Source organism: Rhamphochromis longiceps, linkage group LG17, assembly GCF_057381845.1.
Source record: "Rhamphochromis longiceps isolate RC_006_pf linkage group LG17, R_longiceps_female_GT1.1, whole genome shotgun sequence".
In the NCBI taxonomy this organism is placed as follows: Eukaryota; Metazoa; Chordata; class Actinopteri; order Cichliformes; family Cichlidae; genus Rhamphochromis; species Rhamphochromis longiceps.
The window spans coordinates 595,317-737,725 of record NC_140573.1 but is presented as its reverse complement, the minus strand read 5'-3'; the positions used below and the strand labels follow the sequence as shown (position 1 = coordinate 737,725).

The 142,409-nt window shown below is 42.2% G+C and overlaps 8 protein-coding genes and 8 pseudogenes across 12 annotated transcripts; 4 read left to right on the top strand and 12 right to left on the bottom strand.

Moving 5' to 3' along the window:
* Window positions 1-518: 518 nt before the first annotated feature.
* On the bottom strand, window positions 519-4,570 carry LOC146648999 (uncharacterized; annotated as a pseudogene).
* Window positions 4,571-5,056: 486 nt separating this feature from the next.
* On the bottom strand, window positions 5,057-9,645 carry LOC146648998 (uncharacterized; annotated as a pseudogene).
* Window positions 9,646-25,039: 15,394 nt separating this feature from the next.
* On the top strand, window positions 25,040-26,775 carry LOC146648997 (UDP-sugar transporter protein SLC35A5-like). The gene is made up of 3 exons (XM_085385835.1): window positions 25,040-25,397; window positions 25,542-25,810; window positions 26,439-26,775. Exons 2-3 carry the CDS (start codon window positions 25,589-25,591, stop codon window positions 26,505-26,507), a joined length of 291 nt encoding a protein of 96 aa, XP_085241961.1. The 5' UTR covers window positions 25,040-25,397; window positions 25,542-25,588; the 3' UTR covers window positions 26,508-26,775.
* A 2,837-nt stretch (window positions 26,776-29,612) lies between these two features.
* Window positions 29,613-36,848, bottom strand: LOC146648996 (uncharacterized). Of its 2 annotated transcripts, none has more exons than XM_085385817.1 (9): window positions 36,708-36,848; window positions 35,992-36,206; window positions 35,749-35,842; window positions 34,683-35,390; window positions 34,531-34,582; window positions 31,003-31,155; window positions 30,750-30,848; window positions 30,557-30,658; window positions 29,613-30,373 (listed from the first exon to the last, which is right to left on the bottom strand). In XM_085385817.1, the coding sequence occupies exons 1-9, from the start codon at window positions 36,831-36,833 to the stop codon at window positions 30,051-30,053; spliced, it is 1,872 nt and encodes a 623-aa protein (XP_085241943.1). In that variant the 5' UTR covers window positions 36,834-36,848; the 3' UTR covers window positions 29,613-30,050. The 2 variants fall into 2 exon arrangements, with proteins under 2 accessions (XP_085241943.1, XP_085241944.1); XM_085385818.1 differs by having other exon boundaries at window positions 31,003-31,152.
* A 110-nt stretch (window positions 36,849-36,958) lies between these two features.
* On the bottom strand, window positions 36,959-54,617 carry LOC146648995 (uncharacterized). Its single transcript, XM_085387541.1, has 15 exons — window positions 54,462-54,617; window positions 46,948-47,016; window positions 46,740-46,850; window positions 46,485-46,610; window positions 44,910-45,124; window positions 44,679-44,772; window positions 43,764-44,363; window positions 43,610-43,661; window positions 40,204-40,378; window positions 39,887-40,110; window positions 39,720-39,791; window positions 37,617-37,822; window positions 37,381-37,506; window positions 37,189-37,293; window positions 36,959-37,054 (listed from the first exon to the last, which is right to left on the bottom strand). The coding sequence occupies exons 1-15, from the start codon at window positions 54,615-54,617 to the stop codon at window positions 36,959-36,961; spliced, it is 2,427 nt and encodes an 808-aa protein (XP_085243667.1).
* Window positions 54,618-54,783: 166 nt separating this feature from the next.
* LOC146648994 (uncharacterized) lies at window positions 54,784-60,480 on the top strand. 2 transcript variants are annotated; one of them, XM_085385823.1, is made up of 9 exons: window positions 54,784-54,982; window positions 56,330-56,398; window positions 56,496-56,606; window positions 57,168-57,321; window positions 57,397-57,452; window positions 57,610-57,678; window positions 58,950-59,067; window positions 59,340-59,447; window positions 59,895-60,480. In XM_085385823.1, the coding sequence occupies exons 1-9, from the start codon at window positions 54,884-54,886 to the stop codon at window positions 60,251-60,253; spliced, it is 1,143 nt and encodes a 380-aa protein (XP_085241949.1). In that variant the 5' UTR covers window positions 54,784-54,883; the 3' UTR covers window positions 60,254-60,480. The 2 variants fall into 2 exon arrangements, with proteins under 2 accessions (XP_085241949.1, XP_085241950.1); XM_085385824.1 differs by having other exon boundaries at window positions 54,808-54,893.
* Window positions 60,481-61,483: 1,003 nt separating this feature from the next.
* On the bottom strand, window positions 61,484-62,643 carry LOC146648993 (EOLA-like protein; annotated as a pseudogene).
* Window positions 62,644-64,243: 1,600 nt separating this feature from the next.
* On the bottom strand, window positions 64,244-67,633 carry LOC146648992 (uncharacterized; annotated as a pseudogene).
* A 712-nt stretch (window positions 67,634-68,345) lies between these two features.
* On the bottom strand, window positions 68,346-73,326 carry LOC146648991 (uncharacterized; annotated as a pseudogene).
* A 15,457-nt stretch (window positions 73,327-88,783) lies between these two features.
* Window positions 88,784-90,514, top strand: LOC146648990 (UDP-sugar transporter protein SLC35A5-like). Its single transcript, XM_085385833.1, has 3 exons — window positions 88,784-89,136; window positions 89,281-89,549; window positions 90,178-90,514. Exons 2-3 carry the CDS (start codon window positions 89,328-89,330, stop codon window positions 90,244-90,246), a joined length of 291 nt encoding a protein of 96 aa, XP_085241959.1. The 5' UTR covers window positions 88,784-89,136; window positions 89,281-89,327; the 3' UTR covers window positions 90,247-90,514.
* Window positions 90,515-93,351: 2,837 nt separating this feature from the next.
* On the bottom strand, window positions 93,352-100,582 carry LOC146648989 (uncharacterized). Of its 2 annotated transcripts, none has more exons than XM_085385814.1 (9): window positions 100,442-100,582; window positions 99,726-99,940; window positions 99,484-99,577; window positions 98,418-99,125; window positions 98,266-98,317; window positions 94,742-94,894; window positions 94,489-94,587; window positions 94,296-94,397; window positions 93,352-94,112 (listed from the first exon to the last, which is right to left on the bottom strand). In XM_085385814.1, the coding sequence occupies exons 1-9, from the start codon at window positions 100,565-100,567 to the stop codon at window positions 93,790-93,792; spliced, it is 1,872 nt and encodes a 623-aa protein (XP_085241940.1). In that variant the 5' UTR covers window positions 100,568-100,582; the 3' UTR covers window positions 93,352-93,789. The 2 variants fall into 2 exon arrangements, with proteins under 2 accessions (XP_085241940.1, XP_085241942.1); XM_085385816.1 differs by having other exon boundaries at window positions 94,742-94,891.
* Window positions 100,583-100,692: 110 nt separating this feature from the next.
* On the bottom strand, window positions 100,693-118,275 carry LOC146648988 (uncharacterized). Its single transcript, XM_085387540.1, has 15 exons — window positions 118,169-118,275; window positions 110,655-110,723; window positions 110,447-110,557; window positions 110,192-110,317; window positions 108,617-108,831; window positions 108,386-108,479; window positions 107,471-108,070; window positions 107,318-107,369; window positions 103,912-104,086; window positions 103,595-103,818; window positions 103,428-103,499; window positions 101,351-101,556; window positions 101,115-101,240; window positions 100,923-101,027; window positions 100,693-100,788 (listed from the first exon to the last, which is right to left on the bottom strand). The coding sequence occupies exons 1-15, from the start codon at window positions 118,271-118,273 to the stop codon at window positions 100,693-100,695; spliced, it is 2,376 nt and encodes a 791-aa protein (XP_085243666.1). The 5' UTR covers window positions 118,274-118,275.
* Window positions 118,276-120,981: 2,706 nt separating this feature from the next.
* On the top strand, window positions 120,982-126,714 carry LOC146648987 (uncharacterized). Of its 2 annotated transcripts, none has more exons than XM_085385825.1 (9): window positions 120,982-121,185; window positions 122,564-122,632; window positions 122,730-122,840; window positions 123,402-123,555; window positions 123,631-123,686; window positions 123,844-123,912; window positions 125,184-125,301; window positions 125,574-125,681; window positions 126,129-126,714. In XM_085385825.1, the coding sequence occupies exons 1-9, from the start codon at window positions 121,087-121,089 to the stop codon at window positions 126,485-126,487; spliced, it is 1,143 nt and encodes a 380-aa protein (XP_085241951.1). In that variant the 5' UTR covers window positions 120,982-121,086; the 3' UTR covers window positions 126,488-126,714. The 2 variants fall into 2 exon arrangements, with proteins under 2 accessions (XP_085241951.1, XP_085241952.1); XM_085385826.1 differs by having other exon boundaries at window positions 120,997-121,096.
* Window positions 126,715-127,717: 1,003 nt separating this feature from the next.
* LOC146648986 (EOLA-like protein) lies at window positions 127,718-128,877 on the bottom strand (annotated as a pseudogene).
* Window positions 128,878-130,477: 1,600 nt separating this feature from the next.
* Window positions 130,478-134,356, bottom strand: LOC146648985 (uncharacterized; annotated as a pseudogene).
* On the bottom strand, window positions 130,478-139,560 carry LOC146648984 (uncharacterized; annotated as a pseudogene).
* Window positions 139,561-142,409: the final 2,849 nt, after the last annotated feature.

Genomic DNA, 142,409 nt, shown 5'->3' with positions numbered 1-142,409 from the left:
AAAGATGCAATGCCAGCAATGTGGATTGTCAACACTGAAAACAATCAGTAAGCAAAGACAACAGGGATCATTTGTTTCTGTTTATTTAGCACCCACAACATTTGTAGTCGCCTTCTGCACAGGGGAAGTCCACACACACCGTGTGGTACCACTTTCCACAGAAGGTGCAATCTGCAAGATTGAATGAGATTGTCAGGGTCATTGTCTGACTGTTTATTACTAATCACTGTGTAACTGCTGTACATTCACAGTAACTGCCATCTCCTTATAAATGTTTATTAGATTGACCACACTTATGCAGACTGTATATCACAACCAACTCTAACATGTTTGTTTGCAGAGGGCAGACACAGACAGACTACGCTAACGACATGTGATGTTACAACACTGGTGAAATATTAGTGTGTTCACGACATTTTTCGTATGGGCAAAAGTATTGATATCAGGATGGTGATTCTTATGTGTATGTCATTTGGCATTTTGTACAAATGTAGGCTGATAATAAATACATGATATCATTTCATTCATTTCAAAGGTTTATTTGCATGACGCACAAACAGACACAATTGAAAGGTACAAATGTGCATGACACGAATTCAAACGTGGTGCAGATGTGTGTCACAGGTTGATCTGGCTGTAGGCTGTGGCACTTGGCCAGAGGTGGCGCTGGTTGACTCGACTCCATGTTAGTGCACAAAGTAAACTGCACGCTGTAGTTGTGAAGCAAAAACGCTGAATTCGGAGAAATAAACCGTGCGAGGGGAACGATAACGACGACAAGAGTCTCCCGATCGTTTACTCTTGCTGTCCTGTGAACAACAACGGCGTGGTGTTACTTGTTTGCTGTTTTCGCGATCGCGTCACGCATGAGGATATCACCAGGTAAACTCGCCACATTTTTAAACATTTTGTTGTTCAACAGCATCAAGACTGACGGAGTGTGTTTGAGACAACCTCACAAGTGTCACAGATGACACATTTGGCGTTTTTTTGCTGGTTTGTCGGTAGCAGCTCCTGAAACGCAAGACTGCCACACATCTGTTCGACCAACGCCAGTTGATCTAAACGCCAGTAGATCTGGAACACCGGAACAACAGGCACGGCACCTGCACCGCCATGTCTGCAAAACAAGCGCACCCAAACAGGACGCACTTTTCAGAGGTATGAAACATTTTCAGGGTTTTTTTTAGCCCCTTTTGCATTAGTGCCTGCTCGACTCGCCACAACTCGACTACACTGGGTTTCCACTATAACCAATACCATCTAATATGGGTGCTCGTTGTTATAGCAACGTGTAATCTTAATTAAAATGTGACATGAATGCGGGGGCTGTTTGTCAGATTCCGGGAGCATGGCGTTGTTTCTTGGAGCAAACCGTCCTAGTGTACATTCCTGCGGTCACACAATAATTCCAGCAGAAATTTAAGTAGATAGGGCGGGTTGCCACTTAATTTTGTGTTGTGCACATGCGCAGAAACAACAGGTAGGATGGTTTGTGAGGTCGCATGGATTCCCAGAACACATTTCTCTCATTTTTTTGTGAAGTAGATGTTCTCATGACCTATCGAGTGATGCCACTGACCAGCCAATCAGTGGCATGCTGTCCGATGACGTAATAGTTTAATACCTGCTCGGATCGCTTGGAACCCGTCCGAGCAGGTACTAAAGCAGTACCAGGAACTAGTGATGTGACGTTCTGTGTCGAGGCTTCAAAGCTTGTGTCGAGTAATTGAGGGGGCGTTTCCGCGATGCGCGTATCGAGGCTTGCTTCATTTACGGGAGGAGCTGAAAAGACAGTGTCACTATAATTATCGTGCGAGTTACAGGTTTTTCACAATTTGCCTCAAAGTGACACAAGGTCTAAAAACTCCCCATTCAAAGTCTCAGAGCTAAAATACTGAAACTGAAGGCATTTTCTGTAACTTTATTGCAGTTTATTGTTTGATAACAGCATTTTGGTTATTTTGTAAGTGATTTAAGTGTTACTCACATCCTGTCACTGCTGAGATTTCTTCTGCTATGATGGGTCATTGGAGTTTAACTGCCTAACAGTTACATTTATTTCTGTACCTCAATAAATCATGCTCAGTTTTTCCACATGATCTCTCCTTATTGAACTGCTTTTGTAGATAAGCTTCAAGCCAGAAAGCAACAACACCTAAACCAAAAATATTATCATCAGAAGTGAGAAAGTGTCTGGACTATCTCCAGCTGCGTTGCATGTATTAAAGATAACTTCAGACACTGTCTGGTTGTCATGTCTGAAACAGGCTGTACAGTCACACAGATAAAAGACAGCAGTCATGTTTCTAATATTACAAATCAACCAGAAAGATTATGAAGATAAAAGCTGTGAGACCCCACTAGAGAACGGATGGCTTGTTATCATTACATGAAGTGATTTAGAAATAAGCTGCCAAGTGGCTGCTGTGGCTGCTGCTGCTGCTGTTGCCTTTCTAAGATGCCCTCCACAATCTTCTCTATTGAGACTTGTGTCAGTGGTGTAGACAGGGCAGGAGGAGGCGGGTTAAAGACGGCAGGGCTCTATGGTGACTACAGGGACACTAGTTGTTTCACTGCCTTCAGTTAAAGACTGCCACAGCAGCTGCTGGGCAGCCACAGGTTTTGGAACAGAGGGTGGGGGCTGAAGGGCAGCTGGTTCATCTTTTCTCAGAGTTTTGTGTTTGTCCCAGTTCAGAGGGACTGGACGGCAGCCTGGCTCTCTGTATTCAAGCCCAAATTGCTCTCCAGTGTCTCTGTCAGAGAGGTGAAGTGCAGTGTACTTCTCCTGACCAGTCACTCTTCTGGAGGCTGCATTAAACTCCACCACTAGAGCTGGATCAAAAACACAAGGTAGCATGACACCTGGCTGCTTAAGCTCCACCAGTCGTTGGTAGTTCCATCGTGCCACCCCTGTGATGCCCTGGGCCTGGAATAGTTCAGTGGAAACGTGAGTCCCGGTGATCCACTGGGCCTGGTGGAAATGATAACCCTCCTGCTGTGAAGTGCCTCGGACAGGAATCCAGATGGGGACCTTGGCACCTTCACCAGGGACATGGTTAAGCTGAAGAGTCCCACCGTACCTAAACATTACACCCTCTGAGAGTTCAGGGTCACTTAGGCAGCCACGCAGAATGTGCACTGCGTCACGTCTTCAGCATGGATGGCTTGAAGAGTGGGACGTTGTTGGGGTCTGTGGCCAGGTGAAAATGGTTCAGGACCTTTTCCACTCTGTTCAGCAGCTCAGTGGGTTGTGGTATTTGGATCCTGCAGTGCTCCCTTATGTGTTGCTTTGTGGGATTAGCAGGATGGATGCCACAGAACTTATAAGCATCCTGGAGCCTCTTCAGGTCTGCCTGATCAACCACTGAGAATGCCGCAGAGAGAAGCTGGCAGAAAGTGCTGAACAGAGGAAGATGCTCAGAGGTACACTCCCACAAAAATCGCCTCAGGCAGTGGAACAGGTCCAGTTTTACAATAATGTTCTTGTTGTAGTGGGTTCGAGAGGCACAGCTGTTTGCCACTGGTCCAGATGTGGCCGCAGCAACAACAGCAGGAGTGGTTTTTCAGGCATCCCACGATAGATTTTCGACAGGGATGCAGTCTGGGATCTTAAATGGAGCACAGCAATCCCTAAATGTAAGAAATACAAATACATGTAAGTATATGGAATATTATGTGTGTGCATCAAATTGATCTGAAAAAGAAAAACTCAGTTTTTCCAGACAGATTAGCAGTTTGAATGACAACGATGATTACGGTTTTTACCTGTCCACCCAGTGGTAGCCGGCCTTTTCCACTCCTGCATCACTGTACCTCTTGGCCATTCCCTGGTACATGGGCTCCAAGGACCTTTCTGTGTCAGACTGAACCATGACCCACGAAACAATCAGCCAGTTTTCATTCATTATGGAATAACTGGACATGACCCCAGATGCCAGCATGACTTTTTGTGCCACCTTCCTGATGTGGTCAGACCTGGAAATGTGGCCAAAAGTGCCCTGGAGGAGTTTGGATATGGCTGGATGTTGACGTCGGAATTCGTCGAGCAGGCAGTCAGTCAGGTAATGGCTGGACACAGAGACGCCACACCAGGCATGTGGGTCTTCATAAGACCTGAACTCCTGTGGCTTATTTTCCTTCCTCAGGAACTGCCCAATGGTCCTCTGTGCATGAGCTCCTGCCTCAGAATCCCAGACCGATCCTGTGGCATGGAGGTACGTCAGGTGAGCTCGCTCGTACTTGAGGTGCATGAGTTCATTTATTTGGTTTGCCATGTCTGTTGGAGATTTGCCAGTCCTCCTGAGCTCATCCATAACAGACTTGCAGATGGCCTTTTTGTTTGTAAGAAAAGCAGGGAGAAGGTTGGTAAACCTTTGGGCAGTTTCTCCAGCCATCGTGGATTGTCAGCAAACCAGTTCCTGCGACAAGCCCTGCAGCAGAGTCGTGAAGACAGGATGTAATACTGACCACTGGTGCCAACAATTACACGTGGCCTGCCCACACCAGCAGAGACCACTTGTGAACGAAAGCAACCATGGAGACATGGCAAGATATAATTGTTTCTTAACCTGACCATGATAGAACTCTCAGGTTTCATTTTACATTTTATGCACAGGGCGATTACATCTGATTGGGTCACTTCCAAACTCGTCCTGCCTTTGTCATCATCATCATCTTCATCCGCTTTATCCGAGGCCAGGTCGCGGGGGCAGCAGCCTAAGCAGAGAAGCCCAGACCTCCCTCTCCCCAGCAGTGTTGCCACAGTTACTTTGAAAAAGTAATATATTACGGACTACTGATTACTCCTTCCAAAAGTAACTTAGTTACTTTACTGATTAGTTTATTTTTAAAGTAACTAAGTTAGATTACTAGTTACTTTATTAGTTACTTTCAGAAGCAGCCAATAACACTCCCCACTGCCTCAACATAAAAACATCAACCAATTTTGCCAATACTCACTTTATTGGAAGTGTATTTTAACAGTAATGTCAACAATATATCTCCTGACATTTGAAGTTGAACTTAAAACCTTTTTCCTGACAGAAATACTTGTTTGTATGAAAATAAAGACAGTCTTGTTACTTCACTTAACATAAATACTTTTTATAAAAAAACAAAAACAAACAAAGAGTCTTTCTTGACTTCCCTTAAGATACTTTTTATACCATCCACATGTAAACACTATTGTCCGCTTTTGTAACTTTGGACTAATCTTATGAAAAAAAAAAGAGACTGCAGGTCCAACTTAAATTGCCTTACTTCCTTGCAGGTAATTGATTTAAGTTAATCAACTTGAAAACTTTAATAAGTTTATTAAGTGACTTTGATAAACTTAATTTAATTACTTGTAAATAGTTATTTAAATTGGATTCCCCATTCTCTGTTTTTTCAGTATATGTTGTCATCGCATGTTATGGGGGAAACAGTAGAGTGGAGCGAGTAAACCAGTGGTTGTACCTCATTAACAGAAGCTTCTCAAACCTTTTGTCAGAAAGTCGATGTCTTTTAGGCGTGAGCACCAAACCTCCCAGACTAAAAAGCCGCTCCACAGGAGCACTTGATGGGGTTGGAGTGTTATACTTTAAAAAAATTGTCTTTATGCTTGAAAATTTATGCAGAATCTGAAGGTCGTAGCCTGACATCAGGTAGTCCATGACTTCTTTTTCTGCAGAATAGGTCTCCTCCTCTGGCTCTGCCTCAAAAGTGAAAAAGTCCATCTCACCTTGGCTGCTAGATGTAGTAGCACTGGGCACACTGGCAGGGTTTTTTGCCAGAGGAACAGTGGTGCAACACTCTGCTGTCAGAAGCTGTTTTACTCGCTCCCTCCTTCCTGCATCTCTCAGCCATCGGAGTTTGAATTTTGGACAACTGGCAGCTGCAAGAAGGGCATCTTTGTCGTCCAGCACACCGGCGAAATGAGTCTGAATAGCCTAAAAAACATAATTGATATTTTTTATGCCTACAATTTATTATGTTATTGAATTATTTGCAAACCATGCCTAATATGAGATCAGTATTATGGATTTATTTTGTTTTAGGTTACTTGTAAACATTTTAATTGTTTTAATCTTATTTTTCAATGATAATTAATATTCTGTTCCATGTTTGTGAATTGTATGAAGCAAAAAATCTGACTAATTTCAAGATAGAGCGTACCTGTACAATGGCATCTGGAAGGCCTGCAGTCATCCTGGAGAGGTCATCTTTCACAGCCTGGGTCTTCTGCATCAGAACTTCAAGTGTTGGTAGTAAAGTATGGACAGTCGCCTTGTAAAATGTCCAGTGCTGCAGTCAGAGGTTTCATGGACATGCAGTACTCATGCAGGAACTGGTATTCTTGATCTTTGAAGCACTTCAGTCCTAGCTTTGTGCACAGAGTATTCAGCTCACCCATGGGAATTTCTGCAATTCTCTTTACAGCATCAAAAAAGGAATTCCACCTTGTGGATGTTGGTATTAGGAGCTTTCTTTTGCTGATTTCTTCCACTGTTTCTGATGCAAGTGTAGATCTACTCGATTTGGTCCAAAGAGCTGTGCATTTTGCTGTGCTGCTCCTATACACAGCCCTGCTCTCTGCATTAGTTGTTAAATGTTTCTCCACATCACGTGTGCAAATTATGTTGATGGTGTGCGAAGCACACCTGCGGTGCGGGGGAAGAGACAGCTGACCATCACTTTCATTCTCAGCCGAGAGGATTTCTGACAGATCAGAAAAAGTGACATCGTCGTCTTTGGGGCTGGACTCTTCCTCCTCCATCTCATCATCGGACTCCGTGACAGGATGATAAACTTGAAACGCCTTAACAAAGTTGGATCCATTATCAGTAACTGTTGCAACTACTTTGTTGAGTAATCCATAAGAGGAGTGGATGTTTTCGATTTCTGTACCAATGACATCATACGTGTGTCTACCACGAATTCGCCTACATGCTAATGCAACCTTGTGGCGCTCTAATGTGGTTCTACTGATCCAGTGGAGCGTTACTCCCATATAGCTTCTGTTGTTAGCAGTCCAAATATCCACGGTAGTTGAAACAAAGTCAATCTCTTTCAGTGTGGCCTTCAAATTTCTCTCCATTTCTGTAAACTCCTTCTCCAAGTAAGAAGTAAAAGTCGTTCGGTGAGGCAGCTCGGCATTAACAGAAGTAGGGATCTTTTTTATTATGGCACGAAACGAGGGCGAGTCAACAGTGTTTATAGGTAGCATTTCTTCTACAATATACTGCGCGACCAACTTCTTCAATTCTTCATCACTTACTGGTTTTGCACCAAAGTCCAACTTTTGTTGTTTGGGGGGTGTAGGACCTTCTGCGGAAGTCACGGCTCTCTGCTTCGGACCACTTGGTGGGACTCTCTCTGTGAGTTTGACTGAGCTGTGCTGCGACTCCAAATGTTTCTTTAAGTTTGACGTAGTGTTTTTGAAGGTAGATAACACTTTTTCGCCAACACAGAGTGTACAACGAACCTTAATATTTAAATCTTTAGTTGACAGAAACTCAAAATAGTGACTATATTTCCAGCTAAAGAACGAACATCACTCTCCCTCCATTGTTGTTTACACTTTTTTACGTCGCTGGCTGCTTGTGAGCGGGAAACGTGACCTGTCGCTTATGTGACGTTTCACGACACGTATGCGTTTGTCATCCGCTGAGACGAAAAGAAGAAACCAAATCTTTTTGCTTAAAAAATAGTAACGCACAGTGGTTTGAACAAGTAACTTTAATCTGACTACTGTTATGGAAATAGTAACGCGTTAGATTAGTCGTTACTGAAAAAGTGGTCATATTTGGAGTAACGCGTTACTAAGCAACGCGTTACCGGCATCACTGCTCCCCAGCCACCTCCTCCAGCTTATCCGGGGGAACACCAAGGCGTTCCCAGGCCAGCCGAGAGATATAATCTTTCCAGCGTGTCCTGGGTCTGCCCTGGGGCCTTTGTACACAGCTTAAATATTTCTGATTGGATCTCACATTTTTTATTTTTTTTTAGACCAAAGTATCAATATATTCCATTGCACTTTTTTTTCTCGTGCACTAGTTTTTAGTTAGTTATTGTCTCCCTTTCATCATGAAAACAAAGGTAACTGACAAAAATTATGACAAAAATAATTGGTCAGTGAAATTAACACTGGATAAGAGCACCCATGCTGATGTAGCATTAACTTGTAGCTTAAAAATAGCACGCACAAACCATTCCATAGGTGCAAGATTTGCATGACAAATTGAGGTATTCAGTACAGTTTCTATTACAACATTTTATTGAGATTGATGCCATATATAGGTTGTTCCCCCAAGGATCGATATAGTCTGTGTAGTTGGAATTACTGGGTGGTCCCATCATGCTGTGTCCACATCAGTCAAATATCTGTTGCAGTCAGCTGGACCACAATTAAATAATTCTGAGCAGCACTTGGCAGACTGCAGCAGCCTGCATGTGTGTGTTCCATGAAAATCAAAAGTAACAAAAACCCTGCCATTCCTCAAGCCTGAATCATTTCAGTCACATTTTCTCCTGGAGATGTCTAAAGACAGGCTGTCTTTTGTTGCCATAGAGACCTGAATCCCCCCCGAACACAGTGTAGAGATCTGGCAGGTTTTTGACCATAATTCCGGGTTGTCACCCTCTGGCAGTAATAGGGGGAATATGTAGCACACAAGCACAAACTCCTTGTCTTGGTACAGAGCTCTCACTGCGGGACCAAAGTGCCACTTAAATCCAGACTCAAATTTTCTGTGATTGCAGGTTCCGATGGAGACATCGCCTGTTCATCATCTCCGCTCCCAACGACGAGGAGTGGGCCTATCAGCAGCAGCCTTACGCCCTCAACAGCCAAGCCTGCAATCTGGGTGAGTCACCAGAAGTCAACCAGTTTCACTTTTCAGAGGTCACTTCAGTTGCTAAAAGCTCAAATATGCTCGCCACCCAAGCTCTAATTGTGTCTCTCTGCTGCTAGGTGCTGTTTAGGTGATGTAGGTTTTTTTCTCCAAAATCTGCTGCCTGCTGCAACCAAAAAACAAATCTATAAGAAACACAGTTGCAGGCTCAATGAACCGATTGTTAGTGTGATTAACACTTCTTAGTCTAATTTATCGTTGTTATAAGATTTTACTATTTTGCTTATTTCTATTGTTTTACTGTATTATCTGTTTATTTACTCATGTAATGCAAAGCTTAAAGGAGCACATAGTGTTCACATATTTTTATGCCTTTGACACGTGTGCATAGACACATGAACTCTGCTTTAACTGCTGAATAGAGGAAGAGGCTCCTTGGTAACAGGAAAAAACCGTCTTCTCTGAAAGAGAGCGACTACACACACACATACATTCACACATACATCTTTACTATCTTTAGATATACTCAAGTCTGAAAAAGAGGAAATGTCATGAAACTGCTTCTGTGTATAAATAAAGCCTGACTGCAGCACTTCGGTGTGAGTATCCATTCTCTCTCACCCGTGCACGTAGTTCTTTGAAAACTCTCTGACTGTCTTGTATTCCTTCTTAGTATATAATGTCAACAAACTACTGACATTTAATTGGTCCTTCGAGCCGGATAGTTGACTGATATTATTAGTCCAACTGTCCACAGACGGAGTCTTCGGATCCTGACGTCGTGACCGCCTGCACTGAAATGCTCGCTTCCAGGAAGATGAGGAAAGACCACAGTCGTAAATTCGTCTGCTGGCCGGTGTTTACTCAGGCTTCACGGCGACAGGACTCGATAACACCGGATAAGAACACAGCGCTACTTTGAAGGTGAATATAACACAGTCATAAACATCATGCGTTTGAAATAAATCGACTTTACAACGACACTCATACCTGTAGAATCCTGTGTGGATAATAAGAGTCCTGTGTGGACACTAAGAGAGGTCCTGTGTGAACCGAAGGTTCGAAAGTAACCTATAAGACGGGATTGCACTTCCTGTGTGGATCGCACCCGCTAAAAACTTTAACAAGGGAAGGTTAGAAAGTAACCTATAAGACGGGATTGCACTTCCTGTGTGGATCGCACCCGCTAAAAACTTTAACAAGGGAAGGAGTGTCGAGTAAAAGCAGGTTTTTTTTAAGCGCGCAATGTATATGTGTAAAGAGTAAGTACGCCTTTGAATAGAGACTCTAGGTCTCTGTGCTACTCTTCTGTTTTCCTGTGAGGTATTGTGTGGTGGGAAAGAGAAAGGTTGCGCTTCATCGCATAAAATTGGGGCCGCCCTGAGTTTAGCTCAGGGTAGAAGGCTGCCTCAATAACCTCCTCCGACCTTTGTATCCACCAAACTTCATAGTGTATGTGTTGGCAGTATTAATAAAATAAACATAAAACAAATAAATTAAAATGGGAAATGAACCCACAAGACCTGAATTAACCGCTGATGAGCAGTGGATGGAGAAAATCCATCCAGGTGCCGGCCAAAATAAGCGCAAATAGGTGGAGAAATCCAAAGAAACTAAATTGTCCTACGTGGAGACCCTCCAAACAGAACTAAATAATGTAATATACTTGGCATGACGATCATGCCCAGATTGTATAAAATAAATAAAAGGAAATCATTCACATGAAAACCTTTTCTATAAAAAGAGAGATGCATAAGGTAGATTATGGCTGTGTCATTGTTCAGCCGAGGAAAGTGTGTGAAAAGATAAATGTCTCCAGCTTGGAAATGGGTGAGAACTGCAGCTCTCCCACAGTCCTTGATGGATACAAAATAAAATATAATAATAAACTACTTGGTTCGACATGCAACAGAGAGAATGAATGTGAATGAAGGTTGGATCTGAGATGAGGCAAACAGAAGACCAGTCTAAAAATAGGAAAAAGGAAATTTGTACAGATTGGATGAATTCTAAATCATCTGTTTGCTGAGTAAGATGATCCTAACTATTAATAATATTAATAATGGTATAAAATTAATAACAGGAAGTATCCTAGTCAGTATGATGTGAGATGGACAACTGTTATGAAGTCGTCTGCATCAAGCTTAAGGTTTGCTCAAACTCAGTATAATGACATATGAGATGAAGAAAATAAAGGCAATATCTAAACCAATTAGGTGCATAGAGGCACTTAACCTGTTTGAAAACCTGTAATTTATCCTAGATAAAATATTACTGAGATGTGGAGCACGTTTATAATAACAACTAATAAGCCAAACCCTGTAGATAATAACTAAACCTACAGGATTGAGAAGCTGAATTAAATATGTGGACACCGCTAAGTTGATGAGCATGTTACACATTTTCTTTTATCTTTATTTATTTTATTATTTTTTAGATCAGAGGCTGCATGCTATTAAAAGCCCACACATGCAGCTGTCTGTGAGCTCAGTTTTCCCCTGACACTTCTGCTTTGTTTCTGACAGCATTTTTCTTTGTCTTTTTGTGTCCTGACTCAATACAAGCAGCGCTACAACCAGTGTATGAGAGAATTAGAACCATACTAGCCCCAAGACCTGATTATGCAAAAATAGGAGAGACTAAACAGAAATAAAATGAGACAGCCTCTGATTTTCTGGATAGACTGCGCCCAGTCTTCCGACAAAATTCAGGTTTAGAATATACTGAAGGCCCGGAGACACCCTACCAACAACAGCTAAAAAATGCATTTTTGAAGGGCCTCCTCCCAAAAGTTAGAGCTCATGTAGATAAACATTGGGTCACCCAAAATACTGGGAACCTACCCGATGCTTTGCAGTATGCAGAACATGCAGTGAAAGTCCAAAAGAATAAAGCAGCCCAAAGTGGAGTTTTTGTAGTAACCACTGAAGGAGGTATCGTTGCATACACAGGCAGAAATCCACAAAAAGGGAAAGGCAAGAAACAGAATAGAGATGATAAAGAACGACATAGAAGGTGTTATAATTGTGATAAAGAAGGACATTTTGCCAGGGCAGAGACAATAGGGACAGTGAAGATGAAATGTGACTAGGCCCTAGCCCAAACACCCCACACGAACAGCTAGAGTGCGAGGGTGAAATTTTCAACATCCACCAGTTGCTTTTAGGCTCTGAACACAAATCAGAAGTAACTGTGTACATAAATGTCAAACCCAGCACTCATTTAACCACCTCTCCAACCTCATGCCTTGTAACTGAGAAAGAAAAGTGACTGATGTTAACCACTGTACATGACACAGAGATTGAGGCCTTGCCAAAATCTTTGTGGTCAAATGGGCCAACCGATGTAGGATTAATAAAACACGTTGATCCAATAAAAGTAAAAGTAACCTCTGACCGCAGACCAATGAAGCCACAATACCCACTATCTGCAGAAGCAAGAGACGGGATTCGCCCGGTCATAGCCAGTGTTGGGACTAACGCGTTATTAAGTAACGCGTTACAGTAACTACGTTATTATTGTGGTAACGAGCACGGTAACTAGTTATTATGCCAAAATCAGGAACGCGTTACTCGTTACTGGGATTTAGATAGGGTCGTTACTCGTTACTTCGTGTGGTGGCATCGCGGAGTTTCCACAGATTCAGTAACATTAGCAAGTGGTGGAGGCAGCAGGTGGATGAGGGAAAAGGGACGCAGAAGGAAAAGAGACCCGAGGCGGCCGCCGGTCCAAGTGTGAACTGAACTTCAGGTAAGAAGTTATGACCTGCAGTCTCTCTGGGTCAGATATAAACCAAGCTTAGGTGGAGTTTATTTTCGTTATTCTGACTTTTTCCGTACTGCGTGCTAGCTAGCATGACGGAGTTTCTACACAGCTGGGTGGTGCTATGAAGTTAATGATGTTGAACCTTAATTTGTTCATAAGTTATTAGAGTTGCCAACCGTCCCGTCTGGTATTCAGAGAAAATATTACGCGTTTCTTATTGAGGTGAAAAGGAACAGTTTGTCCCGTAATTCAGCTACAATGAAAAAGGCACAAAGCTGGAGTTATTCTGTGTCTTTACGCTGCACAGCTGCCTCTTCTTCTCTCATTCTCCCCCCTCCCTCTCCCGTTTCTACTTCAATCATGAAACTGATCAATGATCAGCTGATCGGCTCTCTTGTTTGTTTATCGCCCACTTTGCGCCGAAAGAGGAAACCAGCGGATGTCGCGCTAAACAACAGCAGCACGTTTAAGCTTGATCAGCTGTTGTTAGAATTTATTTAATATTAATTTCTAGTATCAGCTGATGTTTGCTGGAGCCACAGCTGTAAAAAAAAAAAGCTGCTGGTCATGATATGGTTTGGTTATCTGGTGAGAGGGAAACATGAAGATGAAACCAGGAGATGTCCTTACTGGATCATCAGAGCTGAGCAGGTGATGGAGAAACAGGTTTACCTTTTAGATGACATGAATGAGTTGAAGGGAAGTTATGAACTGTTTCTGAGAGACAAATAACCCCAGGATCCTTTTTTAGGTAGCTGACAGCTGGTAACTGTGCAGGTGCGGATCTAGCAAAGTGTGGCCAAGGGGGCATGTAGGGCATTAACAGGGAATGGGGGGCACAAAGAAATACTTTTCTTTCTTATTCTCATTTAAAATGTCTAGCTTTTAAAAAATAATTATCTGAATCTTACAACAAACGATTGATAGATTGATGCATATATACCATCAAAACAGTGAACATCACTGTCACAACAGTGTTTGTTTTCATTCAAAGGCTTTATGATTTTTCCTATAATGGTGGGCCAGTTTCTAGTCAAAATGCCCGGGCCAATTTTCTGTCCCAGTCCAGCCCTGTATGCAGCTCATCTGCAGTCTGGTGTTACCTACATCTTCCTATTCAGAAGGCAGAATTTCTGAGTTCTGAGTACAATCGAAAGCACTACGACTGCAGTTTTTGTGTTGGATGTAAAAGGCGCACATGACTCTGTGACGTAGGCTAGAATCATGGCAGCAGTCAATGACGGTCCAGGCGTGGGATTTCTCTCGTGGAAATATGCACGTTATCATATCCTTTCTATTGGTAGGTGGCACAGTGCACTTGTGGCAAGTAAGCAAGCTAGAAGACTGGCAAAGTTATGGAAGAAACACATTAACAAGAGAATTCTGAGTAAAACCAAAGTTACTTTCCCTAGTAACTAGTTACTTTGAAAGTAACGAGTAACTTGAAGTAACTGAGTTACTTTTGAGAGAAGTAACTAGTAATGTAACTAAGTTACTATTTTAAAGTAACTTACCCAACACTGGTCATAGCAGACATGGAAAAAGCAGGGATTCTGATAAAAACAACAAAAACAACATGTAACACGCCTATATTTCCAGTAAAGAAAGCAAGCACAGGAAAATATAGACTTGTACATGATTTGAGAGCAATTAATGACATTACAGAACAAATCCCTCCTGTTGTGGCAAACCCACACACAATATTGAACCAAGTGTCACCCAGAGAACAGTGGTTTTCAGTAATTGATTTATCTAATGCTTTTTTCTCTGTGCCTCTGCACCCAGAGTCACAGAAACTGTTTGGCTTCACGTTTGATAACCAGAAATACACATACACACGCTTACCACAAGGTTTTCAAAATAGTCCAACACTATATGCAGAAGCGCTTAAGCACTCAATGTCCACTTGCAGTCTGCCCGCTCCAGGACAGTTCCTGCTCTACGTAGATGACATTCTGGTAACCGGAAACACGCAGGCAGACCGCAAGGAAAACACCCTAACTGTGTTGCTACACCTAGCACAGCAGGGTCACAAAGTGTCACAACACAAGCTGCAATTGTGGCAATCAAAGGTCATATATCTAGGTCATGAGTTGACAGGACAGGGCAAGAAATTGCTAGACAGCCGGAAAGCAGCTGTACAAGATGCTCCAAAACCATTAACAAAACAACAAATGATGAGCTTCCTTGGTCTCTGCAACTTTTGCAGAAGTTGGATTCCAGAATATGCCCTCAGGGTCCAACCCCTGCAAGACTTAATTTATGGAAAAAATCTAGCTTTGAGAGATAAGTTGACATGGACGCCTGAAGCAGAACAGTCATTTCAGAATTTAAAATCAGCTCTGCAAACTAGCACTGTCCTAGCATTACCAGACTATGACAAGCCATTTTACTTGCACGTGGATGGCAGCTCTGGATACATGAAAGCCGTACTGACACAAGCTTTTGGGGATAGACAGCGGCCATTGGCATTTTATTCATGTAAACTTGATTCTGTGGTTGCTGGCCTTCCTACCTGCGTGCAGGCCTGTGCGGCTGCAGCAGAGGCAGTTAAAAAGTCAGCTGATATCATTTTAGGACACCCTTTAATTGTTAAAGTGCCACACGCTGTTACCTCGATACTGCTGCAAGCGAACCTCTCATATCTAACACATGCAAGACAGCTATCATATGTAGGCATCCTGCTTTCACAGTCACACATAATACTATAGAGAAGTGTAACCAGCTAAATCCGAGTACTCTGCTTCCTGTGGAAACAGATGGTGATGCACATAGCTGTTTGCACAAGCTAGATGAGGAAACGAAACCGCGACCTGACATATATAGCACACCACAAATATCCTTTGTAGACATCTTTGTAGATGGTTCCGCAAGCAAGGACAAAACTGGACGAAACTGTGTTGGTTATGCTGTGACCACAATAGATACAGTTATTGAAGCACGGCCATTAACCTCTTCACACTCAGGCCAAAGTGCAGAGTTAACAGCAGTCATCAGAGCCTGTGAATTATACAAAGACAAAGATATAAACATACACACAGACAGCCAGTACGTCTACGCTGCAGTACACCATTTTGCGAAGATATGGCAGAACAGAGGTATGATAACATCAACTGGCGCACCAGTACAACACGGTGGTCTTTTGAAAAGACTGCTGGAAGTCATCACATTGCCCAGACATTTAGCCTTATGTAAATGTGCTGCACATCAGAAAGATGACTCAGACATCACTAAAGGAAATGACTTTGCAAGATAAGGCAGCAAAAGAGGCAGCAGGAAAAGAAGCAGACGCTTTTACATTAACCCCCTGCCCTCTGATATCAATAGATGTTTTGAAAGACGAACAAAAAGCAGCATCACAAAATGAAAAATCCTCCTGGTTAAAAGACGGAGCAATATTACAAGACGATATCATGACATGACCTAAATCTTTGCACAAAGCGGCAGCGTTGGTGACCCGTGGGAAAACCCACGTGTCAACAGCGGGGAGGCTACTTATACAAATTAAACAATTCTACACAAAAAATTTTGAAAGTTCAGCAAAAGAATTTATCAGAACATGTATGGTTTGCCAAAGACACAACGCACAGGGAAATTTACGACCAAAGCGAGGGCATTTCCCTAAACCACCACATCCATTTCACACTATCCACATGGATTTCATAGAATTAAATGAATCACAATCCTCCAAATATGCACTTGTGATAATAGATGTATTTTCTAAATGGCCAGAAATATACCCAGTGAAAAAAGCAGATGCAATTTCAGTAGCAAAATGTTTGTGTAACCATTTTATACCCACGTATGGCATTCCAAGTTTAATACGATCTGACAATGGCACACATTTTGTAAATGAAGTAATAAGCAAAGTCTCTGAAGCTTTAGGTTTTAGCATAAAACACCATTGTGCCTATCACCCAAGCAGTGCAGGATTAGTCGAGAGAACTAATGGCACAATTAAACAGAGATTAAGAAAATGTATGGAAGAAACTAAAAGACCATGGCCTGAATGTTTGAGTTTAGTTAAACTATGGATGAGAATAACTCAAGGAGCAAGAGGTCTGACCCCATTTGAAATTATACATGGCAGGGCATTCCCACTGCCCATTACCAGTGAACCAATTAATAAAGCTGCAGCAGAAACAACAATGGCAGAATGGATGATAAAACTATTTGAGAATAAAGAAGTGAGACTAAGCAATCAACTGCCGAGTGATCTCTCTCCAGTCTCTTGCAGGTTGAACCCCGGTGATTGGATTCTGATTAAAGTCCTCCAGCGGAAAAACTGGAGTGCTCCGAAGTGGGAAGGTCCCTTCCAGGTGTTACTTACCACACCCACAGCTTGTAAGATAGCCGAACGACCTTCGTGGATACATCAAACCCACGTGAAGAAAGTGTTTGCACCACAATAAGACGCCGGTTCCCCTGGCTTCTGAGTGATCTGCCGGTGGAGGAAGGGCTGATTGGGTATATCCCGCCTCTTCGCTTCGCACGGGGTCTACTCACCAGAAGTTTTAGGGGTTCCAGGTCATCACTGAAGAACAGACACTAATAAAGACTGACCTATCCCACCGAAGAGCAGAACCAATAATAACACCAGGGACGCCTGAATAAAATCTCAACAAGATGACTGAGGAAAACAATCTGATAAATCCAGAAGAAGAACCAGCCCCAGGATCAATGCCAGCACCAGCTCCAGCCCCAAAGCTGTGTTTGGGCGCTTGTGACATCAAAGGAAAGCAACTCATGTGCCGCATATTCTGTCTGATGGCCGTCCTCCTGATGACGGCGCTCTTTTGGTTGATGCCCAGCGGTACCCACAGGACAGAACCAACTATTCCCCGACCTAAGAGGTGGACCCACGACAATTCCCACCTCTCTGAGATGACTCAAGACCATGTTCACCCTTGGATGAATAACGCCTGGTATCGATACATACACAACAGAGTGGAGGAAAAAGAATGTTATGTCTGTTCTCACATGCCTTCAATTTCAGTCTACCCCACCATCTATGGTCGCATGATGAACAGTCACTGGCAAAGTGAATGTGCAGCAAGTTTTGCCAGCATTGGAAGACAACACTTTGCAATCAGCATGAAAGCTTCACTCCCAGAGAAGTGGCATCCTCTATGCTTCTACCAAGCGGCAGGGCAAGGACGCCACCCCCTGGGCCATACCAGCAACTGCAACGCAACCTATGGAGGAGTAAGGTAATGCCAAAAACATGCTCAGGATAGAGACACTCGACTACCGTTTTGGACTGTTTCTGAATGCTTCAACAGAAGATTGGCTGACCTGGCTACTTAGCAGGTCATGGAAGACATTGCTTATTAAAGGACTAATGCTCATTGGAGTACTTCTCATACTCCTTTGCTTATTCTCAACATGTGTGCTACCCTGTATCCGAAACATGATAAGCAGAATGTTCACTGTAAGAATGCAAGCTTATGTCGCATTATCCCAAAGCAAACAACAAGAAGAAATGCAATTTGAAGAAGATGACTTCTAATCATTAACTATGTATACCTAATAAAGCTGATCATGTATGTTTTTACAAAATGATACACTAGTTGAAAATGCACACGCAAGTGACTAGTAGTTGAAGTACATAAACATATATGAACAACAGCAGGGAATGTTATGAGATTTTACTATTTTGCTTATTTCTATTGTTTTACTGTATTATCTGTTTATTTACTCATGTAATGCAAAGCTTAAAGGAGCACATAGTGTTCACATATTTTTATGCCTTTGACACGTGTGCATAGACACATGAACTCTGCTTTAACTGCTGAATAGAGGAAAAGGCTCCTTGGTAACAGGAAAAAACCGTCTTCTCTGAAAGAGAGCGACTACACACACACATACATTCACACATACATCTTTACTATCTTTAGATATACTCAAGTCTGAAAAAGAGGAAATGTCATGAAACTGCTTCTGTGTATAAATAAAGCCTGACTGCAGCACTTCGGTGTGAGTATCCATTCTCTCTCACCCGTGCACGTAGTTCTTTGAAAACTCTCTGACTGTCTTGTATTCCTTCTTAGTATATAATGTCAACAAACTACTGACAATCGTAAACGGTCATGATGTGCCTGTTCACTGTACTCTGTACCCTATAAGAAATGTTGTAAGAGATTGAACAACTGACCTTCCGATTAGTGGAAGATGCACAGCCGCCCATAACAATCTTCTGTTTCTGCAAGTCCGAAAGTACAAAGATTCATTTACTGGGAAGAGATAGCTAAAAGAGCAGAACTCTTTATGAAACTTCCCTTTGATGACATGTTTATTCCTTCACTTCACACGGGCCTGTGTCATGTCCCTGCTTGCCAAAATGTTAGTCAGAATATTCATGAATATGTTAATCAAATGAAGAAGCAATGAAATCAAATGAACAAGTAATGTTTTTTTGTTTACTGCAACTTTCCAGACATTATCAGCCTGTGTTTATGCACATGAGCACTATGTGTGAGTTAATGCATGTTCACCAGCGGATGTGGAGAAGGATCCCAGATGACGGAACTGGCAAAAATCTGAACTGTTGTTCTTTTCCTCCCCTGGCAGGAGACTTTTCAGCCGGCCAGTTAGTCAACTTTTCCACAGTAACTTGAAAGTTATTATCGCACATCTCAAAAAGAGGCATTTGTCTCAACTTTGCAAATCTCAACAACCTGACATGTTTGACAGGTTTGTGGAAGATACATGTAAACTTTAAATAGCCCACGGTGAACTTTCCTTCTCTGTGAAACCAAATAACTGCTGTCAGCAGGACTTTCTGCCCAAGATAAACCTCACGTTTTTGTTTTGTTTGCACAAGCTGAAGATTTTGGACATTTCTTCCTGGCTCCCTTCAGACTTTTGTTGCTTCTGCATATTCATACAGGTTAACATAGTCTGTAAAAAACACTAAATGGTCTTTCACGCGTATGAGCTTGACCTTGAGTCAGATGTTTTATTGGTAACAATCAGCCAATAAATCTACAATTACATTATATCAGTTTCTGACCGACAAGTAACCTTTCACTTTTTTTCTTTTTTCTTTTTTGCCTGTCCCATTTGTTTCTTTAGCCATCAGAATTGTTGTCTGAAGACCAACAAGGATACCCAATGGATTTATTTTGCCAAAAGGATCATTGTGGCATTGCCGTATTGGTCCATTTGATCGACCTTTGTTTTTATTATTTATTTTATTTTATTTTCAGTTGTTACAGACGGGACAGACATGAGTGAGGGATAGGAAAGGGAGAAAGAAAGAGGAAGGAAAAGAAAAACAAAAGGGGAGAGGGACAGTGAGAAAGGGGGGGGGGAGAAAAAAATCTCCTGGATCACCTGTTGAGAGAAAAAGAATAGAAAACAAGCAAAAAAAACCAAAGCAACATACTAAACACAACACCATCGCAATAATCTAGCTAAGTGTAAACAGCAGTAAATACTATTTATTCAATGTTGTTGTGCAGCACGCAGGACAGACAGCGCACAATGTGCTTTGAAGTAGCAGCCAAGAAAGGTGTAATTTAAGTCTACGAGCAGTGAACACCCGTGTGCACACCTGTGTGGATCAGCGCGCTTGTATTCAAATGGTTTCCACATGTAATGGTCTGCAAGAGGATGTAGAGAGCCATAGCCCAGTCCCCCAGGGCATGAAGCAGGCATGGAGGAGATCCAGGCCCCAGACATCCAGAGGCCCCAGAGTGCGAGAGCCCAAGGAGGACCACTGGAGGGGCATCCGTGCCACACTCATGGGAAGGGCTGAGGATCCCCAGACGAAGCGTCACCCAGTAGCCACCGAGCAGAAGCTAGAGGGGGCTGCACCGGCGTGCCCGCCGGCTCTGCCAGCAGCCAGCTGTGCCAGAGTGAACTGAGCTGCAGGCCCAGAGGCCGGAGGCCCGAGGGCCCCCCGCACCCCGGAGGAGGCCTGACCAAGCAACAGGCGCCAGGCCCCGCCAGGTAGCCACCGGGAGTGAGCCGGTACATACCTGAGCGCCCAGCCCCGGACACCAAGAACCACCAATGCACCGACCCCTGAGGGCATCAGTCACCGACAGGGAGTGTGGTGAGGGGAGATAGGCCTTGGAGGACCTGGGAGTTCCCAGAGAGGTGGAGTCTAAGACCCGACCTGACATATAGACACAGACAAACAGGCACACACAGACACAAACATGCATTCCCACCCTCATGCACACATATACAAACACTCAGCACTCACCCAACGTAAGGATTGACATAAATGGACATGTACACACAATCACACTCCCCAAACATACTCTATACCCCGGGTCCAGGTACCCTCGCCCCCAGAGGGGGAAACAGAACCCAGACCCAAGAGATGTTACCCTTCCCCCCGGGGTGGAGGCAAGCAGATCGTCCCAGGCTCCGCAGCAGTAGGGAGGCCAATCGGACAGCCAACATCTCCTCCCAGCCCCCCCGCCCCGATGGTTAGCAGAGAACGGGGATGTGTGAAGACCCCATACCTCCCTCCTCCCGCTCATGTGTAGTGTTGCTGCGTGTTGTTCTAAAGTGCATTTAAAACAAGGGAGAGCATGGTGCTGCTGCCAGAGAGCAGCAGGTGTTAGCACGGCCCCTCCCTGCCTGCCCTCTCTTTTTGAATGTTTCATGCCTGTTTCACCTTCAAACACACATACACTGTGTGTACACAGGGGCATTAAATAGGGGTTTATATTTAAGCCAAAGCAAATTTTTACAACCTTGCAATGATAAAAAATATTTTTAGCTTACTGTTGATCTGTGAAGCATTAACAGATTATCTATCATTTGTCCTAGCTTATAAAGCTCTCATGAAATATAACTTCCTAGAAAGTAACCTCAGTTTTATCTGAAATAAGAAGCAGAAAGTTAGCGGCCATCCAGGTCTTTATGTCTTTAAGACATTCCTGCAGTTTGGTGTGTATTATCTGGCTTCATGGACAGATAGAGCTGGGTGTCATCTGCATAGCAGTGAAAATTTATGCTATGTCTTCTAATGATGCTGCCTAAGGGAAGCATGTATAATGTAAACAGAATTGGTCCTAGCACTGAACCCTGTGGAACTCCATAATTAACCTCAGTGTGTGAAGAGGACTCACCATTTACATGCACAAATTAATTAATTATCGGAAATAATTAATTACATAAATATTTACAACAAATGTAATTAATTAATTAATTATTGACACATTTAATTATTTATTTATTTATTTCACATTTTAATTAATTATTGCCACATTTAAATAATTATTTAATTGTGTATTTAATTAATTCATTTTGGCACAGTTGACTCCTTCAGGTCTCACCATGAAATAATTTTATCTGTCAACCTCACCCATCAAACTCAGGAGGCGGGGTTAACACTGATCGAGTCAAAACCATTGCTTTGGCCTGGTGGCCATTGTTTTTAGCACACAACTGTTAGGATGCCTGGGTCGTCGACCCAGGGTTTTTGAGTTTATAATATTATGTATACTTTCTAGTTTTTGGTTTCTTTGAGTTCTGTCTTATGGCTTATGTCTCTGTCTTCTTTAGTTGCTCTGTCTCCCCTATCACCTGCATCGCCTTGTCTAGTTCGCGTCTATGTGTATCTTAAGTTCCTATATCCCCGTGTTCAGTCAGTGTTTGTGTCTGCCCTGTTCCCACGTCTCTGTTCCCTTTGTAGTGCCTGCTTATGAGCCTGTGTCTTTGTTCAGTCTGTGTTATGCGTTTCCTGTTTTACTTTGAAGGTCTGTGTCTTATCTCAGTGTGTTCAGTTTACGCTTCTTTGGTCTCGTCAGTTCTGATTTGCCCCAGCTGTGTTTCCCTCCTGTTACTCATTTCCTGATTGCTCCCTCTGTGTATTTAAGCCCTGTGTTTCTCTGTGTCCGTGTCGCAATCTACCGTTTATTTTGCTGTGTGTTTTGCCTGTCCACCGGTGTTAGTTTATTTTTGACATTTTCCAGTTATGCCATGTTTGCGTTCAGCATTAAAGCTGTTTTTGTTTAAGTTCTGTCTCCGGAGTCTGTGTCACGGTCTGGCTGGGGCAGACCGTATGTGTTGCAGAGGAGGACTCAAACACAGACCAAAACGTGGTGTGGATTAACAAAACAAGCCGTTTATTGAGACTAGAAATGAGGGTACAAAATAACAGGGCATCGGTAAAAACTAAACAATAACCTAAACTGGGTGAACTAATAACAAAACATGAAAAACCTTAACCATAGTGAACTGACATGGGTACCTGGAGCTGAGACATGGATGAGCAGACGACCTGACCCTGGCATGCAGAAAACAAAGGGCTTAAATACATACATGAGGTGATCAGGGGAAGTGGAGACACATGGGGGAAACAGCTGACAGACATGAACCTAATGACAGGACCAGGAGAGGAAAGCTAAATACAATAAACAAAGAACACATGACATTGTCAGAATAAAACAGGAAATACTAAAACTAAAACATGACAACACAACTTAACAGACCTAATATGTGATGAATAAATACAAAACCCCAAAACATAGAAAACCCAGGAACAATAACTGCCTAAACTAAAGGCAGATAGGAAATAACACAAACTAAATCACATAACAAAATGAGACAAATACAAACATGAACTCAGAGCGCTGGGTCAGAGACCCAGCCTGTGACAGTCTGCACCTTGGGTCCTATTCCTGTCTGCACACAGCCACACCTAACAACAACAACCAGCATGTGGAAACTCACAGAACTGAACTTTGAAAAACCCTGTTTGTGTGCCACCAAATACCGTTTTAATATTTTTTTTAGCGAGAATGTAGTGATTTAATCTTCATATGTCTGGTCGGTTTGTCAAGATACAGCCTCTTTGCAAAAGTGCTTCGATGATTTTGGAGATGTCTGCCCAGGATAGACCCGTTTGCCTCGCAAGCAATCAAGTTGTTATTACCACTGACAAAGCGCAGGCCCCGGTACACAGCTGTAATAACCCCCGCTGACACTGACTTCTTTTACTGAGGTTATATTTATCGGGGTTTTATTTCCTGATGTTCAGTCGCCAATTCTGAATTATAACTAACATTAAAAACATGTTTAAGGAGGAGAGAGAGCAAATAAATTTGATTAACAGCTGATCTTTGGGTTTTTGTTCAGTAATCAGCGTGACCTGCGTATAAACGTATAAATGAGATAATGTTGGTGTTTCCGTCATGTAGTAACTGCTGGCTTTAACTGTACAAAGGTTGTTCGACACTATGAAACACATACAGACTTCATGATGTTCGGCTAATATTTTTATTGTGAATAGTAATCATGAGGGTAAACGGACCTGTACACCACGGAGCGAGGTCAGCATATCCACGATATCTTCAGCTCTGAGTTAACAGTTTCCCAGCTGACTAGTCTAACTGACATCTACGAATATGTCACGGGTCATATCAATATGATTTTACAGAAGATCATCCTTATTACTGCCAACTATTCCAGAGACGTGAAAATCTACAGCATAAAGAACAAAAAAATATAGCAGTCTAACGCAACACTGTAACAGAGATGAACCGTCAGTTTGTCGCAGATCAAAGTGGAATGAAAGTGATTGGTTGAACAGGTGTTCGTGATCTGTGTTTTCTGCATTTTCATCAGCGTAAGAGACTCAGCAGCAGATTAGAATAACAGTTACACATTTAATAAATCACCAAATGAATACACGCAAGAAACGAGCAAACCTGTTCCGACAATTTGAGTTTGTGTTCCCTCAGCTGCAGACTCGCTGCTGTTTAAATGTTTGAGAGGAAGATTAGATATAAAGCAAACGTCAAACATAGACTCAGTCTGCGTTCACATTTGATATGAGGCCAGGACGGATAATGGCTGTGTCCTGTTTGAAGATCATATATGTAAAATTGTTGTCTGACCTTCGTCGAGCCAGCCGCTCAGAGTCCGTGGTTACCATGGTTACTGTATAAGCACCTATAATGTAAACAGCTGACACAGGGGAAACCTACCGGGAGCATGGGTGTTTATGGTTTTCATTGCAAAAGAACCGTCTGTCTATGTTTCAGTGCCCTGGTCTGCCACAGTTTCCACCAGCCCCACTCCAGTCTCAGCAGTTTAGTGACCTGACTGTTCCATTTTTAACTTTTGGTGTTTCTGCCTATCACAAGATTGATAACTTCAGTCAGCACTGTAGTGCATCATTCTCACATCAGAGGGACATTTGAATACTGTTTTATACAGCATATGACTGGAAGATGAATATCAAGCAGGCATAAGTGTGATGTTGATTGAACTGAGATCTCCTACTGTCATTTCTGTTGCTGGAGATGTCCACTCTAATTTAATTTAATTTAATTAGTTTGCTGCTTTGAATTATATGCAAACATGTCCATGTGGATTATATAAGTTTCTTGAGGAAGAGAAAATATGTTCATCAAAAGAAGACAGTTGAGGTACTCGGGGCATCTAACCAGGATTCCTCCTGGACTCCTTGGTAGGTGAGATGTTTTTGGCCATGTCCTACTGGGAGGAGGTCTCAGCGGGCTTGGGGAATACTGTGTCCTCCAGGATGAGCTGGAAGGCATGGCTGGGTTGAAGGAAGTCTGTCAAATTGATAAGCAGAGGAAGTGGTGCAGCACCTGGTTCTGTTTGTAGAAGCTCAGATGTAGGGGCAGCCAATCAGATGAAAGCTGGCGTAAATAGAGGAGGGGTTGGGGTGGGGGCTCCAAAAGACTGTAGCATGCAAAACCACTACTTTGTACAATTTCTGTCGTCTACAGACAAAATCATCTTAACTTGTGATCTTGTAAGCTGCTGGTACTTGAGTTGTTTTATGCCTTTGAACAGAGCCTGGTGGGTATTTGGTCCTGCTTCTGGCATCAGTGCTAAGTTACACTAATCCAGCTGCTGGGTGTAATTTGTTATTAACCGGACTAGTTCATTTATCTATCTCTAGTATGCATTTGAAGAACTCATAATCTTCTGTGTTCTCCCTAGCTGCCCTGGGCTTATCCGTGGCCTTCATCTTAAAATTCAGAGACAACATGTTCCATGTGCTGACTGGCCAGTTCACTACTGTTCTGGTCACAGGCCTCTCCCTCTTCCTCTTTGACTTCCACCCTTCGCTGGACTTCTTCCTCCAGGCACCCACGGTCCTGCTGGCCATCTTTATCTACAATGCCAGCTGGCCCAAGGACCTGGAATATAGCCTGCAGCGGGAGAAACTACGGGTCATCAACGGGGAGGTGTTTGAGAGGTCAAGAGGGGTAGGAGACAAACCACAAATCCTCAGTAGTCACGCACACAAGCCCACACACTCCTTTTCCTCACACAACTTCGCTCACCTAACCCCGATGTATATCCACTTCCTCTACTCCCGCCCACATACCAAGTGCTCTGCAGGAAACTTGGCTCTTGTTTCTCTGTAATGTCATTTCTTGAGTGCAAGAGGAAACCTGATTCCCAGCTATGAAAATAGCATCCAGGCTCATGCTGGAGCCTTACGTCATAGAATTCCTTTAGTAGTCAAGTGTTTTTTGATGGAAGAAGCTATTTAACAATACAGTAGTCTGTGGGGATACTATCCTGGAATTCTTTTCATCCCCAGCGTCCTGTCCTGTTCTGTATTGAAGAAACCCTGTAATTCAGGTGAAATGCCAGGTTTCAGGTGTTTGTTTCTTTGCGAGAGCACTAACAAAAATACCCTCTCCATTGGCAGCCGTGGCTTTAAAATGCACGGTACTTCCCCGGTGTTTTTCGGGGAGTAAATACTGCCCTCCACTTTCTGAAAACAGAAAAAAGATGTGCACAGTGCCTCAATGTCTGCAGATTTGTCCACTGGATTTGATCACTTGTTCATTCATTCTGATGCCTTGTCTCTTTTTTGTGTTGCAGGACAGTGAGGAGCTCGAGCTCCTGACAAAGGTAAATGCAGACAGTGTTTCTGATGAAGAGTCCTTGTAGTAATGACAGAGCTCACTCCCAAGTATCCAGAGGATACTCTGCATCTTTCCTGCTGCTGATATCGAACTGGACAATTGACTGGATGGAACATGGTCACAGAGTTTCAGTCAGGTTTCAGAGCTCAGCACAGCACAGAAACAGCTTTAGTGAAGGTTACAAATGATCTTCTTATGGCCTCTGACAGTGGACTCATCTCTGTGCTTGTCCTGCTAGACCTCAGTGCAGCGTTCGATACTGTTGATCATAATATCCTATTAGAGCGATTAGAACATGCTGTAGGTATTACAAGTACTGCGCTGCAGTGGTTTGTATCATATCTATCTAATAGACTCCAATTCGTGCATGTAAATGGAGAGTCCTCTTCACACACTGAGGTTAATTATGGAGTTCCACAGGGTTCAGTGCTAGGACCAATTCTGTTTACATTATACATGCTTCCCTTAGGCAGTATCATTAGAAGACATAGCATACATTTTCACTGCTATGCAGATGACACCCAGCTCTATCTGTCCATGAAGCCAGATAACACACACCAATTAGTTAAACTGCAGGAATGTCTTAAAGACATAAAGACCTGGATGGCCGCTAACTTTCTGCTTCTTAATTCAGATAAAACTGAGGTTATTGTACTCGGCCCTGAAAATCTTAGAAATATGGTATCTAATCAGATTCTTACTCTGGATGGCATTACCTTGGCCTCCAGTAACGCGGTGAGGAACCTTGGAGTCATTTTTGACCAGGACATGTCCTTCAACGCACATATTAAACAAATATGTAAGACTGCTTTCTTCCATTTGCGCAACATCTCTAAAATTAGAAATATCCTGTCTCAGAGTGACGCTGAAAAACTAGTTCATGCATTTATTACTTCCAGGCTGGACTATTGTAATTCATTATTATCAGGATGTCCAAAAAACTCACTGAAAAGCCTTCAGCTAATCCAAAATGCTGCAGCAAGAGTCCTGACAGGGACTAGAAAGAGAGAGCATATTTCTCCTGTTTTGGCTTCCCTTCATTGGCTTCCTGTTAAATCCAGAATTGAATTCAAAATCCTGCTCCTCACATACAAGGTCTTAAATAATCAGGCCCCATCTTATCTTAATGACCTTGTAGTACCATATCACCCTATTAGAGCGCTCCGCTCTCGCTCTGCAGGCCTACTTGTTGTTCCTAGAGTATTTAAAAGTAGAATGGGAGGGAGAGCCTTCAGTTTTCAGGCCCCTCTTCTGTGGAACCAGCTTCCAGTTTGGATTCGGGAGACAGACACTATCTCTACTTTTAAGATTAGGCTTAAAACTTTCCTTTTTTCTAAAGCATATAGTTAGGGCTGGACCAGGTGACCCTGAATCCTCCCTTTGTTATGCTGCAATAGATGTAGGCTGCCGGGGGATTCCCATGATGCATTGAGTTTTTCCTTTCCAGTCACCTTTCTCACTCACTATGTATTAATAGACCTCTCTGCATTGAATCATATCTGTTATTAACCTCTGTCTCTCTTCCACAGCATGTCTTTATCCTGTCTTCCTTCTCTCACCCCAACCGGTCGCAGCAGATGGCCGCCCCTCCCTGAGCCTGGTTCTGCCGGAGGTTTCTTCCTGTTAAAAGGGAGTTTTTCCTTCCCACTGTCGCCAAAGTGCTTGCTCATAGGGGGTCATATGATTGTTGGGTTTTTCTCTGTATCTATGAAGCGCCTTGAGGCGACTTTTGTTGTGATTTGGCGCTATATAAATAAAATTGAATTGAATTGAATTGAATAGATTGTCTGTGAAAGCATTTATTTGAACAGTGATAAGCAGGTAAACGGTGAAAGATACTGTTGATAGATTATATGATAGACTCCTAGTATTAAAAACAAAGTGTTTAATAACAGAATTAGCGAAATGTGTATATTTTGGAAACGTGCCTGTCTGTGGATGACTGCTGTCATTCATATGGGGGAAAGTACCAGCAACGCTGTTTGTTGGAAAATAAGTGATACTTTTGGATTCATTATGGATTCCTTTTATGGACAGTGTATTTCTTTACATGATTCCTGTTGTACATGCTGCTATTTGACTGCTTGCTGGTGCTGGACGTCTAAGGACCAGAAACTGCAGTTTCAGGATTGTTTTGATAATAGATTTGTTTGAAATTGTGGTGATTTTGAATCTTTATCCACACTATGATGAATTCAGTTTGTATTGTACTGTGGAAGAGGCAGTTTATTTTTTTATTTGTTTATTTTCTGAGCCAGAATAAGTGGTATTGACATAATTGCCACTAATGCCTGACTTTCTGTCAGCACCACAAACTCCCTGCCTCTCTTACTTGGGGCTTGAATATTTTCTTGTTAAACTGTAAAATAACATTGTCTAAAGATTGTTGTTTGTGCCATTAAAATCCTCACGTGTGAATGCATTTTCTTGTAAAATAAATGGCAAGTTGTTTTACTTCTGTGCAAGTAATGCAATTTAATACAATCGCTGATGTCTTGTCATAAATTTGTGCATTTATTTAAATACTGAGGTTTTCTGGAGGAAGACCTAAAGGGTACTAGCTGCTCTAACTCCATGTTTTTCTTCTATTACTTTGCACATGCTTGATAGCTGTTTTAGCTCCCTATCAGTTCCTTTAAGCCAACTCTTAGATATTTTACCCACCTGCTGAATAACAGTGTTCCACACCCACTAACATTATACAGATCCAAGAGAAAGGAGACTGTAACGCAGTCTGAGGTCTAAGCTTTAAATGAACAAGACTCACTTGTACATACACTTTGGCCATGTTTAATACAAACTCTGTCTCTTGCTCTATGGCAGCTGAGAGATGCTCCAGCCTCCCCATGCCCTTAATTGGATAAGTGGAAGAAAATGGGTAGGTGGATTCCAGCCCTTCTTACTCGCAAAGTGTTTTTACAACTGTGATTGCATTGAGGGGACAGTAAGTTGAGAAGGTCTGAAACTACTGTAGATATTACAAGTACGGCAGGTTGTTTCAATCATTACATGACCACTAAAATATACTTGGAAATATTTTTCCAGTTTTGCCACTAGGGGGAGGTGTTGCTCAAAAGATTGTTGCAGCGCATTGGCACTGAAAGTGAGACAAATAATTTAAAGGACCTGGTAGTAAACAAATGTTTATTTTCATATAGCCATATAGAAACAAAGAATAAATAGAAACAATGTATAGCAACAGAAACTTTACAAAAGAGAAATAATGTGATGCTTTTAATAATATTATTGGTAACTGCACTTCAAATGCAACAGATGTCCAATAAATATGTTCTATTATCTACAAAATCAACGTGTGTGCTGAAACTATGCAAGTCTGACCTAAAAAAGCCAGTTAGAGATGACAGACGATGCAATAATGTTTTAAGTTGAAACAAACAAAAAAAACCAAACAAAAAAAAACAGCAAAAACTAAAGTATGCAATCCATTTCTGAAAGCATTTTTCTTCCCTTCACTAAGTGATGGGAAAGACACAAAAAGGTTTTGGGCCAAAGGAAGCACCAAGGACCAGCTGCAGGCCAGTGTGCATCATTGGAAAGCACACACCTGTTAGTAACCATACCCCTGGTGATAGCCATCCTGATAACCGTGTTCGTATCCATGATGATGGTAACCATAGCCACCATATTCGTCTTCAGGGCAGCGCATGCCAAGCCACTGCTGGATGGCCATCTCCTGTCTGCGGAGCTGCATAGAGTCTACCAGGTCATAGATAATGGCCATGGACCACATGGGTGAGGGGTACCAGCACTTAACATTGCCGTCCTTCCCCACCAGCAGCATGGAGAAGTATTCTGGGCTGATTTGGAAGTAGTTTCTCATGTCCTTCACGAGGGTAGCTGAGAGCCCTTCACGCTCCACGGTAGCACTCCCTGGATGGACCAGAGGATCAGGTTAGGAACAACCTATTAAAGAGTGAATTTCACAATAGATGTAGCACATCGACATTTTCCTCTTCCTCTAAACTTATCACACTGAACTCAGATACCAAAAAAGTAGAGACCTTAGCTTTCAGAAAATATATCTGTTCACTATTTTGTATTAAAAATTCTTACCATTGATAGGATAGAGCTCCAAGACTCCGCCCATATCTGGCAACTCTGTGCCAACCAGCTTCAGAATGGCGATGTACCTCAGGCCTGTGTAACCATGGCAACCTTTTTTTGAAAAGACATCAGAATGAGGCAAACAATTTTTAGACAACAGCATGACTTCAAATGAGAACAGCAGTATGCTATCAAAGTTTACCTTGGACTATGACCCTGACTGACATGACCAGACAAAAGTGCAGTTTAAGAGCCTCAGCAAGCAGATTTACAGATGCTGGGAGGAAGTCATACTTGTTTTCTGCAAACAGAACAAAATGTGAAGACACGTACTGAGCAAGCTGCCAACACATCACTGTAATGCACGCCAGAAAAATTAACACTGTTTTTTAAATCTTTTTATCCAGATGTGGAAAAAAAAAGTTGTGTGCATGTGTTTACTGTCAGGTAATCACCGGCACTGGCAGACATTTTCAGAAGTAGGATGCGGCTGGTCCCCAGTGTTACAAAGCCTAGCCCGAGAGCAAGAATGTAGGCTGATGAGCCGGAGCACAGCCTGGGGCACAAGGGCACATGGCTGCGACTGGAAATGGATCCAGCCAAACCTGCTGGAATACATACAAACATGCACGCACACATGTTTATCAGACTTCCCCTTTACATTATGATTATTATACTGCCAAAGAATTTTTTAAAACTGTTGTGTGTGTCTCAGAAAGGTTTTAAAAAGACAACATTCATTCATTCATTCATTTGTTCATTTTCAGGCACAACAAATACCTATATTGAACATAAAATACACAAAACAAAAAACAAAAATTGCCTGAAAAAGGAGTGGGACGAAGAAAACTTATTAAATCCCACCCCTATACTCACTCATCAACAAAAAACAAACAAACAATAAACTTCCCGCAGCTACGCCCATCATTGCATACAGACCCATCAACAGCCCCGGGCACATACAAGCATCTAAGCGGCAGCTCGCAAACAACAATTAGAGCCTTCATAACTGAATACAGAATATATAAATTATAAATTGCATTACCACAGGTAACAGGCAGTAATAACTACAAGTAACAAACACACATACATATACATACATATATATATCTACACACACAAGTACATATATGTACATACATATGCACACTTTTTTATTTTTATTTTTTGGAATCCATACCAGCAATGGTAAGAGGACAGACATTACAGAGCACACTAAAACCCATCATTGAGTATACTGTGACCAGACCAACTGTTTGTAGAGAAATTTAAATCTATGAATATTTTTGCATTGTTTCAATTGTAAACTCAGACTGTTCCAGATTTTCACACCACATACAGACACACAAAAGCCTTTATGGGTTGTTCGAGTTCTGGGTAATTTGAATTCTCCAAAGCCTCTCACATTATAAACCTTTTCTTGAATTTCAAATCTAGTTTGTAAATTTGCCGGTAAAAGTTTAGTAAAAGCTTTATACAAAATTATGGATGTATTGTAATTAACCAGATCCTGGAATTTAAGTAACTTTGCCTGAAGAAAGAATTTGTGAGTATGATCTAGATAACCAGCCTTGTGAATAATACGCAGTGCTCGTTTCTGTACTGCGACTAATGGATTAGTTGTATTTTTATATGTATTTCCCCACACTTCCACACAATATGTAAGATATGGAAGAACCAGGGTACAGTACAGAGTACGAAGTGCATCTTTATCAAGGAATTGTTTCACTTTGTTCAAAACTGCGAGGCTTCTAGAAATTTTGGTTTTTATGTGTCTGACGTGGGGTTTCCATGAAATTTTATTATCAATTACGACTCCCAAAAATTTGTTTTCACTCACATTATCAATTGGTACACCTTCAATGATAATTGGTAATTCTATATTATATTTTAAATTACCAAAAAACATTGCTTTAGTTTTATTTATATTTAATGATAATTTATTTATGTCCATCCATTTTTTTTTTATTAATTTTAGCTCCCTGTTTACGGTCATTACAAGATCAGTATAATTATCGCTACTGAAAAATATGTTGGTGTCATCTGCGAACAGTATGAGTTTAAGTACTTGAGAAACATCAAAAATATCATTTATGTATACATTGAAAAGTTTTGACATTGACAGGATGTAAGTGTGAACTAAAACTTGCAGAAATAATGATCAAATACAAGACACTAAAAACAACACTGCGGGTTAATTTGGTTAAAAGAATATCATTCTAATTATGCTGTGTGAGCCGTTTCGAGATATGTGGTGGCTTTTCCATTAATGGCTCATCTGTGAAACAGCTTATGAGGAGAAACAACTCAGTATAATGCAATACAAAGATGACCGTGTCATTGAGACTATATACCCCTTATCTTGTATATCAATATTCAGTAAGATGACCTTTATATTCCAAGAAATCTATGTATCAGGCAAGCTTTCAGGTCAATTCTTTAAGTAATCCAAGAGTTTTATGTGGATGTTGGCTGTTTTTGTTTATTCTCTGTCAAACTATGACTCAATAAGCACTGTTGCAACAGGGCTCACAGGGATTTTCAGTCTGGTTATTGTGTCATTTGGCATACCATAACATTTTCTTCCAATTTCTCTTCCTTAAGAGTAATTTTTTGACAGCCACCCTCACACTGACACCATTTCTGATGTGGCTTCAGTAAGCAGTATATGGATCAACTGCAAGCCCAGATGCATCTCTCAGGTCCTGTGTCAGGTCTTTGCTGCATTTTTTCACCCTGATTTTTCACACTTCAAAAGCTTCAGGAGCTTTTTGCTCAGTGCAGCATCAGCACCACGGAAATACACGGATACATCCGTAGACTCGAGACAGAATTCACAATGCGTTTTTGGGACTTTCAGGTGTATGGACCAATGTTTTATTTTCTGATCAAACCAGAACACTTTAATGAGCAGCTAGATTTGTCTCGCATTATCTGGCTGAGTTAATGCCAGTTAACATCGAAGCAGCTGGAATCCATAGCTGTGCGTGTTCATGGAGCTGCATTTTCACCTGCTGGACATCACTACCTGACAAGTTTAACTTTCTTCAGAACATTGCAGGGGCCTTATTGCCAGTATTTGTCTCTACATATCTGTGTGAGCATGTGTATCTCTTTATTAACAAACATGCCATATTGGCCCAGTTTATTTTTCTTATCATTGTTGTGAGGAGACCATAAATAGCATTTGTATTTTCTGTTGTACAGTTCATTTGCTGTTATGGATAAAAAGTGTCTTTTTTTGTTTCAAAATAGCTGATAACTATTCACTGATAGCTGCCAACATCTGAGAATAAATATAATTCTATAAAGTTGCTCTATATAGTGTGTAACTGTTAACATAGAGCATTATTAAATTTTTTGCTAATGCAATCATATGGCACATTGACTTCTGAGGAAATTTTAGACGGCACTTGTCATCAGAAAGGTTGCCTACCCCTAGCCTAGAGGAACTGACTCTTCATAAATGAACCGAGTAGGGATCGCTATCCCAGGATGGTCAGTCATACGATGCAAGATTCTCTCAAGCACAGCGCATCAACAGGACTGAACTGCCAGCCATGCAGGAGGAAGATGCAGCAGATCCTCTCTGATCACAGCCACCCCAGCCACAGACCGGCAGGTGGTTCAGGAACATTCAGGGATAATTTCTACCCACAAGCTATCAGACTTCTGAACTGCAGACATTCGGCACACACTCACTACAACTACTGGACTCTACAAACTGTCACTATAAACCAATTTAAATCCTTACTGCACAAGTTTTTGCACAACTGTAAATTCCAAACAAATTCTCTTAATATTAATACTTTAGTATTTTGTTATTTATTATTATTATTAATAAATAAATTTTCTTCTTTAATATAACTGCTCACTTCTATATGTTCATGTAAAGCTGTGGCTACAATGTTTATCTGTACATGACAATAAAACATGAAACTTGAAATTTTACAGTAGTAAGTTTGATAAGATATATTATTTACCGTAGTGAGGGGCTTTGCTGGGTGAAAACCGTTTACGTCTGCTATATTTAACCTGAAATAAAAAGGAACATTAAGCAGATTTGTTTATCAAAAGCAAATGAAAGAATGTTTCACAATGAGGTGTACAATCACAGGAGGTAAACAATACTCACATTTGCACGCTTGGTTGAAGAGTGTATCTGCTTGAGCTCATGATTACTTTCAAGTTCACACTCTAGCAACTGCTTCACCACCTGTAGCTCAGTGAACAGTATCTGACAGTGTTTGCAACCAGGAGCAGGTGTCCTCGGGAGAGGACGTCCCCTCCTTTGCTTTGCTGCATAGTAAGGTGCACTGCTTGGGATTAAAACATCAGGAGATACCCCTGTTGAATGACAAGTAACCTTGCTGCTGGAGATAGAAGGCTGCATAATTGGGATGGTGTGGTCACTGAGAGTGTCACTGGCAGAGAGAGGCTGTAGGTTTGGTCTGGTAGAGTCACCCAGAGCCTCGCTGTCAGAGGGAGGAGCAGGCCGATGGTTCAATGTAGCATGGTCACTGTGAGCCTCGCTGTCAGAGGGAGGAGCAGGCCGATGGTTCAATGTAGCATGGTCACTGGGAGCCTCGCTGTCAGAGGGAGGAGCAGGCCAGTGGATCAGTGTAGCATGGTCACTGTGAGCCTTGCTGGAAGAGGCTATAGCAGAAGCAACCTTTGACCCTTCCTCCAGTGCCCTAAAGATGCCCTCCTCAATTACAGCATCATCCACTTCATCCATGTGTGAGACCATTTGTGGTGTGGGATTTGATGCCCTCAGAAGTGCCAGTTCTTTAGCAACGTGTCTGTCCTTGGCCTTTTGCATGTAAAGTTTAATCATAGGTGTCTGAAAAAATTGGTATTAGATGTGATTAGGGTTAAATTTAAACAGTTTTCTGTGTAACCATATATCAAAACTGTCAGTATTTTACTTATTTGGGCATCCTTCACGTTTTTATCTATGCACACAACATGCTTTCTAGAGCTCGAGGAACATTATATAAATACAGCATACGGACAAAGAAAGAACCACCGTATTCTTCTATAGAAACTGGAAGACTTTCATTTCACCAGAGTAACAAATATGTAAAATGCAAGGTCCTAAATGTAAGTCCCTTTAACATAAACATCTGATTCCAGAGATCAAGGGCTGCCTCACCAACACACAAAAACCACACAGAGACACCACAAAGTCAATAACATACCTGTAATTTGTGGACCTTTTCCAGGTGCTTGTCAAGCCGTTTAAGATGTTTTGACTGACATAAGCGGACTGGACAGTCCAGATTTGTAGAAAAGCTGTAAAAATAGTAAAAAAAAAATGCTGAGTAGGATGAAATAGAAATTGGATGTGTAAGATAATTGTATCAAATAAATGCAGTGCTTAGAAAAAATGTGTAGGGACAGTAAATATAAATTTATCTTTCAGAATTTATTAAGACACTTACTGCCGATGAGAAAATTGGCTCAAAAGAGTCAGCTCAGTTTTATTTACAACCTGCTCTGTGACTCTTAGGTGCTGAACAATATCAGCATATACATGTCCACATATGGGACACTTGTGTCCATTTCTGACACAGTGATGCCTTTGAGACTTTGAGGCGACAGCAACCTGTTGCCGTTCCTCTGTCCTCTGCGGCAACTCACTGCTCACGAACGCCCCCTGTACACAAAAAGAAGATGCATACAACTACTAAAAAAGTTTTATTTTTTGTCTTACTCTTACTTAATATTTACAAATGCCAATGAAAATAAATTATCTGCAGTACTGTTAGTAATTCTGACTACTTTTGATTTGACCTTTATATTTCTTTGAATATATATACTGTCTTTGAATTCATCTTGTGTACGAAACCCACTACTACTCCTCCTCATGACCTCACTAAAAATGGACTGGAGCTAACTCACCTCTTCCTTAAACTCATCTTTTCTCAATTGTCTTTAAATTTATCTGGTGGAGGTTTCCCATCATCACTCATTTCTAATCTTCTTCTAAATCTTCTCTTTAATTAATTATTGCCACATTTAATTAATTATTTAATGGTGTATTTAATTAATTCATTATGGCAGTCCTGGTGTTCCATACATATGAGCTGACCATGTGACGTAGAAGAATACAAAGACATATTTTGTTGAATGCATTGAAACTGAGAACAAATTTTACCTTTTCCATGGCCACTTTGTGAATCATTTGTCCCAAATGTTCTGCTTCATCCTTTGAATCGTCTTTAGATTCATCCTGTGTGGGTCTGCTATCATGTGTCCCATCCTCTTCAGATGCTGCCACCATCTGTTTTCAGAGAAGACAACAATATGTTTGGCTCATTTTTGATATATAGATTGTGGAAGCAGTGAAACTGAGGATGAATTTCACATCTCTTTGTGGCATAGGACACCCAGTTTTGTTTTTCATGGCTACCTTAGGAATCCTTTTACGTTCTTGTTCTTCCTCCTCTTCTGAATAGCCTTCAGATTCATCCTGTGTGGGTTTCCAGTCATCTGTCCCATCATCTTCAGATGAGCTCACAGACTGTTATTAGAACAGAAAAATATATATTTTACTCATTTTTCATGGATGTTTGGAAACAAAACACTTACATCTTTAACTGCAGGAGAAGAAACCCTGCTGGATTTTTCCTGCCCACCTTAGGAACCCATTCCCTCGCTTCATCCTCCTCCTCCTCTTCTGGATTGTCTTCTTGTGTGAGTTTCCCCACATCTGTCCTATCATTTTTGTAAAAGATGACCATCTGATTTTAGAAAAGTAAAAGTAAAAAGGTAAAAGATTAGTAATCAGTGAAAACACTAAAACAAGTACAAGAACATACATTACATACTTTTCTCTTGCGCAACTGGTATGTCACTTTTTGTAGATGCTCCACCCCCTTTTTCAAATCCTGTTTAGTTTCTCTTATTGTGGCTCCGGCACTACAGGCAACCTCACCCTGACCTGGGCTCACCATCTGTTTATGGTACAAATTAAATATGTTTTGTTCATGATGGAGTAAATGATTATATATGAAAGAAGTGCAACCAATCAAAACTCTTACCAAGGGAATCAGGGCACACATACCTTGTTACTGCTACACTGGAAGAGCGTTCTGTCTAAAAGCTCCTCTGTTCCTGATGACTGCTGCTCTTCCTTTTCAGATCCTTCACCGTCCTCGTCCTGCACAGATCCTCTGTCCTCTCTCCTTTTCCTTTTATTTGCTGCATATGTTGCAATTGCATTGGTGGTCAGTGCTCGGCTCTGGAGTGTGTCCTCTGCAGGGTCCTCAGCTGTGCAAAGCAATATTACTAAATATGAATAAATGTAAGTGTATAGATAAATGTATAACTTGACTTTCGCTTATTTAAATAACCTTGGTAAAATCTTTTGGCTGTGATGGCATCATGGCACATAAATGTTGCCACTCTAAATGTTACTTATGGCCATTGATCAGTGAGTTTTGGTCAGTGGTTGTTAATCAATGGTCATGAGAATTTGCATAATTAATATTAAGGAACTGACCTCCCAGCCCATTGTTCCTTCAGTGGGCTGGTTTCAGTCATTATGCAAATGTACTGTTTATAAAAGATTGGGGAAACCTGCAGTCAGCTGAGACTGAAGAAGTCACTTGGATGAGTTCAATGGTTCAAAGGTCTTAAAATATAAAACATATGTAATAAAAAATGATCAGAGTGCTAAAACAGAGCTTTTCTCTCTTTTCCTAATTATAAAGTAGTTTTATTCTTAATCTAAGAGAAATCACAATGTAAATCTGATCAATATATTGATAACAAATGCAAAAGTGTTTGAGTAGTACAAATGGCTGTTATAATGACTGAGGTGTGTGTGTGTGTGTGTGTGTGTGTGTGTGTGTGTGTGTGTGTGTGTGTGTGTGTGTGTGTGTGTGTGTGTGTGTGTGTGTGTGTGTGTGTGTGTAATGAGAGAATAGAATAACAGTGATTCTAATAACAGGCCTCAGAGTGTCTGACCTTGGTGTGTGATGTATAATGTGACACAGTGGAGCTACTAATCTCAAAGAATATCTGGCAAACAAAATGTATGTTTTCATAAAACAAGTTGGATAAAAAGTAAAGAAATAAATGGCAATTAACTGAATTCTAAAAAGCATTTAAATTGAAAATTGGATTATGTTACAATGAATGTTCATGTGAAAATGTCCTAAAGACAAATCTAACTGAAGTAGAATCACATAAACTGAATGAAATGTAGGGGATTACATCCAGATGTGATTCAATGTGAATTCTTTATGTTAAGAATAACAATGAAAATGTAATGAAGCGTTTTACAAGTTTAAACATTTTTAACTGTTTGTCAAATCTTGTCAGATAGATATACATTGATAGATAAGGTGTGAGAAGATGTGACGTCCAGTAGGAGAGGGGGGAGAAAGGGTGAGAAGGTGAAAAAGTGAGGTAAAGAAAAGATTTTTGTCTTCTGCAAGATGAGCAGCCCAAAAGATTGGATCGAAGGGGTTCACAGTTGAAAACCTGTCCAACCTGTGAATTCATTCCTTTTCGTCTGCTCATTGTTGCTGTGTTAGGGGGTTAATTTAGAAGGATTTTAATTTACATCATAATTCCAGTAGATGCCCAGCTGATTGCTCATCCTTCCTCCAACCTCTCTTCACCAAAGAAAAGAACAAACTCAACATTACCTCAGAGCAGCCTAGTTGGATAAGTAGAGTTTAAGTAATCTGATTATTTTTTGGGATTTTTTTTTTTTCCTCTTATGTGCCTGCCCTTAACCTCTAAATTGTGGACACCTTTTATGAAACAATAAAGGTAAAAGTCTTAGTATTATTCTTTATAAGTGCAAATAGCTCTTACACTTTACTCTAGCCATAATATTGAAAATAATCTTTCCAATCATTCCAGAAATAACAAGATCAAAATGTGCAGGGCTCCATCTTAATCCAGAGCTGCACATATTTCACTGCAATGGTGATGTGTTTTTAACCAAGCTCCACATTATTCTTCAATTTAAACTGGACATCAGAGAAACGTAGTCATCAGACAGAAAAGACATGAAATCCATTTCAATGTGTGGATCACAGTGATGTAAAGATCTGTAGGTGCTATGTCTTAACCCAGACATGGAGTCTGTTAATTTTACTTAAGAGGGATTATACAATCTATTTACAGATTTAAGCGTTGCAGTGATCCATACCCAGTGCGGCAGCAATCTTCTGGGGAGCCTCTTCAATTAACAAAGCATGTTTTTCTGCTTGGACAAGTCTGTCTGAAAACAAATGTAAGCACAATCCCTTAGACAGTTTACCTACTTTAATGACATAATGTTAATAAAAGAGGTGGAGATATGTATTATAGACGTACTAGACTTAGATCTCCACACATTCAGCTGGTGCACGACTACTTCACGGCCAACATCTCTGTAACGTGCCCTCAGTTCGACCAAAAGGGCGTTGAACCTTTTTTTTCCAAGTCTGACTTGTGGTGGTGACATGTTTAATATATATTTCATGAAAGCAATAGCATCCATGAGATAAGCTCTCTGAGTTGTTGGTTTAAACCCTTTTGCTTGCAGGTGTGCTAGAAAACTCCAAAGTCAAAAATACAAATTAGTTCATGTGTTAAACTGTATATGCACACATGTATATAGAAACTAATAATCATTCAAATTTAACACTTACTCACGGACTTTTCCATGGTTCCTCAGAAACAGAAGGTCAACGTTTGGAATCGCTGGGTCTGCCATGAATTCCAGAAAATGGATGACATGGGTGGCCCGCTGCTTTGCATTGTCACATATTTTTCTGCTAGGGTTCACACCTTCTGCATGGACCCTAAATTCTTCCACCAGTCTTACTGATGAGGCAAGAATAGACATCATATCAAAGTACATTTGTATAGCACTCATATTTAGACCTCAGGTCTTTTACATCAGGGGGATTTTGTTGACAAAACAAATATTTTTTCAAGCTTCTCAATGCATAAAGAAAACCTCAATGAAGAACAATTCTTAGCCTAGAAGAACTCACTCTTCACAAATTAACTGAGTAAGAATTCCTATTCCAGGATGGTCAGTCATACTATGTAAGATTCTCTCCAGTTAATACATTTTACATAGGGCTGGGCGATATGGCCTAAAATCCATATTGGGGTATAATTTGAAGCACATGCGGTAACGATATATATCGCGATATATTATTTTCTTCTGTATAACGTATTTTCCACACTATAAGGCACACTTAAAATCCTTTAAATTTCTCAAAAATCCAGAGTGTGCCTTATGTATGAATTCTGGTTGTGCTTACTGACCTCGAACCGATTTGGGCGTGCAGAAATCTGTTAAAAAATGTTTTAGTACAACTTTGGTAAGCCGCACTGCTTGATGGATTGTCGGAGCATTACGGCTGCCGTAGTGAGGAGCTTCGCGGAGTAATCTGGGTCCAAAACTCTGTCTGTTTCAGGTCCCAAAGTCAAACGAACACAGAGTTAAAAACGGTCTAAATTCTTTCACCTAAAAATGACATACCATGTTCTGGGAGATTTTTGAAACTAATTAAAATGTACAGCTCTGCTACCACTTCCTACGGAGCCCCGCAAGGGACATGGGAGAAAAAAAATTAAGATTGACTTTTGCGAGATCTCGCAAAACAAACTCGGGATCTCGCAAAAGTTTTAGCTGCATTCTTCGAAGGCTGCCAGCTCGAAGCCGACCGGGAGGTCGAGGCACGATGTGCCGGGAGAGCGGTGTTCCTCCCGGCTGTAGTAGGTCTCGACCTCCTGTTAGCTTCGAGATGGTGGGTGTCAGATCTCCGAAAACGTCTGAGCACATTTGCAAATATATGATGTCTTGTAAACCGAGCAGGTATCTGACGTTTACACAACTACATTCACGCTTCAAAATATCTTAAAAGTGTATTTTGTGACCCAGAAAGAGTAACATTACAACTAAGTAGCTGCCGCCATTGTTGGAATTCAACTTTTGCGAGATCCTGAGTTAGTTTTGCGAGATCTCACAAAAGTCAGTCTTAATTTTTTTCTCCCATGTCCCCTGCTGGGCTCCGTTCTGAAGACAGAAAACTAAACAGCAGTGGCGTTTGCAGGGTTACTGAAGTTGGACTACCTGGTATATAATGTTGTGCTACGTGATTGCCAGCGACACAGCAATGTTAGCATAACATTAGCACAGTGAAGCTGGAGGATGAACACCAGCTTTTGTTTCCACTCAATAAAAGTTAACGTGAGGGATTCTGGTGGTCAGGGACAAATGCAATCGCATAGCAAGATGCTATACACGGGCCAAACTTCAGTCAAGAGAACAACTGAGATTATTCCACAATACAAGGTTAGTTATTAGTACAGGGAGTGCAGAATTATTAGGCAAGTTGTATTTTTGAGGAATAATTTTATTATTGAACAACAACCATGTTCTCAATGAACCCAAAAAACTCATTAATATCAAAGCTGAATGTTGTTGGAAGTAGTTTTTAGTTTTAGCTATTTTAGGGGGATATCTGTGTGTGCAGGTGACTATTACTGTGCATAATTATTAGGCAACTTAACAAAAACAAATATATACCCATTTCAATTATTTATGTTTACCAGTGAAACCAATATAACATCTCCACATTCACAAATATACATTTCTGACATTCAAAAACAAAACAAAAACAAATCAGCGACCAATATAGCCACCTTTCTTTGCAAGGACACTCAAAAGCCTGCCATCCATGGATTCTGTCAGTGTTTTGATCTGTTCACCATCAACATTGCGTGCAGCAGAAACCACAGCCTCCCAGACACTGTTCAGAGAGGTGTACTGTTTTCCCTCCTTGTAAATCTCACATTTGATGATGGACCACAGGTTCTCAATGGGGTTCAGATCAGGTGAACAAGGAGGCCATGTCATTAGTTTTTCTTCTTTTATACCCTTTCTTGCCAGCCACGCTGTGGAGTACTTGGACGCGTGTGATGGAGCATTGTCCTGCATGAAAATCATGTTTTTCTTGAAGGTTGCAGACTTCTTCCTGTACCACTGCTTGAAGAAGGTGTCTTCCAGAAACTGGCAGTAGGACTGGGAGTTGAGCTTGACTCCATCCTCAACCCGAAAAGGCCCCACGAGCTCATCTTTGATGATACCAGCCCAAACCAGTACTCCACCTCCACCTTGCTGGCGTCTGAGTCGGACTGGAGCTCTCTGCCCTTTACCAATCCAGCCACGGGCCCATCCATCTGGCCCATCAAGACTCACTCTCATTTCATCAGTCCATAAAACCTTAGAAAAATCAGTCTTGAGATATTTCTTGGCCCAGTCTTGACGTTTCAGCTTGTGTGTCTTGTTCAGTGGTGGTCGTCTTTCAGCCTTTCTTACCTTGGCTATGTCTCTGAGTATTGCACACCTTGTGCTTTTGGGCACTCCAGTAATGTTGCAGCTCTGAAATATGGCCAAACTGGTGGCAAGTGGCATCTTGGCAGCTGCACGCTTGACCTCGCTTATTTTTCCACACGCTTCTTGCGACCCTGTTGATTATTTTGAATGAAACGCTTGATTGTTCGATGATCACGCTTCAGAAGCTTTGCAATTTTGAGACTGCTGCATCCCTCTGCATCCCCTTCTCATTACAGAGATGCACATCACCTAATATGCTTAGTTGGTAGTAGGCTTTCGAGCCTATACAGCTTGGAGTAAGACAACATGCATGAAGAGGATGATGTGGACAAAATACTCATTTGCCTAATAATTCTGCACTCCCTGTATACTGCAACAAGATGGGAATAGACCAGCTGCGAGAGAATTCAACATTAATGAATCAATGTTACGCAAGTGGAGGAAGCGCAGTTTTTGGCTTTCCCCATATTTCAAAAGTGCTTCATCTCTTTGCTATGACTGTTACCTGGCATAATTTGCAGATGATAATGGTTGTAGCTACGATGCTTTCGACCAAAACAGGCGCAGCTTTATGACATCATCAACATGCACTATCGCGGTAGAGCGGAATAGTCAAAATCTCTATCGTTGGCCAAATTTATATTGTTTCAATCGCCCACCCCTAATTTACAGTAGTAAGTTTGATAAGATATATTATTTACCATAGTGAGGGGCTTTGCTGAGTGAAAACCGTTTCCGTCTGCTATATTTAACCTGAAATAAAAAAAAAATCATTAACCAGATTTGTTTATCAATAGTAAATGAAAGAATGTTTCACAATGAGGTGTACAATCACAGGAGGTAAACAATACTCACATTTGCACGCTTGGTTGAAGAGTGTATCTGCTTGAGCTCATGATTCCTTTCAATTTCACACTCTAGCAACTGCTTCACCACCTGTAGCTCAGTGAACAGTATCTGACAGTTTTTGCAACCAGGAGCAGGTGTCCTCGGGAGAGGACGTCCCCTCCATTGCTGTACTGCATAGTAAGGTGCACTGCTTGGGATTAAAACATCAGGAGATACCCCTGTTGAATGACAAGTAACCTTGCTGCTGGAGATAGAAGGAGGCTGCATAATTGGGATGGTGTGGTCACTGAGAGTGTCACTGGCAGAGAGAGGAGGCTGTAGGTTTGGTCTGGTAGAGTCACCCAGAGCCTTGCTGTCAGAGGGAGGAGCAGGCCGATGGTTCAGTATAGCATGGTCACTGGGAGCCTTGCTGGAAGAGGCTATAGGGGATGCAACCTTGGACCTTGCCTCCAGTGCCCTAAAGATGCCCTCCTCAATCACTGTATAATCCACTTCACCCACATGTGAGACCATTTGCGGTGTGGGATTTGATACCCTCAGAAGTGCAAGTTCCTTAGCAACGCATCTGTCCTTGGCCTTTTGCATGTAAAGTTTAATCATAGGTTTCTGAAAAAGTTAGCATTAGAAAGGATTAAGATTAGATTTTAATTAATTGGGCATCCTTCATGTTTTTATCTATGCACACAACATGCTTTCTAGAGCTCGAGGAACATTATATAAATACAGCATACGGACAAAGAAAGAACCACCGTATTCTTCTATGGAAACTGGAAGACTTTCATTTCACCAGAGTAACAAATATGTAAAATGCAAGGTGCTAAATGTAAGTCCCTTTAACATAAACATCTGATTCCAGAGATCAAGGGCTGCCTCACCAACACACAAAAACCACACAGAGACACCACAAAGTCAATAACATACCTGTAATTTGTGGACCTTTTCCAGGTGCTTATCAAGCCGATTAAGATGTTTTGACTGACATAAGCGGACTGGACAGTCCAGATTTGTAGAAAAGCTGTAAAAATAGTCAAAATAAAATGCTGAGTAGGATGAAATAGAAATTGGGTGTATATAAAAGTTAGCAATTAAATAAATGCAGTGATTCGAAAACATGTAAATTTAGTCTCTTTCAGAATTTATTAAGACACTTACTGCCGATGAGAAAATTGGCTCAAAAGAAGCAGCTCAATTTCATTTACCACCTTCTCTGTGACTCTTAGGTGCTGAACAATATCAGCATATACATGTCCACATATGGGACACTTGTGTCCATTTCTGACATAGTGATGCCTTTGAGACTTTGAGGCGACAGCAACCTGTTGCCGTTCCTCTGTCCTCTGTGGCAACTCACTGCTCACGAACGCCCCCTGTACACAAAAAGAAGACGCATACAACTACTAAAAAAGTTTTATTTTTTGTCTTACTCTTACTTAATATTTACAAATGCCAATGAAAATAAATTATCTGCAGTACTGTTAGTAATTCTGACTACTTTTGATTTGACCTTTATATTTCTTTGAATATATATACTGTCTTTGAATTCATCATGAGTACGTTTCCCACTACTACTCCTCCTCATGACCTCACTAAACAACATCTTCAACATCTGCCAGAAAATGCTCTGGATTTTATACGAGTCTGTTGTGGCCAGTGCGATCCTCTATGCTGTTGCATGCTGGGGGAGCAGGCTGAGGGTAGCAGAGGCCAACAGACTTGATAAACTGATCCGTGAGGCCAGTAATGTTGTGGGGATGGAGCTGGACTCTCTCAAGGTGGTGTCGGAGAGGCGGATGTTGTCCAAAATAAAGACAATGTTGGATAACACCTCCCACCCACTCCATGACATGCTGCTCAGTCACAGGAGCACATTCAGTGAGAGACTGAGAGTACCGAAAAGCACCACTGAACGACACAGGAAATCTTTCCTGCCTGTGGCCATCTCCCTGTACAACGCATCCACTTAACACACTGGTTACTGCTACAACTACACATGTTTCTTTTTCAGCTATTTATTAATAAGTGACTCATGTACTGGAACAAAAAAATAATTTCCACCAGGCATCAATAAAGTATTCTGATTCTGAAAAAATGGACTGGAGCTAACTCACTTCTTCCTTAAACTCATCTTTTCTGAATTGTCTTTGAATTTATCTGGTGGAGGTTTCCCATCATCTATTCCATCCTCTTCAAATGAGCTGAGTTCTTCTTCTTCTTCTGGCTCCTCCCTTTAGGGGTCACTACAGTGGATCATCTGCCTCCATCTTATTCTATCCATAGCCGCCTCCTCCATCAAACCAACCCTATCTATATCCTCCATCACTACATCCACGAACTTCTTCTAAGGGCTTGCTCTCTCTCTCCTGCCTGGCAGCTCCATATGGAACAATATATTCACTATGCCTCTTCTACATATGTCCAAATCATGTCAGCTTTGCCTCTCTAACTTTGTGTCCAAACCGCTCAACATGAGCTGTCTCTCTAATGCACTCATTTCTAATCTTCTCCATTCTGGTCACTCCCAAACAAAATCTTAGCATCTTGAGCCCTGCCATCCCCTGCCTGGCCTTTTGCACTGCTTGTTGCTTTGGATGCTTGACTCCAGCTATTTAAACTCATGTACCTTCAATACCTTTACTCCTTGCATATTTCATATGAGCTGACCATCTGACGCAGAAGAATACAAAGACATATTTTGTTGAATGCATTGAAACTGAGAACAAATTTTACCTTTTCCATGGCCACCTTGTGAATCATTTGTCCCAAATGTTCTGCTTCATCCTTTGAATCATCTTTAGATTCATCCTGTGTGGGTCTGCTATCATGTGTCCCATCCTCTTCAGATGCTGCCGCCATCTGTTTTCAGAGAAGACAACAATATGTTTGGCTAATTTTTGATAGATAGATTGTGGAAGCACTGAAACTGAGGATGAATTTCACATCTCTTTGTGGCATAGGACACCCAGTTTTGTTTTTCATGGCTACCTTAGGAATCCTTTTACGTTCTTGTTCTTCCTCCTCTTCTGAATAGCCTTCAGATTCATCCTGTGTGGGTTTCCAGTCATCTGTCCCATCATCTTCAGATGAGCTCACAGACTGTTATTAGAGCAGAAAAATATATATTTTGCTCATTTTCCATGGATGTGTGAAAACAACATATTTACAGAAACTTAGCTGGATTTTTCTTGCCCACCTTAGGAACCCATTCTCTTGCTTCACTCTCCTCCACACCTGTCCTATCGCTTTTAGAAAAGATCACCATCTGTTTTTAGAAAAGTAACAAAACAAAACATAGAAAATAAAATAATTTCCAACAGTGCATTTTGAGATCTAAGCATCCCAGAAACTGCACAGACATATGTCAGACATAACTTAAAACCACCAGTATAGGTTCATCAAGGCCCTGAGGGGAAAAACTACGTTTCCCACAAAATATTATGTTACTTCCGGTTTTGGCAGGTAATGGCAGACATGCATCCTTTTTTTTTTTTTTTTTTTAATTTTGTTTTTAAAATTTTGGTCGCCAACGGAGAGTGTTTGGTAGCGCTGTCCTCAGAAAACACCGTTTGTACTGTTTCGAATCATAACTCTGGTTTTACGTGGCCTATTAACACAATTAAGAGAATATCATTTGAAGTCCGCACTTTCAACACAAGTTGAAATGGAGACTGGGGCTGTGTCCCAATTCAGAGACCGCACGCTTGAAGTACGCATTTTGAGTGCGATTACGTCACCGCCACGTGACGACTGTCCCAACTCGAAGCGTACTTCAAATGCGCCGTCGATTTCCCCAAATATCAAGCGTGGTCCGGTGCACGCTTCGTGGTCCCATATATCCCACAATTCATAGCGCGGCGGTGGGTGTGGATAATTTTGCTGCAAAATCCACATAAAATGTAATAAATAAATCATATAATACAAAAATCAACTATTCACATTTCAACTTTTAACTATTTAAATTTTCAGCTTTTTCCTTTTACAAATTTAAAGTGAAAACAACACAAAACACTGCAAACCACAACACAATTAAATATAAATTATAATATGAAAACAAAAAGAACATGTATATTCTCTGTCATATGGGCCCGCATGAATAAACTTTCTGAATCCTTTATCATCTGCAACCGAAAATAGTTGTGGATGATTACTATACCTTTCTATCCACTGCGGTCAAGTGAGCCCTCACTTACGAAGTCGCAGTCAAGCTAGCCGCCCCGCCAGCCGCACCGAAAATGTGGTTGCACTACTCTTACGTATATTACGGTATGGGTGAAGACCGGCTTAGAAACGCAGTGTTTTGTGTCCTGACACTATTTTACTTCACAATCCACTCCCATTTTTAGTGTATCTCCACTTTCCCCCCTGTGATCCACAGCCCAAATTACTGTATGATTCAGAGAAAATTAACAATAAAATTTACCCAATTTACTCAACTATACTTTTAATGTCCTCATCTTTGAGCTCAGATTACAGGAAAACTATAAGAGGTGACGCAGATATTTCACTGGATTATGACTCTGGGTGACCCCCACTCTGCACCCTGTGATCCACAGCCAAAATTACTGTATGGATTTTGAGAAAATTCATAGCAAAATCTTCCCATTATGCTTTACTGTACTCCACATATTGACATCTTTGAGCTCTGATTACAGGAAAACTGTAAGAGGTGACACAGATATTTCACTGGATTCTGACTCTGGGGGACCCCCACTCTGCACCCTGTGATCCACAGCCAAAATTACTGTACGGTTTTTGAGAAAATTGATAGTAAACTTTGCACAATTTACTGTACTATACTCTATATATTCTCATCTTTGAGCTTAGATTACAGGAAAACCATAAGAGGTGACGCAGATATTTCACTGGATTCTGACTCTAGGCTGTCTCCACTCTGCACCCTGTGATCCACAGCCAAAATTACTGTACAGTTTTTGAGAAAATTGATAGTAAAATCTTCCCATTTTGCTTTACTGTACTCTACATATTGACATCTTTGAGTTCCGATTACAGGAAAACTGTAAGAGGTGACGCAGATATCTCACTGGATTATGACTCTAGGCTGTCGCCACTCTTCACCCTGTGATCCACAGAAAAAATTACTGTACGGTTTTTGAGAAAATTGATAGTAAACCTTTCACAATTTACTCTACTGTACTTTTAATATTCTCATCTTTGACCTCAGATTACAGGAAAACTATAAGAGGTGACGCAGATATCTCACTGGATTATGACTCTGGGTGACCCCCACTCTGCACCCTGTGATCCACAGCCAAAATTACTGTACGGATTTCTGATAAAATTAAATCCTATTCCATTACCAAACAAAATGAGTTCATTGAAGTATTTGCTTAACTACAAGAAATGTCTTTCCACACACAATTTAAATTTTTCAAAATGTCATTCACACACCACCTCAAGTATCAACTTCAGTTTTAGACATTATTTATTCAGTGCTTAATCACAACAATAGTCAACTTAAGGCACTTACATAATAAGTTAAACCTTACAATAATACATACAGAGAAAAACCCAACAATCATATGACCCCCTATGAGCAACAGTGGGAAGGAAAAACTCCCTTTTAACAGGAAGAAACCTCTGGCAGAACCAGGCTCAGGGAGGGGCGGCCATCTGCCTCAACCGGTCAGGGTGAGAAATTACATTTCTCAGATTACTGATTTCTCATATTACTACTACACAGTTTAGATACACTCAACAAAAATATAAACGCAACACCTTTGTTACTGCTCCCATTCCCCATGGGATGGACGTAGAGACCGAAAATTCATTCCAGATACACAATATAACCATCCCTCCCAAACAGTGGTCACAAATCAGTCCAAATGTGTGGTAGTGGGCACATCTGCCATATTGAGATAATCCATCCCACCTCACAGGTGTGCCACATCAGGATGCTGATCTGACATCATGAGTAGTGCACAGGTGTACCTCAGACTGCCCACAACAAAAGGCCACCCTGGAATGTGCAGTTTTTTGCGCTATTGGGGGTCTGGGGACCCAGAACCGGTCAGTATCTGGTGTGACCACCATTTGCCTCATGCAGTGCAACACATCGTCGCATGGAGTCTATCAGATTGTCAATTGTGGCCTGTGGAATGTTGGTCCACTCCACTTCAATGGTTGTGCGAGGTTGTTGGATATTCGTGGGAACTGGTACACGCTGTCGTATACGCCGGTCAAGCACATCCCGAACATGCTCAATGGGTGACATGTCCGGTGAGTATGCTGGCCATGCAAGAACTGGGACATTCTCAGCTGCCATCTGCCCTGAACAATGTGAACCATGATTCATCCGTGAAGCGCACACCTCTCCAACGTGCCAGACGCCATCGAATGTGAGCATTTGCCCACACAAGTCTGTTACGGCGACGAGCTGGAGTCAGGTCAAGACCCCGATGAGGACGACGGGCATGCAGTTGAGCTTCCCTGAGACGGTTTCTGACAGTTTGTGCAGAAATTGTTTGGTTGTGCAAACCAATTGTTCCAGCAGCTGTCTGGGTGGCTGGTCTCAGACGATCTTGGAGGTGAACCTGCTGGATGTGGAGGTCCTGGGCTGGTGTGGTTACACGAGGTCTGCGGTTGTGAGGCCGGTTGGATGTGCTGCCATATTCTCTGAAACGCCTGTGGAGACGGCTTATGGTTGAGAAATGAACATTCAATGCACGGGCGACAGATCTGGTTGACATTCCTGCTGTCAGCATGCCAATTGCACGCTCCCTCATTGCTTGTGGCATCTGTGGCATTTTGCTGTGAGACAAAACTGCACATTCCAGGGTGGCCTTTTGTTGTGGGCAGTCTGAGGTACACCTGTGCACTACTCATGATGTCAGATCAGCATCCTGATGTGGCACACCTGTGAGGTGGGATGGATTATCTCAATATGGCAGATGTGCCCACTACCACACATTTGGACTGATTTGTGACCACTGTTTGGGAGGGATGGTTATATTGTGTATCTGGAATGAATTTTCGGTCTCTACGTCCATCCCATGGGGAATGGGAGCAGTAACAAAGGTGTTGCGTTTATATTTTTGTTGAGTGTATCTAAACTGTGTAGTAGTAATATGAGAAATCAGTAATCTGAGAAATGTAATTTCTCACCCTGACCGGTTGAGGCAGATGGCCGCCCCTCCCTGAGCCTGGTTCTGCCAGAGGTTTCTTCCTGTTAAAAGGGAGTTTTTCCTTCCCACTGTTGCTCATAGGGGGTCATATGATTGTTGGGTTTTTCTCTGTATGTATTATTGTAAGGTTTAACTTATTATGTAAGTGCCTTAAGTTGACTATTGTTGTGATTAAGCACTGAATAAATAATGTCTAAAACTGAAGTTGATACTTGAGGTGGTGTGTGAATGACATTTTGAAAAATTTAAATTGTGTGTGGAAAGACATTTCTTGTAGTTAAGCAAATACTTCAATGAACTCATTTTGTTTGGTAATGGAATAGGATTTAATTTTATCAGAAATCCGTACAGTAATTTTGGCTGTGGATCACAGGGTGCAGAGTGGGGGTCACCCAGAGTCATAATCCAGTGAGATATCTGCGTCACCTCTTATAGTTTTCCTGTAATCTGAGGTCAAAGATGAGAATATTAAAAGTACAGTAGAGTAAATTGTGCAAAGTTTACTATCAATTTTCTAAAAATCCGTACAGTAATTTGGGCTGTGGATCACAGGGTGCAGAGTGGGGGTCACCCAGAGTCATAATCCAGTGAGATATCTGTGTCACCTCTTATAGTTTTCCTGTAATCTGAGCTCAAAGATGAGAATATATAGAGTACAGTAGAGTAAATTGTGCAAAGTTTACTATCAATTTTCTCAAAAACCGTACAGTAATTTTGGCTGTGGATCACAGGGTGAAGAGTGGCGACAGCCTAGAGTCAGAATCCAGTGAAATATCTGCGTCACCTCTTACAGTTTTCCTGTAATCGGAACTCAAAGATGTCAATATGTAGAGTACAGTAAAGCAAAATGGGAAGATTTTACTATCAATTTTCTCAAAAACTGTACAGTAATTTTGGCTGTGGATCACAGGGTGCAGAGTGGAGACAGCCTAGAGTCAGAATCCAGTGAAATATCTGCGTCACCTCTTACAGTTTTCCTGTAATCGGAACTCAAAGATGTCAATATGTAGAGTACAGTGAAGCAAAATGGGAAGATTTTACTATCAATTTTCTCAAAATCCATACAGTAATTTTTGCTGTGGATCACAGGGTGCAGAGTGGGGGTCACCCAGAGTCATAATCCAGTGAAATATCTGCGTCACCTCTTATGGTTTTCCTGTAATCTGAGGTTAAAGACGAGGATATTAAAAGTACAGTAGAGTAAATTGTGCAAAGTTTACTATCAATTTTCTCAAAAACCGTACAGTAATTTTGGCTGTGGATCACAGGGTGAAGAGTGGGGGTCACCCAGAGTCATAATCCAGTGAGATATCTGCGTCACCTCTTACAGTTTTCCTGTAATCTAAGCTCAAAGATGAGAATATATAGAGTACAGTAGAGTAAATTGTGCAAAGTTTACTATCAATTTTCTCAAAATCCGTACAGTAATTTTGGCTGTGGATCACAGGGTGAAGAGTGGAGATGGCCTAGATTCATAATCCAGTGAAATATCTGCGTCACCTCTTATAGTTTTCCTGTAATCGGAGCTCAAAGATGTCAATATGTAGAGTACAGTAAAGCAAAATGGGAAGATTTTACCATGAATTTTCTCAAAAACTGTACAGTAATTTTGGCTGTGGATGACAGGGTGAAGAGTGGCGACAGCCTAGATTCAGAATCCAGTGAAATATCTGCGTCACCTCTTATAGTTTTCCTGTAATCTGAGCTCAAAGATGTCAATATGTAGAGTACAGTAAAGCAAAATGGGAAGATTTTACTATCAATTTTCTCAAAAACCGTACAGTAATTTTTGCTGTGGATCACAGGGTGCAGAGTGGGGGTCACCCAGAGTCATAATCCAGTGAGATATCTGCGTCACCTCTTACAGTTTTCCTGTAATCTGAGCTCAAAGATGAGGACATTAAAAGTATAGTTGAGTAAATTGGGTAAATTTTATTGTTAATTTTCTCTGAATCATACAGTAATTTGGGCTGTGGATCACAGGGGTGAAAGTGGAGATTAACCAAAACTGGGAGTGGATTGTGAAGTAAAATAGTGTCAGGACAGAAAACACTGCGTTTCTAAGCCAGTCGGCACCTATACCGTAATATGCGTAAGAGTAGTGCAACAACATTTTAGGTGCGGCTGGCGGGGCGGCTAGCTTGACTGCGACTTCGTAAGTGAGGGCTCTGTCACTACCCGATCCGTACCGGAAACCCGATCGGTACCCCGCATGCGCAAATCTTACGTCACTTCCTCTCTTTGCCAACATTGCGACATTCAATATATTTGAATGGTACGGTTAGCGCCCAGTTAGCTCCTAGCATTTCTCAACAGCTCTGCCTCCTTTTCGACTGCCCGGGACATTTAAACAATGGATAATCCGTATACAAAGAAATTCATGCTTTTCTCCTCAACAGAGAGCGTCCCCCGATTGAGCAACAGCGCCGTAAAATAAGAAGAATGGCGCCTAATTACAGAGTTAATAATGCAGACTTTGTAATATCTCACGTGTAGATTCATCAGCCAGATTAAGTGTTTACTGACAATTGACAGTGATAGCGGACATCATCATCACTATTCCAACAATCCTCTCCTCACAGACAAGCATAAACACACTCGACTATCGCTAAATCAGATTTAACACACGTTTGTAATGACGATAATTCAGTTTATAATAGGGTTTATTCGCTCGGTCAGCAGGTGGCGGTATCCTCGTACACTGGGGAGTAAACTGCCATTAAACGAACAGAAGAAGAAGAAAACATCTGCACATGCGCGGTACAGATCGGGTAGACCCGATTTGTACGGTCAGACTTTACACATGCGCAGTAAGGATCGGAGAGTCCTGATCTGTAACTTTCTTTTTATTTTTCGTTTTTGTCTACATCGTACTGAAATGCTTCATTATTGCAAACATTTTAAGATATACTTGTTATTCTTAACATTTTAACAGATACGCTGACCCATAACTATCGTAAAACGCTACGACCGGAAGTAAAAACCTTTCGCGCATGCGGGGTACCGATCGGGTTTCCGGTACGGATCGGGTAGTGACAGGCTCACTTGACCGCAGTTTCTATCCCTGGCTCTCTTTCTCTCTCTCCCCCTCTGGCTGTTCCTGTGCTACTGAGAGTAACTACCGCCCCTCCCCCCCTCTGCCCACGTGCAGAGTGAAGCGGAAAAAACGTGCGGGAGAGAGAGAGAGAGAGAGCGAGAGAGAGAGAGAAAGAGAAAAAAACCCGCGTGACGGCTCGCGATAAGGAGCCGGCTCCCGTCGTTCACGTCAAAGAGACGGCTCTAAGAGCCATTTCGTTCGCGAACGACCCATCACTAACACACACACACAACAGCAGCCCCTCTCGCTTGGTTTTTGCATTTGCGCTCGCTAACAACGTGTTGCTGGCGCTCTCAACATTTCTGCCCGTGCGCGCTCAACTCTTTCTCTACACCGTTATATTTGTGCCACAAAAACAGCCAGACAGGACAGGGTTAAAAAAAAAACCCAACCATAAACAAGCAAACGAAAAAAACCCGACAAGGTACCTGTTTGTACTCATGTAACTTTTGAAAGTTAGCTTCATACCTGAGAGCTGGTACCTTCAAACTCTTTCTTCTTTCTTTCTTTCTTTCTGACAGTCGTATTGGCGGTTGGCAAACAATTGAAAGGTGCATTTACCTTCAAATTCATCATCCATGGTGCTTCGAAACTCTCACTAGAACAATCTGCTGCTGTACTCATGATCACATGACATAGATGATTCTGATTGGCTGCTCAAATGCTCATTAGGGGCGGAACATTTTTATAACATTAGTTACCATAGGGCATTGGAGCGTGATGTCACGGGGGTGGGCGTGGAAAGGATTTTGGCCTGATGCGCCATATTATTTTGACCCCGAAAATGGCGCATCAGGCCAAAATCCTTTCCACGCAGCCAATCAGAATCATCTATGTCATGTGATCATGAGTACAGCAGCAGATTGTTCTAGTGAGAGTTTCGAAGCACCATGGATGAAGGTAAATGCACCTTTCAATTGTTTGCCAACCGCCAATACGACTGTCAGAAAGAAAGAAAGAAGAAAGAGTTTGAAGGTACCAGCTCTCAGGTATGAAGCTAACTTTCAAAAGTTACATGAGTACAAACAGGTACCTTGTCGGGTTTTTTTTTAACCCTGTCCTGTCTGGCTGTTTTTGTGGCACAAATATAACGGTGTAGAGAAAGAGTTGAGCGCGCACGGGCAGAAATGTTGAGAGCGCCAGCAACACGTTGTTAGCGAGCGCAAATGCAAAAACCGAGCGAGAGGGGCTGCTGTTGTGTGTGTTAGTGATGGGTCGTTCGCGAACGAAATGGCTCTTAGAGCCGTCTCTTTGACGTGAACGACGGGAGCCGGCTCCTTATCGCGAGCCGTCACGTGGTTTTTTTTCTCTCTCTCTCTCGCTCTCTCTCTCGCACGTTTTTCCGCTTCACTCTGCACGTGGGCAGAGGGGGGGAGGGGCGGTAGTTACTCTCAGTAGCACAGGAACAGCCAGAGGGAGAGAGAGAGAAAGAGAGCCAGGGATAGAAAGGTATAGTAATCATCCACAACTATTTTCGGTTGCAGATGATAAAGGATTCAGAAAGTTTATTCATGCGGGCCCATATGACAGAGAATATACATGTTCTTTTTGTTTTCATATTATAATTTATATTTAATTGTGTTGTGGTTTGCAGTGTTTTGTGTTGTTTTCACTTTAAATTTGTAAAAGGAAAAAGATGAAAATTTAAATAGTTAAAAGTTGAAATGTGAATAGTTGATTTTTGTATTATATGATTTATTTATTACATTTTATGTGGATTTTGCAGCAAAATTATCCACACCCACCGCCGCGCTATGAATTGTGGGATATATGGGACCACGAAGCGTGCACCGGACCACGCTTGATATTTGGGGAAATCGACGGCGCATTTGAAGTACGCTTCGAGTTGGGACAGTCGTCACGTGGCGGTGACGTAATCGCACTCAGAATGCGTACTTCAAGCGTGCGGTCTCTGAATTGGGACACAGCCCCAGTCTCCATTTCAACTTGTGTTGAAAGTGCGGACTTCAAATGATATTCTCTTAATTGTGTTAATAGGCCACGTAAAACCAGAGTTATGATTCGAAACAGTACAAACGGTGTTTTCTGAGGACAGCGCTACCAAACACTCTCCGTTGGCGACCAAAATTTTAAAAACAAAATAAAAAAAAAAAAAAAAGGATGCATGTCTGCCATTACCTGCCAAAACCGGAAGTAACATAATATTTTGTGGGAAACGTAGTTTTTCCCCTCAGGGCCTTGATGAACCTATACTGGTGGTTTTAAGTTATGTCTGACATATGTCTGTGCAGTTTCTGGGATGCTTAGACCTCAAAATGCACTGTTGGAAATTATTTTATTTTCTATGTTTTGTTCTGTTACTTTTCTAAAAACAGATGGTGATCTTTTCTAAAAGCGATAGGACAGGTGTGGAGGAGAGTGAAGCAAGAGAATGGGTTCCTAAGGTGGGCAAGAAAAATCCAGCTAAGTTTCTGTAAATATGTTGTTTTCACACATCCATGGAAAATGAGCAAAATATATATTTTTCTGCTCTAATAACAGTCTGTGAGCTCATCTGAAGATGATGGGACAGATGACTGGAAACCCACACAGGATGAATCTGAAGGCTATTCAGAAGAGGAGGAAGAACAAGAACGTAAAAGGATTCCTAAGGTAGCCATGAAAAACAAAACTGGGTGTCCTATGCCACAAAGAGATGTGAAATTCATCCTCAGTTTCACTGCTTCCACAATCTATACATTCAACAAAATATGTCTTTGTATTCTTCTACGTCACATGGTCAGCTCATATGTATGGAACACCAGGACTGCCATAATGAATTAATTAAATACACCATTAGATAATTAATTAAATGTGGCAATAATTAATTAAAGAGAAGATTTAGAAGAAGATTAGAAATGAGTGATGATGGGAAACCTCCACCAGATAAATTTAAAGACAACTGAGAAAAGATGAGTTTAAGGAAGAGGTGAGTTAGCTCCAGTCCATTTTTAGTGAGGTCATGAGGAGGAGTAGTAGTGGGTTTCGTACACAAGATGAATTCAAAGACAGTATATATATTCAAAGAAATATAAAGGTCAAATCAAAAGTAGTCAGAATTACTAACAGTACTGCAGATAATTTATTTTCATTGGCATTTGTAAATATTAAGTAAGAGTAAGACAAAAAATAAAACTTTTTTAGTAGTTGTATGCGTCTTCTTTTTGTGTACAGGGGGCGTTCGTGAGCAGTGAGTTGCCGCAGAGGACAGAGGAACGGCAACAGGTTGCTGTCGCCTCAAAGTCTCAAAGGCATCACTATGTCAGAAATGGACACAAGTGTCCCATATGTGGACGTGTATATGCTGACTTCATCTACAGTTCACAGGGTGAGTAACGTGATCCCGCTGTGACACGCCTCCCTGCAGCAGCCATGTTGGTGACTCTGTCTCACATTATTTCAGATCAGAGTTTCCAGACCTCCGGAGTTTACAGCGCCACTGAGACCTCCACCAATCAGGTAAGAGCTGACCTCTGCCTCTGTCTCCTGTTAGTGTGATGCAGGTCAGCATAATGTTGCACATGAAAATTGGTTTGAAATTTGCACGTGTGAAGAGGTCATGTGATCAGTGACCCCATGAAGCTGTAATCAGTCTGTTTCTATTTTATTTTGAAAGGATGAGCAGGAAGGAGGCGTGGCTGACTCTCCCACGAGATCAGACGTGAACTTCAGCTACAGCCAGCAGGTACGTCCCGCAGCGTAGCTTGAAGGTGACATCATCGCGTGTGTGACAGCGGTGCCAGGGTAGCTCAGTGGTTGGCGCTGCTGCCTCACAGTCTGAGCGTCTCGTTTCAGACCCGGGGAAGTTCAACTTCCTGCTTCAGACTTCAGGAGAATATTGTTGCGACCGCGCCACAGACTGCAGCTGCCATCTCTGCTCCGCCTCGTCTCGGTGGGCGGCGATAAGCTGGACAGAGAACAGCTCTAAACATTGTTCGTCCAATCAAAAACCTGTACAGCAGGCCTAAAGCGCCTGTCCAACGTCATCCTCCAGAGGTCGCAACCTCTGAAGGTAATGGTGCTTGGACTTTGAGCACTTCCTGTTCCTGTGACGCGCCGAGCTCTCTTCTTCTCTTGGTTTTGGTCTAACGGCAGTCGGGACAAAGTCTGAGTGTGTATTTCCTGTTTCTGTTCAAAAACATAAACGCATTCATTCCTTTCTTCATACGGGAACAGGGATATCTGCATCTGACTGAAAGGAGTATTCCTTTTTCTCTTATGTCCATCACACTTTTTCTAGGATAGACTACTTGACTAGTATTGCATGTGCCTGTGAATACCGTGCCATAGTTATATCAGACCACGCCCCTTTAATTCTGACTGGCTATGCCTGACTTACCTAGAACAGACAGGAGTTGGCGTTTTAACCCCACACTACTATCTGATCAGTGTGTTGAGCAGTATGTGTAGACTGCAGAGTCCTCCAGTATTACTTCAATTTGGGCATCCAGGTAAGAGACACCTGAACAGTAAACAGCAGTCTTTGAAGCGGCGCTGACAGGTGAAGGTGAGACGCCTGAATGAACTCACGGAGCATCACAGAATGTTGATTCTGTTCTGGACGTTTTCAGTGGGAGAAACCTTTCGTTATCATCCAGGTGATCCTTCAGTCTCAGCTGACTGCAGGTTTCCGACCTATAAACGGGACATAATGACTGAAACTAGCTCAGCTCCTCCACTGGCAGATCTGTTTTAGCAGCAGAAGTCTGAGTGCACCTGAGTCACTTGCAGGTGTGGTAAACATCTTCCAAGGGCACTCTGATCACCTGGGTCCTGTGGAGGTCATGTGACTGGTGTTCCTCTCCTTTAACCTGTGGCTGCCGTTTCAAAGAGACACACGTTTCCTTCAGGTTCTTTGAATGTTTATAGATGATTCTGCAGGTGTTTCAGGTTCAGGTGATGACATGATGCTGTGAATTTGTCATGTGACCGTCATGTGACCATCTGTCTCCTCAGTGGTACCATCAGAGCTGCTGGAAGCAACAGCAGCAGCTGTATCCCGCCTCCTCACCTGAGACTGCCTACCCCTACCAGCCCTACACGCCCTACCTGGGCCAGGAGCCCCCTCTGCACGGTAAGAGTGATCGGTTCCAGCAGGTGGTGCTGCACTTCCTCCACCTGTATACAAAAGATGCAAGTTTCATCTTTTAGCTGAGCCTTCACTTCCGTAGCGAAGCCTTTCACAATAAAACAGTGCGATCAGGTAGGAGGCAACTGTGGGGAACACATGACTAACAGGAAGATGTGTGCAGTGATGTCATTACAGCATGGATGGTCCCTCAGGTGTTTTAATTTAAGCTCCACCCCCTTTACTGTGACTTGATCTGTCCCATCTTCCGTCCCCAGCTGCCTCCCAGCCGTTCTCTGAGACTGGGCGGATCTCCCATCAGCCCGCCAGCTCCTACCCAGAATCCTCCAGGTCTGCAGATGGACAGACAGAGGGACGCAACGGCGGTCAGTACTTTACCTTTACCTTTGGAGTGCACACGCTGCCAAAACAGGAAGTGTTTGTCAATAAAACAGTGTAGAAGTGCCGGAGGTCAGCAGGTCTGTTGGTGAAGCTTTACAGCTGCATAATGGTGAGAGTGGCGCAATGAGGACGGAAGGGTGGGGCAAACCCTACACCATCCAGCTGTCACATTCCTGTACCCAATGACTACTGTATTGTTATTAAGGTGAAATTTGACCGGATGAACATAGCAAACAGGCGTGGCAACAGACAGGAAGTGCGGTGCAGTAATTCTGGAGTCAGATGAAGGCAGAAGCACAATGGGCCAATTGCAGGCGCTGTTAGTCATTGGTCAGGTCACATGATTAGTGTGCCTCCACATTAAAACCCAAATTTTCTGCATTATAAACGAATTTACTTTGAAAATAAAGGCATGTGGTTTGTCTCCTCAGGTGTCTCCATGGAAAGCTCCTCCTCCATCAGTCCTACTCCTCCAGGCTCCGCCCCCTCCTCTGCTCTCCTCTACCCAGATCAGTCGCCCCTCCCTCCTCTCCCACTGCTCCACCTGCCATATGAAGCTCCACCCCCAAGCACCTACCTGACTACAGCCCCTGCACCTCCTCTTCCACATCCCGCCCACCACCCTCACCACTCTTCCTACCACCCATACAGGCCAATATCGACTGGAGGCCACGTTCTCATGTTGTTGGATACATTGCTGCCCCGCCCCCTCACCACACAGACACACTCTACATCCCACCCACTATGTAACGTGCATATTAGCTCAAGGCTAAAACCCCTTTTGTTTTGAATTAGTGGTAACATTATTATGAACACTTTTCCTGCAGCAAGACTTTCAAAATTAAAGTTAGGATTTAAAGGTAAATATTGGCTGGATGTTAATGGATGTTGCTGTTGGTTAAAATTCATGTTGTGACAGCCAATATGAGGTGGTGGGTGTGACCAGTCCCTATTTGTGGAGGGATCTTTGTGTTGATGTTTTGTTTTTTGGGTTTTGGGTGAATAAAGTTTGTTTCACCAGCAGATGGCGTTTTTGCTTCATCACATGACTATTGTCCAGCTAACAGTCCCAAACATCAACTTCCTGTTTTTTATGCTTTGAGCAAACAGGAAGTAAAATAATAAAGCCAGAAAGGTGCGATTCTCCACAGGACGTGAGAGATGGGGATCAGAGGGGAGTTACAGGTGATAGGTCGTCATCTCTGGCGAGGGGGCAGCGCCTCAGTGTGTCAGTTTGAGCTCTCAGGTAGAAAACTCTCACCTGTGCAGGTTAGGGGTGAGTGTGATTCATAGCAGCAGAAAATTTGAGAGCTTTGGAGGCTGACTCTGATTTTCTTAGTTTCCATGGAAACTAAAATCAATAAAGGCATTTTTTTCCATTACAGCTGCTGTGACACTGAAGTTCAGTAAGTAATCTGATTACACTGAGACAAAGGTTGATGGATGTTTGAACGACTACTTTGTCCAGACCTGTGATGAGCAGCGAAGCCTGAGACGACTCCCCCCACCCCCACTGAGTCGCCTGTTGTCATTTTTAAACCTTTATTGACACAGGAAGTGGCGTCACAGCCAAGAATAGAAACGCGGTGATGGAGGGACGTCCCTCAGCCCAGGAACTCTTTATCTGGATTTGCTTATGGTGACATCATCATTCGGGATGAGCTCACGTGGATGTAGCTGCTCCATCCACCGCCGCTTGTTTCATAGAGAAAAGCGCCACAGGTTGTATGAAAATCTGCAGATGGCGTGTTGACTCAGCCTGATACATGTTTAAATTATACTGTATGTGTATTGATCACTGTGGGTTTTTATAGATCTGATTGGTTAACGGGTGCTGGTTTCATACCTGCTGATAAGTTACCATGGTAACTTTTGATAGGAAGCACCTTCAGAAAAGCCTGAGTTACGTGCAGTTACCTGGATTAGAGGTCGGTTTGTGTGCTTATCCATTTGTTTTGTTGATGGAACCATGAATTCTGCAGTTTACCATCCTCTGGTTTAGTCAAAGTCCTGACGGCTTCATGCTCTAAAACCCTCCAGTGTGACTGAATTACAACAATTCTGCACAGACTGTTTTCTAAAACAGCGAGAGAACAATGAGCAGAACAGCAAGCATAGCAAAATATTACCTTTTAATTTCAGTGTAACATACAGCCGCCTGATAACAGCACCACAGGTAGGTTATTTACACAAACACTGGACGTTTGGAAGGTGCCCTTATTAACCCACCGGCAACAGTTGCCGTTTTAACCCCCACACATCAACAAAATTAAACATACAGTCAGTAGGACAAGTCTAAGGAGTGAAATGAATTCACTTATTTTGCTGCGAAAAATCTGGGATTAGACGGGTTCCATCATTTCAAAGAAACAAAGAACTGGACAGGTTGGACTTTTATCGAGCTGCTGTGAAGCCTCTGGTGCTCCGGGATGACGGCCCCAGGAGCTCAGATCATTGGTCTGACCCCCACCCCACCCTCAGAGATGGAAGACCTCGCTCGACCCCAAAAATCAGGTGTGCTGATGACATCACAGTGACCTGATCTGAGGTCAGCGCCACCGCTCTGATCACAGATCAATGATCAGCTGTAAAAACCAAAGTACTATGACAGAGAAGTAGCTCCAGCATCGGCCTCAGTGCCCGGGTAGGTTACGTATGTGTTGTCACGGGAACAGTTTTGCTGGGATCTCTATGGTCCAGAGGTCGCGACCTCCCAGAGCTCTCAGTGGGGCCTTCAGCCAGCGAGGGTTGGACAGGTTAGTCAGGTGCTTCTCCTGCAGACCAATCAGCACGGCCGACTGCTCCAGGCACTGTAGGTCCTTCCCCTGGAGGGAGGCGGGGCAAAGCCAGGTCTGGCCCACATCCACCAATCCTAAAAGAGACCACAGGGTTCGTTCAGGGATGTGTAAATGTGGCAGAGTAAATAGTGATTCTAACCTGCCACCACGCCGCGGCCGAACCGCTCCCCGGACTCCAGAAGTGCCTCAATCTGTCCATCCCCAGCAGGCCGCTTAGCACCGCCCACCACTCCAACCCCTCCCAGTCACGCTGAGCCACGTGGACCGCCAGCGTCTGGTTCTCCAGTGGAGCGAGCAGCGGCCTCCAGCGGCTCTCCACCGTCTTTACCCCGTCCAGAACCAGGCCGGCATACGGCTGCCGGTGTTCCAGATCTACTGGCGTTTAGATCAACTGGCGTTGGTCGAACAGATGTGTGGCAGTCTTGCGTTTCAGTAGCTCCTACCGACAAACCAGCAAAAAAAAGCCAAATGTGTCATCTGTGACACTTGTGAGGTTGTCTCAAACACACTCCGTCAGTCTTGATGCTGTTGAACAACAAAATGTTTAAAAATGTGGCGAGTTTACCTGGTGATATCCTCGTGCGCCACGCGATCGCGAAAACAGCAAACAATTAACACCATGCCGTTGTTGTTCACGGGACAGCAAGAGTAAACGATCGGGAGACTCTTGTCGTCGTTATCGTTCCCCTCGCACGGTTTATTTCTCCGAATTCAGCGTTTTTGCTTCACAACTACAGCGTGCAGTTTACTTTGTGCACTAACATGGAGTCGAGTCAACCAGCGCCACCTCTGGCCAAGTGCCACAGCCTACAGCCAGATCAACCTGTGACACACATCTGCACCACGTTTGAATTCGTGTCATGCACATTTGTACCTTTCAATTGTGTCTGTTTGTGCGTCATGCAAATAAACCTTTGGAAAGAATGAAATGATATCATATATTCCTTATTGGCCTACATTTGTACAAAATTCCAAATTATATACACAAAGTCATAGAAATCACCACTCCAATTGGTCATCATGATTTTAATATTCTCTTTTTCCATAACAATGAAATACACCTTGGACAAATATGACACATCAATATTTCATTAGTGTTGTCACATCACATCCTGTAAGCATCGTCTGTCTGTGTCTTTTCCCTGAAAATGAATATTTCCAGCCAATATAGGCAATTCATCAACATGGCTGGAGTTATATACAGTCTGTATAAGTGTGGTTAATCTAATGAAGATTTGTAAGGAGACGGCAGTTACTGTGAATTCACAGCAGTTACACAGTGATTAGTAATAAACAGCCAGTGAGAGTGAGTGGATATGACTGTTCCCACCACTAACACATGACCATAGGCCACTACTAGATTAACTTGTGACACATCTGCACCTGCTGCTATGATCACATTGAGTAGAGGCTGAGTGGCTGCACTTACCCCTGGTACATCCAAATCTACCCACAAACATGTTGAAAGATGCAATGCCAGCAATGTGGATTGTCAACACTGAAAACAATCAGTAAGCAAAGACAACAGGGATCATTTGTTTCTGTTTATTTAGCACCCACAACATTTGTAGTCGCCTTCTGCACAGGGGAAGTCCACACACACCGTGTGGTACCACTTTCCACAGAAGGTGCAATCTGCAAGATTGAATGAGATTGTCAGGGTCATTGTCTGACTGTTTATTACTAATCACTGTGTAACTGCTGTACATTCACAGTAACTGCCATCTCCTTATAAATGTTTATTAGATTGACCACACTTATGCAGACTGTATATCACAACCAACTCTAACATGTTTGTTTGCAGAGGGCAGACACAGACAGACTACGCTAACGACATGTGATGTTACAACACTGGTGAAATATTAGTGTGTTCACGACATTTTTCGTATGGGCAAAAGTATTGATATCAGGATGGTGATTCTTATGTGTATGTCATTTGGCATTTTGTACAAATGTAGGCTGATAATAAATACATGATATCATTTCATTCATTTCAAAGGTTTATTTGCATGACGCACAAACAGACACAATTGAAAGGTACAAATGTGCATGACACGAATTCAAACGTGGTGCAGATGTGTGTCACAGGTTGATCTGGCTGTAGGCTGTGGCACTTGGCCAGAGGTGGCGCTGGTTGACTCGACTCCATGTTAGTGCACAAAGTAAACTGCACGCTGTAGTTGTGAAGCAAAAACGCTGAATTCGGAGAAATAAACCGTGCGAGGGGAACGATAACGACGACAAGAGTCTCCCGATCGTTTACTCTTGCTGTCCTGTGAACAACAACGGCGTGGTGTTACTTGTTTGCTGTTTTCGCGATCGCGTCACGCATGAGGATATCACCAGGTAAACTCGCCACATTTTTAAACATTTTGTTGTTCAACAGCATCAAGACTGACGGAGTGTGTTTGAGACAACCTCACAAGTGTCACAGATGACACATTTGGCGTTTTTTTGCTGGTTTGTCGGTAGCAGCTCCTGAAACGCAAGACTGCCACACATCTGTTCGACCAACGCCAGTTGATCTAAACGCCAGTAGATCTGGAACACCGGAACAACAGGCACGGCACCTGCACCGCCATGTCTGCAAAACAAGCGCACCCAAACAGGACGCACTTTTCAGAGGTATGAAACATTTTCAGGGTTTTTTTTAGCCCCTTTTGCATTAGTGCCTGCTCGACTCGCCACAACTCGACTACACTGGGTTTCCACTATAACCAATACCATCTAATATGGGTGCTCGTTGTTATAGCAACGTGTAATCTTAATTAAAATGTGACATGAATGCGGGGGCTGTTTGTCAGATTCCGGGAGCATGGCGTTGTTTCTTGGAGCAAACCGTCCTAGTGTACATTCCTGCGGTCACACAATAATTCCAGCAGAAATTTAAGTAGATAGGGCGGGTTGCCACTTAATTTTGTGTTGTGCACATGCGCAGAAACAACAGGTAGGATGGTTTGTGAGGTCGCATGGATTCCCAGAACACATTTCTCTCATTTTTTTGTGAAGTAGATGTTCTCATGACCTATCGAGTGATGCCACTGACCAGCCAATCAGTGGCATGCTGTCCGATGACGTAATAGTTTAATACCTGCTCGGATCGCTTGGAACCCGTCCGAGCAGGTACTAAAGCAGTACCAGGAACTAGTGATGTGACGTTCTGTGTCGAGGCTTCAAAGCTTGTGTCGAGTAATTGAGGGGGCGTTTCCGCGATGCGCGTATCGAGGCTTGCTTCATTTACGGGAGGAGCTGAAAAGACAGTGTCACTATAATTATCGTGCGAGTTACAGGTTTTTCACAATTTGCCTCAAAGTGACACAAGGTCTAAAAACTCCCCATTCAAAGTCTCAGAGCTAAAATACTGAAACTGAAGGCATTTTCTGTAACTTTATTGCAGTTTATTGTTTGATAACAGCATTTTGGTTATTTTGTAAGTGATTTAAGTGTTACTCACATCCTGTCACTGCTGAGATTTCTTCTGCTATGATGGGTCATTGGAGTTTAACTGCCTAACAGTTACATTTATTTCTGTACCTCAATAAATCATGCTCAGTTTTTCCACATGATCTCTCCTTATTGAACTGCTTTTGTAGATAAGCTTCAAGCCAGAAAGCAACAACACCTAAACCAAAAATATTATCATCAGAAGTGAGAAAGTGTCTGGACTATCTCCAGCTGCGTTGCATGTATTAAAGATAACTTCAGACACTGTCTGGTTGTCATGTCTGAAACAGGCTGTACAGTCACACAGATAAAAGACAGCAGTCATGTTTCTAATATTACAAATCAACCAGAAAGATTATGAAGATAAAAGCTGTGAGACCCCACTAGAGAACGGATGGCTTGTTATCATTACATGAAGTGATTTAGAAATAAGCTGCCAAGTGGCTGCTGTGGCTGCTGCTGCTGCTGTTGCCTTTCTAAGATGCCCTCCACAATCTTCTCTATTGAGACTTGTGTCAGTGGTGTAGACAGGGCAGGAGGAGGCGGGTTAAAGACGGCAGGGCTCTATGGTGACTACAGGGACACTAGTTGTTTCACTGCCTTCAGTTAAAGACTGCCACAGCAGCTGCTGGGCAGCCACAGGTTTTGGAACAGAGGGTGGGGGCTGAAGGGCAGCTGGTTCATCTTTTCTCAGAGTTTTGTGTTTGTCCCAGTTCAGAGGGACTGGACGGCAGCCTGGCTCTCTGTATTCAAGCCCAAATTGCTCTCCAGTGTCTCTGTCAGAGAGGTGAAGTGCAGTGTACTTCTCCTGACCAGTCACTCTTCTGGAGGCTGCATTAAACTCCACCACTAGAGCTGGATCAAAAACACAAGGTAGCATGACACCTGGCTGCTTAAGCTCCACCAGTCGTTGGTAGTTCCATCGTGCCACCCCTGTGATGCCCTGGGCCTGGAATAGTTCAGTGGAAACGTGAGTCCCGGTGATCCACTGGGCCTGGTGGAAATGATAACCCTCCTGCTGTGAAGTGCCTCGGACAGGAATCCAGATGGGGACCTTGGCACCTTCACCAGGGACATGGTTAAGCTGAAGAGTCCCACCGTACCTAAACATTACACCCTCTGAGAGTTCAGGGTCACTTAGGCAGCCACGCAGAATGTGCACTGCGTCACGTCTTCAGCATGGATGGCTTGAAGAGTGGGACGTTGTTGGGGTCTGTGGCCAGGTGAAAATGGTTCAGGACCTTTTCCACTCTGTTCAGCAGCTCAGTGGGTTGTGGTATTTGGATCCTGCAGTGCTCCCTTATGTGTTGCTTTGTGGGATTAGCAGGATGGATGCCACAGAACTTATAAGCATCCTGGAGCCTCTTCAGGTCTGCCTGATCAACCACTGAGAATGCCGCAGAGAGAAGCTGGCAGAAAGTGCTGAACAGAGGAAGATGCTCAGAGGTACACTCCCACAAAAATCGCCTCAGGCAGTGGAACAGGTCCAGTTTTACAATAATGTTCTTGTTGTAGTGGGTTTGAGAGGCACAGCTGTTTGCCACTGGTCCAGATGTGGCCGCAGCAACAACAGCAGGAGTGGTTTTTCAGGCATCCCACGATAGATTTTCGACAGGGATGCAGTCTGGGATCTTAAATGGAGCACAGCAATCCCTAAATGTAAGAAATACAAATACATGTAAGTATATGGAATATTATGTGTGTGCATCAAATTGATCTGAAAAAGAAAAACTCAGTTTTTCCAGACAGATTAGCAGTTTGAATGACAACGATGATTACGGTTTTTACCTGTCCACCCAGTGGTAGCCGGCCTTTTCCACTCCTGCATCACTGTACCTCTTGGCCATTCCCTGGTACATGGGCTCCAAGGACCTTTCTGTGTCAGACTGAACCATGACCCACGAAACAATCAGCCAGTTTTCATTCATTATGGAATAACTGGACATGACCCCAGATGCCAGCATGACTTTTCGTGCCACCTTCCTGATGTGGTCAGACCTGGAAATGTGGCCAAAAGTGCCCTGGAGGAGTTTGGATATGGCTGGATGTTGACGTCGGAATTCGTCGAGCAGGCAGTCAGTCAGGTAATGGCTGGACACAGAGACGCCACACCAGGCATGTGGGTCTTCATAAGACCTGAACTCCTGTGGCTTATTTTCCTTCCTCAGGAACTGCCCAATGGTCCTCTGTGCATGAGCTCCTGCCTCAGAATCCCAGACCGATCCTGTGGCATGGAGGTACGTCAGGTGAGCTCGCTCGTACTTGAGGTGCATGAGTTCATTTATTTGGTTTGCCATGTCTGTTGGAGATTTGCCAGTCCTCCTGAGCTCATCCATAACAGACTTGCAGATGGCCTTTTTGTTTGTAAGAAAAGCAGGGAGAAGGTTGGTAAACCTTTGGGCAGTTTCTCCAGCCATCGTGGATTGTCAGCAAACCAGTTCCTGCGACAAGCCCTGCAGCAGAGTCGTGAAGACAGGATGTAATACTGACCACTGGTGCCAACAATTACACGTGGCCTGCCCACACCAGCAGAGACCACTTGTGAACGAAAGCAACCATGGAGACATGGCAAGATATAATTGTTTCTTAACCTGACCATGATAGCACTCTCAGGTTTCATTTTACATTTTATGCACAGGGCGATTACATCTGATTGGGTCACTTCCAAACTCGTCCTGCCTTTGTCATCATCATCATCTTCATCCGCTTTATCCGAGGCCAGGTCGCGGGGGCAGCAGCCTAAGCAGAGAAGCCCAGACCTCCCTCTCCCCAGCAGTGTTGCCACAGTTACTTTGAAAAAGTAATATATTACGGACTACTGATTACTCCTTCCAAAAGTAACTTAGTTACTTTACTGATTAGTTTATTTTTAAAGTAACTAAGTTAGATTACTAGTTACTTTATTAGTTACTTTCAGAAGCAGCCAATAACACTCCCCACTGCCTCAACATAAAAACATCAACCAATTTTGCCAATACTCACTTTATTGGAAGTGTATTTTAACAGTAATGTCAACAATATATCTCCTGACATTTGAAGTTGAACTTAAAACTTTTTTCCTGACAGAAATACTTGTTTGTATGAAAATAAAGACAGTCTTGTTACTTCACTTAACATAAATACTTTTTATAAAAAAACAAAAACAAACAAAGAGTCTTTCTTGACTTCCCTTAAGATACTTTTTATACCATCCACATGTAAACACTATTGTCCGCTTTTGTAACTTTGGACTAATCTTATGAAAAAAAAAAGAGACTGCAGGTCCAACTTAAATTGCCTTACTTCCTTGCAGGTAATTGATTTAAGTTAATCAACTTGAAAACTTTAATAAGTTTATTAAGTGACTTTGATAAACTTAATTTAATTACTTGTAAATAGTTATTTAAATTGGATTCCCCATTCTCTGTTTTTTCAGTATATGTTGTCATCGCATGTTATGGGGGAAACAGTAGAGTGGAGCGAGTAAACCAGTGGTTGTACCTCATTAACAGAAGCTTCTCAAACCTTTTGTCAGAAAGTCGATGTCTTTTAGGCGTGAGCACCAAACCTCCCAGACTAAAAAGCCGCTCCACAGGAGCACTTGATGGGGTTGGAGTGTTATACTTTAAAAAAATTGTCTTTATGCTTGAAAATTTATGCAGAATCTGAAGGTCGTAGCCTGACATCAGGTAGTCCATGACTTCTTTTTCTGCAGAATAGGTCTCCTCCTCTGGCTCTGCCTCAAAAGTGAAAAAGTCCATCTCACCTTGGCTGCTAGATGTAGTAGCACTGGGCACACTGGCAGGGTTTTTTGCCAGAGGAACAGTGGTGCAACACTCTGCTGTCAGAAGCTGTTTTACTCGCTCCCTCCTTCCTGCATCTCTCAGCCATCGGAGTTTGAATTTTGGACAACTGGCAGCTGCAAGAAGGGCATCTTTGTCGTCCAGCACACCGGCGAAATGAGTCTGAATAGCCTAAAAAACATAATTGATATTTTTTATGCCTACAATTTATTATGTTATTGAATTATTTGCAAACCATGCCTAATATGAGATCAGTATTATGGATTTATTTTGTTTTAGGTTACTTGTAAACATTTTAATTGTTTTAATCTTATTTTTCAATGATAATTAATATTCTGTTCCATGTTTGTGAATTGTATGAAGCAAAAAATCTGACTAATTTCAAGATAGAGCGTACCTGTACAATGGCATCTGGAAGGCCTGCAGTCATCCTGGAGAGGTCATCTTTCACAGCCTGGGTCTTCTGCATCAGAACTTCAAGTGTTGGTAGTAAAGTATGGACAGTCGCCTTGTAAAATGTCCAGTGCTGCAGTCAGAGGTTTCATGGACATGCAGTACTCATGCAGGAACTGGTATTCTTGATCTTTGAAGCACTTCAGTCCTAGCTTTGTGCACAGAGTATTCAGCTCACCCATGGGGATTTCTGCAATTCTCTTTACAGCATCAAAAAAGGAATTCCACCTTGTGGATGTTGGTATTAGGAGCTTTCTTTTGCTGATTTCTTCCACTGTTTCTGATGCAAGTGTAGATCTACTCGATTTGGTCCAAAGAGCTGTGCATTTTGCTGTGCTGCTCCTATACACAGCCCTGCTCTCTGCATTAGTTGTTAAATGTTTCTCCACATCACGTGTGCAAATTATGTTGATGGTGTGCGAAGCACACCTGCGGTGCGGGGGAAGAGACAGCTGACCATCACTTTCATTCTCAGCCGAGAGGATTTCTGACAGATCAGAAAAAGTGACATCGTCGTCTTTGGGGCTGGACTCTTCCTCCTCCATCTCATCATCGGACTCCGTGACAGGATGATAAACTTGAAACGCCTTAACAAAGTTGGATCCATTATCAGTAACTGTTGCAACTACTTTGTTGAGTAATCCATAAGAGGAGTGGATGTTTTCGATTTCTGTACCAATGACATCATACGTGTGTCTACCACGAATTCGCCTACATGCTAATGCAACCTTGTGGCGCTCTAATGTGGTTCTACTGATCCAGTGGAGCGTTACTCCCATATAGCTTCTGTTGTTAGCAGTCCAAATATCCACGGTAGTTGAAACAAAGTCAATCTCTTTCAGTGTGGCCTTCAAATTTCTCTCCATTTCTGTAAACTCCTTCTCCAAGTAAGAAGTAAAAGTCGTTCGGTGAGGCAGCTCGGCATTAACAGAAGTAGGGATCTTTTTTATTATGGCACGAAACGAGGGCGAGTCAACAGTGTTTATAGGTAGCATTTCTTCTACAATATACTGCGCGACCAACTTCTTCAATTCTTCATCACTTACTGGTTTTGCACCAAAGTCCAACTTTTGTTGTTTGGGGGGTGTAGGACCTTCTGCGGAAGTCACGGCTCTCTGCTTCGGACCACTTGGTGGGACTCTCTCTGTGAGTTTGACTGAGCTGTGCTGCGACTCCAAATGTTTCTTTAAGTTTGACGTAGTGTTTTTGAAGGTAGATAACACTTTTTCGCCAACACAGAGTGTACAACGAACCTTAATATTTAAATCTTTAGTTGACAGAAACTCAAAATAGTGACTATATTTCCAGCTAAAGAACGAACATCACTCTCCCTCCATTGTTGTTTACACTTTTTTACGTCGCTGGCTGCTTGTGAGCGGGAAACGTGACCTGTCGCTTATGTGACGTTTCACGACACGTATGCGTTTGTCATCCGCTGAGACGAAAAGAAGAAACCAAATCTTTTTGCTTAAAAAATAGTAACGCACAGTGGTTTGAACAAGTAACTTTAATCTGACTACTGTTATGGAAATAGTAACGCGTTAGATTAGTCGTTACTGAAAAAGTGGTCATATTTGGAGTAACGCGTTACTAAGCAACGCGTTACCGGCATCACTGCTCCCCAGCCACCTCCTCCAGCTTATCCGGGGGAACACCAAGGCGTTCCCAGGCCAGCCGAGAGATATAATCTTTCCAGCGTGTCCTGGGTCTGCCCTGGGGCCTTTGTACACAGCTTAAATATTTCTGATTGGATCTCACATTTTTTATTTTTTTTTAGACCAAAGTATCAATATATTCCATTGCACTTTTTTTTCTCGTGCACTAGTTTTTAGTTAGTTATTGTCTCCCTTTCATCATGAAAACAAAGGTAACTGACAAAAATTATGACAAAAATAATTGGTCAGTGAAATTAACACTGGATAAGAGCACCCATGCTGATGTAGCATTAACTTGTAGCTTAAAAATAGCACGCACAAACCATTCCATAGGTGCAAGATTTGCATGACAAATTGAGGTATTCAGTACAGTTTCTATTACAACATTTTATTGAGATTGATGCCATATATAGGTTGTTCCCCCAAGGATCGATATAGTCTGTGTAGTTGGAATTACTGGGTGGTCCCATCATGCTGTGTCCACATCAGTCAAATATCTGTTGCAGTCAGCTGGACCACAATTAAATAATTCTGAGCAGCACTTGGCAGACTGCAGCAGCCTGCATGTGTGTGTTCCATGAAAATCAAAAGTAACAAAAACCCTGCCATTCCTCAAGCCTGAATCATTTCAGTCACATTTTCTCCTGGAGATGTCTAAAGACAGGCTGTCTTTTGTTGCCATAGAGACCTGAATCCCCCCCGAACACAGTGTAGAGATCTGGCAGGTTTTTGACCATAATTCCGGGTTGTCACCCTCTGGCAGTAATAGGGGGAATATGTAGCACACAAGCACAAACTCCTTGTCTTGGTACAGAGCTCTCACTGCGGGACCAAAGTGCCACTTAAATCCAGACTCAAATTTTCTGTGATTGCAGGTTCCGATGGAGACATCGCCTGTTCATCATCTCCGCTCCCAACGACGAGGAGTGGGCCTATCAGCAGCAGCCTTACGCCCTCAACAGCCAAGCCTGCAATCTGGGTGAGTCACCAGAAGTCAACCAGTTTCACTTTTCAGAGGTCACTTCAGTTGCTAAAAGCTCAAATATGCTCGCCACCCAAGCTCTAATTGTGTCTCTCTGCTGCTAGGTGCTGTTTAGGTGATGTAGGTTTTTTTCTCCAAAATCTGCTGCCTGCTGCAACCAAAAAACAAATCTATAAGAAACACAGTTGCAGGCTCAATGAACCGATTGTTAGTGTGATTAACACTTCTTAGTCTAATTTATCGTTGTTATAAGATTTTACTATTTTGCTTATTTCTATTGTTTTACTGTATTATCTGTTTATTTACTCATGTAATGCAAAGCTTAAAGGAGCACATAGTGTTCACATATTTTTATGCCTTTGACACGTGTGCATAGACACATGAACTCTGCTTTAACTGCTGAATAGAGGAAGAGGCTCCTTGGTAACAGGAAAAAACCGTCTTCTCTGAAAGAGAGCGACTACACACACACATACATTCACACATACATCTTTACTATCTTTAGATATACTCAAGTCTGAAAAAGAGGAAATGTCATGAAACTGCTTCTGTGTATAAATAAAGCCTGACTGCAGCACTTCGGTGTGAGTATCCATTCTCTCTCACCCGTGCACGTAGTTCTTTGAAAACTCTCTGACTGTCTTGTATTCCTTCTTAGTATATAATGTCAACAAACTACTGACATTTAATTGGTCCTTCGAGCCGGATAGTTGACTGATATTATTAGTCCAACTGTCCACAGACGGAGTCTTCGGATCCTGACGTCGTGACCGCCTGCACTGAAACGCTCGCTTCCAGGAAGATGAGGAAAGACCACAGTCGTAAATTCGTCTGCTGGCCGGTGTTTACTCAGGCTTCACGGCGACAGGACTCGATAACACCGGATAAGAACACAGCGCTACTTTGAAGGTGAATATAACACAGTCATAAACATCATGCGTTTGAAATAAATCGACTTTACAACGACACTCATACCTGTAGAATCCTGTGTGGATAATAAGAGTCCTGTGTGGACACTAAGAGAGGTCCTGTGTGAACCGAAGGTTCGAAAGTAACCTATAAGACGGGATTGCACTTCCTGTGTGGATCGCACCCGCTAAAAACTTTAACAAGGGAAGGTTAGAAAGTAACCTATAAGACGGGATTGCACTTCCTGTGTGGATCGCACCCGCTAAAAACTTTAACAAGGGAAGGAGTGTCGAGTAAAAGCAGGTTTTTTTTAAGCGCGCAATGTATATGTGTAAAGAGTAAGTACGCCTTTGAATAGAGACTCTAGGTCTCTGTGCTACTCTTCTGTTTTCCTGTGAGGTATTGTGTGGTGGGAAAGAGAAAGGTTGCGCTTCATCGCATAAAATTGGGGCCGCCCTGAGTTTAGCTCAGGGTAGAAGGCTGCCTCAATAACCTCCTCCGACCTTTGTATCCACCAAACTTCATAGTGTATGTGTTGGCAGTATTAATAAAATAAACATAAAACAAATAAATTAAAATGGGAAATGAACCCACAAGACCTGAATTAACCGCTGATGAGCAGTGGATGGAGAAAATCCATCCAGGTGCCGGCCAAAATAAGCGCAAATAGGTGGAGAAATCCAAAGAAACTAAATTGTCCTACGTGGAGACCCTCCAAACAGAACTAAATAATGTAATATACTTGGCATGACGATCATGCCCAGATTGTATAAAATAAATAAAAGGAAATCATTCACATGAAAACCTTTTCTATAAAAAGAGAGATGCATAAGGTAGATTATGGCTGTGTCATTGTTCAGCCGAGGAAAGTGTGTGAAAAGATAAATGTCTCCAGCTTGGAAATGGGTGAGAACTGCAGCTCTCCCACAGTCCTTGATGGATACAAAATAAAATATAATAATAAACTACTTGGTTCGACATGCAACAGAGAGAATGAATGTGAATGAAGGTTGGATCTGAGATGAGGCAAACAGAAGACCAGTCTAAAAATAGGAAAAAGGAAATTTGTACAGATTGGATGAATTCTAAATCATCTGTTTGCTGAGTAAGATGATCCTAACTATTAATAATATTAATAATGGTATAAAATTAATAACAGGAAGTATCCTAGTCAGTATGATGTGAGATGGACAACTGTTATGAAGTCGTCTGCATCAAGCTTAAGGTTTGCTCAAACTCAGTATAATGACATATGAGATGAAGAAAATAAAGGCAATATCTAAACCAATTAGGTGCATAGAGGCACTTAACCTGTTTGAAAACCTGTAATTTATCCTAGATAAAATATTACTGAGATGTGGAGCACGTTTATAATAACAACTAATAAGCCAAACCCTGTAGATAATAACTAAACCTACAGGATTGAGAAGCTGAATTAAATATGTGGACACCGCTAAGTTGATGAGCATGTTACACATTTTCTTTTATCTTTATTTATTTTATTATTTTTTAGATCAGAGGCTGCATGCTATTAAAAGCCCACACATGCAGCTGTCTGTGAGCTCAGTTTTCCCCTGACACTTCTGCTTTGTTTCTGACAGCATTTTTCTTTGTCTTTTTGTGTCCTGACTCAATACAAGCAGCGCTACAACCAGTGTATGAGAGAATTAGAACCATACTAGCCCCAAGACCTGATTATGCAAAAATAGGAGAGACTAAACAGAAATAAAATGAGACAGCCTCTGATTTTCTGGATAGACTGCGCCCAGTCTTCCGACAAAATTCAGGTTTAGAATATACTGAAGGCCCGGAGACACCCTACCAACAACAGCTAAAAAATGCATTTTTGAAGGGCCTCCTCCCAAAAGTTAGAGCTCATGTAGATAAACATTGGGTCACCCAAAATACTGGGAACCTACCCGATGCTTTGCAGTATGCAGAACATGCAGTGAAAGTCCAAAAGAATAAAGCAGCCCAAAGTGGAGTTTTTGTAGTAACCACTGAAGGAGGTATCGTTGCATACACAGGCAGAAATCCACAAAAAGGGAAAGGCAAGAAACAGAATAGAGATGATAAAGAACGACATAGAAGGTGTTATAATTGTGATAAAGAAGGACATTTTGCCAGGGCAGAGACAATAGGGACAGTGAAGATGAAATGTGACTAGGCCCTAGCCCAAACACCCCACACGAACAGCTAGAGTGCGAGGGTGAAATTTTCAACATCCACCAGTTGCTTTTAGGCTCTGAACACAAATCAGAAGTAACTGTGTACATAAATGTCAAACCCAGCACTCATTTAACCACCTCTCCAACCTCATGCCTTGTAACTGAGAAAGAAAAGTGACTGATGTTAACCACTGTACATGACACAGAGATTGAGGCCTTGCCAAAATCTTTGTGGTCAAATGGGCCAACCGATGTAGGATTAATAAAACACGTTGATCCAATAAAAGTAAAAGTAACCTCTGACCGCAGACCAATGAAGCCACAATACCCACTATCTGCAGAAGCAAGAGACGGGATTCGCCCGGTCATAGCCAGTGTTGGGACTAACGCGTTATTAAGTAACGCGTTACAGTAACTACGTTATTATTGTGGTAACGAGCACGGTAACTAGTTATTATGCCAAAATCAGGAACGCGTTACTCGTTACTGGGATTTAGATAGGGTCGTTACTCGTTACTTCGTGTGGTGGCATCGCGGAGTTTCCACAGATTCAGTAACATTAGCAAGTGGTGGAGGCAGCAGGTGGATGAGGGAAAAGGGACGCAGAAGGAAAAGAGACCCGAGGCGGCCGCCGGTCCAAGTGTGAACTGAACTTCAGGTAAGAAGTTATGACCTGCAGTCTCTCTGGGTCAGATATAAACCAAGCTTAGGTGGAGTTTATTTTCGTTATTCTGACTTTTTCCGTACTGCGTGCTAGCTAGCATGACGGAGTTTCTACACAGCTGGGTGGTGCTATGAAGTTAATGATGTTGAACCTTAATTTGTTCATAAGTTATTAGAGTTGCCAACCGTCCCGTCTGGTATTCAGAGAAAATATTACGCGTTTCTTATTGAGGTGAAAAGGAACAGTTTGTCCCGTAATTCAGCTACAATGAAAAAGGCACAAAGCTGGAGTTATTCTGTGTCTTTACGCTGCACAGCTGCCTCTTCTTCTCTCATTCTCCCCCCTCCCTCTCCCGTTTCTACTTCAATCATGAAACTGATCAATGATCAGCTGATCGGCTCTCTTGTTTGTTTATCGCCCACTTTGCGCCGAAAGAGGAAACCAGCGGATGTCGCGCTAAACAACAGCAGCACGTTTAAGCTTGATCAGCTGTTGTTAGAATTTATTTAATATTAATTTCTAGTATCAGCTGATGTTTGCTGGAGCCACAGCTGTAAAAAAAAAAGCTGCTGGTCATGATATGGTTTGGTTATCTGGTGAGAGGGAAACATGAAGATGAAACCAGGAGATGTCCTTACTGGATCATCAGAGCTGAGCAGGTGATGGAGAAACAGGTTTACCTTTTAGATGACATGAATGAGTTGAAGGGAAGTTATGAACTGTTTCTGAGAGACAAATAACCCCAGGATCCTTTTTTAGGTAGCTGACAGCTGGTAACTGTGCAGGTGCGGATCTAGCAAAGTGTGGCCAAGGGGGCATGTAGGGCATTAACAGGGAATGGGGGGCACAAAGAAATACTTTTCTTTCTTATTCTCATTTAAAATGTCTAGCTTTTAAAAAATAATTATCTGAATCTTACAACAAACGATTGATAGATTGATGCATATATACCATCAAAACAGTGAACATCACTGTCACAACAGTGTTTGTTTTCATTCAAAGGCTTTATGATTTTTCCTATAATGGTGGGCCAGTTTCTAGTCAAAATGCCCGGGCCAATTTTCTGTCCCAGTCCAGCCCTGTATGCAGCTCATCTGCAGTCTGGTGTTACCTACATCTTCCTATTCAGAAGGCAGAATTTCTGAGTTCTGAGTACAATCGAAAGCACTACGACTGCAGTTTTTGTGTTGGATGTAAAAGGCGCACATGACTCTGTGACGTAGGCTAGAATCATGGCAGCAGTCAATGACGGTCCAGGCGTGGGATTTCTCTCGTGGAAATATGCACGTTATCATATCCTTTCTATTGGTAGGTGGCACAGTGCACTTGTGGCAAGTAAGCAAGCTAGAAGACTGGCAAAGTTATGGAAGAAACACATTAACAAGAGAATTCTGAGTAAAACCAAAGTTACTTTCCCTAGTAACTAGTTACTTTGAAAGTAACGAGTAACTTGAAGTAACTGAGTTACTTTTGAGAGAAGTAACTAGTAATGTAACTAAGTTACTATTTTAAAGTAACTTACCCAACACTGGTCATAGCAGACATGGAAAAAGCAGGGATTCTGATAAAAACAACAAAAACAACATGTAACACGCCTATATTTCCAGTAAAGAAAGCAAGCACAGGAAAATATAGACTTGTACATGATTTGAGAGCAATTAATGACATTACAGAACAAATCCCTCCTGTTGTGGCAAACCCACACACAATATTGAACCAAGTGTCACCCAGAGAACAGTGGTTTTCAGTAATTGATTTATCTAATGCTTTTTTCTCTGTGCCTCTGCACCCAGAGTCACAGAAACTGTTTGGCTTCACGTTTGATAACCAGAAATACACATACACACGCTTACCACAAGGTTTTCAAAATAGTCCAACACTATATGCAGAAGCGCTTAAGCACTCAATGTCCACTTGCAGTCTGCCCGCTCCAGGACAGTTCCTGCTCTACGTAGATGACATTCTGGTAACCGGAAACACGCAGGCAGACCGCAAGGAAAACACCCTAACTGTGTTGCTACACCTAGCACAGCAGGGTCACAAAGTGTCACAACACAAGCTGCAATTGTGGCAATCAAAGGTCATATATCTAGGTCATGAGTTGACAGGACAGGGCAAGAAATTGCTAGACAGCCGGAAAGCAGCTGTACAAGATGCTCCAAAACCATTAACAAAACAACAAATGATGAGCTTCCTTGGTCTCTGCAACTTTTGCAGAAGTTGGATTCCAGAATATGCCCTCAGGGTCCAACCCCTGCAAGACTTAATTTATGGAAAAAATCTAGCTTTGAGAGATAAGTTGACATGGACGCCTGAAGCAGAACAGTCATTTCAGAATTTAAAATCAGCTCTGCAAACTAGCACTGTCCTAGCATTACCAGACTATGACAAGCCATTTTACTTGCACGTGGATGGCAGCTCTGGATACATGAAAGCCGTACTGACACAAGCTTTTGGGGATAGACAGCGGCCATTGGCATTTTATTCATGTAAACTTGATTCTGTGGTTGCTGGCCTTCCTACCTGCGTGCAGGCCTGTGCGGCTGCAGCAGAGGCAGTTAAAAAGTCAGCTGATATCATTTTAGGACACCCTTTAATTGTTAAAGTGCCACACGCTGTTACCTCGATACTGCTGCAAGCGAACCTCTCATATCTAACACATGCAAGACAGCTATCATATGTAGGCATCCTGCTTTCACAGTCACACATAATACTATAGAGAAGTGTAACCAGCTAAATCCGAGTACTCTGCTTCCTGTGGAAACAGATGGTGATGCACATAGCTGTTTGCACAAGCTAGATGAGGAAACGAAACCGCGACCTGACATATATAGCACACCACAAATATCCTTTGTAGACATCTTTGTAGAAGGTTCCGCAAGCAAGGACAAAACTGGACGAAACTGTGTTGGTTATGCTGTGACCACAATAGATACAGTTATTGAAGCACGGCCATTAACCTCTTCACACTCAGGCCAAAGTGCAGAGTTAACAGCAGTCATCAGAGCCTGTGAATTATACAAAGACAAAGATATAAACATACACACAGACAGCCAGTACGTCTACGCTGCAGTACACCATTTTGCGAAGATATGGCAGAACAGAGGTATGATAACATCAACTGGCGCACCAGTACAACACGGTGGTCTTTTGAAAAGACTGCTGGAAGTCATCACATTGCCCAGACATTTAGCCTTATGTAAATGTGCTGCACATCAGAAAGATGACTCAGACATCACTAAAGGAAATGACTTTGCAAGATAAGGCAGCAAAAGAGGCAGCAGGAAAAGAAGCAGACGCTTTTACATTAACCCCCTGCCCTCTGATATCAATAGATGTTTTGAAAGACGAACAAAAAGCAGCATCACAAAATGAAAAATCCTCCTGGTTAAAAGACGGAGCAATATTACAAGACGATATCATGACATGACCTAAATCTTTGCACAAAGCGGCAGCGTTGGTGACCCGTGGGAAAACCCACGTGTCAACAGCGGGGAGGCTACTTATACAAATTAAACAATTCTACACAAAAAATTTTGAAAGTTCAGCAAAAGAATTTATCAGAACATGTATGGTTTGCCAAAGACACAACGCACAGGGAAATTTACGACCAAAGCGAGGGCATTTCCCTAAACCACCACATCCATTTCACACTATCCACATGGATTTCATAGAATTAAATGAATCACAATCCTCCAAATATGCACTTGTGATAATAGATGTATTTTCTAAATGGCCAGAAATATACCCAGTGAAAAAAGCAGATGCAATTTCAGTAGCAAAATGTTTGTGTAACCATTTTATACCCACGTATGGCATTCCAAGTTTAATACGATCTGACAATGGCACACATTTTGTAAATGAAGTAATAAGCAAAGTCTCTGAAGCTTTAGGTTTTAGCATAAAACACCATTGTGCCTATCACCCAAGCAGTGCAGGATTAGTCGAGAGAACTAATGGCACAATTAAACAGAGATTAAGAAAATGTATGGAAGAAACTAAAAGACCATGGCCTGAATGTTTGAGTTTAGTTAAACTATGGATGAGAATAACTCAAGGAGCAAGAGGTCTGACCCCATTTGAAATTATACATGGCAGGGCATTCCCACTGCCCATTACCAGTGAACCAATTAATAAAGCTGCAGCAGAAACAACAATGGCAGAATGGATGATAAAACTATTTGAGAATAAAGAAGTGAGACTAAGCAATCAACTGCCGAGTGATCTCTCTCCAGTCTCTTGCAGGTTGAACCCCGGTGATTGGATTCTGATTAAAGTCCTCCAGCGGAAAAACTGGAGTGCTCCGAAGTGGGAAGGTCCCTTCCAGGTGTTACTTACCACACCCACAGCTTGTAAGATAGCCGAACGACCTTCGTGGATACATCAAACCCACGTGAAGAAAGTGTTTGCACCACAATAAGACGCCGGTTCCCCTGGCTTCTGAGTGATCTGCCGGTGGAGGAAGGGCTGATTGGGTATATCCCGCCTCTTCGCTTCGCACGGGGTCTACTCACCAGAAGTTTTAGGGGTTCCAGGTCATCACTGAAGAACAGACACTAATAAAGACTGACCTATCCCACCGAAGAGCAGAACCAATAATAACACCAGGGACGCCTGAATAAAATCTCAACAAGATGACTGAGGAAAACAATCTGATAAATCCAGAAGAAGAACCAGCCCCAGGATCAATGCCAGCACCAGCTCCAGCCCCAAAGCTGTGTTTGGGCGCTTGTGACATCAAAGGAAAGCAACTCATGTGCCGCATATTCTGTCTGATGGCCGTCCTCCTGATGACGGCGCTCTTTTGGTTGATGCCCAGCGGTACCCACAGGACAGAACCAACTATTCCCCGACCTAAGAGGTGGACCCACGACAATTCCCACCTCTCTGAGATGACTCAAGACCATGTTCACCCTTGGATGAATAACGCCTGGTATCGATACATACACAACAGAGTGGAGGAAAAAGAATGTTATGTCTGTTCTCACATGCCTTCAATTTCAGTCTACCCCACCATCTATGGTCGCATGATGAACAGTCACTGGCAAAGTGAATGTGCAGCAAGTTTTGCCAGCATTGGAAGACAACACTTTGCAATCAGCATGAAAGCTTCACTCCCAGAGAAGTGGCATCCTCTATGCTTCTACCAAGCGGCAGGGCAAGGACGCCACCCCCTGGGCCATACCAGCAACTGCAACGCAACCTATGGAGGAGTAAGGTAATGCCAAAAACATGCTCAGGATAGAGACACTCGACTACCGTTTTGGACTGTTTCTGAATGCTTCAACAGAAGATTGGCTGACCTGGCTACTTAGCAGGTCATGGAAGACATTGCTTATTAAAGGACTAATGCTCATTGGAGTACTTCTCATACTCCTTTGCTTATTCTCAACATGTGTGCTACCCTGTATCCGAAACATGATAAGCAGAATGTTCACTGTAAGAATGCAAGCTTATGTCGCATTATCCCAAAGCAAACAACAAGAAGAAATGCAATTTGAAGAAGATGACTTCTAATCATTAACTATGTATACCTAATAAAGCTGATCATGTATGTTTTTACAAAATGATACACTAGTTGAAAATGCACACGCAAGTGACTAGTAGTTGAAGTACATAAACATATATGAACAACAGCAGGGAATGTTATGAGATTTTACTATTTTGCTTATTTCTATTGTTTTACTGTATTATCTGTTTATTTACTCATGTAATGCAAAGCTTAAAGGAGCACATAGTGTTCACATATTTTTATGCCTTTGACACGTGTGCATAGACACATGAACTCTGCTTTAACTGCTGAATAGAGGAAAAGGCTCCTTGGTAACAGGAAAAAACCGTCTTCTCTGAAAGAGAGCGACTACACACACACATACATTCACACATACATCTTTACTATCTTTAGATATACTCAAGTCTGAAAAAGAGGAAATGTCATGAAACTGCTTCTGTGTATAAATAAAGCCTGACTGCAGCACTTCGGTGTGAGTATCCATTCTCTCTCACCCGTGCACGTAGTTCTTTGAAAACTCTCTGACTGTCTTGTATTCCTTCTTAGTATATAATGTCAACAAACTACTGACAATCGTAAACGGTCATGATGTGCCTGTTCACTGTACTCTGTACCCTATAAGAAATGTTGTAAGAGATTGAACAACTGACCTTCCGATTAGTGGAAGATGCACAGCCGCCCATAACAATCTTCTGTTTCTGCAAGTCCGAAAGTACAAAGATTCATTTACTGGGAAGAGATAGCTAAAAGAGCAGAACTCTTTATGAAACTTCCCTTTGATGACATGTTTATTCCTTCACTTCACACGGGCCTGTGTCATGTCCCTGCTTGCCAAAATGTTAGTCAGAATATTCATGAATATGTTAATCAAATGAAGAAGCAATGAAATCAAATGAACAAGTAATGTTTTTTTGTTTACTGCAACTTTCCAGACATTATCAGCCTGTGTTTATGCACATGAGCACTATGTGTGAGTTAATGCATGTTCACCAGCGGATGTGGAGAAGGATCCCAGATGACGGAACTGGCAAAAATCTGAACTGTTGTTCTTTTCCTCCCCTGGCAGGAGACTTTTCAGCCGGCCAGTTAGTCAACTTTTCCACAGTAACTTGAAAGTTATTATCGCACATCTCAAAAAGAGGCATTTGTCTCAACTTTGCAAATCTCAACAACCTGACATGTTTGACAGGTTTGTGGAAGATACATGTAAACTTTAAATAGCCCACGGTGAACTTTCCTTCTCTGTGAAACCAAATAACTGCTGTCAGCAGGACTTTCTGCCCAAGATAAACCTCACGTTTTTGTTTTGTTTGCACAAGCTGAAGATTTTGGACATTTCTTCCTGGCTCCCTTCAGACTTTTGTTGCTTCTGCATATTCATACAGGTTAACATAGTCTGTAAAAAACACTAAATGGTCTTTCACGCGTATGAGCTTGACCTTGAGTCAGATGTTTTATTGGTAACAATCAGCCAATAAATCTACAATTACATTATATCAGTTTCTGACCGACAAGTAACCTTTCACTTTTTTTCTTTTTTCTTTTTTGCCTGTCCCATTTGTTTCTTTAGCCATCAGAATTGTTGTCTGAAGACCAACAAGGATACCCAATGGATTTATTTTGCCAAAAGGATCATTGTGGCATTGCCGTATTGGTCCATTTGATCGACCTTTGTTTTTATTATTTATTTTATTTTATTTTCAGTTGTTACAGACGGGACAGACATGAGTGAGGGATAGGAAAGGGAGAAAGAAAGAGGAAGGAAAAGAAAAACAAAAGGGGAGAGGGACAGTGAGAAAGGGGGGGGGGAGAAAAAAATCTCCTGGATCACCTGTTGAGAGAAAAAGAATAGAAAACAAGCAAAAAAAACCAAAGCAACATACTAAACACAACACCATCGCAATAATCTAGCTAAGTGTAAACAGCAGTAAATACTATTTATTCAATGTTGTTGTGCAGCACGCAGGACAGACAGCGCACAATGTGCTTTGAAGTAGCAGCCAAGAAAGGTGTAATTTAAGTCTACGAGCAGTGAACACCCGTGTGCACACCTGTGTGGATCAGCGCGCTTGTATTCAAATGGTTTCCACATGTAATGGTCTGCAAGAGGATGTAGAGAGCCATAGCCCAGTCCCCCAGGGCATGAAGCAGGCATGGAGGAGATCCAGATGGAGGAGATCCAGGCCCCAGACATCCAGAGGCCCCAGAGTGCGAGAGCCCAAGGAGGACCACTGGAGGGGCATCCGTGCCACACTCATGGGAAGGGCTGAGGATCCCCAGACGAAGCGTCACCCAGTAGCCACCGAGCAGAAGCTAGAGGGGGCTGCACCGGCGTGCCCGCCGGCTCTGCCAGCAGCCAGCTGTGCCAGAGTGAACTGAGCTGCAGGCCCAGAGGCCGGAGGCCCGAGGGCCCCCCGCACCCCGGAGGAGGCCTGACCAAGCAACAGGCGCCAGGCCCCGCCAGGTAGCCACCGGGAGTGAGCCGGTACATACCTGAGCGCCCAGCCCCGGACACCAAGAACCACCAATGCACCGACCCCTGAGGGCATCAGTCACCGACAGGGAGTGTGGTGAGGGGAGATAGGCCTTGGAGGACCTGGGAGTTCCCAGAGAGGTGGAGTCTAAGACCCGACCTGACATATAGACACAGACAAACAGGCACACACAGACACAAACATGCATTCCCACCCTCATGCACACATATACAAACACTCAGCACTCACCCAACGTAAGGATTGACATAAATGGACATGTACACACAATCACACTCCCCAAACATACTCTATACCCCGGGTCCAGGTACCCTCGCCCCCAGAGGGGGAAACAGAACCCAGACCCAAGAGATGTTACCCTTCCCCCCGGGGTGGAGGCAAGCAGATCGTCCCAGGCTCCGCAGCAGTAGGGAGGCCAATCGGACAGCCAACATCTCCTCCCAGCCCCCCCGCCCCGATGGTTAGCAGAGAACGGGGATGTGTGAAGACCCCATACCTCCCTCCTCCCGCTCATGTGTAGTGTTGCTGCGTGTTGTTCTAAAGTGCATTTAAAACAAGGGAGAGCATGGTGCTGCTGCCAGAGAGCAGCAGGTGTTAGCACGGCCCCTCCCTGCCTGCCCTCTCTTTTTGAATGTTTCATGCCTGTTTCACCTTCAAACACACATACACTGTGTGTACACAGGGGCATTAAATAGGGGTTTATATTTAAGCCAAAGCAAATTTTTACAACCTTGCAATGATAAAAAATATTTTTAGCTTACTGTTGATCTGTGAAGCATTAACAGATTATCTATCATTTGTCCTAGCTTATAAAGCTCTCATGAAATATAACTTCCTAGAAAGTAACCTCAGTTTTATCTGAAATAAGAAGCAGAAAGTTAGCGGCCATCCAGGTCTTTATGTCTTTAAGACATTCCTGCAGTTTGGTGTGTATTATCTGGCTTCATGGACAGATAGAGCTGGGTGTCATCTGCATAGCAGTGAAAATTTATGCTATGTCTTCTAATGATGCTGCCTAAGGGAAGCATGTATAATGTAAACAGAATTGGTCCTAGCACTGAACCCTGTGGAACTCCATAATTAACCTCAGTGTGTGAAGAGGACTCACCATTTACATGCACAAATTAATTAATTATCGGAAATAATTAATTACATAAATATTTACAACAAATGTAATTAATTAATTAATTATTGACACATTTAATTATTTATTTATTTATTTCACATTTTAATTAATTATTGCCACATTTAAATAATTATTTAATTGTGTATTTAATTAATTCATTTTGGCACAGTTGACTCCTTCAGGTCTCACCATGAAATAATTTTATCTGTCAACCTCACCCATCAAACTCAGGAGGCGGGGTTAACACTGATCGAGTCAAAACCATTGCTTTGGCCTGGTGGCCATTGTTTTTAGCACACAACTGTTAGGATGCCTGGGTCGTCGACCCAGGGTTTTTGAGTTTATAATATTATGTATACTTTCTAGTTTTTGGTTTCTTTGAGTTCTGTCTTATGGCTTATGTCTCTGTCTTCTTTAGTTGCTCTGTCTCCCCTATCACCTGCATCGCCTTGTCTAGTTCGCGTCTATGTGTATCTTAAGTTCCTATATCCCCGTGTTCAGTCAGTGTTTGTGTCTGCCCTGTTCCCACGTCTCTGTTCCCTTTGTAGTGCCTGCTTATGAGCCTGTGTCTTTGTTCAGTCTGTGTTATGCGTTTCCTGTTTTACTTTGAAGGTCTGTGTCTTATCTCAGTGTGTTCAGTTTACGCTTCTTTGGTCTCGTCAGTTCTGATTTGCCCCAGCTGTGTTTCCCTCCTGTTACTCATTTCCTGATTGCTCCCTCTGTGTATTTAAGCCCTGTGTTTCTCTGTGTCCGTGTCGCAATCTACCGTTTATTTTGCTGTGTGTTTTGCCTGTCCACCGGTGTTAGTTTATTTTTGACATTTTCCAGTTATGCCATGTTTGCGTTCAGCATTAAAGCTGTTTTTGTTTAAGTTCTGTCTCCGGAGTCTGTGTCACGGTCTGGCTGGGGCAGACCGTATGTGTTGCAGAGGAGGACTCAAACACAGACCAAAACGTGGTGTGGATTAACAAAACAAGCCGTTTATTGAGACTAGAAATGAGGGTACAAAATAACAGGGCATCGGTAAAAACTAAACAATAACCTAAACTGGGTGAACTAATAACAAAACATGAAAAACCTTAACCATAGTGAACTGACATGGGTACCTGGAGCTGAGACATGGATGAGCAGACGACCTGACCCTGGCATGCAGAAAACAAAGGGCTTAAATACATACATGAGGTGATCAGGGGAAGTGGAGACACATGGGGGAAACAGCTGACAGACATGAACCTAATGACAGGACCAGGAGAGGAAAGCTAAATACAATAAACAAAGAACACATGACATTGTCAGAATAAAACAGGAAATACTAAAACTAAAACATGACAACACAACTTAACAGACCTAATATGTGATGAATAAATACAAAACCCCAAAACATAGAAAACCCAGGAACAATAACTGCCTAAACTAAAGGCAGATAGGAAATAACACAAACTAAATCACATAACAAAATGAGACAAATACAAACATGAACTCAGAGCGCTGGGTCAGAGACCCAGCCTGTGACAGTCTGCACCTTGGGTCCTATTCCTGTCTGCACACAGCCACACCTAACAACAACAACCAGCATGTGGAAACTCACAGAACTGAACTTTGAAAAACCCTGTTTGTGTGCCACCAAATACCGTTTTAATATTTTTTTTAGCGAGAATGTAGTGATTTAATCTTCATATGTCTGGTCGGTTTGTCAAGATACAGCCTCTTTGCAAAAGTGCTTCGATGATTTTGGAGATGTCTGCCCAGGATAGACCCGTTTGCCTCGCAAGCAATCAAGTTGTTATTACCACTGACAAAGCGCAGGCCCCGGTACACAGCTGTAATAACCCCCGCTGACACTGACTTCTTTTACTGAGGTTATATTTATCGGGGTTTTATTTCCTGATGTTCAGTCGCCAATTCTGAATTATAACTAACATTAAAAACATGTTTAAGGAGGAGAGAGAGCAAATAAATTTGATTAACAGCTGATCTTTGGGTTTTTGTTCAGTAATCAGCGTGACCTGCGTATAAACGTATAAATGAGATAATGTTGGTGTTTCCGTCATGTAGTAACTGCTGGCTTTAACTGTACAAAGGTTGTTCGACACTATGAAACACATACAGACTTCATGATGTTCGGCTAATATTTTTATTGTGAATAGTAATCATGAGGGTAAACGGACCTGTACACCACGGAGCGAGGTCAGCATATCCACGATATCTTCAGCTCTGAGTTAACAGTTTCCCAGCTGACTAGTCTAACTGACATCTACGAATATGTCACGGGTCATATCAATATGATTTTACAGAAGATCATCCTTATTACTGCCAACTATTCCAGAGACGTGAAAATCTACAGCATAAAGAACAAAAAAATATAGCAGTCTAACGCAACACTGTAACAGAGATGAACCGTCAGTTTGTCGCAGATCAAAGTGGAATGAAAGTGATTGGTTGAACAGGTGTTCGTGATCTGTGTTTTCTGCATTTTCATCAGCGTAAGAGACTCAGCAGCAGATTAGAATAACAGTTACACATTTAATAAATCACCAAATGAATACACGCAAGAAACGAGCAAACCTGTTCCGACAATTTGAGTTTGTGTTCCCTCAGCTGCAGACTCGCTGCTGTTTAAATGTTTGAGAGGAAGATTAGATATAAAGCAAACGTCAAACATAGACTCAGTCTGCGTTCACATTTGATATGAGGCCAGGACGGATAATGGCTGTGTCCTGTTTGAAGATCATATATGTAAAATTGTTGTCTGACCTTCGTCGAGCCAGCCGCTCAGAGTCCGTGGTTACCATGGTTACTGTATAAGCACCTATAATGTAAACAGCTGACACAGGGGAAACCTACCGGGAGCATGGGTGTTTATGGTTTTCATTGCAAAAGAACCGTCTGTCTATGTTTCAGTGCCCTGGTCTGCCACAGTTTCCACCAGCCCCACTCCAGTCTCAGCAGTTTAGTGACCTGACTGTTCCATTTTTAACTTTTGGTGTTTCTGCCTATCACAAGATTGATAACTTCAGTCAGCACTGTAGTGCATCATTCTCACATCAGAGGGACATTTGAATACTGTTTTATACAGCATATGACTGGAAGATGAATATCAAGCAGGCATAAGTGTGATGTTGATTGAACTGAGATCTCCTACTGTCATTTCTGTTGCTGGAGATGTCCACTCTAATTTAATTTAATTTAATTAGTTTGCTGCTTTGAATTATATGCAAACATGTCCATGTGGATTATATAAGTTTCTTGAGGAAGAGAAAATATGTTCATCAAAAGAAGACAGTTGAGGTACTCGGGGCATCTAACCAGGATTCCTCCTGGACTCCTTGGTAGGTGAGATGTTTTTGGCCATGTCCTACTGGGAGGAGGTCTCAGCGGGCTTGGGGAATACTGTGTCCTCCAGGATGAGCTGGAAGGCATGGCTGGGTTGAAGGAAGTCTGTCAAATTGATAAGCAGAGGAAGTGGTGCAGCACCTGGTTCTGTTTGTAGAAGCTCAGATGTAGGGGCAGCCAATCAGATGAAAGCTGGCGTAAATAGAGGAGGGGTTGGGGTGGGGGCTCCAAAAGACTGTAGCATGCAAAACCACTACTTTGTACAATTTCTGTCGTCTACAGACAAAATCATCTTAACTTGTGATCTTGTAAGCTGCTGGTACTTGAGTTGTTTTATGCCTTTGAACAGAGCCTGGTGGGTATTTGGTCCTGCTTCTGGCATCAGTGCTAAGTTACACTAATCCAGCTGCTGGGTGTAATTTGTTATTAACCGGACTAGTTCATTTATCTATCTCTAGTATGCATTTGAAGAACTCATAATCTTCTGTGTTCTCCCTAGCTGCCCTGGGCTTATCCGTGGCCTTCATCTTAAAATTCAGAGACAACATGTTCCATGTGCTGACTGGCCAGTTCACTACTGTTCTGGTCACAGGCCTCTCCCTCTTCCTCTTTGACTTCCACCCTTCGCTGGACTTCTTCCTCCAGGCACCCACGGTCCTGCTGGCCATCTTTATCTACAATGCCAGCTGGCCCAAGGACCTGGAATATAGCCTGCAGCGGGAGAAACTACGGGTCATCAACGGGGAGGTGTTTGAGAGGTCAAGAGGGGTAGGAGACAAACCACAAATCCTCAGTAGTCACGCACACAAGCCCACACACTCCTTTTCCTCACACAACTTCGCTCACCTAACCCCGATGTATATCCACTTCCTCTACTCCCGCCCACATACCAAGTGCTCTGCAGGAAACTTGGCTCTTGTTTCTCTGTAATGTCATTTCTTGAGTGCAAGAGGAAACCTGATTCCCAGCTATGAAAATAGCATCCAGGCTCATGCTGGAGCCTTACGTCATAGAATTCCTTTAGTAGTCAAGTGTTTTTTGATGGAAGAAGCTATTTAACAATACAGTAGTCTGTGGGGATACTATCCTGGAATTCTTTTCATCCCCAGCGTCCTGTCCTGTTCTGTATTGAAGAAACCCTGTAATTCAGGTGAAATGCCAGGTTTCAGGTGTTTGTTTCTTTGCGAGAGCACTAACAAAAATACCCTCTCCATTGGCAGCCGTGGCTTTAAAATGCACGGTACTTCCCCGGTGTTTTTCGGGGAGTAAATACTGCCCTCCACTTTCTGAAAACAGAAAAAAGATGTGCACAGTGCCTCAATGTCTGCAGATTTGTCCACTGGATTTGATCACTTGTTCATTCATTCTGATGCCTTGTCTCTTTTTTGTGTTGCAGGACAGTGAGGAGCTCGAGCTCCTGACAAAGGTAAATGCAGACAGTGTTTCTGATGAAGAGTCCTTGTAGTAATGACAGAGCTCACTCCCAAGTATCCAGAGGATACTCTGCATCTTTCCTGCTGCTGATATCGAACTGGACAATTGACTGGATGGAACATGGTCACAGAGTTTCAGTCAGGTTTCAGAGCTCAGCACAGCACAGAAACAGCTTTAGTGAAGGTTACAAATGATCTTCTTATGGCCTCTGACAGTGGACTCATCTCTGTGCTTGTCCTGCTAGACCTCAGTGCAGCGTTCGATACTGTTGATCATAATATCCTATTAGAGCGATTAGAACATGCTGTAGGTATTACAAGTACTGCGCTGCAGTGGTTTGTATCATATCTATCTAATAGACTCCAATTCGTGCATGTAAATGGAGAGTCCTCTTCACACACTGAGGTTAATTATGGAGTTCCACAGGGTTCAGTGCTAGGACCAATTCTGTTTACATTATACATGCTTCCCTTAGGCAGTATCATTAGAAGACATAGCATACATTTTCACTGCTATGCAGATGACACCCAGCTCTATCTGTCCATGAAGCCAGATAACACACACCAATTAGTTAAACTGCAGGAATGTCTTAAAGACATAAAGACCTGGATGGCCGCTAACTTTCTGCTTCTTAATTCAGATAAAACTGAGGTTATTGTACTCGGCCCTGAAAATCTTAGAAATATGGTATCTAATCAGATTCTTACTCTGGATGGCATTACCTTGGCCTCCAGTAACGCGGTGAGGAACCTTGGAGTCATTTTTGACCAGGACATGTCCTTCAACGCACATATTAAACAAATATGTAAGACTGCTTTCTTCCATTTGCGCAACATCTCTAAAATTAGAAATATCCTGTCTCAGAGTGACGCTGAAAAACTAGTTCATGCATTTATTACTTCCAGGCTGGACTACTGTAATTCATTATTATCAGGATGTCCAAAAAACTCACTGAAAAGCCTTCAGCTAATCCAAAATGCTGCAGCAAGAGTCCTGACAGGGACTAGAAAGAGAGAGCATATTTCTCCTGTTTTGGCTTCCCTTCATTGGCTTCCTGTTAAATCCAGAATTGAATTCAAAATCCTGCTCCTCACATACAAGGTCTTAAATAATCAGGCCCCATCTTATCTTAATGACCTTGTAGTACCATATCACCCTATTAGAGCGCTCCGCTCTCGCTCTGCAGGCCTACTTGTTGTTCCTAGAGTATTTAAAAGTAGAATGGGAGGGAGAGCCTTCAGTTTTCAGGCCCCTCTTCTGTGGAACCAGCTTCCAGTTTGGATTCGGGAGACAGACACTATCTCTACTTTTAAGATTAGGCTTAAAACTTTCCTTTTTTCTAAAGCATATAGTTAGGGCTGGACCAGGTGACCCTGAATCCTCCCTTTGTTATGCTGCAATAGATGTAGGCTGCCGGGGGATTCCCATGATGCATTGAGTTTTTCCTTTCCAGTCACCTTTCTCACTCACTATGTATTAATAGACCTCTCTGCATTGAATCATATCTGTTATTAACCTCTGTCTCTCTTCCACAGCATGTCTTTATCCTGTCTTCCTTCTCTCACCCCAACCGGTCGCAGCAGATGGCCGCCCCTCCCTGAGCCTGGTTCTGCCGGAGGTTTCTTCCTGTTAAAAGGGAGTTTTTCCTTCCCACTGTCGCCAAAGTGCTTGCTCATAGGGGGTCATATGATTGTTGGGTTTTTCTCTGTATCTATGAAGCGCCTTGAGGCGACTTTTGTTGTGATTTGGCGCTATATAAATAAAATTGAATTGAATTGAATTGAATAGATTGTCTGTGAAAGCATTTATTTGAACAGTGATAAGCAGGTAAACGGTGAAAGATACTGTTGATAGATTATATGATAGACTCCTAGTATTAAAAACAAAGTGTTTAATAACAGAATTAGCGAAATGTGTATATTTTGGAAACGTGCCTGTCTGTGGATGACTGCTGTCATTCATATGGGGGAAAGTACCAGCAACGCTGTTTGTTGGAAAATAAGTGATACTTTTGGATTCATTATGGATTCCTTTTATGGACAGTGTATTTCTTTACATGATTCCTGTTGTACATGCTGCTATTTGACTGCTTGCTGGTGCTGGACGTCTAAGGACCAGAAACTGCAGTTTCAGGATTGTTTTGATAATAGATTTGTTTGAAATTGTGGTGATTTTGAATCTTTATCCACACTATGATGAATTCAGTTTGTATTGTACTGTGGAAGAGGCAGTTTATTTTTTTATTTGTTTATTTTCTGAGCCAGAATAAGTGGTATTGACATAATTGCCACTAATGCCTGACTTTCTGTCAGCACCACAAACTCCCTGCCTCTCTTACTTGGGGCTTGAATATTTTCTTGTTAAACTGTAAAATAACATTGTCTAAAGATTGTTGTTTGTGCCATTAAAATCCTCACGTGTGAATGCATTTTCTTGTAAAATAAATGGCAAGTTGTTTTACTTCTGTGCAAGTAATGCAATTTAATACAATCGCTGATGTCTTGTCATAAATTTGTACATTTATTTAAATACTGAGGTTTTCTGGAGGAAGACCTAAAGGGTACTAGCTGCTCTAACTCCATGTTTTTCTTCTATTACTTTGCACATGCTTGATAGCTGTTTTAGCTCCCTATCAGTTCCTTTAAGCCAACTCTTAGATATTTTACCCACCTGCTGAATAACAGTGTTCCACACCCACTAACATTATACAGATCCAAGAGAAAGGAGACTGTAACGCAGTCTGAGGTCTAAGCTTTAAATGAACAAGACTCACTTGTACATACACTTTGGCCATGTTTAATACAAACTCTGTCTCTTGCTCTATGGCAGCTGAGAGATGCTCCAGCCTCCCCATGCCCTTAATTGGATAAGTGGAAGAAAATGGGTAGGTGGATTCCAGCCCTTCTTACTCGCAAAGTGTTTTTACAACTGTGATTGCATTGAGGGGACAGTAAGTTGAGAAGGTCTGAAACTACTGTAGATATTACAAGTACGGCAGGTTGTTTCAATCATTACATGACCACTAAAATATACTTGGAAATATTTTTCCAGTTTTGCCACTAGGGGGAGGTGTTGCTCAAAAGATTGTTGCAGCGCATTGGCACTGAAAGTGAGACAAATAATTTAAAGGACCTGGTAGTAAACAAATGTTTATTTTCATATAGCCATATAGAAACAAAGAATAAATAGAAACAATGTATAGCAACAGAAACTTTACAAAAGAGAAATAATGTGATGCTTTTAATAATATTATTGGTAACTGCACTTCAAATGCAACAGATGTCCAATAAATATGTTCTATTATCTACAAAATCAACGTGTGTGCTGAAACTATGCAAGTCTGACCTAAAAAAGCCAGTTAGAGATGACAGACGATGCAATAATGTTTTAAGTTGAAACAAACAAAAAAAACCAAACAAAAAAAAACAGCAAAAACTAAAGTATGCAATCCATTTCTGAAAGCATTTTTCTTCCCTTCACTAAGTGATGGGAAAGACACAAAAAGGTTTTGGGCCAAAGGAAGCACCAAGGACCAGCTGCAGGCCAGTGTGCATCATTGGAAAGCACACACCTGTTAGTAACCATACCCCTGGTGATAGCCATCCTGATAACCGTGTTCGTATCCATGATGATGGTAACCATAGCCACCATATTCGTCTTCAGGGCAGCGCATGCCAAGCCACTGCTGGATGGCCATCTCCTGTCTGCGGAGCTGCATAGAGTCTACCAGGTCATAGATAATGGCCATGGACCACATGGGTGAGGGGTACCAGCACTTAACATTGCCGTCCTTCCCCACCAGCAGCATGGAGAAGTATTCTGGGCTGATTTGGAAGTAGTTTCTCATGTCCTTCACGAGGGTAGCTGAGAGCCCTTCACGCTCCACGGTAGCACTCCCTGGATGGACCAGAGGATCAGGTTAGGAACAACCTATTAAAGAGTGAATTTCACAATAGATGTAGCACATCGACATTTTCCTCTTCCTCTAAACTTATCACACTGAACTCAGATACCAAAAAAGTAGAGACCTTAGCTTTCAGAAAATATATCTGTTCACTATTTTGTATTAAAAATTCTTACCATTGATAGGATAGAGCTCCAAGACTCCGCCCATATCTGGCAACTCTGTGCCAACCAGCTTCAGAATGGCGATGTACCTCAGGCCTGTGTAACCATGGCAACCTTTTTTTGAAAAGACATCAGAATGAGGCAAACAATTTTTAGACAACAGCATGACTTCAAATGAGAACAGCAGTATGCTATCAAAGTTTACCTTGGACTATGACCCTGACTGACATGACCAGACAAAAGTGCAGTTTAAGAGCCTCAGCAAGCAGATTTACAGATGCTGGGAGGAAGTCATACTTGTTTTCTGCAAACAGAACAAAATGTGAAGACACGTACTGAGCAAGCTGCCAACACATCACTGTAATGCACGCCAGAAAAATTAACACTGTTTTTTAAATCTTTTTATCCAGATGTGGAAAAAAAAAGTTGTGTGCATGTGTTTACTGTCAGGTAATCACCGGCACTGGCAGACATTTTCAGAAGTAGGATGCGGCTGGTCCCCAGTGTTACAAAGCCTAGCCCGAGAGCAAGAATGTAGGCTGATGAGCCGGAGCACAGCCTGGGGCACAAGGGCACATGGCTGCGACTGGAAATGGATCCAGCCAAACCTGCTGGAATACATACAAACATGCACGCACACATGTTTATCAGACTTCCCCTTTACATTATGATTATTATACTGCCAAAGAATTTTTTAAAACTGTTGTGTGTGTCTCAGAAAGGTTTTAAAAAGACAACATTCATTCATTCATTTGTTCATTTTCAGGCACAACAAATACCTATATTGAACATAAAATACACAAAACAAAAAACAAAAATTGCCTGAAAAAGGAGTGGGACGAAGAAAACTTATTAAATCCCACCCCTATACTCACTCATCAACAAAAAACAAACAAACAATAAACTTCCCGCAGCTACGCCCATCATTGCATACAGACCCATCAACAGCCCCGGGCACATACAAGCATCTAAGCGGCAGCTCGCAAACAACAATTAGAGCCTTCATAACTGAATACAGAATATATAAATTATAAATTGCATTACCACAGGTAACAGGCAGTAATAACTACAAGTAACAAACACACATACATATACATACATATATATATCTACACACACAAGTACATATATGTACATACATATGCACACTTTTTTATTTTTATTTTTTGGAATCCATACCAGCAATGGTAAGAGGACAGACATTACAGAGCACACTAAAACCCATCATTGAGTATACTGTGACCAGACCAACTGTTTGTAGAGAAATTTAAATCTATGAATATTTTTGCATTGTTTCAATTGTAAACTCAGACTGTTCCAGATTTTCACACCACATACAGACACACAAAAGCCTTTATGGGTTGTTCGAGTTCTGGGTAATTTGAATTCTCCAAAGCCTCTCACATTATAAACCTTTTCTTGAATTTCAAATCTAGTTTGTAAATTTGCCGGTAAAAGTTTAGTAAAAGCTTTATACAAAATTATGGATGTATTGTAATTAACCAGATCCTGGAATTTAAGTAACTTTGCCTGAAGAAAGAATTTGTGAGTATGATCTAGATAACCAGCCTTGTGAATAATACGCAGTGCTCGTTTCTGTACTGCGACTAATGGATTAGTTGTATTTTTATATGTATTTCCCCACACTTCCACACAATATGTAAGATATGGAAGAACCAGGGTACAGTACAGAGTACGAAGTGCATCTTTATCAAGGAATTGTTTCACTTTGTTCAAAACTGCGAGGCTTCTAGAAATTTTGGTTTTTATGTGTCTGACGTGGGGTTTCCATGAAATTTTATTATCAATTACGACTCCCAAAAATTTGTTTTCACTCACATTATCAATTGGTACACCTTCAATGATAATTGGTAATTCTATATTATATTTTAAATTACCAAAAAACATTGCTTTAGTTTTATTTATATTTAATGATAATTTATTTATGTCCATCCATTTTTTTTTTATTAATTTTAGCTCCCTGTTTACGGTCATTACAAGATCAGTATAATTATCGCTACTGAAAAATATGTTGGTGTCATCTGCGAACAGTATGAGTTTAAGTACTTGAGAAACATCAAAAATATCATTTATGTATACATTGAAAAGTTTTGACATTGACAGGATGTAAGTGTGAACTAAAACTTGCAGAAATAATGATCAAATACAAGACACTAAAAACAACACTGCGGGTTAATTTGGTTAAAAGAATATCATTCTAATTATGCTGTGTGAGCCGTTTCGAGATATGTGGTGGCTTTTCCATTAATGGCTCATCTGTGAAACAGCTTATGAGGAGAAACAACTCAGTATAATGCAATACAAAGATGACCGTGTCATTGAGACTATATACCCCTTATCTTGTATATCAATATTCAGTAAGATGACCTTTATATTCCAAGAAATCTATGTATCAGGCAAGCTTTCAGGTCAATTCTTTAAGTAATCCAAGAGTTTTATGTGGATGTTGGCTGTTTTTGTTTATTCTCTGTCAAACTATGACTCAATAAGCACTGTTGCAACAGGGCTCACAGGGATTTTCAGTCTGGTTATTGTGTCATTTGGCATACCATAACATTTTCTTCCAATTTCTCTTCCTTAAGAGTAATTTTTTGACAGCCACCCTCACACTGACACCATTTCTGATGTGGCTTCAGTAAGCAGTATATGGATCAACTGCAAGCCCAGATGCATCTCTCAGGTCCTGTGTCAGGTCTTTGCTGCATTTTTTCACCCTGATTTTTCACACTTCAAAAGCTTCAGGAGCTTTTTGCTCAGTGCAGCATCAGCACCACGGAAATACACGGATACATCCGTAGACTCGAGACAGAATTCACAATGCGTTTTTGGGACTTTCAGGTGTATGGACCAATGTTTTATTTTCTGATCAAACCAGAACACTTTAATGAGCAGCTAGATTTGTCTCGCATTATCTGGCTGAGTTAATGCCAGTTAACATCGAAGCAGCTGGAATCCATAGCTGTGCGTGTTCATGGAGCTGCATTTTCACCTGCTGGACATCACTACCTGACAAGTTTAACTTTCTTCAGAACATTGCAGGGGCCTTATTGCCAGTATTTGTCTCTACATATCTGTGTGAGCATGTGTATCTCTTTATTAACAAACATGCCATATTGGCCCAGTTTATTTTTCTTATCATTGTTGTGAGGAGACCATAAATAGCATTTGTATTTTCTGTTGTACAGTTCATTTGCTGTTATGGATAAAAAGTGTCTTTTTTTGTTTCAAAATAGCTGATAACTATTCACTGATAGCTGCCAACATCTGAGAATAAATATAATTCTATAAAGTTGCTCTATATAGTGTGTAACTGTTAACATAGAGCATTATTAAATTTTTTGCTAATGCAATCATATGGCACATTGACTTCTGAGGAAATTTTAGACGGCACTCGTCATCAGAAAGGTTGCCTACCCCTAGCCTAGAGGAACTGACTCTTCATAAATGAACCGAGTAGGGATCGCTATCCCAGGATGGTCAGTCATACGATGCAAGATTCTCTCAAGCACAGCGCATCAACAGGACTGAACTGCCAGCCATGCAGGAGGAAGATGCAGCAGATCCTCTCTGATCACAGCCACCCCAGCCACAGACCGGCAGGTGGTTCAGGAACATTCAGGGATAATTTCTACCCACAAGCTATCAGACTTCTGAACTGCAGACATTCGGCACACACTCACTACAACTACTGGACTCTACAAACTGTCACTATAAACCAATTTAAATCCTTACTGCACAAGTTTTTGCACAACTGTAAATTCCAAACAAATTCTCTTAATATTAATACTTTAGTATTTTGTTATTTATTATTATTATTAATAAATAAATTTTCTTCTTTAATATAACTGCTCACTTCTATATGTTCATGTAAAGCTGTGGCTACAATGTTTATCTGTACATGACAATAAAACATGAAACTTGAAATTTTACAGTAGTAAGTTTGATAAGATATATTATTTACCGTAGTGAGGGGCTTTGCTGGGTGAAAACCGTTTACGTCTGCTATATTTAACCTGAAATAAAAAGGAACATTAAGCAGATTTGTTTATCAAAAGCAAATGAAAGAATGTTTCACAATGAGGTGTACAATCACAGGAGGTAAACAATACTCACATTTGCACGCTTGGTTGAAGAGTGTATCTGCTTGAGCTCATGATTACTTTCAAGTTCACACTCTAGCAACTGCTTCACCACCTGTAGCTCAGTGAACAGTATCTGACAGTGTTTGCAACCAGGAGCAGGTGTCCTCGGGAGAGGACGTCCCCTCCTTTGCTTTGCTGCATAGTAAGGTGCACTGCTTGGGATTAAAACATCAGGAGATACCCCTGTTGAATGACAAGTAACCTTGCTGCTGGAGATAGAAGGCTGCATAATTGGGATGGTGTGGTCACTGAGAGTGTCACTGGCAGAGAGAGGCTGTAGGTTTGGTCTGGTAGAGTCACCCAGAGCCTCGCTGTCAGAGGGAGGAGCAGGCCGATGGTTCAATGTAGCATGGTCACTGTGAGCCTCGCTGTCAGAGGGAGGAGCAGGCCGATGGTTCAATGTAGCATGGTCACTGGGAGCCTCGCTGTCAGAGGGAGGAGCAGGCCAGTGGATCAGTGTAGCATGGTCACTGTGAGCCTTGCTGGAAGAGGCTATAGCAGAAGCAACCTTTGACCCTTCCTCCAGTGCCCTAAAGATGCCCTCCTCAATTACAGCATCATCCACTTCATCCATGTGTGAGACCATTTGTGGTGTGGGATTTGATGCCCTCAGAAGTGCCAGTTCTTTAGCAACGTGTCTGTCCTTGGCCTTTTGCATGTAAAGTTTAATCATAGGTGTCTGAAAAAATTGGTATTAGATGTGATTAGGGTTAAATTTAAACAGTTTTCTGTGTAACCATATATCAAAACTGTCAGTATTTTACTTATTTGGGCATCCTTCACGTTTTTATCTATGCACACAACATGCTTTCTAGAGCTCGAGGAACATTATATAAATACAGCATACGGACAAAGAAAGAACCACCGTATTCTTCTATAGAAACTGGAAGACTTTCATTTCACCAGAGTAACAAATATGTAAAATGCAAGGTCCTAAATGTAAGTCCCTTTAACATAAACATCTGATTCCAGAGATCAAGGGCTGCCTCACCAACACACAAAAACCACACAGAGACACCACAAAGTCAATAACATACCTGTAATTTGTGGACCTTTTCCAGGTGCTTGTCAAGCCGTTTAAGATGTTTTGACTGACATAAGCGGACTGGACAGTCCAGATTTGTAGAAAAGCTGTAAAAATAGTAAAAAAAAATGCTGAGTAGGATGAAATAGAAATTGGATGTGTAAGATAATTGTATCAAATAAATGCAGTGCTTAGAAAAAATGTGTAGGGACAGTAAATATAAATTTATCTTTCAGAATTTATTAAGACACTTACTGCCGATGAGAAAATTGGCTCAAAAGAGTCAGCTCAGTTTTATTTACAACCTGCTCTGTGACTCTTAGGTGCTGAACAATATCAGCATATACATGTCCACATATGGGACACTTGTGTCCATTTCTGACACAGTGATGCCTTTGAGACTTTGAGGCGACAGCAACCTGTTGCCGTTCCTCTGTCCTCTGCGGCAACTCACTGCTCACGAACGCCCCCTGTACACAAAAAGAAGATGCATACAACTACTAAAAAAGTTTTATTTTTTGTCTTACTCTTACTTAATATTTACAAATGCCAATGAAAATAAATTATCTGCAGTACTGTTAGTAATTCTGACTACTTTTGATTTGACCTTTATATTTCTTTGAATATATATACTGTCTTTGAATTCATCTTGTGTACGAAACCCACTACTACTCCTCCTCATGACCTCACTAAAAATGGACTGGAGCTAACTCACCTCTTCCTTAAACTCATCTTTTCTCAATTGTCTTTAAATTTATCTGGTGGAGGTTTCCCATCATCACTCATTTCTAATCTTCTTCTAAATCTTCTCTTTAATTAATTATTGCCACATTTAATTAATTATTTAATGGTGTATTTAATTAATTCATTATGGCAGTCCTGGTGTTCCATACATATGAGCTGACCATGTGACGTAGAAGAATACAAAGACATATTTTGTTGAATGCATTGAAACTGAGAACAAATTTTACCTTTTCCATGGCCACTTTGTGAATCATTTGTCCCAAATGTTCTGCTTCATCCTTTGAATCGTCTTTAGATTCATCCTGTGTGGGTCTGCTATCATGTGTCCCATCCTCTTCAGATGCTGCCACCATCTGTTTTCAGAGAAGACAACAATATGTTTGGCTCATTTTTGATATATAGATTGTGGAAGCAGTGAAACTGAGGATGAATTTCACATCTCTTTGTGGCATAGGACACCCAGTTTTGTTTTTCATGGCTACCTTAGGAATCCTTTTACGTTCTTGTTCTTCCTCCTCTTCTGAATAGCCTTCAGATTCATCCTGTGTGGGTTTCCAGTCATCTGTCCCATCATCTTCAGATGAGCTCACAGACTGTTATTAGAACAGAAAAATATATATTTTACTCATTTTTCATGGATGTTTGGAAACAAAACACTTACATCTTTAACTGCAGGAGAAGAAACCCTGCTGGATTTTTCCTGCCCACCTTAGGAACCCATTCCCTCGCTTCATCCTCCTCCTCCTCTTCTGGATTGTCTTCTTGTGTGAGTTTCCCCACATCTGTCCTATCATTTTTGTAAAAGATGACCATCTGATTTTAGAAAAGTAAAAGTAAAAAGGTAAAAGATTAGTAATCAGTGAAAACACTAAAACAAGTACAAGAACATACATTACATACTTTTCTCTTGCGCAACTGGTATGTCACTTTTTGTAGATGCTCCACCCCCTTTTTCAAATCCTGTTTAGTTTCTCTTATTGTGGCTCCGGCACTACAGGCAACCTCACCCTGACCTGGGCTCACCATCTGTTTATGGTACAAATTAAATATGTTTTGTTCATGATGGAGTAAATGATTATATATGAAAGAAGTGCAACCAATCAAAACTCTTACCAAGGGAATCAGGGCACACATACCTTGTTACTGCTACACTGGAAGAGCGTTCTGTCTAAAAGCTCCTCTGTTCCTGATGACTGCTGCTCTTCCTTTTCAGATCCTTCACCGTCCTCGTCCTGCACAGATCCTCTGTCCTCTCTCCTTTTCCTTTTATTTGCTGCATATGTTGCAATTGCATTGGTGGTCAGTGCTCGGCTCTGGAGTGTGTCCTCTGCAGGGTCCTCAGCTGTGCAAAGCAATATTACTAAATATGAATAAATGTAAGTGTATAGATAAATGTATAACTTGACTTTCGCTTATTTAAATAACCTTGGTAAAATCTTTTGGCTGTGATGGCATCATGGCACATAAATGTTGCCACTCTAAATGTTACTTATGGCCATTGATCAGTGAGTTTTGGTCAGTGGTTGTTAATCAATGGTCATGAGAATTTGCATAATTAATATTAAGGAACTGACCTCCCAGCCCATTGTTCCTTCAGTGGGCTGGTTTCAGTCATTATGCAAATGTACTGTTTATAAAAGATTGGGGAAACCTGCAGTCAGCTGAGACTGAAGAAGTCACTTGGATGAGTTCAATGGTTCAAAGGTCTTAAAATATAAAACATATGTAATAAAAAATGATCAGAGTGCTAAAACAGAGCTTTTCTCTCTTTTCCTAATTATAAAGTAGTTTTATTCTTAATCTAAGAGAAATCACAATGTAAATCTGATCAATATATTGATAACAAATGCAAAAGTGTTTGAGTAGTACAAATGGCTGTTATAATGACTGAGGTGTGTGTGTGTGTGTGTGTGTGTGTGTGTGTGTGTGTGTGTGTGTGTGTGTGTGTGTGTGTGTGTGTGTAATGAGAGAATAGAATAACAGTGATTCTAATAACAGGCCTCAGAGTGTCTGACCTTGGTGTGTGATGTATAATGTGACACAGTGGAGCTACTAATCTCAAAGAATATCTGGCAAACAAAATGTATGTTTTCATAAAACAAGTTGGATAAAAAGTAAAGAAATAAATGGCAATTAACTGAATTCTAAAAAGCATTTGAATTGAAAATTGGATTATGTTACAATGAATGTTCATGTGAAAATGTCCTAAAGACAAATCTAACTGAAGTAGAATCACATAAACTGAATGAAATGTAGGGGATTACATCCAGATGTGATTCAATGTGAATTCTTTATGTTAAGAATAACAATGAAAATGTAATGAAGCGTTTTACAAGTTTAAACATTTTTAACTGTTTGTCAAATCTTGTCAGATAGATATACATTGATAGATAAGGTGTGAGAAGATGTGACGTCCAGTAGGAGAGGGGGGAGAAAGGGTGAGAAGGTGAAAAAGTGAGGTAAAGAAAAGATTTTTGTCTTCTGCAAGATGAGCAGCCCAAAAGATTGGATCGAAGGGGTTCACAGTTGAAAACCTGTCCAACCTGTGAATTCATTCCTTTTCGTCTGCTCATTGTTGCTGTGTTAGGGGGTTAATTTAGAAGGATTTTAATTTACATCATAATTCCAGTAGATGCCCAGCTGATTGCTCATCCTTCCTCCAACCTCTCTTCACCAAAGAAAAGAACAAACTCAACATTACCTCAGAGCAGCCTAGTTGGATAAGTAGAGTTTAAGTAATCTGATTATTTTTTGGGATTTTTTTTTTTTCCTCTTATGTGCCTGCCCTTAACCTCTAAATTGTGGACACCTTTTATGAAACAATAAAGGTAAAAGTCTTAGTATTATTCTTTATAAGTGCAAATAGCTCTTACACTTTACTCTAGCCATAATATTGAAAATAATCTTTCCAATCATTCCAGAAATAACAAGATCAAAATGTGCAGGGCTCCATCTTAATCCAGAGCTGCACATATTTCACTGCAATGGTGATGTGTTTTTAACCAAGCTCCACATTATTCTTCAATTTAAACTGGACATCAGAGAAACGTAGTCATCAGACAGAAAAGACATGAAATCCATTTCAATGTGTGGATCACAGTGATGTAAAGATCTGTAGGTGCTATGTCTTAACCCAGACATGGAGTCTGTTAATTTTACTTAAGAGGGATTATACAATCTATTTACAGATTTAAGCGTTGCAGTGATCCATACCCAGTGCGGCAGCAATCTTCTGGGGAGCCTCTTCAATTAACAAAGCATGTTTTTCTGCTTGGACAAGTCTGTCTGAAAACAAATGTAAGCACAATCCCTTAGACAGTTTACCTACTTTAATGACATAATGTTAATAAAAGAGGTGGAGATATGTATTATAGACGTACTAGACTTAGATCTCCACACATTCAGCTGGTGCACGACTACTTCACGGCCAACATCTCTGTAACGTGCCCTCAGTTCGACCAAAAGGGCGTTGAACCTTTTTTTTCCAAGTCTGACTTGTGGTGGTGACATGTTTAATATATATTTCATGAAAGCAATAGCATCCATGAGATAAGCTCTCTGAGTTGTTGGTTTAAACCCTTTTGCTTGCAGGTGTGCTAGAAAACTCCAAAGTCAAAAATACAAATTAGTTCATGTGTTAAACTGTATATGCACACATGTATATAGAAACTAATAATCATTCAAATTTAACACTTACTCACGGACTTTTCCATGGTTCCTCAGAAACAGAAGGTCAACGTTTGGAATCGCTGGGTCTGCCATGAATTCCAGAAAATGGATGACATGGGTGGCCCGCTGCTTTGCATTGTCACATATTTTTCTGCTAGGGTTCACACCTTCTGCATGGACCCTAAATTCTTCCACCAGTCTTACTGATGAGGCAAGAATAGACATCATATCAAAGTACATTTGTATAGCACTCATATTTAGACCTCAGGTCTTTTACATCAGGGGGATTTTGTTGACAAAACAAATATTTTTTCAAGCTTCTCAATGCATAAAGAAAACCTCAATGAAGAACAATTCTTAGCCTAGAAGAACTCACTCTTCACAAATTAACTGAGTAAGAATTCCTATTCCAGGATGGTCAGTCATACTATGTAAGATTCTCTCCAGTTAATACATTTTACATAGGGCTGGGCGATATGGCCTAAAATCCATATTGGGGTATAATTTGAAGCACATGCGGTAACGATATATATCGCGATATATTATTTTCTTCTGTATAACGTATTTTCCACACTATAAGGCACACTTAAAATCCTTTAAATTTCTCAAAAATCCAGAGTGTGCCTTATGTATGAATTCTGGTTGTGCTTACTGACCTCGAACCGATTTGGGCGTGCAGAAATCTGTTAAAAAATGTTTTAGTACAACTTTGGTAAGCCGCACTGCTTGATGGATTGTCGGAGCATTACGGCTGCCGTAGTGAGGAGCTTCGCGGAGTAATCTGGGTCCAAAACTCTGTCTGTTTCAGGTCCCAAAGTCAAACGAACACAGAGTTAAAAACTGTCTAAATTCTTTCACCTAAAAATGACATACCATGTTCTGGGAGATTTTTGAAACTAATTAAAATGTACAGCTCTGCTACCACTTCCTACGGAGCCCCGCAAGGGACATGGGAGAAAAAAAATTAAGATTGACTTTTGCGAGATCTCGCAAAACAAACTCGGGATCTCGCAAAAGTTTTAGCTGCATTCTTCGAAGGCTGCCAGCTCGAAGCCGACCGGGAGGTCGAGGCACGATGTGCCGGGAGAGCGGTGTTCCTCCCGGCTGTAGTAGGTCTCGACCTCCTGTTAGCTTCGAGATGGTGGGTGTCAGATCTCCGAAAACGTCTGAGCACATTTGCAAATATATGATGTCTTGTAAACCGAGCAGGTATCTGACGTTTACACAACTACATTCACGCTTCAAAATATCTTAAAAGTGTATTTTGTGACCCAGAAAGAGTAACATTACAACTAAGTAGCTGCCGCCATTGTTGGAATTCAACTTTTGCGAGATCCTGAGTTAGTTTTGCGAGATCTCACAAAAGTCAGTCTTAATTTTTTTCTCCCATGTCCCCTGCTGGGCTCCGTTCTGAAGACAGAAAACTAAACAGCAGTGGCGTTTGCAGGGTTACTGAAGTTGGACTACCTGGTATATAATGTTGTGCTACGTGATTGCCAGCGACACAGCAATGTTAGCATAACATTAGCACAGTGAAGCTGGAGGATGAACACCAGCTTTTGTTTCCACTCAATAAAAGTTAACGTGAGGGATTCTGGTGGTCAGGGACAAATGCAATCGCATAGCAAGATGCTATACACGGGCCAAACTTCAGTCAAGAGAACAACTGAGATTATTCCACAATACAAGGTTAGTTATTAGTACAGGGAGTGCAGAATTATTAGGCAAGTTGTATTTTTGAGGAATAATTTTATTATTGAACAACAACCATGTTCTCAATGAACCCAAAAAACTCATTAATATCAAAGCTGAATGTTGTTGGAAGTAGTTTTTAGTTTTAGCTATTTTAGGGGGATATCTGTGTGTGCAGGTGACTATTACTGTGCATAATTATTAGGCAACTTAACAAAAACAAATATATACCCATTTCAATTATTTATGTTTACCAGTGAAACCAATATAACATCTCCACATTCACAAATATACATTTCTGACATTCAAAAACAAAACAAAAACAAATCAGCGACCAATATAGCCACCTTTCTTTGCAAGGACACTCAAAAGCCTGCCATCCATGGATTCTGTCAGTGTTTTGATCTGTTCACCATCAACATTGCGTGCAGCAGAAACCACAGCCTCCCAGACACTGTTCAGAGAGGTGTACTGTTTTCCCTCCTTGTAAATCTCACATTTGATGATGGACCACAGGTTCTCAATGGGGTTCAGATCAGGTGAACAAGGAGGCCATGTCATTAGTTTTTCTTCTTTTATACCCTTTCTTGCCAGCCACGCTGTGGAGTACTTGGACGCGTGTGATGGAGCATTGTCCTGCATGAAAATCATGTTTTTCTTGAAGGTTGCAGACTTCTTCCTGTACCACTGCTTGAAGAAGGTGTCTTCCAGAAACTGGCAGTAGGACTGGGAGTTGAGCTTGACTCCATCCTCAACCCGAAAAGGCCCCACGAGCTCATCTTTGATGATACCAGCCCAAACCAGTACTCCACCTCCACCTTGCTGGCGTCTGAGTCGGACTGGAGCTCTCTGCCCTTTACCAATCCAGCCACGGGCCCATCCATCTGGCCCATCAAGACTCACTCTCATTTCATCAGTCCATAAAACCTTAGAAAAATCAGTCTTGAGATATTTCTTGGCCCAGTCTTGACGTTTCAGCTTGTGTGTCTTGTTCAGTGGTGGTCGTCTTTCAGCCTTTCTTACCTTGGCTATGTCTCTGAGTATTGCACACCTTGTGCTTTTGGGCACTCCAGTAATGTTGCAGCTCTGAAATATGGCCAAACTGGTGGCAAGTGGCATCTTGGCAGCTGCACGCTTGACCTCGCTTATTTTTCCACACGCTTCTTGCGACCCTGTTGATTATTTTGAATGAAACGCTTGATTGTTCGATGATCACGCTTCAGAAGCTTTGCAATTTTGAGACTGCTGCATCCCTCTGCATCCCCTTCTCATTACAGAGATGCACATCACCTAATATGCTTAGTTGGTAGTAGGCTTTCGAGCCTATACAGCTTGGAGTAAGACAACATGCATGAAGAGGATGATGTGGACAAAATACTCATTTGCCTAATAATTCTGCACTCCCTGTATACTGCAACAAGATGGGAATAGACCAGCTGCGAGAGAATTCAACATTAATGAATCAATGTTACGCAAGTGGAGGAAGCGCAGTTTTTGGCTTTCCCCATATTTCAAAAGTGCTTCATCTCTTTGCTATGACTGTTACCTGGCATAATTTGCAGATGATAATGGTTGTAGCTACGATGCTTTCGACCAAAACAGGCGCAGCTTTATGACATCATCAACATGCACTATCGCGGTAGAGCGGAATAGTCAAAATCTCTATCGTTGGCCAAATTTATATTGTTTCAATCGCCCACCCCTAATTTACAGTAGTAAGTTTGATAAGATATATTATTTACCATAGTGAGGGGCTTTGCTGAGTGAAAACCGTTTCCGTCTGCTATATTTAACCTGAAATAAAAAAAAATCATTAACCAGATTTGTTTATCAATAGTAAATGAAAGAATGTTTCACAATGAGGTGTACAATCACAGGAGGTAAACAATACTCACATTTGCACGCTTGGTTGAAGAGTGTATCTGCTTGAGCTCATGATTCCTTTCAATTTCACACTCTAGCAACTGCTTCACCACCTGTAGCTCAGTGAACAGTATCTGACAGTTTTTGCAACCAGGAGCAGGTGTCCTCGGGAGAGGACGTCCCCTCCATTGCTGTACTGCATAGTAAGGTGCACTGCTTGGGATTAAAACATCAGGAGATACCCCTGTTGAATGACAAGTAACCTTGCTGCTGGAGATAGAAGGAGGCTGCATAATCGGGATGGTGTGGTCACTGAGAGTGTCACTGGCAGAGAGAGGAGGCTGTAGGTTTGGTCTGGTAGAGTCACCCAGAGCCTTGCTGTCAGAGGGAGGAGCAGGCCGATGGTTCAGTATAGCATGGTCACTGGGAGCCTTGCTGGAAGAGGCTATAGGGGATGCAACCTTGGACCTTGCCTCCAGTGCCCTAAAGATGCCCTCCTCAATCACTGTATAATCCACTTCACCCACATGTGAGACCATTTGCGGTGTGGGATTTGATACCCTCAGAAGTGCAAGTTCCTTAGCAACGCATCTGTCCTTGGCCTTTTGCATGTAAAGTTTAATCATAGGTTTCTGAAAAAGTTAGCATTAGAAAGGATTAAGATTAGATTTTAATTAATTGGGCATCCTTCATGTTTTTATCTATGCACACAACATGCTTTCTAGAGCTCGAGGAACATTATATAAATACAGCATACGGACAAAGAAAGAACCACCGTATTCTTCTATGGAAACTGGAAGACTTTCATTTCACCAGAGTAACAAATATGTAAAATGCAAGGTGCTAAATGTAAGTCCCTTTAACATAAACATCTGATTCCAGAGATCAAGGGCTGCCTCACCAACACACAAAAACCACACAGAGACACCACAAAGTCAATAACATACCTGTAATTTGTGGACCTTTTCCAGGTGCTTATCAAGCCGATTAAGATGTTTTGACTGACATAAGCGGACTGGACAGTCCAGATTTGTAGAAAAGCTGTAAAAATAGTCAAAATAAAATGCTGAGTAGGATGAAATAGAAATTGGGTGTATATAAAAGTTAGCAATTAAATAAATGCAGTGATTCGAAAACATGTAAATTTAGTCTCTTTCAGAATTTATTAAGACACTTACTGCCGATGAGAAAATTGGCTCAAAAGAAGCAGCTCAATTTCATTTACCACCTTCTCTGTGACTCTTAGGTGCTGAACAATATCAGCATATACATGTCCACATATGGGACACTTGTGTCCATTTCTGACATAGTGATGCCTTTGAGACTTTGAGGCGACAGCAACCTGTTGCCGTTCCTCTGTCCTCTGTGGCAACTCACTGCTCACGAACGCCCCCTGTACACAAAAAGAAGACGCATACAACTACTAAAAAAGTTTTATTTTTTGTCTTACTCTTACTTAATATTTACAAATGCCAATGAAAATAAATTATCTGCAGTACTGTTAGTAATTCTGACTACTTTTGATTTGACCTTTATATTTCTTTGAATATATATACTGTCTTTGAATTCATCATGAGTACGTTTCCCACTACTACTCCTCCTCATGACCTCACTAAACAACATCTTCAACATCTGCCAGAAAATGCTCTGGATTTTATACGAGTCTGTTGTGGCCAGTGCGATCCTCTATGCTGTTGCATGCTGGGGGAGCAGGCTGAGGGTAGCAGAGGCCAACAGACTTGATAAACTGATCCGTGAGGCCAGTAATGTTGTGGGGATGGAGCTGGACTCTCTCAAGGTGGTGTCGGAGAGGCGGATGTTGTCCAAAATAAAGACAATGTTGGATAACACCTCCCACCCACTCCATGACATGCTGCTCAGTCACAGGAGCACATTCAGTGAGAGACTGAGAGTACCGAAAAGCACCACTGAACGACACAGGAAATCTTTCCTGCCTGTGGCCATCTCCCTGTACAACGCATCCACTTAACACACTGGTTACTGCTACAACTACACATGTTTCTTTTTCAGCTATTTATTAATAAGTGACTCATGTACTGGAACAAAAAAATAATTTCCACCAGGCATCAATAAAGTATTCTGATTCTGAAAAAATGGACTGGAGCTAACTCACTTCTTCCTTAAACTCATCTTTTCTGAATTGTCTTTGAATTTATCTGGTGGAGGTTTCCCATCATCTATTCCATCCTCTTCAAATGAGCTGAGTTCTTCTTCTTCTTCTGGCTCCTCCCTTTAGGGGTCACTACAGTGGATCATCTGCCTCCATCTTATTCTATCCATAGCCGCCTCCTCCATCAAACCAACCCTATCTATATCCTCCATCACTACATCCACGAACTTCTTCTAAGGGCTTGCTCTCTCTCTCCTGCCTGGCAGCTCCATATGGAACAATATATTCACTATGCCTCTTCTACATATGTCCAAATCATGTCAGCTTTGCCTCTCTAACTTTGTGTCCAAACCGCTCAACATGAGCTGTCTCTCTAATGCACTCATTTCTAATCTTCTCCATTCTGGTCACTCCCAAACAAAATCTTAGCATCTTGAGCCCTGCCATCCCCTGCCTGGCCTTTTGCACTGCTTGTTGCTTTGGATGCTTGACTCCAGCTATTTAAACTCATGTACCTTCAATACCTTTACTCCTTGCATATTTCATATGAGCTGACCATCTGACGCAGAAGAATACAAAGACATATTTTGTTGAATGCATTGAAACTGAGAACAAATTTTACCTTTTCCATGGCCACCTTGTGAATCATTTGTCCCAAATGTTCTGCTTCATCCTTTGAATCATCTTTAGATTCATCCTGTGTGGGTCTGCTATCATGTGTCCCATCCTCTTCAGATGCTGCCGCCATCTGTTTTCAGAGAAGACAACAATATGTTTGGCTAATTTTTGATAGATAGATTGTGGAAGCAGTGAAACTGAGGATGAATTTCACATCTCTTTGTGGCATAGGACACCCAGTTTTGTTTTTCATGGCTACCTTAGGAATCCTTTTACGTTCTTGTTCTTCCTCCTCTTCTGAATAGCCTTCAGATTCATCCTGTGTGGGTTTCCAGTCATCTGTCCCATCATCTTCAGATGAGCTCACAGACTGTTATTAGAGCAGAAAAATATATATTTTGCTCATTTTCCATGGATGTGTGAAAACAACATATTTACAGAAACTTAGCTGGATTTTTCTTGCCCACCTTAGGAACCCATTCTCTTGCTTCACTCTCCTCCACACCTGTCCTATCGCTTTTAGAAAAGATCACCATCTGTTTTTAGAAAAGTAACAAAACAAAACATAGAAAATAAAATAATTTCCAACAGTGCATTTTGAGATCTAAGCATCCCAGAAACTGCACAGACATATGTCAGACATAACTTAAAACCACCAGTATAGGTTCATCAAGGCCCTGAGGGGAAAAACTACGTTTCCCACAAAATATTATGTTACTTCCGGTTTTGGCAGGTAATGGCAGACATGCATCCTTTTTTTTTTTTTTTTTTTAATTTTGTTTTTAAAATTTTGGTCGCCAACGGAGAGTGTTTGGTAGCGCTGTCCTCAGAAAACACCGTTTGTACTGTTTCGAATCATAACTCTGGTTTTACGTGGCCTATTAACACAATTAAGAGAATATCATTTGAAGTCCGCACTTTCAACACAAGTTGAAATGGAGACTGGGGCTGTGTCCCAATTCAGAGACCGCACGCTTGAAGTACGCATTTTGAGTGCGATTACGTCACCGCCACGTGACGACTGTCCCAACTCGAAGCGTACTTCAAATGCGCCGTCGATTTCCCCAAATATCAAGCGTGGTCCGGTGCACGCTTCGTGGTCCCATATATCCCACAATTCATAGCGCGGCGGTGGGTGTGGATAATTTTGCTGCAAAATCCACATAAAATGTAATAAATAAATCATATAATACAAAAATCAACTATTCACATTTCAACTTTTAACTATTTAAATTTTCAGCTTTTTCCTTTTACAAATTTAAAGTGAAAACAACACAAAACACTGCAAACCACAACACAATTAAATATAAATTATAATATGAAAACAAAAAGAACATGTATATTCTCTGTCATATGGGCCCGCATGAATAAACTTTCTGAATCCTTTATCATCTGCAACCGAAAATAGTTGTGGATGATTACTATACCTTTCTATCCACTGCGGTCAAGTGAGCCCTCACTTACGAAGTCGCAGTCAAGCTAGCCGCCCCGCCAGCCGCACCGAAAATGTGGTTGCACTACTCTTACGTATATTACGGTATGGGTGAAGACCGGCTTAGAAACGCAGTGTTTTGTGTCCTGACACTATTTTACTTCACAATCCACTCCCATTTTTAGTGTATCTCCACTTTCCCCCCTGTGATCCACAGCCCAAATTACTGTATGATTCAGAGAAAATTAACAATAAAATTTACCCAATTTACTCAACTATACTTTTAATGTCCTCATCTTTGAGCTCAGATTACAGGAAAACTATAAGAGGTGACGCAGATATTTCACTGGATTCTGACTCTGGGGGACCCCCACTCTGCACCCTGTGATCCACAGCCAAAATTACTGTACGGTTTTTGAGAAAATTGATAGTAAACTTTGCACAATTTACTGTACTATACTCTATATATTCTCATCTTTGAGCTTAGATTACAGGAAAACCATAAGAGGTGACGCAGATATTTCACTGGATTCTGACTCTAGGCTGTCTCCACTCTGCACCCTGTGATCCACAGCCAAAATTACTGTACAGTTTTTGAGAAAATTGATAGTAAAATCTTCCCATTTTGCTTTACTGTACTCTACATATTGACATCTTTGAGTTCCGATTACAGGAAAACTGTAAGAGGTGACGCAGATATCTCACTGGATTATGACTCTAGGCTGTCGCCACTCTTCACCCTGTGATCCACAGAAAAAATTACTGTACGGTTTTTGAGAAAATTGATAGTAAACCTTTCACAATTTACTCTACTGTACTTTTAATATTCTCATCTTTGACCTCAGATTACAGGAAAACTATAAGAGGTGACGCAGATATCTCACTGGATTATGACTCTGGGTGACCCCCACTCTGCACCCTGTGATCCACAGCCAAAATTACTGTACGGATTTCTGATAAAATTAAATCCTATTCCATTACCAAACAAAATGAGTTCATTGAAGTATTTGCTTAACTACAAGAAATGTCTTTCCACACACAATTTAAATTTTTCAAAATGTCATTCACACACCACCTCAAGTATCAACTTCAGTTTTAGACATTATTTATTCAGTGCTTAATCACAACAATAGTCAACTTAAGGCACTTACATAATAAGTTAAACCTTACAATAATACATACAGAGAAAAACCCAACAATCATATGACCCCCTATGAGCAACAGTGGGAAGGAAAAACTCCCTTTTAACAGGAAGAAACCTCTGGCAGAACCAGGCTCAGGGAGGGGCGGCCATCTGCCTCAACCGGTCAGGGTGAGAAATTACATTTCTCAGATTACTGATTTCTCATATTACTACTACACAGTTTAGATACACTCAACAAAAATATAAACGCAACACCTTTGTTACTGCTCCCATTCCCCATGGGATGGACGTAGAGACCGAAAATTCATTCCAGATACACAATATAACCATCCCTCCCAAACAGTGGTCACAAATCAGTCCAAATGTGTGGTAGTGGGCACATCTGCCATATTGAGATAATCCATCCCACCTCACAGGTGTGCCACATCAGGATGCTGATCTGACATCATGAGTAGTGCACAGGTGTACCTCAGACTGCCCACAACAAAAGGCCACCCTGGAATGTGCAGTTTTGTCTCACAGCAAAATGCCACAGATGCCACAAGCAATGAGGGAGCGTGCAATTGGCATGCTGACAGCAGGAATGTCAACCAGATCTGTCGCCCGTGCATTGAATGTTCATTTCTCAACCATAAGCCGTCTCCACAGGCGTTTCAGAGAATATGGCAGCACATCCAACCGGCCTCACAACCGCAGACCTCGTGTAACCACACCAGCCCAGGACCTCCACATCCAGCAGGTTCACCTCCAAGATCGTCTGAGACCAGCCACCCAGACAGCTGCTGGAACAATTGGTTTGCACAACCAAACAATTTCTGCACAAACTGTCAGAAACCGTCTCAGGGAAGCTCAACTGCATGCCCGTCGTCCTCATCGGGGTCTTGACCTGACTCCAGCTCGTCGCCGTAACAGACTTGTGTGGGCAAATGCTCACATTCGATGGCGTCTGGCACGTTGGAGAGGTGTGCGCTTCACGGATGAATCATGGTTCACATTGTTCAGGGCAGATGGCAGCTGAGAATGTCCCAGTTCTTGCATGGCCAGCATACTCACCGGACATGTCACCCATTGAGCATGTTCGGGATGTGCTTGACCGGCGTATACGACAGCGTGTACCAGTTCCCACGAATATCCAACAACCTCGCACAACCATTGAAGTGGAGTGGACCAACATTCCACAGGCCACAATTGACAATCTGATAGACTCCATGCGACGATGTGTTGCACTGCATGAGGCAAATGGTGGTCACACCAGATACTGACCGGTTCTGGGTCCCCAGACCCCCAATAGCGCAAAAAACTGCACATTCCAGGGTGGCCTTTTGTTGTGGGCAGTCTGAGGTACACCTGTGCACTACTCATGATGTCAGATCAGCATCCTGATGTGGCACACCTGTGAGGTGGGATGGATTATCTCAATATGGCAGATGTGCCCACTACCACACATTTGGACTGATTTGTGACCACTGTTTGGGAGGGATGGTTATATTGTGTATCTGGAATGAATTTTCGGTCTCTACGTCCATCCCATGGGGAATGGGAGCAGTAACAAAGGTGTTGCGTTTATATTTTTGTTGAGTGTATCTAAACTGTGTAGTAGTAATATGAGAAATCAGTAATCTGAGAAATGTAATTTCTCACCCTGACCGGTTGAGGCAGATGGCCGCCCCTCCCTGAGCCTGGTTCTGCCAGAGGTTTCTTCCTGTTAAAAGGGAGTTTTTCCTTCCCACTGTTGCTCATAGGGGGTCATATGATTGTTGGGTTTTTCTCTGTATGTATTATTGTAAGGTTTAACTTATTATGTAAGTGCCTTAAGTTGACTATTGTTGTGATTAAGCACTGAATAAATAATGTCTAAAACTGAAGTTGATACTTGAGGTGGTGTGTGAATGACATTTTGAAAAATTTAAATTGTGTGTGGAAAGACATTTCTTGTAGTTAAGCAAATACTTCAATGAACTCATTTTGTTTGGTAATGGAATAGGATTTAATTTTATCAGAAATCCGTACAGTAATTTTGGCTGTGGATCACAGGGTGCAGAGTGGGGGTCACCCAGAGTCATAATCCAGTGAGATATCTGCGTCACCTCTTATAGTTTTCCTGTAATCTGAGGTCAAAGATGAGAATATTAAAAGTACAGTAGAGTAAATTGTGCAAAGTTTACTATCAATTTTCTAAAAATCCGTACAGTAATTTGGGCTGTGGATCACAGGGTGCAGAGTGGGGGTCACCCAGAGTCATAATCCAGTGAGATATCTGTGTCACCTCTTATAGTTTTCCTGTAATCTGAGCTCAAAGATGAGAATATATAGAGTACAGTAGAGTAAATTGTGCAAAGTTTACTATCAATTTTCTCAAAAACCGTACAGTAATTTTGGCTGTGGATCACAGGGTGAAGAGTGGCGACAGCCTAGAGTCAGAATCCAGTGAAATATCTGCGTCACCTCTTACAGTTTTCCTGTAATCGGAACTCAAAGATGTCAATATGTAGAGTACAGTAAAGCAAAATGGGAAGATTTTACTATCAATTTTCTCAAAAACTGTACAGTAATTTTGGCTGTGGATCACAGGGTGCAGAGTGGAGACAGCCTAGAGTCAGAATCCAGTGAAATATCTGCGTCACCTCTTACAGTTTTCCTGTAATCGGAACTCAAAGATGTCAATATGTAGAGTACAGTGAAGCAAAATGGGAAGATTTTACTATCAATTTTCTCAAAATCCATACAGTAATTTTTGCTGTGGATCACAGGGTGCAGAGTGGGGGTCACCCAGAGTCATAATCCAGTGAAATATCTGCGTCACCTCTTATGGTTTTCCTGTAATCTGAGGTTAAAGACGAGGATATTAAAAGTACAGTAGAGTAAATTGTGCAAAGTTTACTATCAATTTTCTCAAAAACCGTACAGTAATTTTGGCTGTGGATCACAGGGTGAAGAGTGGGGGTCACCCAGAGTCATAATCCAGTGAGATATCTGCGTCACCTCTTATAGTTTTCCTGTAATCGGAGCTCAAAGATGTCAATATGTAGAGTACAGTAAAGCAAAATGGGAAGATTTTACCATGAATTTTCTCAAAAACTGTACAGTAATTTTGGCTGTGGATGACAGGGTGAAGAGTGGCGACAGCCTAGATTCAGAATCCAGTGAAATATCTGCGTCACCTCTTATAGTTTTCCTGTAATCTGAGCTCAAAGATGTCAATATGTAGAGTACAGTAAAGCAAAATGGGAAGATTTTACTATCAATTTTCTCAAAAACTGTACAGTAATTTTTGCTGTGGATCACAGGGTGCAGAGTGGGGGTCACCCAGAGTCATAATCCAGTGAGATATCTGCGTCACCTCTTACAGTTTTCCTGTAATCTAAGCTCAAAGATGAGAATATATAGAGTACAGTAGAGTAAATTGTGCAAAGTTTACTATCAATTTTCTCAAAAACCGTACAGTAATTTTGGCTGTGGATCACAGGGTGCAGAGTGGAGACAGCCTAGATTCATAATCCAGTGAAATATCTGCGTCACCTCTTACAGTTTTCCTGTAATCGGAGATCAAAGATGTCAATATGTAGAGTACAGTAAAGCAAAATGGGAAGATTTTACTATCAATTTTCTCAAAAACTGTACAGTAATTTTGGCTGTGGATCACAGCATGCAGAGTGGGGGTCACCCAGAGTCAGAATCCAGTGAGATATCTGCGTCACCTCTTTCAGTTTTCCTGTAATCTGAGCTCAAAGATGAGGACATTAAAAGTATAGTTGAGTAAATTGGGTAAATTTTATTGTTAATTTTCTCTGAATCATACAGTAATTTGGGCTGTGGATCACAGGGGTAAAAGTGGAGATTAACCAAAACTGGGAGTGGATTGTGAAGTAAAATAGTGTCAGGACAGAAAACACTGCGTTTCTAAGCCAGTCGGCACCTATACCGTAATATGCGTAAGAGTAGTGCAACAACATTTTAGGTGCGGCTGGCGGGGCGGCTAGCTTGACTGCGACTTCGTAAGTGAGGGCTCTGTCACTACCCGATCCGTACCGGAAACCCGATCGGTACCCCGCATGCGCAAATCTTACGTCACTTCCTCTCTTTGCCAACATTGCGACATTCAATATATTTGAATGGTACGGTTAGCGCCCAGTTAGCTCCTAGCATTTCTCAACAGCTCTGCCTCCTTTTCGACTGCCCGGGACATTTAAACAATGGATAATCCGTATACAAAGAAATTCATGCTTTTCTCCTCAACAGAGAGCGTCCCCCGATTGAGCAACAGCGCCGTAAAATAAGAAGAATGGCGCCTAATTACAGAGTTAATAATGCAGACTTTGTAATATCTCACGTGTAGATTCATCAGCCAGATTAAGTGTTTACTGACAATTGACAGTGATAGCGGACATCATCATCACTATTCCAACAATCCTCTCCTCACAGACAAGCATAAACACACTCGACTATCGCTAAATCAGATTTAACACACGTTTGTAATGACGATAATTCAGTTTATAATAGGGTTTATTCGCTCGGTCAGCAGGTGGCGGTATCCTCGTACACTGGGGAGTAAACTGCCATTAAACGAACAGAAGAAGAAGAAAACATCTGCACATGCGCGGTACAGATCGGGTAGACCCGATTTGTACGGTCAGACTTTACACATGCGCAGTAAGGATCGGAGAGTCCTGATCTGTAACTTTCTTTTTATTTTTCGTTTTTGTCTACATCGTACTGAAATGCTTCATTATTGCAAACATTTTAAGATATACTTGTTATTCTTAACATTTTAACAGATACGCTGACCCATAACTATCGTAAAACGCTACGACCGGAAGTAAAAACCTTTCGCGCATGCGGGGTACCGATCGGGTTTCCGGTACGGATCGGGTAGTGACAGGCTCACTTGACCGCAGTTTCTATCCCTGGCTCTCTTTCTCTCTCTCCCCCTCTGGCTGTTCCTGTGCTACTGAGAGTAACTACCGCCCCTCCCCCCCTCTGCCCACGTGCAGAGTGAAGCGGAAAAAACGTGCGGGAGAGAGAGAGAGAGAGAGCGAGAGAGAGAGAGAAAGAGAAAAAAACCCGCGTGACGGCTCGCGATAAGGAGCCGGCTCCCGTCGTTCACGTCAAAGAGACGGCTCTAAGAGCCATTTCGTTCGCGAACGACCCATCACTAACACACACACACAACAGCAGCCCCTCTCGCTTGGTTTTTGCATTTGCGCTCGCTAACAACGTGTTGCTGGCGCTCTCAACATTTCTGCCCGTGCGCGCTCAACTCTTTCTCTACACCGTTATATTTGTGCCACAAAAACAGCCAGACAGGACAGGGTTAAAAAAAAAACCCAACCATAAACAAGCAAACGAAAAAAACCCGACAAGGTACCTGTTTGTACTCATGTAACTTTTGAAAGTTAGCTTCATACCTGAGAGCTGGTACCTTCAAACTCTTTCTTCTTTCTTTCTTTCTTTCTGACAGTCGTATTGGCGGTTGGCAAACAATTGAAAGGTGCATTTACCTTCAAATTCATCATCCATGCAGTGGCGTGTCTAGAAAATTTTTGTTGGGGGGGCCAGGTAGGGGCACAGATTTGGAGAAGGGTGGCAGATTTAATTGGCAGATAATGTTTTAAAAAAAAATTCTACCAACCCTTAACCATAATTCAATAATCCTATAAACCTAATAACCAAATGCACTTTTAACTCTTATTAGAATGAGATTTTAACCACTACGGTGCAAAGTTTTTAGATACTGCGTTGATAAAGTACAAGAGATACAATCAGTGCTTTGTCAGTGTTTACTCAGCAGTCAAGGACAACAATATTTGCATAGTATTTTTACTGACATATAGTGCACATATGTTTTGGGCAAAAACATTTTTGAAAATTAAAATACGAACATTTGTAACAAACAATTGACAAATTAGCCAATGCCAATGCAAAACTTTATCTGCCTGTTAAAAAAAGAAGATAATCTTCTCACAAACTGGTGTTTGATTTTGAAACAGGAAAAAAGTGGGGAAACAACTGAAAAGACTAACATTTGAATAAAACCTGAAAGCAAGTAAATACTTTCTATGCTGCCTTATGGTAAACTTTGGTAATATTGATAAAGAACAACACTGGCTGATGATAAAATACAGTCAGCTGGCATGGTGACACTGCCAGTATTAACCTGCAGGGCTGGACTGGGACAAAAAAATTGGGCATTTTTACTACAGACCGACCCACCAGGTAGTAAAGCCATAAAGACTTTGACTGAAAACAAACCCTGTTGTGACAGTGATGTACAGTCTTGTTGGTATATGTATGATTTCTATACATTTTACGTCAGATAAAAACTTTGGTTGTAAGATTTAGATAATTATTTAATAAAAACTAGGTATTTTAAATGAGAATAAGAAAGAAAAGTATTTCTTTGTGCCCACCTTTCCCTGTTAATGCCCTACCTGGCCCCCTGGCAAAACTTTGCTAGACCCGCCCCTGCACAGTTACCAGCTGTCTGCTACATAAAAAAGGATCCTGGTGTTATTTGTCTCTCAGAAACAGTTCATAACTTCCCTTCAACTCATTCATGTCACCTAAAAGGTAAACCTGTTTCTCCATCACCTGTTCAGCTCTGATGGTTCAGTAAGGACCTCTCCTGGTTTCATCTTCATGTTTCCCTCTCACCACATATCTAAACAGACATCATGACCAGCAGCTTTACAGCTGTGGCTCCAGCACACATCAGCTGATACTAGAAATTAATATTAAATACATTCTAACAACAGCCGATCAAGCTTAAACGTGCTGCTGTTGTTTAGCGCAACATCTGCTGGTTTCCTCTTTCTGGCGCAAAGTGGGCGATAAACAAGAGAGAAAAGCCGATCAGCTGATCATTGATCAGTTTCATGATTGAAGTAGCAACAGGAGAGGGAGGGGGAGAGAATGAGAGAAGAGGCAGCTGTGCAGCATAAAGACAGAATAAATCCAGCTTTGTGTCTTTTTTCCATTCTAGCTAAAGTCCGGGACAAACTGCGTCTCTTCTCAGCTCAATACGAAACGCGTAATATTTTCTCTGAATGAGGGACCATTCCATTTTTTTAAGGAGCCGTTGGCAACTCTACTAACCTTATGAATAAAATAAAGTTCACTATCAGTAACATCATAGCACCCACCCAGCTGTATAAAAACTCCGTCAAACTGGCTAGAACGCAGTATGAGTTATTGCAACTGACAGTAAAAAGTCAGCAACATGAAAATAAACTCCACCTAAACTTGGTTTATATCTGACCCAGATAGACTGCAGGTCATAACTTCTTACCTGAAGTTCAGTTCACCTGACACTCGGACTGGTGGCTGCTTCGGGTCTCTCCTCCTGCCTCCCCTTCCCTCATCCACCTGTTGCCTCTGTGGAAGCCCCGTCATAGCCACCACCAAACAACGGAGTTATTTCTACACATCGACCTGCATCTGGCCAATCCACCACCTCTCATTGTTCATGCCATTACAAAAAAAATAAGTCACTGGGGATATGCCCGGTATGCCCGATGGCCAGTCCAGCTATGTTAACCTGCAACCAAATCTGCAGCTCCATACAGCAATGTTACGACTTAGATTATATCTTATAACGCATAACTCTTATGTTAGCTGCCCTCAGTAGCATACTGTCTGAAATATTCCACAGCTGCAATAATTCTTTAAGTGTTATTTTTTTCCTTGGTATTCTAATTTCACCGAAGTTTACTAAACTCAACAAACTTGATATTACTTACCGGGACATTTATTCTGTCCTCATTTTCTTTCACCGAAAAATTGTTTCCTGCAGTGCCATCTTTCGCGCTTGGCTCTCCTACCTTTGCTAACGTGATGCGCGCTGCATTCACTTACACTCGGATATCTGAGCGTCACCGTGAAAACATAATCGGACATTTGATATTTGATTGAATTTTATTGTTTTGCCTTTGGGGTGGCACCTGGGGTGGCCAGTCTGGTTTGGGGGGTGGCCTGTGCCCCCCCAGGCCACCCCGCTGGACACGCCATTGCATCCATGGTGCTTCGAAACTCTCACTAGAACAATCTGCTGCTGTACTCATGATCACATGACATAGATGATTCTGATTGGCTGCTCAAATGCTCATTAGGGGCGGAACATTTTTATAACATTAGTTACCATAGGGCATTGGAGCGTGATGTCACGGGGGTGGGCGTGGAAAGGATTTTGGCCTGATGCGCCATATTATTTTGACCCCGAAAATGGCGCATCAGGCCAAAATCCTTTCCACGCAGCCAATCAGAATCATCTATGTCATGTGATCATGAGTACAGCAGCAGATTGTTCTAGTGAGAGTTTCGAAGCACCATGGATGAAGGTAAATGCACCTTTCAATTGTTTGCCAACCGCCAATACGACTGTCAGAAAGAAAGAAAGAAGAAAGAGTTTGAAGGTACCAGCTCTCAGGTATGAAGCTAACTTTCAAAAGTTACATGAGTACAAACAGGTACCTTGTCGGGTTTTTTTCGTTTGCTTGTTTTTGGTTGGTTTTTTTTTTAACCCTGTCCTGTCTGGCTGTTTTTGTGGCACAAATATAACGGTGTAGAGAAAGAGTTGAGCGCGCACGGGCAGAAATGTTGAGAGCGCCAGCAACACGTTGTTAGCGAGCGCAAATGCAAAAACCGAGCGAGAGGGGCTGCTGTTGTGTGTGTTAGTGATGGGTCGTTCGCGAACGAAATGGCTCTTAGAGCCGTCTCTTTGACGTGAACGACGGGAGCCGGCTCCTTATCGCGAGCCGTCACGTGGTTTTTTTTCTCTCTCTCTCTCTCGCTCTCTCTCTCGCACGTTTTTCCGCTTCACTCTGCACGTGGGCAGAGGGGGGGAGGGGCGGTAGTTACTCTCAGTAGCACAGGAACAGCCAGAGGGAGAGAGAGAGAAAGAGAGCCAGGGATAGAAAGGTATAGTAATCATCCACAACTATTTTCGGTTGCAGATGATAAAGGATTCAGAAAGTTTATTCATGCGGGCCCATATGACAGAGAATATACATGTTCTTTTTGTTTTCATATTATAATTTATATTTAATTGTGTTGTGGTTTGCAGTGTTTTGTGTTGTTTTCACTTTAAATTTGTAAAAGGAAAAAGATGAAAATTTAAATAGTTAAAAGTTGAAATGTGAATAGTTGATTTTTGTATTATATGATTTATTTATTACATTTTATGTGGATTTTGCAGCAAAATTATCCACACCCACCGCCGCGCTATGAATTGTGGGATATATGGGACCACGAAGCGTGCACCGGACCACGCTTGATATTTGGGGAAATCGACGGCGCATTTGAAGTACGCTTCGAGTTGGGACAGTCGTCACGTGGCGGTGACGTAATCGCACTCAGAATGCGTACTTCAAGCGTGCGGTCTCTGAATTGGGACACAGCCCCAGTCTCCATTTCAACTTGTGTTGAAAGTGCGGACTTCAAATGATATTCTCTTAATTGTGTTAATAGGCCACGTAAAACCAGAGTTATGATTCGAAACAGTACAAACGGTGTTTTCTGAGGACAGCGCTACCAAACACTCTCCGTTGGCGACCAAAATTTTAAAAACAAAATAAAAAAAAAAAAAAAAGGATGCATGTCTGCCATTACCTGCCAAAACCGGAAGTAACATAATATTTTGTGGGAAACGTAGTTTTTCCCCTCAGGGCCTTGATGAACCTATACTGGTGGTTTTAAGTTATGTCTGACATATGTCTGTGCAGTTTCTGGGATGCTTAGACCTCAAAATGCACTGTTGGAAATTATTTTATTTTCTATGTTTTGTTCTGTTACTTTTCTAAAAACAGATGGTGATCTTTTCTAAAAGCGATAGGACAGGTGTGGAGGAGAGTGAAGCAAGAGAATGGGTTCCTAAGGTGGGCAAGAAAAATCCAGCTAAGTTTCTGTAAATATGTTGTTTTCACACATCCATGGAAAATGAGCAAAATATATATTTTTCTGCTCTAATAACAGTCTGTGAGCTCATCTGAAGATGATGGGACAGATGACTGGAAACCCACACAGGATGAATCTGAAGGCTATTCAGAAGAGGAGGAAGAACAAGAACGTAAAAGGATTCCTAAGGTAGCCATGAAAAACAAAACTGGGTGTCCTATGCCACAAAGAGATGTGAAATTCATCCTCAGTTTCACTGCTTCCACAATCTATACATTCAACAAAATATGTCTTTGTATTCTTCTACGTCACATGGTCAGCTCATATGTATGGAACACCAGGACTGCCATAATGAATTAATTAAATACACCATTAGATAATTAATTAAATGTGGCAATAATTAATTAAAGAGAAGATTTAGAAGAAGATTAGAAATGAGTGATGATGGGAAACCTCCACCAGATAAATTTAAAGACAACTGAGAAAAGATGAGTTTAAGGAAGAGGTGAGTTAGTTCCAGTCCATTTTTAGTGAGGTCATGAGGAGGAGTAGTAGTGGGTTTCGTACACAAGATGAATTCAAAGACAGTATATATATTCAAAGAAATATAAAGGTCAAATCAAAAGTAGTCAGAATTACTAACAGTACTGCAGATAATTTATTTTCATTGGCATTTGTAAATATTAAGTAAGAGTAAGACAAAAAATAAAACTTTTTTAGTAGTTGTATGCGTCTTCTTTTTGTGTACAGGGGGCGTTCGTGAGCAGTGAGTTGCCGCAGAGGACAGAGGAACGGCAACAGGTTGCTGTCGCCTCAAAGTCTCAAAGGCATCACTATGTCAGAAATGGACACAAGTGTCCCATATGTGGACGTGTATATGCTGACTTCATCTACAGTTCACAGGGTGAGTAACGTGATCCCGCTGTGACACGCCTCCCTGCAGCAGCCATGTTGGTGACTCTGTCTCACATTATTTCAGATCAGAGTTTCCAGACCTCCGGAGTTTACAGCGCCACTGAGACCTCCACCAATCAGGTAAGAGCTGACCTCTGCCTCTGTCTCCTGTTAGTGTGATGCAGGTCAGCATAATGTTGCACATGAAAATTGGTTTGAAATTTGCACGTGTGAAGAGGTCATGTGATCAGTGACCCCATGAAGCTGTAATCAGTCTGTTTCTATTTTATTTTGAAAGGATGAGCAGGAAGGAGGCGTGGCTGACTCTCCCACGAGATCAGACGTGAACTTCAGCTACAGCCAGCAGGTACGTCCCGCAGCGTAGCTTGAAGGTGACATCATCGCGTGTGTGACAGCGGTGCCAGGGTAGCTCAGTGGTTGGCGCTGCTGCCTCACAGTCTGAGCGTCTCGTTTCAGACCCGGGGAAGTTCAACTTCCTGCTTCAGACTTCAGGAGAATATTGTTGCGACCGCGCCACAGACTGCAGCTGCCATCTCTGCTCCGCCTCGTCTCGGTGGGCGGCGATAAGCTGGACAGAGAACAGCTCTAAACATTGTTCGTCCAATCAAAAACCTGTACAGCAGGCCTAAAGCGCCTGTCCAACGTCATCCTCCAGAGGTCGCAACCTCTGAAGGTAATGGTGCTTGGACTTTGAGCACTTCCTGTTCCTGTGACGCGCCGAGCTCTCTTCTTCTCTTGGTTTTGGTCTAACGGCAGTCGGGACAAAGTCTGAGTGTGTATTTCCTGTTTCTGTTCAAAAACATAAACGCATTCATTCCTTTCTTCATACGGGAACAGGGATATCTGCATCTGACTGAAAGGAGTATTCCTTTTTCTCTTATGTCCATCACACTTTTTCTAGGATAGACTACTTGACTAGTATTGCATGTGCCTGTGAATACCGTGCCATAGTTATATCAGACCACGCCCCTTTAATTCTGACTGGCTATGCCTGACTTACCTAGAACAGACAGGAGTTGGCGTTTTAACCCCACACTACTATCTGATCAGTGTGTTGAGCAGTATGTGTAGACTGCAGAGTCCTCCAGTATTACTTCAATTTGGGCATCCAGGTAAGAGACACCTGAACAGTAAACAGCAGTCTTTGAAGCGGCGCTGACAGGTGAAGGTGAGACGCCTGAATGAACTCACGGAGCATCACAGAATGTTGATTCTGTTCTGGACGTTTTCAGTGGGAGAAACCTTTCGTTATCATCCAGGTGATCCTTCAGTCTCAGCTGACTGCAGGTTTCCGACCTATAAACGGGACATAATGACTGAAACTAGCTCAGCTCCTCCACTGGCAGATCTGTTTTAGCAGCAGAAGTCTGAGTGCACCTGAGTCACTTGCAGGTGTGGTAAACATCTTCCAAGGGCACTCTGATCACCTGGGTCCTGTGGAGGTCATGTGACTGGTGTTCCTCTCCTTTAACCTGTGGCTGCCGTTTCAAAGAGACACACGTTTCCTTCAGGTTCTTTGAATGTTTATAGATGATTCTGCAGGTGTTTCAGGTTCAGGTGATGACATGATGCTGTGAATTTGTCATGTGACCGTCATGTGACCATCTGTCTCCTCAGTGGTACCATCAGAGCTGCTGGAAGCAACAGCAGCAGCTGTATCCCGCCTCCTCACCTGAGACTGCCTACCCCTACCAGCCCTACACGCCCTACCTGGGCCAGGGGCCCCCTCTGCACGGTAAGAGTGATCGGTTCCAGCAGGTGGTGCTGCACTTCCTCCACCTGTATACAAAAGATGCAAGTTTCATCTTTTAGCTGAGCCTTCACTTCCGTAGCGAAGCCTTTCACAATAAAACAGTGCGATCAGGTAGGAGGCAACTGTGGGGAACACATGACTAACAGGAAGATGTGTGCAGTGATGTCATTACAGCATGGATGGTCCCTCAGGTGTTTTAATTTAAGCTCCACCCCCTTTACTGTGACTTGATCTGTCCCATCTTCCGTCCCCAGCTGCCTCCCAGCCGTTCTCTGAGACTGGGCGGATCTCCCATCAGCCCGCCAGCTCCTACCCAGAATCCTCCAGGTCTGCAGATGGACAGACAGAGGGACGCAACGGCGGTCAGTACTTTACCTTTACCTTTGGAGTGCACACGCTGCCAAAACAGGAAGTGTTTGTCAATAAAACAGTGTAGAAGTGCCGGAGGTCAGCAGGTCTGTTGGTGAAGCTTTACAGCTGCATAATGGTGAGAGTGGCGCAATGAGGACGGAAGGGTGGGGCAAACCCTACACCATCCAGCTGTCACATTCCTGTACCCAATGACTACTGTATTGTTATTAAGGTGAAATTTGACCGGATGAACATAGCAAACAGGCGTGGCAACAGACAGGAAGTGCGGTGCAGTAATTCTGGAGTCAGATGAAGGCAGAAGCACAATGGGCCAATTGCAGGCGCTGTTAGTCATTGGTCAGGTCACATGATTAGTGTGCCTCCACATTAAAACCCAAATTTTCTGCATTATAAACGAATTTACTTTGAAAATAAAGGCATGTGGTTTGTCTCCTCAGGTGTCTCCATGGAAAGCTCCTCCTCCATCAGTCCTACTCCTCCAGGCTCCGCCCCCTCCTCTGCTCTCCTCTACCCAGATCAGTCGCCCCTCCCTCCTCTCCCACTGCTCCACCTGCCATATGAAGCTCCACCCCCAAGCACCTACCTGACTACAGCCCCTGCACCTCCTCTTCCACATCCCGCCCACCACCCTCACCACTCTTCCTACCACCCATACAGGCCAATATCGACTGGAGGCCACGTTCTCATGTTGTTGGATACATTGCTGCCCCGCCCCCTCACCACACAGACACACTCTACATCCCACCCACTATGTAACGTGCATATTAGCTCAAGGCTAAAACCCCTTTTGTTTTGAATTAGTGGTAACATTATTATGAACACTTTTCCTGCAGCAAGACTTTCAAAATTAAAGTTAGGATTTAAAGGTAAATATTGGCTGGATGTTAATGGATGTTGCTGTTGGTTAAAATTCATGTTGTGACAGCCAATATGAGGTGGTGGGTGTGACCAGTCCCTATTTGTGGAGGGATCTTTGTGTTGATGTTTTGTTTTTTGGGTTTTGGGTGAATAAAGTTTGTTTCACCAGCAGATGGCGTTTTTGCTTCATCACATGACTATTGTCCAGCTAACAGTCCCAAACATCAACTTCCTGTTTTTTATGCTTTGAGCAAACAGGAAGTAAAATAATAAAGCCAGAAAGGTGCGATTCTCCACAGGACGTGAGAGATGGGGATCAGAGGGGAGTTACAGGTGATAGGTCGTCATCTCTGGCGAGGGGGCAGCGCCTCAGTGTGTCAGTTTGAGCTCTCAGGTAGAAAACTCTCACCTGTGCAGGTTAGGGGTGAGTGTGATTCATAGCAGCAGAAAATTTGAGAGCTTTGGAGGCTGACTCTGATTTTCTTAGTTTCCATGGAAACTAAAATCAATAAAGGCATTTTTTTCCATTACAGCTGCTGTGACACTGAAGTTCAGTAAGTAATCTGATTACACTGAGACAAAGGTTGATGGATGTTTGAACGACTACTTTGTCCAGACCTGTGATGAGCAGCGAAGCCTGAGACGACTCCCCCCACCCCCACTGAGTCGCCTGTTGTCATTTTTAAACCTTTATTGACACAGGAAGTGGCGTCACAGCCAAGAATAGAAACGCGGTGATGGAGGGACGTCCCTCAGCCCAGGAACTCTTTATCTGGATTTGCTTATGGTGACATCATCATTCGGGATGAGCTCACGTGGATGTAGCTGCTCCATCCACCGCCGCTTGTTTCATAGAGAAAAGCGCCACAGGTTGTATGAAAATCTGCAGATGGCGTGTTGACTCAGCCTGATACATGTTTAAATTATACTGTATGTGTATTGATCACTGTGGGTTTTTATAGATCTGATTGGTTAACGGGTGCTGGTTTCATACCTGCTGATAAGTTACCATGGTAACTTTTGATAGGAAGCACCTTCAGAAAAGCCTGAGTTACGTGCAGTTACCTGGATTAGAGGTCGGTTTGTGTGCTTATCCATTTGTTTTGTTGATGGAACCATGAATTCTGCAGTTTACCATCCTCTGGTTTAGTCAAAGTCCTGACGGCTTCATGCTCTAAAACCCTCCAGTGTGACTGAATTACAACAATTCTGCACAGACTGTTTTCTAAAACAGCGAGAGAACAATGAGCAGAACAGCAAGCATAGCAAAATATTACCTTTTAATTTCAGTGTAACATACAGCCGCCTGATAACAGCACCACAGGTAGGTTATTTACACAAACACTGGACGTTTGGAAGGTGCCCTTATTAACCCACCGGCAACAGTTGCCGTTTTAACCCCCACACATCAACAAAATTAAACATACAGTCAGTAGGACAAGTCTAAGGAGTGAAATGAATTCACTTATTTTGCTGCGAAAAATCTGGGATTAGACGGGTTCCATCATTTCAAAGAAACAAAGAACTGGACAGGTTGGACTTTTATCGAGCTGCTGTGAAGCCTCTGGTGCTCCGGGATGACGGCCCCAGGAGCTCAGATCATTGGTCTGACCCCCACCCCACCCTCAGAGATGGAAGACCTCGCTCGACCCCAAAAATCAGGTGTGCTGATGACATCACAGTGACCTGATCTGAGGTCAGCGCCACCGCTCTGATCACAGATCAATGATCAGCTGTAAAAACCAAAGTACTATGACAGAGAAGTAGCTCCAGCATCGGCCTCAGTGCCCGGGTAGGTTACGTATGTGTTGTCACGGGAACAGTTTTGCTGGGATCTCTATGGTCCAGAGGTCGCGACCTCCCAGAGCTCTCAGTGGGGCCTTCAGCCAGCGAGGGTTGGACAGGTTAGTCAGGTGCTTCTCCTGCAGACCAATCAGCACGGCCGACTGCTCCAGGCACTGTAGGTCCTTCCCCTGGAGGGAGGCGGGGCAAAGCCAGGTCTGGCCCACATCCACCAATCCTAAAAGAGACCACAGGGTTCGTTCAGGGATGTGTAAATGTGGCAGAGTAAATAGTGATTCTAACCTGCCACCACGCCGCGGCCGAACCGCTCCCCGGACTCCAGAAGTGCCTCAATCTGTCCATCCCCAGCAGGCCGCTTAGCACCGCCCACCACTCCAACCCCTCCCAGTCACGCTGAGCCACGTGGACCGCCAGCGTCTGGTTCTCCAGTGGAGCGAGCAGCGGCCTCCAGCGGCTCTCCACCGTCTTTACCCCGTCCAGAACCAGGCCGGCATACGGCTGCCGGTGTTCCAGATCTACTGGCGTTTAGATCAACTGGCGTTGGTCGAACAGATGTGTGGCAGTCTTGCGTTTCAGTAGCTCCTACCGACAAACCAGCAAAAAAAAGCCAAATGTGTCATCTGTGACACTTGTGAGGTTGTCTCAAACACACTCCGTCAGTCTTGATGCTGTTGAACAACAAAATGTTTAAAAATGTGGCGAGTTTACCTGGTGATATCCTCGTGCGCCACGCGATCGCGAAAACAGCAAACAATTAACACCATGCCGTTGTTGTTCACGGGACAGCAAGAGTAAACGATCGGGAGACTCTTGTCGTCGTTATCGTTCCCCTCGCACGGTTTATTTCTCCGAATTCAGCGTTTTTGCTTCACAACTACAGCGTGCAGTTTACTTTGTGCACTAACATGGAGTCGAGTCAACCAGCGCCACCTCTGGCCAAGTGCCACAGCCTACAGCCAGATCAACCTGTGACACACATCTGCACCACGTTTGAATTCGTGTCATGCACATTTGTACCTTTCAATTGTGTCTGTTTGTGCGTCATGCAAATAAACCTTTGGAAAGAATGAAATGATATCATATATTCCTTATTGGCCTACATTTGTACAAAATTCCAAATTATATACACAAAGTCATAGAAATCACCACTCCAATTGGTCATCATGATTTTAATATTCTCTTTTTCCATAACAATGAAATACACCTTGGACAAATATGACACATCAATATTTCATTAGTGTTGTCACATCACATCCTGTAAGCATCGTCTGTCTGTGTCTTTTCCCTGAAAATGAATATTTCCAGCCAATATAGGCAATTCATCAACATGGCTGGAGTTATATACAGTCTGTATAAGTGTGGTTAATCTAATGAAGATTTGTAAGGAGACGGCAGTTACTGTGAATTCACAGCAGTTACACAGTGATTAGTAATAAACAGCCAGTGAGAGTGAGTGGATATGACTGTTCCCACCACTAACACATGACCATAGGCCACTACTAGATTAACTTGTGACACATCTGCACCTGCTGCTATGATCACATTGAGTAGAGGCTGAGTGGCTGCACTTACCCCTGGTACATCCAAATCTACCCACAAACATGTTGAAAGATGCAATGCCAGCAATGTGGATTGTCAACACTGAAAACAATCAGTAAGCAAAGACAACAGGGATCATTTGTTTCTGTTTATTTAGCACCCACAACATTTGTAGTCGCCTTCTGCACAGGGGAAGTCCACACACACCGTGTGGTACCACTTTCCACAGAAGGTGCAATCTGCAAGATTGAATGAGATTGTCAGGGTCATTGTCTGACTGTTTATTACTAATCACTGTGTAACTGCTGTACATTCACAGTAACTGCCATCTCCTTATAAATGTTTATTAGATTGACCACACTTATGCAGACTGTATATCACAACCAACTCTAACATGTTTGTTTGCAGAGGGCAGACACAGACAGACTACGCTAACGACATGTGATGTTACAACACTGGTGAAATATTAGTGTGTTCACGACATTTTTCGTATGGGCAAAAGTATTGATATCAGGATGGTGATTCTTATGTGTATGTCATTTGGCATTTTGTACAAATGTAGGCTGATAATAAATACATGATATCATTTCATTCATTTCAAAGGTTTATTTGCATGACGCACAAACAGACACAATTGAAAGGTACAAATGTGCATGACACGAATTCAAACGTGGTGCAGATGTGTGTCACAGGTTGATCTGGCTGTAGGCTGTGGCACTTGGCCAGAGGTGGCGCTGGTTGACTCGACTCCATGTTAGTGCACAAAGTAAACTGCACGCTGTAGTTGTGAAGCAAAAACGCTGAATTCGGAGAAATAAACCGTGCGAGGGGAACGATAACGACGACAAGAGTCTCCCGATCGTTTACTCTTGCTGTCCTGTGAACAACAACGGCGTGGTGTTACTTGTTTGCTGTTTTCGCGATCGCGTCACGCATGAGGATATCACCAGGTAAACTCGCCACATTTTTAAACATTTTGTTGTTCAACAGCATCAAGACTGACGGAGTGTGTTTGAGACAACCTCACAAGTGTCACAGATGACACATTTGGCGTTTTTTTGCTGGTTTGTCGGTAGCAGCTCCTGAAACGCAAGACTGCCACACATCTGTTCGACCAACGCCAGTTGATCTAAACGCCAGTAGATCTGGAACACCGGAACAACAGGCACGGCACCTGCACCGCCATGTCTGCAAAACAAGCGCACCCAAACAGGACGCACTTTTCAGAGGTATGAAACATTTTCAGGGTTTTTTTTAGCCCCTTTTGCATTAGTGCCTGCTCGACTCGCCACAACTCGACTACACTGGGTTTCCACTATAACCAATACCATCTAATATGGGTGCTCGTTGTTATAGCAACGTGTAATCTTAATTAAAATGTGACATGAATGCGGGGGCTGTTTGTCAGATTCCGGGAGCATGGCGTTGTTTCTTGGAGCAAACCGTCCTAGTGTACATTCCTGCGGTCACACAATAATTCCAGCAGAAATTTAAGTAGATAGGGCGGGTTGCCACTTAATTTTGTGTTGTGCACATGCGCAGAAACAACAGGTAGGATGGTTTGTGAGGTCGCATGGATTCCCAGAACACATTTCTCTCATTTTTTTGTGAAGTAGATGTTCTCATGACCTATCGAGTGATGCCACTGACCAGCCAATCAGTGGCATGCTGTCCGATGACGTAATAGTTTAATACCTGCTCGGATCGCTTGGAACCCGTCCGAGCAGGTACTAAAGCAGTACCAGGAACTAGTGATGTGACGTTCTGTGTCGAGGCTTCAAAGCTTGTGTCGAGTAATTGAGGGGGCGTTTCCGCGATGCGCGTATCGAGGCTTGCTTCATTTACGGGAGGAGCTGAAAAGACAGTGTCACTATAATTATCGTGCGAGTTACAGGTTTTTCACAATTTGCCTCAAAGTGACACAAGGTCTAAAAACTCCCCATTCAAAGTCTCAGAGCTAAAATACTGAAACTGAAGGCATTTTCTGTAACTTTATTGCAGTTTATTGTTTGATAACAGCATTTTGGTTATTTTGTAAGTGATTTAAGTGTTACTCACATCCTGTCACTGCTGAGATTTCTTCTGCTATGATGGGTCATTGGAGTTTAACTGCCTAACAGTTACATTTATTTCTGTACCTCAATAAATCATGCTCAGTTTTTCCACATGATCTCTCCTTATTGAACTGCTTTTGTAGATAAGCTTCAAGCCAGAAAGCAACAACACCTAAACCAAAAATATTATCATCAGAAGTGAGAAAGTGTCTGGACTATCTCCAGCTGCGTTGCATGTATTAAAGATAACTTCAGACACTGTCTGGTTGTCATGTCTGAAACAGGCTGTACAGTCACACAGATAAAAGACAGCAGTCATGTTTCTAATATTACAAATCAACCAGAAAGATTATGAAGATAAAAGCTGTGAGACCCCACTAGAGAACGGATGGCTTGTTATCATTACATGAAGTGATTTAGAAATAAGCTGCCAAGTGGCTGCTGTGGCTGCTGCTGCTGCTGTTGCCTTTCTAAGATGCCCTCCACAATCTTCTCTATTGAGACTTGTGTCAGTGGTGTAGACAGGGCAGGAGGAGGCGGGTTAAAGACGGCAGGGCTCTATGGTGACTACAGGGACACTAGTTGTTTCACTGCCTTCAGTTAAAGACTGCCACAGCAGCTGCTGGGCAGCCACAGGTTTTGGAACAGAGGGTGGGGGCTGAAGGGCAGCTGGTTCATCTTTTCTCAGAGTTTTGTGTTTGTCCCAGTTCAGAGGGACTGGACGGCAGCCTGGCTCTCTGTATTCAAGCCCAAATTGCTCTCCAGTGTCTCTGTCAGAGAGGTGAAGTGCAGTGTACTTCTCCTGACCAGTCACTCTTCTGGAGGCTGCATTAAACTCCACCACTAGAGCTGGATCAAAAACACAAGGTAGCATGACACCTGGCTGCTTAAGCTCCACCAGTCGTTGGTAGTTCCATCGTGCCACCCCTGTGATGCCCTGGGCCTGGAATAGTTCAGTGGAAACGTGAGTCCCGGTGATCCACTGGGCCTGGTGGAAATGATAACCCTCCTGCTGTGAAGTGCCTCGGACAGGAATCCAGATGGGGACCTTGGCACCTTCACCAGGGACATGGTTAAGCTGAAGAGTCCCACCGTACCTAAACATTACACCCTCTGAGAGTTCAGGGTCACTTAGGCAGCCACGCAGAATGTGCACTGCGTCACGTCTTCAGCATGGATGGCTTGAAGAGTGGGACGTTGTTGGGGTCTGTGGCCAGGTGAAAATGGTTCAGGACCTTTTCCACTCTGTTCAGCAGCTCAGTGGGTTGTGGTATTTGGATCCTGCAGTGCTCCCTTATGTGTTGCTTTGTGGGATTAGCAGGATGGATGCCACAGAACTTATAAGCATCCTGGAGCCTCTTCAGGTCTGCCTGATCAACCACTGAGAATGCCGCAGAGAGAAGCTGGCAGAAAGTGCTGAACAGAGGAAGATGCTCAGAGGTACACTCCCACAAAAATCGCCTCAGGCAGTGGAACAGGTCCAGTTTTACAATAATGTTCTTGTTGTAGTGGGTTCGAGAGGCACAGCTGTTTGCCACTGGTCCAGATGTGGCCGCAGCAACAACAGCAGGAGTGGTTTTTCAGGCATCCCACGATAGATTTTCGACAGGGATGCAGTCTGGGATCTTAAATGGAGCACAGCAATCCCTAAATGTAAGAAATACAAATACATGTAAGTATATGGAATATTATGTGTGTGCATCAAATTGATCTGAAAAAGAAAAACTCAGTTTTTCCAGACAGATTAGCAGTTTGAATGACAACGATGATTACGGTTTTTACCTGTCCACCCAGTGGTAGCCGGCCTTTTCCACTCCTGCATCACTGTACCTCTTGGCCATTCCCTGGTACATGGGCTCCAAGGACCTTTCTGTGTCAGACTGAACCATGACCCACGAAACAATCAGCCAGTTTTCATTCATTATGGAATAACTGGACATGACCCCAGATGCCAGCATGACTTTTCGTGCCACCTTCCTGATGTGGTCAGACCTGGAAATGTGGCCAAAAGTGCCCTGGAGGAGTTTGGATATGGCTGGATGTTGACGTCGGAATTCGTCGAGCAGGCAGTCAGTCAGGTAATGGCTGGACACAGAGACGCCACACCAGGCATGTGGGTCTTCATAAGACCTGAACTCCTGTGGCTTATTTTCCTTCCTCAGGAACTGCCCAATGGTCCTCTGTGCATGAGCTCCTGCCTCAGAATCCCAGACCGATCCTGTGGCATGGAGGTACGTCAGGTGAGCTCGCTCGTACTTGAGGTGCATGAGTTCATTTATTTGGTTTGCCATGTCTGTTGGAGATTTGCCAGTCCTCCTGAGCTCATCCATAACAGACTTGCAGATGGCCTTTTTGTTTGTAAGAAAAGCAGGGAGAAGGTTGGTAAACCTTTGGGCAGTTTCTCCAGCCATCGTGGATTGTCAGCAAACCAGTTCCTGCGACAAGCCCTGCAGCAGAGTCGTGAAGACAGGATGTAATACTGACCACTGGTGCCAACAATTACACGTGGCCTGCCCACACCAGCAGAGACCACTTGTGAACGAAAGCAACCATGGAGACATGGCAAGATATAATTGTTTCTTAACCTGACCATGATAGCACTCTCAGGTTTCATTTTACATTTTATGCACAGGGCGATTACATCTGATTGGGTCACTTCCAAACTCGTCCTGCCTTTGTCATCATCATCATCTTCATCCGCTTTATCCGAGGCCAGGTCGCGGGGGCAGCAGCCTAAGCAGAGAAGCCCAGACCTCCCTCTCCCCAGCAGTGTTGCCACAGTTACTTTGAAAAAGTAATATATTACGGACTACTGATTACTCCTTCCAAAAGTAACTTAGTTACTTTACTGATTAGTTTATTTTTAAAGTAACTAAGTTAGATTACTAGTTACTTTATTAGTTACTTTCAGAAGCAGCCAATAACACTCCCCACTGCCTCAACATAAAAACATCAACCAATTTTGCCAATACTCACTTTATTGGAAGTGTATTTTAACAGTAATGTCAACAATATATCTCCTGACATTTGAAGTTGAACTTAAAACTTTTTTCCTGACAGAAATACTTGTTTGTATGAAAATAAAGACAGTCTTGTTACTTCACTTAACATAAATACTTTTTATAAAAAAACAAAAACAAACAAAGAGTCTTTCTTGACTTCCCTTAAGATACTTTTTATACCATCCACATGTAAACACTATTGTCCGCTTTTGTAACTTTGGACTAATCTTATGAAAAAAAAAAGAGACTGCAGGTCCAACTTAAATTGCCTTACTTCCTTGCAGGTAATTGATTTAAGTTAATCAACTTGAAAACTTTAATAAGTTTATTAAGTGACTTTGATAAACTTAATTTAATTACTTGTAAATAGTTATTTAAATTGGATTCCCCATTCTCTGTTTTTTCAGTATATGTTGTCATCGCATGTTATGGGGGAAACAGTAGAGTGGAGCGAGTAAACCAGTGGTTGTACCTCATTAACAGAAGCTTCTCAAACCTTTTGTCAGAAAGTCGATGTCTTTTAGGCGTGAGCACCAAACCTCCCAGACTAAAAAGCCGCTCCACAGGAGCACTTGATGGGGTTGGAGTGTTATACTTTAAAAAAATTGTCTTTATGCTTGAAAATTTATGCAGAATCTGAAGGTCGTAGCCTGACATCAGGTAGTCCATGACTTCTTTTTCTGCAGAATAGGTCTCCTCCTCTGGCTCTGCCTCAAAAGTGAAAAAGTCCATCTCACCTTGGCTGCTAGATGTAGTAGCACTGGGCACACTGGCAGGGTTTTTTGCCAGAGGAACAGTGGTGCAACACTCTGCTGTCAGAAGCTGTTTTACTCGCTCCCTCCTTCCTGCATCTCTCAGCCATCGGAGTTTGAATTTTGGACAACTGGCAGCTGCAAGAAGGGCATCTTTGTCGTCCAGCACACCGGCGAAATGAGTCTGAATAGCCTAAAAAACATAATTGATATTTTTTATGCCTACAATTTATTATGTTATTGAATTATTTGCAAACCATGCCTAATATGAGATCAGTATTATGGATTTATTTTGTTTTAGGTTACTTGTAAACATTTTAATTGTTTTAATCTTATTTTTCAATGATAATTAATATTCTGTTCCATGTTTGTGAATTGTATGAAGCAAAAAATCTGACTAATTTCAAGATAGAGCGTACCTGTACAATGGCATCTGGAAGGCCTGCAGTCATCCTGGAGAGGTCATCTTTCACAGCCTGGGTCTTCTGCATCAGAACTTCAAGTGTTGGTAGTAAAGTATGGACAGTCGCCTTGTAAAATGTCCAGTGCTGCAGTCAGAGGTTTCATGGACATGCAGTACTCATGCAGGAACTGGTATTCTTGATCTTTGAAGCACTTCAGTCCTAGCTTTGTGCACAGAGTATTCAGCTCACCCATGGGGATTTCTGCAATTCTCTTTACAGCATCAAAAAAGGAATTCCACCTTGTGGATGTTGGTATTAGGAGCTTTCTTTTGCTGATTTCTTCCACTGTTTCTGATGCAAGTGTAGATCTACTCGATTTGGTCCAAAGAGCTGTGCATTTTGCTGTGCTGCTCCTATACACAGCCCTGCTCTCTGCATTAGTTGTTAAATGTTTCTCCACATCACGTGTGCAAATTATGTTGATGGTGTGCGAAGCACACCTGCGGTGCGGGGGAAGAGACAGCTGACCATCACTTTCATTCTCAGCCGAGAGGATTTCTGACAGATCAGAAAAAGTGACATCGTCGTCTTTGGGGCTGGACTCTTCCTCCTCCATCTCATCATCGGACTCCGTGACAGGATGATAAACTTGAAACGCCTTAACAAAGTTGGATCCATTATCAGTAACTGTTGCAACTACTTTGTTGAGTAATCCATAAGAGGAGTGGATGTTTTCGATTTCTGTACCAATGACATCATACGTGTGTCTACCACGAATTCGCCTACATGCTAATGCAACCTTGTGGCGCTCTAATGTGGTTCTACTGATCCAGTGGAGCGTTACTCCCATATAGCTTCTGTTGTTAGCAGTCCAAATATCCACGGTAGTTGAAACAAAGTCAATCTCTTTCAGTGTGGCCTTCAAATTTCTCTCCATTTCTGTAAACTCCTTCTCCAAGTAAGAAGTAAAAGTCGTTCGGTGAGGCAGCTCGGCATTAACAGAAGTAGGGATCTTTTTTATTATGGCACGAAACGAGGGCGAGTCAACAGTGTTTATAGGTAGCATTTCTTCTACAATATACTGCGCGACCAACTTCTTCAATTCTTCATCACTTACTGGTTTTGCACCAAAGTCCAACTTTTGTTGTTTGGGGGGTGTAGGACCTTCTGCGGAAGTCACGGCTCTCTGCTTCGGACCACTTGGTGGGACTCTCTCTGTGAGTTTGACTGAGCTGTGCTGCGACTCCAAATGTTTCTTTAAGTTTGACGTAGTGTTTTTGAAGGTAGATAACACTTTTTCGCCAACACAGAGTGTACAACGAACCTTAATATTTAAATCTTTAGTTGACAGAAACTCAAAATAGTGACTATATTTCCAGCTAAAGAACGAACATCACTCTCCCTCCATTGTTGTTTACACTTTTTTACGTCGCTGGCTGCTTGTGAGCGGGAAACGTGACCTGTCGCTTATGTGACGTTTCACGACACGTATGCGTTTGTCATCCGCTGAGACGAAAAGAAGAAACCAAATCTTTTTGCTTAAAAAATAGTAACGCACAGTGGTTTGAACAAGTAACTTTAATCTGACTACTGTTATGGAAATAGTAACGCGTTAGATTAGTCGTTACTGAAAAAGTGGTCATATTTGGAGTAACGCGTTACTAAGCAACGCGTTACCGGCATCACTGCTCCCCAGCCACCTCCTCCAGCTTATCCGGGGGAACACCAAGGCGTTCCCAGGCCAGCCGAGAGATATAATCTTTCCAGCGTGTCCTGGGTCTGCCCTGGGGCCTTTGTACACAGCTTAAATATTTCTGATTGGATCTCACATTTTTTATTTTTTTTTAGACCAAAGTATCAATATATTCCATTGCACTTTTTTTTCTCGTGCACTAGTTTTTAGTTAGTTATTGTCTCCCTTTCATCATGAAAACAAAGGTAACTGACAAAAATTATGACAAAAATAATTGGTCAGTGAAATTAACACTGGATAAGAGCACCCATGCTGATGTAGCATTAACTTGTAGCTTAAAAATAGCACGCACAAACCATTCCATAGGTGCAAGATTTGCATGACAAATTGAGGTATTCAGTACAGTTTCTATTACAACATTTTATTGAGATTGATGCCATATATAGGTTGTTCCCCCAAGGATCGATATAGTCTGTGTAGTTGGAATTACTGGGTGGTCCCATCATGCTGTGTCCACATCAGTCAAATATCTGTTGCAGTCAGCTGGACCACAATTAAATAATTCTGAGCAGCACTTGGCAGACTGCAGCAGCCTGCATGTGTGTGTTCCATGAAAATCAAAAGTAACAAAAACCCTGCCATTCCTCAAGCCTGAATCATTTCAGTCACATTTTCTCCTGGAGATGTCTAAAGACAGGCTGTCTTTTGTTGCCATAGAGACCTGAATCCCCCCCGAACACAGTGTAGAGATCTGGCAGGTTTTTGACCATAATTCCGGGTTGTCACCCTCTGGCAGTAATAGGGGGAATATGTAGCACACAAGCACAAACTCCTTGTCTTGGTACAGAGCTCTCACTGCGGGACCAAAGTGCCACTTAAATCCAGACTCAAATTTTCTGTGATTGCAGGTTCCGATGGAGACATCGCCTGTTCATCATCTCCGCTCCCAACGACGAGGAGTGGGCCTATCAGCAGCAGCCTTACGCCCTCAACAGCCAAGCCTGCAATCTGGGTGAGTCACCAGAAGTCAACCAGTTTCACTTTTCAGAGGTCACTTCAGTTGCTAAAAGCTCAAATATGCTCGCCACCCAAGCTCTAATTGTGTCTCTCTGCTGCTAGGTGCTGTTTAGGTGATGTAGGTTTTTTTCTCCAAAATCTGCTGCCTGCTGCAACCAAAAAACAAATCTATAAGAAACACAGTTGCAGGCTCAATGAACCGATTGTTAGTGTGATTAACACTTCTTAGTCTAATTTATCGTTGTTATAAGATTTTACTATTTTGCTTATTTCTATTGTTTTACTGTATTATCTGTTTATTTACTCATGTAATGCAAAGCTTAAAGGAGCACATAGTGTTCACATATTTTTATGCCTTTGACACGTGTGCATAGACACATGAACTCTGCTTTAACTGCTGAATAGAGGAAGAGGCTCCTTGGTAACAGGAAAAAACCGTCTTCTCTGAAAGAGAGCGACTACACACACACATACATTCACACATACATCTTTACTATCTTTAGATATACTCAAGTCTGAAAAAGAGGAAATGTCATGAAACTGCTTCTGTGTATAAATAAAGCCTGACTGCAGCACTTCGGTGTGAGTATCCATTCTCTCTCACCCGTGCACGTAGTTCTTTGAAAACTCTCTGACTGTCTTGTATTCCTTCTTAGTATATAATGTCAACAAACTACTGACATTTAATTGGTCCTTCGAGCCGGATAGTTGACTGATATTATTAGTCCAACTGTCCACAGACGGAGTCTTCGGATCCTGACGTCGTGACCGCCTGCACTGAAACGCTCGCTTCCAGGAAGATGAGGAAAGACCACAGTCGTAAATTCGTCTGCTGGCCGGTGTTTACTCAGGCTTCACGGCGACAGGACTCGATAACACCGGATAAGAACACAGCGCTACTTTGAAGGTGAATATAACACAGTCATAAACATCATGCGTTTGAAATAAATCGACTTTACAACGACACTCATACCTGTAGAATCCTGTGTGGATAATAAGAGTCCTGTGTGGACACTAAGAGAGGTCCTGTGTGAACCGAAGGTTCGAAAGTAACCTATAAGACGGGATTGCACTTCCTGTGTGGATCGCACCCGCTAAAAACTTTAACAAGGGAAGGTTAGAAAGTAACCTATAAGACGGGATTGCACTTCCTGTGTGGATCGCACCCGCTAAAAACTTTAACAAGGGAAGGAGTGTCGAGTAAAAGCAGGTTTTTTTTAAGCGCGCAATGTATATGTGTAAAGAGTAAGTACGCCTTTGAATAGAGACTCTAGGTCTCTGTGCTACTCTTCTGTTTTCCTGTGAGGTATTGTGTGGTGGGAAAGAGAAAGGTTGCGCTTCATCGCATAAAATTGGGGCCGCCCTGAGTTTAGCTCAGGGTAGAAGGCTGCCTCAATAACCTCCTCCGACCTTTGTATCCACCAAACTTCATAGTGTATGTGTTGGCAGTATTAATAAAATAAACATAAAACAAATAAATTAAAATGGGAAATGAACCCACAAGACCTGAATTAACCGCTGATGAGCAGTGGATGGAGAAAATCCATCCAGGTGCCGGCCAAAATAAGCGCAAATAGGTGGAGAAATCCAAAGAAACTAAATTGTCCTACGTGGAGACCCTCCAAACAGAACTAAATAATGTAATATACTTGGCATGACGATCATGCCCAGATTGTATAAAATAAATAAAAGGAAATCATTCACATGAAAACCTTTTCTATAAAAAGAGAGATGCATAAGGTAGATTATGGCTGTGTCATTGTTCAGCCGAGGAAAGTGTGTGAAAAGATAAATGTCTCCAGCTTGGAAATGGGTGAGAACTGCAGCTCTCCCACAGTCCTTGATGGATACAAAATAAAATATAATAATAAACTACTTGGTTCGACATGCAACAGAGAGAATGAATGTGAATGAAGGTTGGATCTGAGATGAGGCAAACAGAAGACCAGTCTAAAAATAGGAAAAAGGAAATTTGTACAGATTGGATGAATTCTAAATCATCTGTTTGCTGAGTAAGATGATCCTAACTATTAATAATATTAATAATGGTATAAAATTAATAACAGGAAGTATCCTAGTCAGTATGATGTGAGATGGACAACTGTTATGAAGTCGTCTGCATCAAGCTTAAGGTTTGCTCAAACTCAGTATAATGACATATGAGATGAAGAAAATAAAGGCAATATCTAAACCAATTAGGTGCATAGAGGCACTTAACCTGTTTGAAAACCTGTAATTTATCCTAGATAAAATATTACTGAGATGTGGAGCACGTTTATAATAACAACTAATAAGCCAAACCCTGTAGATAATAACTAAACCTACAGGATTGAGAAGCTGAATTAAATATGTGGACACCGCTAAGTTGATGAGCATGTTACACATTTTCTTTTATCTTTATTTATTTTATTATTTTTTAGATCAGAGGCTGCATGCTATTAAAAGCCCACACATGCAGCTGTCTGTGAGCTCAGTTTTCCCCTGACACTTCTGCTTTGTTTCTGACAGCATTTTTCTTTGTCTTTTTGTGTCCTGACTCAATACAAGCAGCGCTACAACCAGTGTATGAGAGAATTAGAACCATACTAGCCCCAAGACCTGATTATGCAAAAATAGGAGAGACTAAACAGAAATAAAATGAGACAGCCTCTGATTTTCTGGATAGACTGCGCCCAGTCTTCCGACAAAATTCAGGTTTAGAATATACTGAAGGCCCGGAGACACCCTACCAACAACAGCTAAAAAATGCATTTTTGAAGGGCCTCCTCCCAAAAGTTAGAGCTCATGTAGATAAACATTGGGTCACCCAAAATACTGGGAACCTACCCGATGCTTTGCAGTATGCAGAACATGCAGTGAAAGTCCAAAAGAATAAAGCAGCCCAAAGTGGAGTTTTTGTAGTAACCACTGAAGGAGGTATCGTTGCATACACAGGCAGAAATCCACAAAAAGGGAAAGGCAAGAAACAGAATAGAGATGATAAAGAACGACATAGAAGGTGTTATAATTGTGATAAAGAAGGACATTTTGCCAGGGCAGAGACAATAGGGACAGTGAAGATGAAATGTGACTAGGCCCTAGCCCAAACACCCCACACGAACAGCTAGAGTGCGAGGGTGAAATTTTCAACATCCACCAGTTGCTTTTAGGCTCTGAACACAAATCAGAAGTAACTGTGTACATAAATGTCAAACCCAGCACTCATTTAACCACCTCTCCAACCTCATGCCTTGTAACTGAGAAAGAAAAGTGACTGATGTTAACCACTGTACATGACACAGAGATTGAGGCCTTGCCAAAATCTTTGTGGTCAAATGGGCCAACCGATGTAGGATTAATAAAACACGTTGATCCAATAAAAGTAAAAGTAACCTCTGACCGCAGACCAATGAAGCCACAATACCCACTATCTGCAGAAGCAAGAGACGGGATTCGCCCGGTCATAGCCAGTGTTGGGACTAACGCGTTATTAAGTAACGCGTTACAGTAACTACGTTATTATTGTGGTAACGAGCACGGTAACTAGTTATTATGCCAAAATCAGGAACGCGTTACTCGTTACTGGGATTTAGATAGGGTCGTTACTCGTTACTTCG

What these genes read in the sequence shown, in the direction of transcription:
- LOC146648997 (XM_085385835.1), top strand. Translation starts at nt 25,589, where the DNA reads ATGTTCCATGTGCTGACTGGCCAGTTCACTACTGTTCTGGTCACAGGC. An exon ending in TGTTTGAGAGGTCAAGAGGG is followed by an intron (nt 25,811 to 26,438) that starts GTAGGAGACAAA and finishes TTTGTGTTGCAG; the next exon opens with GACAGTGAGGAGCTCGAGCT.
- LOC146648996 (XM_085385817.1), bottom strand. Translation starts at nt 36,833, where the DNA reads ATGGTGGCAGCATCTGAAGAGGATGGGACACATGATAGCAGACCCACA. An exon ending in AAAAGGTCCACAAATTACAG is followed by an intron (nt 35,391 to 35,748) that starts GTATGTTATTGA and finishes CAATTTTTTCAG; the next exon opens with ACACCTATGATTAAACTTTA. An exon ending in CAGCAAAGCCCCTCACTACG is followed by an intron (nt 31,156 to 34,530) that starts GTAAATAATATA and finishes TATGTATTCCAG; the next exon opens with CAGGTTTGGCTGGATCCATT.
- LOC146648995 (XM_085387541.1), bottom strand. Translation starts at nt 54,617, where the DNA reads ATGAGTACAGCAGCAGATTGTTCTAGTGAGAGTTTCGAAGCACCATGG. An exon ending in ACAAGGTGGCCATGGAAAAG is followed by an intron (nt 45,125 to 46,484) that starts GTAAAATTTGTT and finishes TTTTGTGTACAG; the next exon opens with GGGGCGTTCGTGAGCAGTGA. An exon ending in TCCAGTGTAGCAGTAACAAG is followed by an intron (nt 37,507 to 37,616) that starts GTATGTGTGCCC and finishes TACCATAAACAG; the next exon opens with ATGGTGAGCCCAGGTCAGGG.
- LOC146648994 (XM_085385823.1), top strand. Translation starts at nt 54,884, where the DNA reads ATGGATGAAGGTAAATGCACCTTTCAATTGTTTGCCAACCGCCAATAC. An exon ending in TTGAAGGTACCAGCTCTCAG is followed by an intron (nt 54,983 to 56,329) that starts GTATGAAGCTAA and finishes TTCTAAAAACAG; the next exon opens with ATGGTGATCTTTTCTAAAAG. An exon ending in GACAGAGGGACGCAACGGCG is followed by an intron (nt 59,448 to 59,894) that starts GTCAGTACTTTA and finishes TTGTCTCCTCAG; the next exon opens with GTGTCTCCATGGAAAGCTCC.
- LOC146648990 (XM_085385833.1), top strand. Translation starts at nt 89,328, where the DNA reads ATGTTCCATGTGCTGACTGGCCAGTTCACTACTGTTCTGGTCACAGGC. An exon ending in TGTTTGAGAGGTCAAGAGGG is followed by an intron (nt 89,550 to 90,177) that starts GTAGGAGACAAA and finishes TTTGTGTTGCAG; the next exon opens with GACAGTGAGGAGCTCGAGCT.
- LOC146648989 (XM_085385814.1), bottom strand. Translation starts at nt 100,567, where the DNA reads ATGGTGGCAGCATCTGAAGAGGATGGGACACATGATAGCAGACCCACA. An exon ending in ACAAAGTGGCCATGGAAAAG is followed by an intron (nt 99,941 to 100,441) that starts GTAAAATTTGTT and finishes TTTTGTGTACAG; the next exon opens with GGGGCGTTCGTGAGCAGTGA. An exon ending in AAAAGGTCCACAAATTACAG is followed by an intron (nt 99,126 to 99,483) that starts GTATGTTATTGA and finishes CAATTTTTTCAG; the next exon opens with ACACCTATGATTAAACTTTA.
- LOC146648988 (XM_085387540.1), bottom strand. Translation starts at nt 118,273, where the DNA reads ATGAATTTGAAGGTAAATGCACCTTTCAATTGTTTGCCAACCGCCAAT. An exon ending in GAAGATTGCTGCCGCACTGG is followed by an intron (nt 101,557 to 103,427) that starts GTATGGATCACT and finishes TGCTTTGCACAG; the next exon opens with CTGAGGACCCTGCAGAGGAC. An exon ending in TCCAGTGTAGCAGTAACAAG is followed by an intron (nt 101,241 to 101,350) that starts GTATGTGTGCCC and finishes TACCATAAACAG; the next exon opens with ATGGTGAGCCCAGGTCAGGG.
- LOC146648987 (XM_085385825.1), top strand. Translation starts at nt 121,087, where the DNA reads ATGGATGAAGGTAAATGCACCTTTCAATTGTTTGCCAACCGCCAATAC. An exon ending in AACGTAAAAGGATTCCTAAG is followed by an intron (nt 122,841 to 123,401) that starts GTAGCCATGAAA and finishes TTTTGTGTACAG; the next exon opens with GGGGCGTTCGTGAGCAGTGA. An exon ending in GACAGAGGGACGCAACGGCG is followed by an intron (nt 125,682 to 126,128) that starts GTCAGTACTTTA and finishes TTGTCTCCTCAG; the next exon opens with GTGTCTCCATGGAAAGCTCC.